Source organism: Eutrigla gurnardus, assembly GCF_963514095.1.
Source record: "Eutrigla gurnardus genome assembly, chromosome: 14".
In the NCBI taxonomy this organism is placed as follows: Eukaryota; Metazoa; Chordata; class Actinopteri; order Perciformes; family Triglidae; genus Eutrigla; species Eutrigla gurnardus.
Genome location: NC_139937.1, coordinates 15,187,748 through 15,309,643, shown reverse-complemented (window position 1 = coordinate 15,309,643; position 121,896 = coordinate 15,187,748). Strand labels below are relative to the sequence as shown.

At 43.4% G+C, this 121,896-nt stretch overlaps 1 protein-coding gene across 2 annotated transcripts; it reads left to right on the top strand.

The window, feature by feature from the left end:
* Positions 1–1,903: 1,903 nt before the first annotated feature.
* On the top strand, positions 1,904–119,619 carry LOC311024244 (low-density lipoprotein receptor class A domain-containing protein 4-like). 2 transcript variants are annotated; one of them, XM_084026564.1, is made up of 5 exons: positions 1,904–2,560; positions 30,644–30,784; positions 107,756–107,910; positions 109,521–109,571; positions 113,452–119,619. In XM_084026564.1, the coding sequence occupies exons 1-5, from the start codon at positions 2,521–2,523 to the stop codon at positions 114,034–114,036; spliced, it is 972 nt and encodes a 323-aa protein (XP_083882690.1). In that variant the 5' UTR covers positions 1,904–2,520; the 3' UTR covers positions 114,037–119,619. The 2 variants fall into 2 exon arrangements, with proteins under 2 accessions (XP_083882690.1, XP_083882691.1); XM_084026565.1 differs by lacking the exons at positions 1,904–2,560; positions 30,644–30,784 and adding an exon at positions 79,241–79,662.
* The last annotated feature ends 2,277 nt before the right edge of the window (positions 119,620–121,896 follow it).

Here is a 121,896-nt window from a genome sequence, read left to right as displayed (position 1 = left end):
TTATGAACTTTTCATTAATGTGAACCTGCCTGGTTATTGCATGTGATCCTGTAGAAAATGTGCAATTACTACAATGCACAAACATCACACTTATAAACTTACATCAACTGTAATTTTCTTAGTATCTCCCACCCCTAAACCTGAATATATTACTGTCAAACATGTATCTCCATATTAATCAGAGGAATGGGTTCCTCTATGTATCTTAAACCACTTCAAACAGGCGCCCTTCTTGTTTCATATATTTTCTCTCTGAATGTCCCAGACTCCAGAATCTATAACTTGCGTTTGTCAAATTGAACAGGACCCTCAGAGTCTAAGACCTCAATGTTTCTTCTGATATTACGAAGCATCCAAACTTGTAAAACAGACTTAGTCGATGTGACTTCTTTGAAGCGAGACAACCCCGATAGCACCAAAAATGGCCGCGTCACCAAACTAATCTCAGCGCGGATTCCCAGGCTGCTCCTCTCGATATCAAACACAGGATTAGTCTGTGGTAATTGGGCTCTAACGCTGTAATCAATTAGTCTGGTGTGGCAGCCTCTTCTCCTTTCCTTCACTTCACGTTCGTTTTATACACTACAGACTTTGAAAGAGTCCGGACGCCAATTTTGACGTCGCAAGCAGACAAAAATGATGAATCATGGCTACGTAACGAGGTGAATATCCCTCTACGGCCCAGCTCTCGCCCTTACCTTTCCATTTGTCAGGGCACAAGCTGTTGTGCGTATTCTTCCCGCGATAAGACTGGATAAGAACAGCTGAGATAAGACTAGCGAACTGAGATCTGTCGAGTCCTTTCCAAACCTCAGACAGGGCGTGTGTTTGTTTACCGTCTGTCTGCTTTTTCCACCAACAAATTCCTCCCTTCCTGCCTCCCTTCTCTTCTTGAACTTTAGTTGACTTGAACTTTTCTGCCCCCCCCCCCCCCCCCCCTTTTACCTTTCTCCGCCAATCTTTTTCTTTCTTTGATGTTTTTTTCCTTGTTCCTTCAAGATGTTTCCCTTGTTTATCCTCTCTTGTTTTCTGAACAACCGTTCTCCCCCCCATCACATGTCATACATCTATGTGATCAATGTCTCCTACACCCTCATTTCATCTTGTACGTTTTCTATGACGACAAAAAAAGAGTTGTTTTACCAAAACCTCTTTCCCTTCGATCCCCCGCCCTCCTCCTCTCTTTTGAATTCTATTCCTATCCCAGTCAAAAACAAAAAAAACCCCAAAAAAGCGGCACTTGGCACTTTAAAACTGCAGATAAAGTTTTGTTGTTTCCTTAGCCGTAGCCTCCTCCAGCCCTGTTTATCAGGCAGACTTCAAAGTGGCACACTGACATGTGGCTCTATCTTCCCCCTGCTCCGTGAAATAGGGTCACAGGCAGCACTTGGCTTTCAGGGGGGGGGGGAAACTTTCTCTTTCATGTATGAACCTAGTGGGTGAGAGGAACTAAAGGGGGCCATGCCAGCCAGCCACCCACCTGCTATCCAAACTGAGACACACACACACACACACACACTGCGGCGAGTCCTCTGCTTGGTGTGTGGGTGTGTGTGCGTGGGTGGACGTGGATGACTGTTGTTTTTGTGCACTTTTCTCAACCGGCCGTTTGCAGGCCGGCAGCCAGCCGTGCCCATGCTTCGCTCGGGTGTATCTCTCTCGCCTGTTGTTGTTTTTTTTGGTGGGGGGGGTATCTCATGATTTTATTCATTGAGTTTCTCCCTCTGTCTGAGTTTTTTTTTTCTCTCTCTCTCTCTTCCTCTTTTCTCTAGCTGCGGTGCCAGTGTGACGGTGCCTCGTGCTGAGCTCGGGACTGCACCAACGGGACAAAAGACATAAGAGGAGAAAGAGAGGACGGGAGGCGAAACAAAAAACAAAACAAAAAACACAAGAACAAGCCAGCAAAAGAACTCGGAAGATTGGAAAGAGACGGCATGTTGATTAGGAGACAGACCTGACTGCGGAGGAGACTGAGGCATAGAGGTTATTAGCTCACAGTCAGAAAAAAAGGCTGAGAAGCTCACAGCTGCAGCCAGACAGGTCGAGAAAGTGAGAGATTGCTAAAAATTCATGATACTGGCCATGGCTGTAGGGCTGCTGCTGGGAGGATAGACATCACCCACACCCACACTGCAACTTCCTTAACCTTCACTCCAAAGACCCCTCCATTCCCTCCCTCTGTGCTCCTCTTATCCATCCCCACATTGCCATCCTGTGTCCTCTGGGGTAGCAACACCGTCAGAAATCATCACACGGACTAGTTAACCTGTCAGCTGTGTACTCGGAGGCCTAGAGTTGCCGTGCGACGGTCGCCTGTTGCAGAGTTTGACGGACAGCGGCCTTTTATCCCCACACATGGACTGTTGATGAAGAAAGATGGCAGTGAGACTGGCAGGCGCCGCCCCTTCCTCTCGGCCACCCTCCCTCCCCCCAGCGGCCGTGGCTCGGACCGGTTAAGGTTCGTCTGTTGGCATCCATCGCAGCATCGGCAGCAGCTGGCGGAGCGCGGGAAGGAGCAGTATGCAGGAAACTGACTTACCGGCCACAAATGCCTTTAAAGGTAAACACTCATGAGTGTGTGTGTGCGTGTGTGTGTGTGTGTGTGAAAATGTCAAAGAAATGTGTCCTGATTCAACTATAAAGCCTTTTTATAAACACATTAACAATAGTCAGGTTTGTGTGTTCAGCCCATGAAGGACTTTATCAGCTATAATACATTTATAATACATTACATCATCATCCTCTAAGGTATGTCTCAGTAATGAAACTGATCAAGGCACCACAGGGGTCATCAACTACATACAACATGACCCTTGGCTCAGTCCCATCCTGGAATGCAGACCGGCCAATCATCTCTGACTAAGGTCCGACAACTATCCACCTCTATTTTTTCCAGAACACAGCAAAATAACTCTTTCATATAATTCCTTTATGCTTTGACTTGGTTTCTCCCGATGGAAGCATTTGTTCATGATGTGTTCATTGACCTTCAGGTAGTTGAAAATACGCGAAGAAAGTTTTTACACTGTGTTCTTTTCTATAATTGCATCTAAACTTTTAATTCAACTCTAAATGTTATTATTGCCGACTAATCTACGTATGTGTCCCTCGATATGCAAGCATGCTTTTTTTTAATACTACTAAGTACTGATGCTACAAAAGTTGTATACAGACCCTTTGTGGCTCCAGAGGGAGCTTGGTGAAGTTGGATAAATGTCCACGAGTGATGTCACTTGGATCAGCGTCGGTTTGAAAACAAGTTTGATAACTAAAGTCGCTAGTGGGTAAGAAAGTCTAAGTTCAAGGCGAGATGGTTATGAAGAAGTATGTATATCCTGATTGAATGTGTACCGCATGAACGGTGTGTGCTTTAGATAGATAGATAGATAGATAGATAGATAGATAGATAGATAGATAGATAGATAGATAGATAGATAGACAGATAGATAGATAGATAGATAGATAGATAGATAGATAGATAGATAGATAGATACTTTATTGATCCCGAAGGAAATTCAAGCATCCAGTAGCAATATATTATATATATTATATTATATTATATTATATATTATAAAGGCAGCTTGCAAATAGGCAATAAATTAAACATAATCAACATAATGAAAGTCTGTGATGAAAAACTCTATATTTGAAAAGGATATCTAGCTGCTAATGTTCATTCCATAGCAACCACCTCGGTATGTGCAGGAAGCCCAGGAGGGCCTATTTTTATTGTAAACATTATTATTTACCAATAAGTATATATTTAAATTGGAATGTGTCTATAACGTTCATATTGCCATACTTGATGTTTTATGAAAGATGTTGTGTTTATATCACAGGTGTGATATGATCACGACCACGTCCTGTCACTTAAATGCATCGCTGCTGATAAGAGACACGATGGAGCTATAGGCAACAAACGGGAAGCCGATCTCAGTAAACTTGACGCGATGCTTTACGAATTAAACCGCCCTCTGTGTGTTTCCCGTCCTCGGAAACAAACAGCCTCTTCAGACAGACTTATACAGATAATACACCCATGAAGGTAAATGATGACATTTCTCGGCAGCGTTCTCTCAAATCACCTCCCGGTCCGGATTTTGCAGCCTGCTACAGTGGATTTCACATTCTGCCATCTTCTCTTTGATTGCTGATAGTTCGGAGTCCTGCTGCGACGTATCCAATGGCAATGTTAACCAGAGCACACGTAGGGATGCCTCCTCCTCCTCTCACCGCTGGATTTGTCAAAGCAATTTGACTTGCAGTTGAAAGCGCGCGACTAAACCACTACGGGCTACGGAGCGGTTGACAGAACCTTTATTTCTGAGGAAGATGGCATCTCCGAGACAGACATCTCACTCTGTGAGCTTATAGGGAACCGCGCTGACGGGACTGACTGAGTCACTGACAGATTCACTTAGAACTGCTTGCTCTCCTTCCTATAAGGCAATTAAACTGAACATAGGGCCTTGTGGGGCTGGCAAGCAGTATGTGTGTGTGTGCTGTGTGGTTAAGAGTTTGATTAATGCACTTCATTACACACACACTTGCTTATCCCTGGATATGTGTATGCATCCTGCTGTTCTTATTACTGTGGTCAACTACTGCAGACGTGGAGAAATCACTCCAGAGCAGAGCCTCTTCTCTGTTCTCAAAGCACACACGCGTTACATAATTCATCAGCTGTGTGTGTGAGTACGTGTGTGTCTGGATGAGTTCTGGTCAGCCTCCGTGGGGTTGAAGAGGGGAATGAGGTCATGGAGTGGTAGTAAACAAATGTGCCGACATTCAGATGTAGGCAGACGCCCCGTGGTCGATAGCTGTAAACGTAGGGTTTGTTTACCGCACGGGGTTCATGTCAGGTACACACACATACACACACACACACACACACACACACACACACCTTCCTCCCAGTCCAGCCAGGTCTGTTTGCACCCGTGTTCAATGAATTTTAATCCACACTGATTTCCATGGTGAGCTTGTTATTGTATGTCTTGTGTTCTCAGGTGACGTTTGGGAGGACGAGAATGTTTCCAACAATGGAAAACAACTGTTTTACCCCCATCACACAGCTTGCCCTTAAAGGTGCAATGTGTCACATCTGGCTAGAATTAGAGTTGAACACATTCAAAGTGTATTGTTCAGGGGGGCACTTTTTCAGAAAGCTAAGGGACCGGGGGCCTGACCCACTTGACCCCTTTCATTAATAATGCCTTTTTGTATATTTGCTCATTTGTGTTTATATATGTGTATAATTTCTGACATACACTCCAGAAATATTCAAAACAGTTTATTCAAAACATAATAGAATAAACACAATAGAATACAAATCTAGCTCCTTAACCTTGGCGCCTGGTCATGTTTTAAAACGACAGATCAAATATGAAGGAATTGTATTTTAAAACCGACACCTCAACTTTTAATTGAACAGCCACCTATAGTGTTGATTAGACAGAAAGTGTCTCAGTGACAGAGACTGAAAGTGTGCACGTAACCATGGTAACTCACTCTCACTCCTGCGTGTTAGTAGATATATGATATAATTAGTGTATATAATATAACAGATTTGTGCATATTTCAGACCCCTTGCTCTTGTAGACAGACAACTCACCATCATTAGTTTGGACAAAAGCTTTGGACGCATCCAGGAAACATACATATTTCAGTGTTGTGTCTTCTACACTCACTAACAACTTCCTTCAGTGCATATTTACATGAATTTGTGCCCTTTTTATTTTTTAAAACCAAATAGATTGTCGGTGGTTATTATATTTTCTTGAAGCGTATCCAAGAGAATCCGCTGTAACACTTTGGAACCCAATCAAGGGCAATTGGTCTGTAATTTCCCCATGCTTGATATTTTACACGTTTTTTCTTTGACTACTAGCACTGATAAAACAGTCAACACAGAGTCGCGTAGTGTGCCACGCATTAATAATTCACAAAAAACTAAGCAAGGAACGCTAGAATTCTCTGGCAGGCGTGCTTCAGATGTTCTGCTGTCATTTTGTCAAGGCCGCATGCTTTGTTCACTGCCAATTTCTCAATAGCATAGCACACCTCATCAAGTCTAATAACCAGACCATAATCACCATCATTAAGTGCACCAGTCTTAAAAGAATACTTCACCACTGGAAACATGAATCTGTATTTAAAGTGGGTCATATATGAATTTGAAATGCGAAGTAAATTTCAAATTTGGTGCCTGCTTCATCGAGAAAAGGCAGATTGTGACTTTTTGCGCGTGTGGATGGAAAACATCAACTCCCACAATGCACAGCTCTGCAGGCCACTCCCACTGATCTGTCCCCCCTCGCCAGTCCCCCACTGGTTCAAAATGAGGAAATGATGCACGACCATTCAAAAATACTACCAGGTTTCTAACGATACAAAGCTTGATGCAAATGAGTGACATATTCCTTTAACACGGTTAAAAATATCCCTAAAATGTCTCCGCTTAGCAATATTTTCAGACACAGTAGCCCCTTCAATACTGGATGGCAGGGGCATTTTACTCTTACTGCCAGTTTTAACTTCTTTCCAGAGCTCACAGGCATTATTCTGCTGAGGTTCTTTTGCCCTCGTGGCTTTCTCGTTTCTTTTAATAAAGAGCACTGCATATTTAAATGTAACATTTTCTTGTGTTTGCACTCCGGGCCATGTCTAGCTTTTCCTGTTAAAACCCCGTTTTGAAAAGCTTCTTTGGCCTCAGTGTTGAGTTCAGGCACACATTCATGCCATCCTGGCCTGTGATTATGTTGGCGATTCACAATTTTATCATACAATGTGTGTTTCTACCAATAGCTTTTTGCTGGAAAGAAATCAAATTGCTATCCTGACAAAATTGGATTAAGTGTTGATCAAATATGGAAATATTATCTGAGATATCATCCACAACAAATATACATATATGCACTTCATTTAAAGTCCCAGTCGGCAAGTCCGGCTGATCGAGGGCACTCTGTCAGATTTTGAATGTTTACAACTCTCAGGCTCCTCCCCCACAACCACTGAGCTCCTTCCCCTCGACTTCATGCCCTTTGAAATCCCTTAGATCACGCCACCTTTGAAACAAGGGTCCGATGTTGACTCTGGTTTTATCACAGGCACCGTTGCAATCTTTCGTGTGTTCCTTATTTTCCACCGGTGTTTTCTTTTCCTTGGTGGTTTTGGACCTCCTCGTTTCGTTTTTTAACGAGGAATTGGAAGCTTGTTGCTACTTCCCTCCACCTCCCCCCTGTGATAGTGGAACGACCCGAGGGGGGAGGGGCTCTGTGTGTGAACGAACAAAGCCCTGCGTGCTGATTGGACAGGATGACCCGGCCTTTGTTGATATTTTGCAAAACAAACAACAGGCTCTACGTGCACATAGAGGTGCGTAGATGCGCACTTTTTTTTCTAAAACCGGATGATTTATGTTGTTCTATCGGAGCGTAGTGTCGACTTCGGTGAATATGATCAAAAAAAATGTTGCCGACTGGGACTTTAATAAGAGAAAATAGAAACGCAAGCCTGTTTAGATACCCATCCTTGTTTCGCTATATTGCATAAGGAGTGGAAACTTAAATTACAAAAAAGAAACACTCTTATTATGTTCATTTTGAATTGCTGGGTGATGATCACTCTGATCAGTGGATCACATTTCTTTTCATACTGTGCCACGCTCTATTCCGATGCTTAGATCTGCCTCATGGAAATCATTATTAACCGAATTAAGTTTATCCAAGTCTTTTTATCTAATAAAGCCTCTTGTGTACTCAAGATATCAGCGTTCTCCAGAAGCTAGTCGATAACGATGCGTCATGCATTGTCCCCGGCCTTCTGTCCTCTACGGGAGTTATGTGACAACTCCAATCGCCATGAATCACGTTCCTATCTACATTGCAGCACATTCCCCAGCCTCACGCACCTGCAGTGTAGACATGTAGAAACCCTGTACAAAAGTCCCTTTCTGGCCCAAACTGTGGCTGAGTTGTCTTTCAGGTAAATATCTACAAATAGTGAGAGTTTCGCCAGTCCGGACATGTCCGCACAGCGTTGAGTGGCACTTGGGCAAGATTTGAGAAGAACTTTCTTGCAACTCTCCATCCCCTCCAACGCAAAGTGGTAAAATAATATCGTCCAGACTCAGGGTTTTCATTTTGACAATGAAGAAAGTATACGCAATTATTTTCATTTGAGATGTACTCAGATCAGCGACACCTCAGCCAGCCACCTCTGCCATCATGCTTGATAGAACATATAACTTAACAATACATCAAAAGCCCTGGTGGAAACCACATAGATTCAATCTTATAGGAAAACTGCCGGCTTGCAATAAGTCACTCAGAGAACCTTTCCATCTCATCCAGTCATAAATAAAACTTGATGCTTCATGAAAGCCCAGTGAAAAAAAATAACCATTTGCAGCCGTTTGTTTTCTTCAGTAAAGAGGAAGAAGTCATCTCTACCTAACCTCCGTTTTCTAACACCCCCCTTGAGGCAGTCGATGTGCAGAGAGACAATACTGCGGAGTCAGACTCAATCCCAGTCCGCCTCCATCTTTCTCACCTTCCTGCCTTTTCCCTTTCTGCATTTGACACATTTTCTCACTTCTGCCTCTCCCAAGGTGGTCACCTTTTCTGTCCATCTCCATTTATCTCACTCTGGCTGTCATCCCATCCTCCTCTCTCCTCTGCTCCGTCTCGCACTGTGGTCTCCCAACACAGTCGATCCATATTGAGCTGTACTAATGTGGAGGCCTCGCCCATCCATAAAGTGAGTGACAGCTCGGGGTTGTTAGATGAGGACCTCCTGCCCCTCTGCCTGCATGCTACCTGAGGCGGAGGCCTCACACGCACCGGCTATCTGTCTGTCTGCCTCCGCGCTCGTCTGTGCACTGGTGAAATCTTTCTTCACAAAGCCTAATGTGTCACTATGTCCAGATTTCACCACCATCTATTCAGAAACATTGTGGCTGAGCCACTGGCACTAAAGGTTTGGTAATGACATGAACGATACGAATCACAGCAACGCCTCACTGTTTGTACATTTCATGGTTTGTATCGGCTTCGCCCCGGAGTGTTCATTGGACCGATTCATCTGGATCATGTGAGCTTGGTTTTGGTGGCTTGAGGTTTTGGGTGGCACCTTGCTTTTGCCAAATATTCCTGGCTGCCAACATTCAGCAATCACCTGATTAGAAATTATATTTGTTACACATTAAATAGAGAAGATGCAACATGTTGGGGTGGCAGCTTTGGAGTTGTTGCAAGGCACTTTATCTGGATCTATGCTAATACAATTACTTTTTCAACAGGAATAATGACTTAATCTCTAAGACACATTAGACATTTGTTAAAAAATAAACCTTTCCATTAACGGAGCTCTTGATAACAATGATAACATTCAGCCACTAGATGATGCACTCACTCCAAATGGTTGACAGGTCATTGCACAATTGCATATTTGGTTGAAATATATGTTAGCTCGTTAATTAGATTGCTTTATGTGCGGGTATTTCAGGATTAATCTCATTGGCTCCTGGCTATTAGAAAGAAGGAGAGTTACCGCCTGAATTAAGGTGATTGTTTAGCTTCTCACTTAAGTAGTGGTGTTTGGTAGAGTCAGGTGTAAGACGTACAGTTCTACACTGATTAACTGACTCTTGATCATTGGAGACACAGAGATACAACGTGATTCCAACATCTTTACACTATTGGTTTACACGACTTGTTGAGACACGCAACCAATCATCAGATATCTTTCACACAGATTGAAAAAACATTTTGGACATGTCAGAATTTTTTAAATAATTAAAAATCCTCATCATTTCTATTTTCATTTGGCACCTTAAAAAAAACCCTTTAAGAATGCTTTAAGCAGGAAGACATTCTACCAAAGTCATGCAGAATCCAGTTAAATACATCTAACAGTATATGACTTGTGATGATATTCAATGTAAATGCTTCAAAGATGGTTCCTAATGCCCTAAAGCTACTTATAGTTCAGCAAGCTGGTTTTAAAGGGGAATTAGAAGTGAGCATTGTGCGTAGCTCTGCAAAGAAAGCCTGTTTGAGAGTGTGAGCAGGAAGCTGAGCCCTGTGGGACCCCACAGGTGATGAATGCTGAGAAAGAGGATGAGTTATGTATCATCAAAAAAAACGTGCTGTTAAAAGACGATCAAGAGACGACAGGCGGCCAAAGCTTACATGCACACATCCTCAGGGCTATCAATTAAAATTACATGATCCGCCTTGTAAACTAAATAAGTTGAAAAGAACATATATGCACATAATACACAAAGCCTTTAATGAAAATACAAATAGGGGCTCCTTCTTCTCTAAGCCCATGCATGTGTCATAGTAGAGAATAGCAGCATAGTGCTGGTCAGAGAGCTGTTTTATTATAGATACAATGGTGGAATCTGTATCAAAGCTACGTTTGAGGAACTTTGTGGGAACACTATCCATTGAACAAGTAGAGCACCTCATATGGGACACAGATTGCTGTAAAAACAACAGAGTACGAGGTTCAGAGTAGCACAGCAGAGTCCCAGTTAAGAGGAAAATCTGGAGTTTTGTGTTTTATTTTCTTTTTTTCCTTTTTTGGCAAAGAATAACCAAACGAGAGCCTTCCCTTTGTGAACACGTCTCACGCTACATGCAAGTGATGAATAAGGTTGCCGAATCACCAAATCCCCCTTGAACAACAGGGTTTCACCACAAAATGCAGTTGTAGTGCCTTTATGCTACAAAGAAAGGCAAAACCAAAACAGCAATGAAGTCCTTTAGTGCAGAGGTCTTCAATGTTTTCAGGCCAAGACCCCCAAGGCTGGTGGAGGGACCCCCTAATACATATTGTATACAATTGTGTTCCTAATTAAACAGGGCCAATAATATTGTGTAGTGCAGCTTATAGTGCCAGGTATAACAGTACTTTGTAATGAAGTATATATACAATGCTAAGCCATTAAAATAATACAATAAAACAACAATTTCACAACATAATATTAAACAAACAGGAAGATTTATATTTGCTTAATATAGGTTGTATTACTGTTAATGTGTATTTTTGGACATATTTCAATTTTTGGAAGAAAAAAGTTTGTGATCAAATCATTTCTTGGACCACCTGCAGTAACACTGCGGACCCCCTAGGGGTCCCGGACCCCCTGTTGAAGATCCATCCATCCATCCATTGTCTACCGCTTATCCTGATTTCAGGGTCACGGGGGGGCTGGACCCCTGTTGAAGATCTCTGTTTTAAACAGCAGCAACACTGGTGAGTTCTCTGGGCAGATAACAGGGCCCATATCTTAGTACCAGAAATTGAGCCAGCCCAGATCTTATTCCGGTCGCACCGCCTTCTGTGACGTTTGGTCATGGCTCGGTGGTCGCCGATCTTCCCAATGGTTGCTGCACTTTATCCAATCACCACACTCCTTCCCCGATGCTGATGAGTGTATCTGTAGAAGGCCACACATGCGAAAAAGACAACACAGCAGAACAAAAATGTGTTTCAAAAGTTCATGGGCGCCAGAGCCCGCCACATCTGCACCCTCTGCCCTCACCACGGGTAGATTCACCGATATCACTACCGTCACCACCATGCTAGCATGAATGATTCATTACTTTCTTTGCAGTAAACAAGCAAAACATAGGCAGGTGTCTCCTGCACTTTCCTTCCATGCTGCTAAATCACAGTCAAAAGGCAACAACACGCCGGTGTTGTATGACATGCATCAGAACAACTGCACACGTTGTTTAACGTGCAAGCCAGCGGCGTGGAAAATACGCATAAACGATCCAGAAAAGCAGCGTTTTTTTTTTTTATCACATTAACTCCCTGGATTGTCCCATTCTGCCTACCGTGCCTTGACTACTGCTTCTGTCTGTATTCATGATGGGTCTGCTGTGTGTTACAAGTGTCAAATGATGCATGCGTGTCACTGAATTACTACATTATCACATTACTGAAAGAACATGAAGAGAATTGTACTGGTAATTTATAACCGAGCCCTGCACTGTGTTCTATAAAGATTGGCTCCATCAGCCTCCACTTTCCCAATGATGTTGGGTCGCATCTTGTCAGACAGGATGTGTGTTTTTTGTTGTTGTTTTTTTTCTTGCTTGCATTTCAATGGTATCATTGAAATAGTTGTTGGGGCTTTGTGTTTTGGTGCAAAGTGGCCAACACCTTTCAACCTTGACAGAGGCAACGCGGACCAAATCCACTCCTTCTGTTCCTAGCTTTCACAATAAAAGCCCTAAATAAATAAAAGACATATATACTGTGTAACTGTTTACCAGAGGGCACTCAAATTCATTGGAACATTTGGCTCAAAGGAAACTCAATAAAATAGTTAACAATTGAGCTCCAACAGACTGCCAGATGCTGCTCTGGGTCAATGGGTTCCTGGTAGTTGGTAACCCTCTGCCTGCACCAATCTATTCTAACCTTTCATCGGAACTGTGCTGCAACTGTGGTAAATTGGCATCCATGATCGTATGAATAGTTTTGAAGCAAAATATTCTCTAACCTCGGTGTGTAAAGATAAATGGCACATGCCGGTGCAAAATGCGATGCTTAGTTTCATTTTCATGTCTTCTATAGCATTATACTCTTTCATCACCAACATGAATTCCTTACAAATTAAGCACACTTCCCCTTGACCTCTGTGAAACTCACTTTCCCAACGTTTGTCACCCGCTATCTTCCATCTCTATTGCTTCCACCATGTTTATTTAATCAAGTAAGGTAGATGTTTTCAAGGTTATGCAGTTGATCATAATGTCAGTGACAGCTAGTGTTCAAACTAAGTTCAATGTACATGCAGTGCACTTATATTAGAAATATTATATTCTGGTTTATTTTTGGTTTAAAAACCACGGCAGTTTGGCCACCCATCACCTAATGTTCTGGAGAATTACATGTTCAATCAAACTGTATATGTACAGCATGTGCTTCTGCTCATATATCTGACTCATTATGACTAGTCTAACCTCTAAATTGATCTTCATAGCAGAAGGCAAATAGTTAAAATTACAACAGACACTTGCAGTGATGGTCGACTAAATATTTCAATTCATAGCATCAAGTCAGGAAAGAGAATTCCATTCCATTGTCAGAGCTTGAGTGTGTGTGTGTGTGTGCGCGTGCGTGCGTGTGTGTGTGTGTGTGTGTGTGTGTGTGCGCCGGATGTGTGCAGATAATGTATCTATAATAGCTTGATATAATTACACGATGCATGACAAGATAATTGCGGTATGTGTGCGTACGTCTCCGTACGTGGATGTGTGTGTGCGTTCATGCGTGAAGGTCCCTGCATGTGTGTATTTATATGTTCGGCCAATATAATTACAGGATTTCAGACGTGATAATTGCATGCACGTCTGTGAACGTACGCATATGTGCATTCATATTTCTTCATTATAATTACAAGATTTGCGATAAACTGTGTGTGTGTGTGTGTGTGTGTGTGTGCATGCGTTGGTGTCAGAAACACACTTAGACAGACACAGTGAGTCATCATCTGGCCTAATTTCTTCTTCACTGCGTGTGTGTGTGTGTGTGTGTGCACACACACACAGATGCGTTCATGTCTTAATATGTAAGTATTAGTATGTATTATCGTGTAATGTTTAGGTTTATGAAGGAAAAGTGTGTGTGTGTGTGTGTGTTTACCTTGTCTCGCTGTGCATGGTTGCCTTCTGTCTGATTTTGTCTCCTTTATTTACTTCCCATCCAGCTTATTTACTAGTCAGTCAGACATCCACCCAGTCTACGTTTACACTGACCTAAATAGGCTCATCATCATGTGTGTGTGTGTGAGTGTGTGTGTGGCTGTCTGTGACCACCTCTATTTGTATCCACGTCTGCAAAGGTGACAATGTGTGTCCATGTACGTGTTTATATCGGTGAGCACCTATGTGTGTGTGTGTGTGTGTGTGTGTGTGTGTTGCAGTTCAGTGTATTCAATGGTTGTATTGCAGCTGCTGTCATTGTTTGGCAGACTTCACATTTATGCTGCAATCTCCACTCCCCTAAATACCTCTGATTCCTCAGATAGCTGCTTCATTCAGCCGCCACCTTCACACTCTATTTTTATTTTGCTGCTGTTTGTGTCGTGACACCAGGACACAGTTCCAGAATGTAAACAAATGAGTAAAGATGCATTCACACCAAAAGCGAGAAAAATTGGCGCCTCACGTGGTTTTGACCAGCGAGTCGACTGGTTAACTACAGCGGTATGAACCATAAACAAACATTTTTTGTCATCAAGACGTCAAGCAAATTCCTTTTGAAATGCTTGTTTTCTGAAAGGAATTTGGATCGATCAAAACATTGATATTGAAAATGGTATCCAGTATTTACATGGGTCATTCCGTGTCATTTCATCAAATTTCTGAAAATCTTCCCACCTGACCATCTCAGAATGAATAAATTCAAGTACAAAGACACACTTGTTAATAGGACAAATCCAAAATATTAGGTCTCTACTGTCAACAGTTTTCTCATGAAACATCATTGAATGAAGGGTAGTTTAGACGGTTTTTGGCATCATACTCTGAAAAGCCATTTTTAAACAGCACTATCTGGAAAACTATCTCACATGTGGCCTTCAAAATTTCTACAGTGTATATCTGTTACTAATAGCCTCCAGACATGAAATATCAGGGGTGTAGCCCAATGATAACATAGTATGGTAGGTACTTAAAATGTGGCTTGTTGAAATAAAGTAGTACATTTGAAGAGTGGCTGAGCTCCCATTTTTGCAGATAAAAGACTTCTATCACTTCTGCCTCTATCTCTGGTGTTAGCTGAAACATTCTACAAAATATGGTCTCTCTTAGATGATTAGTTTCACAGATATTAAGGCTCAAATATGGAAGTAAACACATCTTTGCCCAACTTCAGAGTCATATTCCAAAAAACTGACAACAAGTATCAGGTCCAAACTTACTTTTTTTGGAGTGAGAATAGAGACAAGCTGTTATTCAATATCAAACTTTGGAGACTTTTCTACTGTAATGTAAAATATTTATGCTCAAATAAAGATTATTATTTGATTTGGTTGTGTAATTTATATACTTAAAGTATGACAAAATGTACAGTCTTCAATATTATGCTATGTTTGTTCATGGTTTAAGACATTAAAAGCTGCTTTCAGCATGTTTAACTCATATCCAAGGACTTATTGCCTCTGTAACAACAACTGTGCTACATTTTAATGTTTTCGTAAGGCTAAATATATCAGTAAGATTTAGTCACATGTAAGTCTTTGGTAAATGGTAAAAAACACAATTGAATTGCCCTCCTGTGATGTTTACTAGTAGGCTGTTAGGACATACAGTACCAAAACCGGCCACAAAAACCCCACCAATATCAGGATTTAAAAAACTCACTGTGACAAATTGAGGCAAAACACCCTCCTGATTTTTTTATATGATTTTAACAAGAATATGATCTTTCAAAAAAAGTAAGTTTGGACCCGATACTTGTTGTCAGTTTTTTGGAATATGACTCTGAAATTGGGCAAAGATGTGTTTACTTCCATATTTGAGCCTTAATATCTGTGAAACTAATCATCTTAGAGATACCATATTTTGTAGAATGTTTAAGCTAACACCAGAGATAGAGGCAGAAGTGATAGAAGTCTTTTATCTGCAAAAATGGGAGCTCAGCTACTCTTCAAATGTACTACTTTATTTCAACAAGCCACATTTTAAGTACCTACCATACTAGGTTATCATTGAGCTACACCCCTGATATTCCATGTCTGGAGGCTATTAGTAACAGATATACACTGTAGAAATTTTGAAGGCCACAGGTGAGATAGTTTTCCAGATATTGCTGTTGAAAAATGGCTTTTCAGAGTATGATGCCAAAAACCGTCTAAACTACCCTTCATTCAATGATGTTTCATGAGAAAACTGTTGACAGTAGAGACCTAATATTTTGGATTTGTCCTATTAACAAGTGTGTCTTTGTACTTGGATTTTTTCAGGACATTCTGAGATGGTCAGGTGGGAGGCATTTGATGAAATGACACGGAATGACTTGAATGTTGACTTTTGAGTATTGACTCCAACGTCACTACATATCCTCACCTACAGCATTTGTAACCCTGCAGACAGGAATGACAGTCGCAATACCCCCTCTACAGCTCTTTATTATATCGACGTCTGTCAGGGACTGTTCGCTCCATGTTACCCATCCCAGGAATTTTATTAATGATCTGAGGGAAGGAAAGATGGTGACTCTTAAAGTTGACACTGGTAGCATCTTCTCCATCCTGTAAGCAGCAACAACATTTTAGATTTCCGTCTGAGTGACAGCCGAAAGACATTGCTGTGTCGGAGCTGTAGCAGCGTCTTCGCTCTCCTCCTTCGATGCGCCTCAGCGCCCACCAGTGATGTGGACCTGTACGCACACAGGTGCTTCTTCAGATTTCTTCACAGCTGAAAGACTTTTAATGTTTATCCCCTCTGGCACAATTTTCATTACGCTGTGATGTTCTAAGAGAAGAATTGTTATGAAATCGTAGCTAAAAAAAACTGATGATTTAAATTGCAAACCCGTTCCGTTACTTAATATAATGAGGAAGTTATCGAGCATTCGTTAAATCCAACATTCATTAAGCTACAATATGCGTTGAGAGGTCAGCCTGTTGGTTCTATCAAGTCTGGTTGCCTTCTGAAGATGTAGTCTCCCACATGTGATGAATTACTAAGGACACAGCAAAGTTTCTGAACGATGGACCTGGATGGAAATGTTTTTTTTTTCAGTTGCATGCCTGTCTGGATAAGATTTAAGATTTTCACATCCATAAAGCTTGTCTCTTCAATGAGGAGTAGCATCTCTCATTAGACCCTGCCTCTCTGCTAAACACTCTCTTGTTTCTTCCCATCCTTGAACTGGACATATCACATTCATTTTCAGGTTCACACTTGTATTCTAGGTTTCTACTAGAACATGTTTCAAGCATTAATGTTGCATAAAACCAATTATTCTCCTACTGTCTGTCTACGATGCTCCCTTTGACCCCGCCTCCTGAACAAGACAAGTCTGGTCTGATTGGCCGGGTGGTATATTCTAATGAGCATCCATGTGACATAAGAAGGGGAGTCAAGCCTGAATCGCTTGTTGAATCACATGTTTTCTGACCTAAGAAGCTCATAAAAAACTGTCTGGGTCTTATTTCACAGTTTGTTAGTTGGGTTGTTACTCCAGATACCAAAATGTTTGTGCACAATCACTGAAAAAGGGGAGTTTTTTCTGAATATGTCCCCTTTAATATCACGGCCTGACTTTGACTTAGACATCCAGCGGGTCAAAGAAAATTGGCGGTTCGATCCCAGCTCCTCTAGTCTTCATGCCAAATTGTCCTCAGGAAAGATACTGAACCCCAAATTGCTGCGGAAGGCTGTGCCACGAACATTAGTTTAGATCCTGATGGGCAGGCGGCACCTTGCATGGCAGCCTCTCCCAGCTGTGTTTGAATGAGTGTGTTAACGGGTGACTGCTGACATGTAGTCTACGGCGCTTTGAGTGGTGAGATGACTGGAAAGGCGGCATATAAAATGCAGGTCCATTTACCATTTCAAAGTGCCGGACGGGTGCAAAGTGGACGACGACGAACAATAACAAATTATTTACAACCATTTCTGAACATTTTCTGCACAAACCGCCGTCTCCTCTGCCCCGGCAAGGACACATCTTCTCTCCCGGCGTGCTGATTTTACAGCCAACCGGGCCAGACTATCTGCTCTGATTCAGTTGTTGATATGATGGCTGAGGTTACTGAGTTTAAGACGTTATTTTGGCTCAGCCTGTCGGGGCTGCCCGCCTGCTGAGATCCTTTGCTAGGTTGGCTAGGTAGCGCGTGGGCGTGTGTGCGAGCATGTGTGCGCATGGGCATTTCTCTGTGTGTGTGTGTTAGTGTTTCATATGTGTCTGTGTAGCTTGCATGTGTGTGTGTGGTGTGTGCGTGGGCGTATGCGTGGGCAGAGCGTTAAAGCTGACAGTGAGCTGGCAACCTGAGGACATATTTATGAGGTTTCTCACTGTCGACGCTAACCAGTGAATATTAACCTGATGCTCTCGCAGCACCTTAAGCTGCAAAACACACACAGCCAACATTTTCAAATTCTCTTTCTCATCTGAGTAACGCACTGATAAGTATGTTATGGTTGGAAGTGCATGGGGAAAATGGGAAGAGGGCTAGGTCAGGCTGCGCCGTTATTGCTGTCAGGTGATTTCATCATGATAAAGATATCATCCAACTGGAATCTAAATGGTTGTAGATCCATGTAAGCCTTATTATGTATTAGCTCAAGGCTTCATAAAGTGCAAAGTGAGTGCCATAAACTCAGCAGAACTGTGGGTTTAACTCACGCTGTCAAGGATGTTCAACGTATTCTCAGCCGATGACATTGGATGTAGATGAGAATGATGAGTAAGCGATGAATGAATATACATTAAAAAGTGATTCCTTTAGATGACTGACTGATAAAGGTCCATCATAAGTGAGAATAAAAGCACAAAACAAAATGGGGTTCAAAAACTCTCTCTTAAAAAGCAAAAAACAAACTAAAAGGTGACTTTAAACCATCTACAATTTCAGTTATTCTTGTCAAAATTATATCATCATTATATATCATTAAATCATATATATCCATAAGTATTTGACCCTGTTGCTCATTCTTACATTCATCTTTCTACCAACACAAGATTCAAATGAACACATTTTGTGTTACTGTTACAGTGTTATTCATTCTTCCATAGTGTTTGAAACCTTGACTTTTGTCACGTGACCATGGCAACTGCAGAAACCAAACTAAGTTTAAGTAGAAGCTAATTTTACTATCTGAATTACACGCCAGCAGCGAACTAACATTATCAATTATAAAGTGGTCTTGGAGCAACATCAGCGTGGAAGTTTAATTGAAGCCTGCAGTCATTGCCTCCTTCTGGGTGCACCACACTGTCAGCCTGAGCTCTCTCCAAGAACCTTTTTTTGTAGTTGTGATGCTAATAATCGTAAAACTGGGGATAACCGGGCATCAATTACACAGTCTCTCCTCAAAGGCGTTGGCGGTGTTTTATTCTGCTGCATTGAAGGGAGCGTGCAAGGCTATTGGAAATTAGCATCGGTAAAAGAGTAAAAGCTAACTCAACAATGACATATATATATATATATATATATATATATATGTGTGTATATAAGGCCAAACATTCTCAGCCATTGTTCGATTGTTCTGTGCTCAAGCGATATGTGTTCTCATACATCACATTACTATCAATCACATGACTGTATCGATCACATGACTGTATCGATCACAACGTCACCGGTCCCAGCTGAACATTGTTTATCACAAATGTAATTTAACATTGCCTCTTCCACTCAATATAGTTCTACTTTACAGTATTACTTCATGGTAAATTCATGAGGAAAACATTTTTTTTACTGTTGAATATGTTTTCTACAGACTGTCTTATATGAGAGCTCCCACACTTTTCCTCTTACCTGTACCTTAAAGGAAAAGTTCGGAATTTTGGACATAGGACCTCATTTCCAACTTACCCGAGGTGATATAGGTCGGTGGAGACCGTTTTCAGCACAATTGGTCCAGTCCTTATAGTTGCACAAGTCACTGTTGCTAAACTGGTGTTGAGCTAGCGCACGTCAACGGTAACATCCAGCCTGTCTCTAAAAACAGCTTTAACTGCTCCGCAGAACACCCGAGACAAATGTATTATAACGTCGGACTATCGATGTACATGTCAGTGTTGGTAGAATAATTAAAAAAATTAAACCAACCTTGCATGGCATTGGAATAGCTTATACTTTGTTCCCTGTTGTTGCTAAGGCTACGTCAGCGGCGGATTGATATTATCTCCGGGCTAGTGAGGCTACAGAGGAAGACGGTTTCGGTTTCGCTGACAATCACGCAAGTTTATTCAGCTGCTGGAAACTCTGTGGTGCCCATCTGTAACTTTTATTGTTGCAATTTCTGAACGCACACTGAAGCACCATTTTTATAACGCTGCTACGAGTACTAGCTGTCACGACTGTAGGGCGCTTAGGTTTCGTTTTTACGCACTACTACTAACACGCAAAGTAAAATTCCGCTGCTGCTGAGAAACTAGTCCCTCAAAATGTTTTATCATTGAAAATGCAAGGTTGGTTTAATTTCTAAAATTATTCTACCAACACTGACATGTACATCGATAGTCCGACGTTATAATACATTTGTCTCGGGTGTTCTGCGGAGCAGTTAAAGCTGTTTTTAGTGACAGGCTGGATGTTACCGTTGACGTGCGCTAGCTCAACACCAGTTTAGCAACAGTGACTTGTGCAACTATAAGGACTGGACCAATTGTGCTGAAAACGGTCTCCACCGACCTATATCACCTCGGGTAAGTTGGAAATGAGGTCCTATGTCCAAAATTCCGAACTTTTCCTTTAATGTTGCTCTCTATCATTAGATATAATTTTATTCAAACCAGCTCGTTATTTTAACTCTCTGCCACTGCCAGTGCTGCAATGCATTTTGGGCCAGTTGTCCAGTAAGTTTAAGTATGTCTCAACTCAAATATTTGCCAGTGTAGTATAGAGCCAGGCTTTTCTTGCATACAAACTCCACATACCAGTTGGAGCACACTGATTCTTTGACGTCATACTTGTTTTGTAGGTTGTATAATATGTGATAGCCAACAGAGCCAGTGCTTTTACGTGTTTTACTTGCTCTAACTGCCATGATTGCCCTTATTTTAAACCTAATTGTCTACTTAGTGACCAGAAAGATGAGAGTTCTTCCCTCCGGTGCATTAAAAGTAGCTAGAGAGGGTTAAAACACAGCGGAACTTTGCTGCCATATAGTGTGACTGCATCTCCTGGAGGCATACACAAGAACACTCACTTCCTGCCCAGAAGACACACACACACACACACACACACACACACACACACACACACACACACACACACACACACACACACACACACAGACGAACAGTAGTGATGCACTGTCTGGACTGCAGAGAGGAGACACAGCCTGAAGGTCTCTCTCTACCTCTCTCCCACTTTCTGTCACTGTCACTGTCTCTCTCTCTCGCTCTCCTTCACTATGAGTGTCAATTGTGCACAGTCAGCACAACCCCGACATGCTTAATTATCCTGGTAGAGCCAGCGAGGGGAGGGAAGGAGACGAGAGGGGTTGAAGGCAGACCGGGGGGAGAAGAAATTATGGAATAGAAAAGGAGACAAGAGGATGGAAAGAGAGGAGAGGAGGAGAGAGAGGATATGATGGGGGGAGAGAGGGAGCTATGAGGGGAGACGGATATGAGGGGAGACGGAGTCCAAAACAGGGCAGTTGCACGGGGAGAGGGGACAAACGGAGAGGGGATGACGGGGGAGGCAGGAAGGGAGGAGAGGAGAGCGGAGGAGGAGGAGAGGAAAGGTGAAAGAAAAAGAGAAGTGAGGCAGAAAGACAGCAGGTTGGAAAGATGCCCCGATCCTTCATGGCTCACAGACGCATCTGCAACACATTTATTACCATACCGGCCCGCAAAGCTGCTGCTCTCATATCACGTATGCAGGCTGGAGGGCAGAGAGAGAGCGAGGGAAGGGAGACGGATGGAGACCAAGGGGACAACAGCCTGACTGCTCACAGTTACCATGGAAAATGCAGAACCCAGTAGCTTGCTAATGTGCACTGTGTAGCAGCATTTTAACAGTACATTATACTCCCTATAAAAAAAAAAGCCCGGATTAAAAGTGGCATGGATATTTGCAAGACACATGGGACTTGTAGGCCAGCATTATTTAAAGGTGTATCCCCATCGTTAATGAAGTTATATGACAAAGGTCACTGTTGACTTTCACACGGGACAATGACGGCGGCCTCCTGATTGAAAGTCCAGAGTGTTTTCAGAGGATCTTTATGCTCAACAGCTGTACTGGCTCCTGATTATGGCGATTACTTTGATTACGTGGGTTTTCACTTATACCTTAACATTTATGTTTTAATGTATAAGATAAAAAAAATCTGTAGGCTATCCATGCTTCTATTATGTGGAGTATAGGTAAAAACCTTGGCCTGCTGGTGACCCTAGACAATATGTTAGGGATCACCAAAGTCCTAGAATCAATCCCCTGGGATCTTTGAATGTTGGGAACACATTTTGTTCTAATCTCTGCGTCATCTGGGCCGTGCAGCTCGCTAAAAATCATTTTAAGATCAAGGTTAAATGACTCTGGGATATCTCATACGATAAAATAGATTGGACAAGTATTGGTGAGAGGAGGATAATGTAAAGATATTCATCCTCAACAGCAACATTAATGTCAGCGCTTCATTGGAATGATAAAATGACTCAGTATAATCAGTTTTCCCCACATGGAAAATCAATACTGGGAGTCTTGCAGCCTGGCTGCTGTGATGGTGAAATAGACTTAGTGAGAATTAACGCTTGGACGTGGAGGGCTCCATGTTTCTTCTGATTGCACTCGCCGTCATACTGGCTGTTCAGTATTAGCAGTGTGCCTCGGCATGTTTTTCATGTTTTATAATTAGAGATGCACTGATTGCAATTTTATGGGTGATTCTGCCTGACCTGCCGATTTCCTTTCTTCATAGAAACTATGTCAAATTAACAGCATAAACAAACATTTTTTTGTAACTTTTCGTTGATGGAAAAGTGTAATTCAATTGACCCTTGGCTAAGCCCCGCCCCCCCCCTGCTGCTGAGCCCACACTGTCACTAACTGCACTCACTGAATGAATATTAAATCATTTGGGGGGAAAACGTACAACGAAAGTGATGTCAGACAGAAGGGTCAACTATGTGTGTTTGACGGATATATCAGGATGTCAGACTGACATGAAGCTACATATCAAAGTGTAAACGTGGACATCGAGACAGAAGACAATGGAATAAAAGAACACTGTTCTTGTAAAGCTGGTACTGCCATTAAAAAGCGAAAGCTTTCAGTAGCTAACGTTTTTAAATGCTAATTAATGATGTGCTAACGTGCTCTGCTAATGTTGGCTCCAGCACTGATCGGCCTGTCATGGCCGATCAGCTGACAACCGCCCAGTTTTCGACCGGCGGCTGATCAGCCGGTGCATCTGTAGTCATACTGCTGTAATACTGCTGCTGGTCTGATCGCTTTGACTGCAGCAACGGCAGCACGCTGACTCTCATTTACACACACACACACACACACACACACACACACACACACACACACACACACACACACACACACGTATAGAAACACACACATCCAGACGGATGCCCAAGGACACACACACTCACACTGCGGGAAACCAGTCTCCAGCCCCCAGTCTGTCACTGGCAAGCGACGACTACAACACTTTGTTATATCACACACAGCCACACACACACACACACACACACACACACACACACACACACACATGCACACGCACACTAAAGTGCAATTCACGTCACACATTTCGTCTGAGTCTGCATGAGCAGTTTTCTTCCCCACAGTGGGATTTGGTTTCTCCTTGTTAGAGAACAGTGCTGAAGTTGAAAGTAACAGGAAATAGCAATAACAAAAAAAAAAAAAAAAAGAGAGAGAGAGAGAAAAAAAAAGAAAGAAAAAGCCCTCCCTCTGTCTCGCAGCAATCATTTCTTGGAAAAGAAAGATTCCCTTTTGAGACCTTTGATGTGAAACGTTAGTTCTGCAGTGGATGAGCCGGCTGGAAGTCAATATCACACGTCCTGTAATGCTCCGCCGGTGTCATAATAGAGAGGTCAGACCAGTTTGGTTTGAATGTGGGGATCTTCCTCTCATGCACTACTGATCTTCCTCTTCCTCCTGCTGTCTCCTCACGCTCCTCCCTCTCTCACTCCTTATCATATCCTCATTATCACCTTCATCCTCAGAGCTCTCATCACCAACAATCTTATCATCATCATCACCATCCCCATCACTGTTCTCTCCTCTCTCTTCCTCCTCCTCCTCATCACTGTTCTCTCCTCCTCCTCGCTGCCTCCCCTCTCTTACGTTTCCTGTCTATTGTTGCTGCTGCCATCTGTCTTTCTTTCTGCTCTTCGTATCCTCTCCTCCTCCTCCTCCTCTTCCTCCTGGTTTCTGCGGCGGAGCAGACTGTTTCCTTGCTTGCCTGTCGAGGCAGACAGGTTGACAGATCCGCTGACGTCAGAGGAGATGACAGACGGGAAAAGAGGAGAGGCTCAAGAAAGAGTGTGAGAGAAGTAGGGACAAACTGGGAAGGCTAATTTACTTAGTCTGACAGCAAAGTTTATTCACCTACGGAGCTTCCATGCCCAACTTGTTTTGTTGCCAGTAAGTGGTGAGTCAGCTTATATCGAGTGCTCCGATGTTCAGACCACATGGAATATTACCAGCATCAACTGACAATAAAATCATGCACAGTTTGGGGGATTTGTTTTAATTTTAATCTTTTAGCTCTTCTTTCAATCTTGACTGCAGTTCCACAATGAACACACGTCTATAATTCACCCACGCCGGTGTTTTCATTTATCCTGCCTGCTTAGGCCTCACCTCAAGGTCAGGATGAAATCCACTCCCCACTCATTTCAACGAGGAGCGCGCCGAGATGCATTCACTTCCAATCAATGCTGCCAGCTTAGCGACTAGCTGCTGTGTGTTGAAAATAGTTGGCAACGATATTTGGCGAATCAAGCTCAAGTGAAATCACAAAGCTCTTTAATTTCTTTCTACTTTGACATTGGGAATGTGGTGGTTTCAACCTCCTATTCACAACATTTCACTGTTTGTTTACATAACCGGATGGTGACATAATTAAGTAGCAGAGTAGGAGGGATGCTGCTGGGCTGCAGTAATGCAAGGACAATAATTGAGGTTAATGATCACTGTATAATTTACAACTTGTGGACGGCTGTTGATGGACCATTGCACAGTTGTAAACATCCCAAATAAGTCCCAATGTATTCGCTGTGGCAGCGTTCGTGAATGACATCAGCTGACAGGAAGTAAACATGGACTCCAGCTGCTGCCTAGCAATGCAATTCCATCAAAACTGTCGGGAATACCTTATTGACATGCGTAGTGCATCTTTTTATTCATAATTCTTACTACAGTTGGACATTGTTGACTTTGCAGCTTTGGGGACTTTGAACAATGTATGCCATCTTTAATTTGTAAAAAAAATACTGTGCATATATACATGCAAAATCATATATTACCCAGATTAAGTTCTAACATTTCTATTTGAGTAATGTTATATGAAATTCCAACACCACAGAACCAGCAGTATTTTTGAAAAAGGTTAGCTATTTTTATGTAGGCAGGCATGCATTTTTATCACTTTTGTATTATTATTAATGATAATTCATTTAAATAATAAACTATCATTCTCTGGGGAATAAATCCATAGTTGTTTATTCCTTCTCTCAGCTGCAGAAAAAATTACCTTGGTCTTTTTTTTTACACTTAAATAAATAAAATGTGATCGTAAATTACAAATTACCTAATGGGAATGGCACTCCTCCATTTTGCCTGTTAGGTTTTATGCTGTGAATATCATTGTGAAGAAATGGTGTTCAACAGCATTTTTCTAATGAATGATGACATTTTTCTGTAACGTGTCGGCCTACTGTGACCCCTCATATCATTTCATTTGCGCTGTCACATACAGTAGACCTGATCTTGTTAAACGGTGTGCCTTTGTTTACCTCCTGCTCATTTCTTCATCCTTCATTAAGTATCTGCTGATCAGATCTTGGCGGAACTTGGAGGACTCATTCATCTCACCATCTCTGTCCGGCATTTTCAAATCCCACTCATTAACCTGAGTTTGTAACGCAGACATCGTTCACTAGGGGAGGCGGCTTCACCGCTGCCCCGCAAATTTCCCGACATTTCCCAGCTTTGCCTCAAATTTCCCGCGACAGCTGGATGGGAGTGTTGCTGGAGAGGAAGAAAAAGGAGAGCGGCGGAGGAGACGGAGGACGGCCAGCAGATGGGAGTCTTAAAGCAAAGACAGAATGTGAGAAGATGGACAGCGGGGACGAAGACAAGATGGGGGGAGTAATAGAGATTGATAGAGCCGGAGCGGATAGACAGAAGAGGAGATGAGAGTGAAAGAGGAGGCAGAGAGGAGGCAATCAGAGTAATAGATGAGATAAAGTGAAAGACAGAGCGAGGAGAGGAGAGGAGAGGCTGGGCAAGTCACTGAGGCTTCACTAATTGCCACTCAGAAGAAGGGGAGAGGACTCGTTCCAAAGAACGGTCATGCTGGTCTGTTCTTTGAATCGGATCTCTGTTCCTTCCTTTTTTCCCCCCCCGCCACTGTCTAGACACGAGCAGAACAAGCTGTTCTTGTTATGGGAGGAAGAGGAGAAATGTGCAGTGTCATTAGGTCGCTCTCTGCCAGCCGAGCAAATCGGAAGGACTCGCTCCAGGAGCAGGCCTGCAAGGTGTTTGTTGGTGTGTGTGTGTGTGTGTGTGTGTGAGTGTGTTGATAAACTGCAGCAAACTACAGCCTCTGTTCCTCTCTAATTCCGGATAAGATTTCCTTCCTTCTTTTCCCGTGAAGCATGATTTTCTTGCTTCCATCTTGCCTCGCCAAGGACAAGAAGAATCCGGATCTGACTGAGACCCAATTACAGCGGTCGATCAGAGCTGTAATGAGCAACGAGTTCTCAAACATCAATGCTGATCTGTTCCTCATTTCGCTTTAGTCGGATTGGTGTAAGGAGCCTGGTATGAAGCAGGACTCGTTCATGATTGAATCATTCCGGAAAGTCCAGTCCAGAATGACTACTGGCTTGATTGTTTTTCTTTGCGAGCATGTTTTGCTGAACAACCTGATGGCACCCCTACGCGTCTACTTACTTAGTATCTCGATGCTGAAGGTTCATGCGTGGTTGTGAAACAAAGGTTGTTAACAAAACTACTTAGTGAGGGTAGAAAACATGGTTTGGTTTGAAATAAGTGCGCCGTGGGCCTTGACCAAGCGTCTGCATCTGACGCCTTTGGAGTGAGAAGCCGGCTGAACACACCTTTCATGGTGTCCTTGATGAACAGATGAAGCCTCCAAAAATAACCACTGGACTGAACCCAGCGTGTTGTAACTGTAGCCATGATCATAATAGATGAGTCTTGCCTTTAGTGTAGTTTTCTATACTTGAATGCCACTAGCTGTGTGCTAATTTGGTTAAACCTTCTGACATTTTGAACCACGACTAGAGCTATAGAGATGTGAGACTCTGTTCTGTTTGCTCTTGTGTACGCTGATGATGTGATGCACTTTCCTGCAAATTGTTTCACTTTATTCCACTGAAAAACTGGTGGCGCTAACTTACTATGAAATATTTGTCCCTCAACGAAAGAGAATGTCAGCCTTAAGTGTCACATTTAAGGAGAAATATTAAGGTGTTTTGTGCAGCCGACGCTTAAGCAAGACTCCTCAATATCAGCACTGACATTGGGTGCCATGTCACATACACCATTCACATCATTCAAAATGTATTTTATTACTTTATTCAAGCAGGTAAAAGCCTAGTTGAGATTGACAAGTTAATTCTGGAACCATTTCAACAAAATATAAAGCACAAAATGTATTATTCACTCCACCAATTTATTTTAATCCAGTTTTAAAAACACTGTAATGGTTTGGTGAAACTCTAAAAGAAGCGTCAAATTCTTATGCTACCTAATGTCAAGATTTCTCGGCTGCTTCGGTTCCGAACGGCGTTTTTTTCAATCTGTTTGTTACGATTCCCGCAGTGTTGTGGAAGTAGCACTAAATCACTGGAGCACTCCTCTGAAGCCCTCTTGTCAGCTGATACTGTGCTTTAGGGGAGCACACTTCCAAACAAAGGTTTCATTTAAGTTAGCACAAACCAGTTGACACACACTAAGCCTGGAGTTCTGGGGCCTCTGGGAATGTTTTTATTTTTATTTTCTTTTGTTATAGGAGGATGTTTCTTTACTTCTCTCCACATCATAAATCTGAGAATAACTATTTTTGACTCTCAGAAACGAAGGAAGAAAATACTCAAAAGTCATATCCATGGAGATGGCATGCAGCTTTTTCAACAACACTGTCATGAACCTGCCTCCACCTCTCAGCAGTTATTTCTTTAAAGTCTCTGAGTTTTATTTACTGTAATAATTGTGTTGGCAGTGATACATTAGATCCCACTTTCTTGGTTTACTTAAAATTGTAGTGTTTGTTGAGGGTTAACTGTAAAGCCGCTGGCCTTCCTTCACACCCGCTCAAGGTGGAGCTTTATAATTGTAATGTAATGCTGGAAAGTGCAGCAACAACATCATTTATATTGTTATATCTTGTGAGTAGTATACAGCTGAGCTGCATTTTTTTAAGTGCTTTAAGCGTTTTGTAAGTTATTTCTGGTTAGTAAGAATAGTTTCATATTAACTAAGTTAATTTCTTAACATCATAATAAATCTATGGCTGTTTGGGCCCAAAATGATTCCTCTTTGAGGAATTCATTCCAGGATGCTGTAGAAAATTACTTCCGTAGCTTTTGGATGGGCACAGACTTTTTTTTACTTGTGTGTTTTGTTGAACTGATCCTTTAATTTCTTGCACTCATTAGCCAAAAGCTAATGGGATCATTTCATTTAAAGTTGTTTAGTGTAAATCAGTAACGTTTCTATTTTATTATTGGCTGAGGGCGACAATACCAGCCAGACAGCGGACGATGACGCGTCATAAAAAGAGCCGCATTAGCATTCAAGCTACAGGACATTTCAAGTACAGTTTCCCTTTCATCAACAGACAAGGACACAGTTCTTTTGCTGCACCTCGCCTTGCTTCCGAAGCTAGCAGACCACCAGGGGGAAACGCTTCACACACGAGAGAGTCAAGGTGTAATTTCCACCTTTACAGGCCGATTTAATCACCAAAATCTCTCTCGGCAGGATCCTCTAACTGTCCAGCAGCCATAATACAGGAAAGAGAAACTCTGACTTGGTAAAAATGCTAATATGCTCATCTGGGTCACCTGCAATTATTGCCTGCAATCACAGCAATAAGCTTAACGAGGCGCAGAGGGCTTCATGGACTTCTTGCCCGGGGTTTAAATCTGGACTGTAGGTGCTACTCGGGGCCGGAAAAAACACTTTTACCTTTCTGCATGATTTTTTGAGTACGAACGTTTTTATTCAAGTACTAGAATTGAAATACAAATACTAGAATTGAATATCAGTCAAAGAAGACTAGACTCTACAAGACTCTACTGAAGTATGATGTCTCTATGAAGAAACCAGAACAGGAATTTAAAAAAGGGCTGCAGGGAATTTCTCCAAATTTGGCACTTAAAATCCACTGGGGCTCAAAAATGAACTGATCTGATTTTGGTGGTCAAAGGTCAAAGTTCAAGGTCGTTGCGACCTGAGAAACCACATTTTTGGCTGCAGAATTGGTTGTGACAGTTCAACACAATCGCTAATAGGATGAAATGAGGAAGTGATGGCATGTTGGAAAGACATGGATGTCCACTGCAACTTGTCTGGTTGGAGGAAACATACAACCATGAGGTGGCAAGTCTAGCTTTTAAAGGCGAAAATGTCCAAGAAAAAGAAAACCAAACCGTGCACATGAGGCTCTGTGACTCACGCTCCATTTTATTTATTTTTATTTCCTAATGTGTGCCGGCGCTCCGAGAGATCGGCTGCACCGAACCGCACACATGAAACTGCAGGGCATACTAACACGGCCTTGCTTTCCAGTGCATCAAACACTCTGTTGTTGTTGTTTTCACTTCTTATGATTACAGTTCAGCATGATTATTTATTTCCTCCAGAATATATAAATATATATATATTATTCACTTTCACATTTCCCCCCGTACACACACCAGATAGTGCTAATCAGGCATATTAATATTTAGGGGGAAAGAAGCATTTTGGTAATAACTGTGACAGAAGCACATTATGGTTGGGAGAGGGGGGGGGAGGGGGGGGCACACAACAAAGGCCCGTTTGAAATGCTGTTTATTTATTTGTTGTTTTGAGCGAGAATCCACTTTTTTTTTGTCTGACCTTGTTTCGGTGTGAACTCTGCTTTGTGTTTGAGCTTACAGGTAAAAAAAAAATTCAAAATAAAACAAATCATATCACACGACCTTGCACATTCTGAGGCACAGATAATGGCGAGAAGTGCACATAACAGCCCGGTATTTGAGCGTTTTGATGTCTGAACGTGTTTATCAGCGCTATTTTAGAGAGTGCCTTCATGCACTACTTTATTAGTGAGTGTGTGGGTGTACATTTTATAGCTTTATATATATATATATATATATATATATATATATATATATATATATATATATATATATTGTGAAAACATGCATTTTTATGAAAAATGGGGATTTTTGTAATTGTATGTCTTTTTACAGGCAGTGTTTCAAGTACAGAGAAGGGAGCAGATCAATCACTTGTTTCTTAAATGCAGTAAAGACTTCCTAACCTTGAGTAAGCAAAACATTATGTTCTCTTAGGAAGTGGAACATCAGGTGCAGTATTTGCTTCAACCCAATTGTTCAGACTGTGAACGCAGCCCTATTTAAAAAAAAAACTCTGAAATGTTTGAAATAGCTGTGCTAAGAAATGTTTCTTCTTCTTTTTTTCACCCCGCCTCTGCAGAGTGCAAGTTCCACTGCACCAATGGGAATTGTTTGCGTCTGGGCTCGCTGATCTGCAACCAACTGAATAACTGTGGGGACAACAGCGATGAGGAGAACTGCCCTGTGGTCACCCAGCACCCACCACCGGGCATCTTCAACTGTGAGTGCTGCAATGGGTGCTGTACACTTCTCTAGCTCGCGGCCATCAAACGGCACAGGGAGATGACAGACTCTTTCCTGTCCTCTCTGCTGTGTCTCCCAGCGGCCTCTTGGGTAATCCCCAGTGAGCATATATGATCTTTAGGTCTTTATTGGGCGTGGTACTCTAGGATTCTGTTTTCTGGCTACTTTTTCATCATAAACCTGCATCAAGTATGGATGTATGACGTGTTTCTGATTGAAACAGGAAAAGGGAAAGTCAGGCAGGAAGTAACGTCATTCAAATCATTTACTCCATACCTCCTCTAGCTCGGTGAAGTGCCGCAGTTGCAGAATGATGGATGTTATGATATTATTGATTGGTGCTAGCTGATGCGTCACAATTTGTTTTCCAGGAAGTAAAACATACTGCATTTTCATTCATCTGTATAACCCATTCTGTGATCTTAAAGAGCTAAAAGGGCTTTTTTTTTTTAAACTTCAGCTCGACTTTAAAGAAACAACACAGTAACCATTACCTTTATAACAGAGCCACAGGCTGTAGAGTCACAAAAGGAGTCGCATTACAGGAACATCTGAGAAGATCTGTGATGTTCGAAAGTCGTATTAAAATGTACGGTAGGTTAAAAAAAGCACAAAATAATGACATACGAGTGGAGGAGCCAGTCCTCGTTATGTTTCATTGCTCTATTCACCCGCTGCCGAGACGGTCCCATCCATCAAGTGTAACAGTCTTCACCGACACAGAGAGCCTGACATTTGACGCCTGCCCTGCTATGCTGGGTGCAGTAGACGACTAACGCTACAAATTATTTCTGTACTCTAAATTTCAGGATATTACTCTCTACCGTCTGATCTAGAGGGTCCCGGGTTCGATTCCCGGGTCGGGTTCCTTCTGTGTGGAGTTTGCATGTTCTGACGATGGATAGATGGACCGTCTGATCTCTATAAATCTATCTACATGTGAATCTGTATGGATTTGGGCATCGACGGTTTCCATTTGTAGTCTGTTTGACGTCAGAGTAGTACCGACCAATCACGTTTGAGCAGGCTTCGTCTGAATGCAGGTAAACAGTCCAGTGTGGGGAGCCAAAGAGTTGGAACTCACCAATCTGGGAACATTATGGTCTGGTGCCAGTCGAGGAAGTCTTGGCCTGGATATCTGTTACCCATCATCCGGATATCCGCTGGCTGCACCGGAACCCCCGGAAATATCAAGCCCAGGGGTTTCTAGTCGCCAGACTGATAGCCTAAGTGTTTTTCAGATTGTCCACCGTCTGCCCTGTTAGCACCTCAGGAGCTTTGCTGCTGAAAGGACATCTGGTTCTGAGTACACTGACATGTTACACTGGACAGATTTTGTGATGATAGAACAAATGCTTCAGTAGTGCTTAAGACTGATGTATTGCATCTCATCATCCCATCCTGTTTCGTCATCTGCCTCTGCCTGCTATGTCCCCTCAGTCATGGACTTTCCTCATGCAGCCCGAAAGCTATACACCCACGTCTGTGTATGTAGTCAGCCGATATAATCTAAACATGCACATCCGCTGTCTGCGTCTGAAGTCCAGTCCTTTCGAAGGCTCAAGTCACTGTTTTAACTCTGCAAATCCTCTTCTGGAGGGGTTTGAGGGGGTTGGTTGGGTATACAAAGTGTCCGAGGCTGTGCTTTACATCCTGTATGTGATAAAAACAGCCTGCTTTAGTTTGAGTGGCCTAAACTTAACCAAACCACGGAGGTGGCAGTTAAAACTTTATTTTGTGACCACCATGTGCCCCTTGTATTTATCCTTTGGCTGCAGAAACAATCTTGCAATAACGTGTCACTCACTGGAAACCCCATTTATCACAATACTAGATTCAGGGCATCATGTGAGCAGCTTTATACAGTAGCTGCAGGTAAATACACCCTAAACTGCCATTGGCTAGATCTCCTATAGCAGTGCAGGATTCTTTCATCATCTTGTTTTTTCACCTTTCCATTTCTGTGCAGTTTTTTGTTTGAATCTCTTTTCTGTTTTTTTCATAAGGACCCCCCCCCCCCCTCTCCCACCACCACCACCACCACACCTCCACCTCCTTCTACCTCCTTCTACCTCCCGTTGAGCAGCACTGTCCAGGGAACGAGATGAGAGTGTTCCCTCGACTCGTCACGATCAATGAGAGAGAGAGAGAGAGAGAGAGAGAGAGAGAGAGAGAGAGAGAGAGACACACACACACAGAAAGTGAGGGAGATGGAGGGAGAGACAGAGAGAGAGAGAGAGAGAGGGTGAAGGACACCAATGGGCTCCGATGGCTGTCTGCCAGGCCACTTTGATGTGCTGCAGCGTTCTCTTTCAACAACTTTTAGGAGGAGAGGGAAAACTTTTTACAGCAGCACTTTCATCCTCTGTTCTGCTGTGTGTGTGTGTGTGTGTGTGTGTGTGTGTGTGTGTGTGTGGCGGGTTCCTTACCTTCCTCTCCATCTCTCCCTCCCTACCTAAAATGTGTTTCACCTCTCAAACCCTCAAACCTTGTTGTTTTGTAAATTTATCTTACTTTCTTCCCCTGCCATTTTTTCCTCTACAAGGCAGTGGGAAACGACCTTTTTATTTTTGGGGGGACAGGTGTGTGTGTGTGTGTGTGTGTGTGTGGGGGGGGGGGGGGGGGGGCATTTCCAATGGATTGAATCTTGAGCCGGGTACTTAAAATATTTAGCTGTCTAGAGCGAATGTTAATGTAAGTGTCTGCAGCCGGCGTTATGGGAAAGCTGTACAATGATTGTAATTTTCTGAGCTGGTGCACATTTTCTGGTGATGCCTGAGAGACGGAGAGGGAGGGAGAAAGAGAAGGATGGGTGGCGGGAGAGAGCGAGAGAGGGAAAGAAAGGTAGAGATTGCCAGAAAGAGTGGCAGGGGATTGAAACGAGTGCAGACAGGCTAAGAAGGAGAGGAGAGAGAAAAAGGGGAGCTGGAAGTGAGACAGAGGGCCAGACAGAGATATGGAGGTGGATGGAGATGGAGGGAGAGAGAGAGAGTATAGGGAGGAGAGAAAGCGAAAGAGGGGGAGAAAGAGAAGGAAAGGGGGGAAAGAGAGAGAGGGGATAGAGAGAGAAAGGGAGTGAGAGAGAGGTAGAAAGAGGGAGAGAGAGGAGATGAGGAAGAGGGATGAGAGAGGGACATAGAAAATGTTTCTGTGGTAATGGAGTTTGCCATCTTGTTGTAGCCGCTGGCTGTTGCCGTGGCAGTGGCAGACAGATGGATCATGAATACTGTCTAGACACACTGCTGCCTGACAAACTGCCCCCCCCCCCCCCCCCCCCCCCCCCTTCTCTCTCACACACACACACACACACTGGCTCCCCTAAACACAATTCAGTCGTTATTAATGTTATTAATTACACCTGTGTTTTTACAGCAAGTACTGGTGAAATGTCTGCTGTGAAAAAAAGGTCCCTGTTGAATCGAACACAGTTAGCACCGACCGTTTTTGACCATTAAAACGAGATAAAGAAAGCAGATTTTTTTCTTTTACATAAAACACGTTCACATTCAGATCATTAATATACCTACCACTGCCTGACCAGAGAATGAAGTCACATACCACCACTAATAATGTTTTCCTGACCCGAGCCCCCCTCAAGTTAACACTGTTATCTCTGTTTGAACTGTTTGTGCTGTTAGCACCGTTAGCTGCAAGCCGCTGGCTCAGCCGTTGCCATGTTAATGGCCGTATAGATGCAATCCCTCAATAATAGATATGCCAAAGTTTTGAATTGTGCATCTTTAAAGTAAATATTATTGTTTAATACTGTTTTCTACATTTGTAGTCATTGTGCCATAATTGTCGCTTAGTAGCCGCTGATAGCTAAAAGTGACATTGTTCTGAATTTGCAGTGTTAGAACATTACATACAGTCTATGGCTGAGCTTTAAATATTGTGTCATTAAAAAATGAATATATTTCAGTAAGAGATGAAGGTCTACAAGTTTGTTATCAAACCCATAGAGCAGAAGACCTTCATATATGTGCTAACTTGATTAGAAAGAGACTTAAACAAAACCTTTATACTTTTTCTCAACTTGTAGCAGCCGCAACAAATCAAGTGTCATTTTATGTGGAAATGCTGCTGAACACTCTGTTTCAGAACTATCGTGGGAGTTATTTTTTGTATCTGCATACTCTGGAATGTCACCAGATCACAACCCAACTGAACACCTTAAGATTTATGGAGCGACGACCTACATCATCATAAGGGAACAGCAGTAAGTTTACTTAGTTTTTCGGTTTGCTGGGTTCGATTTGGCAACAAGGGAACTTTAGGTTTAAGAAAAGGTTGTGTTTTAGGTTAAAAGTTTGTCACATAAAATAACGGTGACATAACTGTTGTGAGTTAAGTACAAAGCTATGGTAAATAAGTCAATGATGACTTGCTCTTACACGGGACATGGACAATGGTCTCCTGGGTGATGTTCCTTTCAAACCTACTCGACCCAGAATTTCTTGCCATCTAATAATGATGTGGCTGGATTAACATTGAAGTTTGTTAAAAGTGTTTCTCATACAGACTCTAAAAGGGGGGCCTCGGTGTGTCGGGTCAGACGCTGAGTGTCTGACAAGTTGGTAGTGGGAACAAGTGCTTTCCCAGAGTCATAACACAGCAACATCTTAACTCCCAGACATGAGACCCTCATCATTCAGTGTGACTTCCACTTCCAGAGGATGCCATTATCTCTGAGGAGGTAGTGCATTTCTTTTAACTAGTAATGACGAGTCATCAGATGCCTCCAAAAGTAAATGTTTCCTCTCTCAATGTTCAGTTGAACTCCAAAAAGACTTCTCCTGATTCATGTTGGCTTACCTTTTCCCCCACAAATCAAAAATCTGCATAAAACCAGGTAGATGGGAACACATTTGCCTTTTTAAAGTTAAATTTAAATTAGATGAGGTTGGATGCTTTTTTCTCCAAATGCATTATAATGACAATTTAAAATGATAAAATCAATATGTGGAAAACTTTCAGCCACCAAACTCTCAACAGACATGGGCAGATCACGAGAGGGTGAGCCTCTGGGCACAGACATGCAGAAGGCCCCACCATCCCTCCTACATAGGGGGGAGACACACACGTCGTTGTTTAGCCTCTCTTTGTTGTTGTTTGCCATCAGTTTATGTCTCTTAATACTTGTTTTGTGTCTCTTTATAGTTATTTAGTTCCACTTTGAACTTGTTTAGTTCCACTTTGTACTTGTTTAGTTCCACTTTATACTCGTTTTGATCTTTTTGTAATGATTATGTGTTTGTGGTGGGTTTCTCTTTGTAATTGCGTTGTGTCCGTTTGTAGTCATTTTGTGTCTTTTTGTACACATTTTGTGTCTCTTTGTAGTTGTTTTGTGTCTATTTGAAGTCTTATTGAGTCTCTTTGTACTCGTTTTATGTTTCTACTTGGTCATTTTGAGTCTCTGCCTGTTTGATGATGCGTGTCTCTTTGATTTACATTTTGCATGTGAAGGCCCCTGAAACGTTTGGGCCCCTAGTCCTGTGCCAGGTTTGCCCCATTCAGTAATCCATCCATGTCTACAGATAGTCAAAAAGAGTCTTCTACCTGCTTCTACCCAGCTTTATTACTCCACTTTCTTACCCAAAAGCCTGTCAGGTGTTGAAGCACCATAGTAGCACCACTACAATATCTGTCTCTCTCCAAATAGCTGGGAAGAACCGTGCAGAGATCTAAGTGATCTTTGAAAGAGTAGTGGCTGTCTAAAGCACGAAAAACATTTGAGGAAGAATGTGTGTTTTTCAGAGGGCGCCCCATTATAGATCAAGGGGCGAAGGCTACATGCTGGCGTTTGAGTTTAGCCGTGCTTTTCTTGGCTTTCTTACCTTGTTAGGCTCCGCTGAAGTGTGAGGAGGGGACAGGGAACCAGACCAGAGGATGGCTCGGATCAATGTACAACTCTGACTTAGCCATTGATCGCAGTCCAGTGTGAACGACACTTCAATAGCATCAAGCAAGCATCCGAGCTCGCTGATTGATTCTGTTTGTGTTGGAGTTTCCTAACTCTGTGAAGGCTTATTATTGACGACTCCATTCCAGACTGTCTGAGTGCCGTAGACAGGACTGCGGATACCTTCAGCACTTTATTATGCAACACGGTTGCTTTTTCTCGCCATTTTTGAGGAAGAATCTAAGTCCACTGCGGTGTTGGCAGGAATGCACCTAACTTTGTCATAAAGAGGGAAGAATGTCTCTGCTTCCTTTTTCCATTCTGAGTTAACTTTGTTCTGTGCTTTTGTTTCTTTTTGTTCATCTATAACAGTGAAGTTTTTTAAGAATTCTTCAAGAATCTTTGAAAGACACATTCCAACACCCACTCATGGTTTTTGTCTCTACAGTCTTACTTGTTCTTGTATCAGCAGTTTATGGTGGCTAATGTAAGCTAACGCTAGCAAACTTTCTAAACTGTTAGATATTGCTGTGAAGTCAGTTTACCATGATAATAATTTACTTTGGTAAATTGTCTTTGATTTATTGATTATCATCAACCATTTGGGAACAAGCTGAAAACACTGATGGCAAATGTGTAAGCAAACATTGAGCAATAACGTAGCAACATTAGCATCTGTTTTGGAGCCTGGAACCTGTTTTTTGTCTTACTTGCAGCTGCAATTATTTTAAAGAAATACTTCTGTCTTGCTAAAGTCAAGTGTGCAGGTCTTCGGCCTGTCTACACTCTCTATAACCTCACATATGTGCTGACTGGCATTTACAAGTGGTTCTAAGAGGGCCAGGGTTGGTGTCTTGGATGCTGACTCATGATTCAGTTGTGTCTAAAGATTATCTTCATTCTGAAGTCCAAATCAAACTCAGATGAAAAGAAGCATTAAGTGCTTCTAATCGTCTGTCTTTGTGATATGGACACCAGATTAGATTAGTTTGTTTTATGCTTTTCAACAGCGAGAGCGATGTTATCCTCTCTACGGCTGACGTGTCCGGACACCCGCGTTAATTTGATGTTTCTTCCCTGAGCGGGGTTCAGCCGTGCGCGGCGATTGAAGCTGAAACTATTTATCAACTGCGGTTATTAGATCCAGCCCAGTGGGCGTTGCTGTCCCAGCGTTGGTTACCGAGATCACAGAACCACATTATCCTGATTCCTGCTCATACCCTCGCCTTGAAAGCATCTGAGGAGCATTCTTCATCCGTCTTCTATGCTTTCTCCTCACCCGGGGCTCTCCAACTGTCTCTATTTCCTCCCTGATTTTCATCACTTAGCCTAATCTCATGGTTGAACAAGCCTCCGGTCAGCTGTCTTCTCTTCCCTTTCCTCCTCTTTTCCCCCTCATATTTCTTATTCTCTCATCGTGTCTGCTTCCGCCTTCTAACTCCTCATCTTCCCTTTCACTCGCTTTTGACCCTAAAGCCCATGTTGGGCGACTTGCTGCGTAATTATGGTGTCAACATGGCGGAATCTCACTCTGTGCAGCTGTTGTCATTACCAGGACTTGATCTCCACTGTGACTCACAGGTCAATTAAGCAGCAAATGAATGTAGCTGCAGGATGCTGCTAATTGAATGGTTGGGTTTGATGGTGGAGGGAGTTTGACAGTAGCAACTTATTTGTCTTTTACGTCCACCTATATGTGTCATATGTTTGATTTTTAATCACTCATTTACTTCATATTCATAGTGATGAACCGTCTCCAATGTGCAGATGTGGATGCTGCATCTGGACCAAAAATATGACTAAAGGAATAGTGTAAAAGTAGAGTTGTATGGTATGACAGATTGAATTCATGGGTGATATACAACCAATGGGAATGAGAATAATAAACCCATATAATATTTAATCATAGGGAATAACTTAAATCCCTTGTAAAATATAATTAGTATCTGGAAATATGAATTGCACAAACCAATGTTTAGATTGATGAGGGATGAATGGAATCAACTTAAATAACTTATTTTTTTAATTAATAATGCAGCATTAATATTATATTATTAATATTATTATTATTATTCTATTTTGTTAAGTTTAGCTATAGGATCTGATTAGCAAGAAGATGAGAAGAGAACTTGGAAAAACACTTTTTTTTTAACTTACGTAGCAATAGAAGTATAGAAAACAACTTTTCAAAATAAAATAAAAAAATATATGATCCCCATTTTACATCATTAATTGAAATCACATTATATGTTAATCTCTTTGATTTCTTTGTACACATGGATAACAGAAAATATTTTAACGAAGTATGAATATCTTCAAGTCTCATTTTACTCTGTTAAAATGCCAAATGTACGACATTTATTGTGAAACGTCTGTAGTCGTCGGTATACGGTGAAACATGCTCCCCTCTTGACCTGCACCCACACACTCAATACAGCCCTCGGTAGCACTTCTGTCCATCACCAGCTAATATCATCAGCTAACGCCAACAGCAATAAACAAAGCAATGTGCAGCAAAACTTAGGCACCTAGGCACCTAAAAAAATCAAATGTCAGCTGGTCTACCACTACTTCGATTGTTAGTTGATTTGTGTTGCTGTGTGTCTACACAGGTGTGATATGAAGTTTTGTTAAGTGTTATCTGACAACAGCAACCAGTTGAGATGAACTGAACTTGCTATGAACTAAAGGCCTCCATTTCCTACAAGAAAGCAGTTTGATCTGCCCATCGCATTATAGGGCAGGGAGGTTGGACAAAATGGGACAAACGTCCCTCTGAAATCCTTCATGCAGAGGCTGCAGAGAAGAGCTCCAAACTGTGCGTGCGGAGCTGAATTAGGCCAATCACCTCTACTATTAAATATTCACAAATGAGCCCTACATTTCTGGAATCGTGTTAAAGCAAGTGACCCGGTGACAAAGCTGTCGCTATGCTGCCAGGAGTCGAACCCACCAAGGAGGCCTGAGGCTGGGTCGAATCCTCAACCACCCAGGTCATTATGCTACGACCACCTCAGCTGCAGGACACACACACGGAGAAAATTAGACCCAACCAAATTATGATGAAAGAGAAAAATATATAGACTACTGGGGAGTTGTAGAAGAAGTGTTAATGTAGCGGCCCGCCCTTATATTTACAACTCTGTGAGTTGTCTCACAGCTCCCTGTCTCACATCCAACATCCTCTTGTCTTACATCTAACATCCTCCTCTCTCACATCTAATAGCCCCGCTTCACATCTAATATCCCCCTGTCTCACATCTAATATCCCCCTGTCTCACATCTTACATCCCCCCGTCTCACATATTTCATCCTCCTGACTCGCATCTAACATCCCCCTGTCTCACATCTAACATCCCCCTGTCTCACATCTAACATCCCCCTGTCTCACATATCCCATCCTTCAGTTTCACATCTAACATCCTGTCTCACATCTAACATCCCCCCGTCTCACATCTTACATCCCCCCGTCTCACATATTCCATTCTTCAGTTTCACGTCTAACATCCTGTCTCACATCTTACAACCCCCCGTCTCCCATCTTACATCCCCCCGTCTCACATATTCCATTCTTCTGTTTCACATCTAACATCCTGTCTCACATCTTACAACCCCCCGTCTCACATCTTACATCCCCCCGTCTCACATATTCCATTCTTCTGTTTCACATCTAACATCCTCCTGTCTCACATCTAACATCCTCCTGTCTCACATCTAACATCCTCCTGTCTCACATCTAACACCCCCTGTCTCACATCTACATCCCCTTGTCTCACATCTAACATCCTCCTGTCTCACATCTAACATCCCCCTGTCTCACACCTAACATCCTCCTGTCTCGCATCTAACATCCTCCTGTCTCACATCTAACATCCTCCTGTCTCACATCTAACATGCCCCTGTCTCACATCTAACATCCTCGTGTCTCACATCTAACATCCTCCTGTCTCACATCTTACATCCCCCCGTCTCACATCTAACATCCTCCTGTCTCACATCTAACATCCTCGTGTCTCACATCTAACATCCTCGTGTCTCACATCTAACATCCTCCTGTCTCACATCTACATCCTCCTGTCTCACATCTAACACCCCCCCGTCTCACATCTAACACCCTCCTGTCTCACATCTACATCCTCCTGTCTCACATCTAACACCCCCCCCCGTCTCACATCTAACATCCTCCTGTCTCACATCTACATCCTCCTGTCTCACATCTAACACCCCCCCGTCTCACATCTAACATCCTCCTGTCTCACATCTACATCCTCCTGTCTCACATCTAACATCCCCCTGTCTCACATATTCCATCCTCCTGTCTCACATCTAACATCCTCCCGTCTCACATATTCCATCCTCCTGTCTCACATCTAACATCCCTGTCTCACATATTCCATCCTCCTGTCTCACATCTAAAATCCCCCTGTCTCACATATTCCATCCTCCTGTCTCACATATTCCATCCCCCGTCTCACATCTAACATCCTCCTGTCTCACATCTAACATCCTCCTGTCTCACATCCCACAGCCCCCCGTCTCACATCTAATAACCCCCTGTCTGTATGTTTTTATATCTTATGCACTGTTCTGCTGTTTTGCATCTTTACTAGTTGTGACGGCGACGCTGAGATTGTTTTCACCTTGTGAGTGTTTATGTGAGTCATCATGCCTAAATGTGCTTCAGGAGACACCTGCTGAAGCAGGAAGTACCACAGAGGAGGTCTGGAGTTCTCTTTGGCAGGTGTTAATATGTCTGTCTGTCTAACTGCCTGCTCAGAGACAGTGTCACCTGGATATCGTTGCATCTGTGAATGATGCAAGACTTTACAGGTGTGTAGCTCAAAATGAAAGCCAACCTCGTAGAGGGGTGTGGCCCCCAGCGTCACTGCTGGTCCGATCCCCACCGCAAGATCACTAGTTACTGTTTATTACAACGTTGTAGCTTGTACCGACATGCTTTGGCATCATTGTATCGTATGCAGCCACGCCAATACAGCCACTTAAATGAAAACACAATTGAGAGAGAGAGAGCGAGAGAGTTCCAGCTCATTAAGATTCAGATGAGTGAAGTCGTAAGGACGTTGTATTCAGGCTCTCTGTGGAGCCGCCTGGTTTCCGTGCGGTTCGAGGATTTAGCCTGAGCAGACACAACATGAGAAACACTAGGGAAAGCAGTGGATAAACATTTTCATCAGGACCTCCCTCTCCCTTTCACTTCCCTTCCTCATTCCTACTCTCTGTAGTTGTTGCTTTCATCTGCGTTTTTGCTGCCTTTGAGTCTCTTTCTTTGTCTCTCACCCTCTCCTAAACCCAGTGGCAGTCTTTGAAGCCTGTTTAATGTTTTTTCTTGTCCCCCCCCCCCCCCCCCCCCCGCCAGAGCTCAGGTCAGAGATGAGTGGTGCCTGGCTTTAAGTCTGCCGGGCCAATTAAAGCTGACAGCAGCTGCAGATGCTTAAGACCAGGGCTGGCAGCACCGTCGCCACACCGCTGCCTAACAGCGACAACTTGAACTGTGGTCAACTCCAAAAGGGCCTTAATAATAAAAAATACTTTCTGCCTGTTATTTGTCATTTGAACAAGAAGAGCCATATACTTCATATGTCATTAACAACAAAACAAGTGAGAAGTACGGTCATTTTCTTCCATACAATCCAATAATATTGTTGCAACCAGAGGAGTCGCCCCCTGATGGCCAGTAGAGAGAATGCAAGTTTAAGGCACTGCATCCAACCTGAGGATTCCGACTGGATGCAGTGCATATGTCTATGGCTTTTATTTTGAAAGGTAAGAACGTTGCCGTTGACAATGTGGAGGGCAGGAAAGAATTTGCCATCTTACTACGTTGCCTCTGTCTTGTTATTTTATCACCTTTATTATTCTGGATGCAACTCAGGCCGATCATCTTCATTTGTGCTGTAAATGGAGCATCATTCTCCCGGGAGATCGCGACCCGGTGGCAGATAGAGTTGCGAAAGCAAGTCTTATAGTCTCAACGACCACGCTGTCATTATTTTACAGCCATCACATTGTGCAATCATCATGTGCTTCATAATGATATATTAAAACAAATAATGTATCTATTGCCACTTTCATGAAAATGCAACACTAAAACACTGAATTGCCCCTTTAATTTGTTGTAGTTCATCCTAAAGAATGTAATTCAAACAAATGTCATGGAAACACTGCAAGCCTAACTTTCTAAGTTTACATGCTGCACGTTTCCATAATGGATGTATGAGTAACGTATTGTCCCTCATATTGTCATATTGCTTTGAAGCTCTGAATACAAACATGAATAATGGCCAGCATACAATGAACTGTGTGATTTTTCATGTCGTGTCACCCCAGAAGTCGTCAACAGATTGGCGCCGGGTGTTTGAGGGGGCCGTTTTTTTTTTTTTTTTTTTAACATGTGAAGCATCATGTGGTGATTCTTGCTGATTGGATGATATCTCCTGCAGCTGTTGTCTCACTGGTGCCACGGTTCTTCACTTTCCATTCATGCTCTGGGTTTTTGTTTGGTGTTTATTTAGTAGTTTAATGTGGATGTGTGGGTGTTAAGGAATGTGAAAATGAAAGTTGAAGGGAAAAACATTCGAGTCGCAGGTGAAGCTGAAATTCTTACCCAGTGGCACAAATTGAAGGATCAAGTCGGCCTTTTGGGAGAACCTCTCATTCCTCCTCTCTACTGCAGGCTCACTATACCGCTGATTGTTTTGTTTTCATTCTTTCGGGCTTCCAGGGTTGGGAATTCAAATATTATTTTCTGATATTGGAAGAAAGAACAGTCTCCAGCGGTGGCTGCTGCAGCCTGTATCTGGTATGCGGGTCTGCTTGAGTGAGAAAACACTCCTCTCCAGTGTTTTCCTTTCAGCATAGTTTACATTCCAGCGTAGCTGTAGGATGGAGGAGTTCATCTCCAGCTACCACTGTAAGAAAACAAAATGTGTTGTGATGTTACTGTCCGGCCGGCCCCTCCTGAGTCGTTAGTATGCATAACAGGCACACTCCGGTGAACAGGTCGAGGTTGGAGGTCAAGGGTGAGTGGAGCTAATGCTTTCATGCTCTTGATTCAGCTCCTCTCGGGTGTAATACCCGCCTGTCAATTTGTTTGAGCTGCGGATTTACATAATGAATTTATATTAGCCAGTGTTCTCCACACACTCCCTCCTTCACTCCCCACCCCCCCCTCTCTCTTCAGTTCCTCTCTCACTCTCTTAGCGTTGCAATTACTCCCCTTGCTCTCTCCCTCTCCCGCTACACTTCCCCTCGTTCTCTCCACCTCCCCTCATCCTCCTCTCATCAAGTTTACCAAGTGCCCAGAGAGCAGAGTGTTTAAATGCAAACGAGCCTCATTTCCAAACTGACGCCACAGCCCAAGTATGCCTCGCACACAACAGCCTGAGCCCCGCTGAGAGGCTCCGACAAGAGATGGATGGATGGAGATGATGGAAAGAGAGAGGGAGGGAGAGAGAGAGTGACTGATGGAGATGGAGAGAGGAGTGGGGATTCTTGGAAGTAAAGTGCGAGCAACAGAATAGGATGCAGAGCGGCGGGGCGGCGAAGCTCGTAGGTGTCGGCCGCTATTGACATTTCCCGAGAAGAGGTGACGAAAAAGTCTTGTTAGTCATAACAACCCTTTTCAATGTATGCATCAGCGTGTAGCCAGGTTCACCACTGGACTTGAAGTAACATCATAGACCTAAAGAAAACTGCGTCGAAACTGTTGCACTTTCTCTGTGTGTCTGATTTGAAGTGCCGCTTTGTGGCTATTTGAAGTCTGCAGACATCATTTCTGTGTGTTGATCGTTTTACAGGACATTTTGGAATTAAAAATAGAGTCTTAGATATTAGAAGAGATTGCACCGACATGGAAAAATAAAAGCTGGCCACTAATGTGGTTGAAAAGCATTGAGTGCGGTCCAATTATCTGTATTTAAATAGCTCCCATGCTGAATTCAGCATAATGTACCATTCCATCATTACAACAACAGTCATGTCGCATTCACCACTCTGTTTCCTTTTTTAACAGAAGTACTCTTTTTTTTGTTTTCCTATTAGTTCCAATTGTTTCTATTTTTATGTTTTTTTTTCATGCAGTTTTGAAGTGATTCTGTTCAACTGTTGAAAGACAAAATAACATAGTCTTCTTCTTACAGATGACAAGGCTAATTCATAATTCAAAATGCCAAGTTTTTGCTGCTGCAGCCTTCCTGACCGGTGGTTTATGGTGGCATAAACCATGTCATAACATATCATTCGCATATTTAATCGGTGTGTGTGTTTAGCAAAAGTTAGGGCTTACTTTACGCTGCTGTCAAGGAAACAATCTTTATGTTTCGTAATAAAAAACATAAAAATTAAATTGGTCGCTTGAATAACTAGAGTCAAAGCTAATTTTTTAATGTTAAAAAAAAAACACATCGGACACATTTGCAGGAATTTGGTCACAAGCCAAAGTAAATTAAATGTTAAACCTGATGATGGCCCTTGGTAAGACATCAGATTGCCAAAGTTATTACAATTCATCCTGAGGGGAACATGATTGTTTTAATCACATTTCATGATAATCCATCCAGTAGAAGCTGTGACATTTCAGTAAAAACCTACAAATGTTAACTTCCCGGCAGCATGAGAGGAAAATACAGTAGTTGTTGAGATACTTAATTAAAATTCCAAAAAAGTCAACCTCATGTTGACACTAGATGAAGCCAAAGGATCATCCTCTGGGACCTTGAATATGTGAACAACATCACCATCCCTTTAACCACGCTGCTCTTAAAAAAAAAACTCCACGTCTCTCACACACGTTTTTCCCAGCACACCTTCATCTGATGACCTCTCTGCTAAGATGTGCGACCATTCACCTCCCGCCATCAACACACACGCACAGCCACACACCTGACAGCGGCCTTACATCACTGTTGATGACAGAGAGCTGCTGTAAAACTTCCCTGGAGGCCTGAGTGCTGACTGTGTGTGTGTGTGTGTGTGTAGTTCACTAACACGTCTTGTACTTTAGTGAGCGGCTTGTCTGTCCCCTCCCTCTCCCCCTTTTCCTTTCAGCCCCTTCGACTCCGTGAGGGTATGCTAGGTAATGATGAGTGCCCCCCTCCACTCCTCATACTTAGTTTGATAGACTTCTCTCTCCTCCTCCGCCTCCTCCCTCAGTCAATTTGGGCCCAGTGTGTGTGTGCTAGGTAATGGTGCAGCTGGGCCATTAAAAGCGGGGTGCTATTTGACAGCGCCCCACGCCTTTCATTCCCTCCAACCCCATGGGTGAGGAGCGAGAGAGAGCTGAAGTCTCCCTCTGTCTCTCTGGTAAACCACCGACTGTCTTTCTCTTCTCTCTCAGCTGCCCTCCCACTCCCTCTTTTGGAGGTTGTGTATGTACGTGTTTGAAGTCTGTCCATTTGTCTTAAGGGATTGTGTGGAGCTTGTATTGACTATTGTGTGTGTGTGTGTGTGTGTGTGTGTGTGTGTGTGTGTGTGTGTGTTGGTGCAGAGGGGGAACTGAAGGTGTTAAAGGCTTGATGTGAATAGCCTTCATCTGTCAGCCACGGAGGTCGGCAGAGAGACACTGAAAGTCCTGGGTGGTCCAGCGTTTTTCCATTTAAAACCCCCGCCATTCATACACACATTTGTCTACTGTAAGAGATGGGTGGGTGGGTGGTTGGGTGTGTACACGCATACGCACACAAACACACCTAGGTCCGTGTACGTGTGCTTCAGGTTTAACGTGCCATCCGAGGATACAGGTGCAGAGATACTTTTACTGGACCTGGGAAGAAGAAACTGTAAGGATATTTGTTCATTGTGGCAGCTGGGAATGTAATTCACCCTACTGTAGATACTAATAAGACAAATGGAACCCAGCCCCTTGAAAACTGTAAAGCTACTTATCTTAGTTTTCCAATGTCAATGTTCAAGGGGACATGTTTATCATTAGCCACTGAAATTATTTATCACATCATACTAGTTGCAGTGGCCTATTGTGACGTGGCCCTGGGGGGGGCGTAGGCTTTCCAACTGCTCCGCTCCCCGGATTGCTGCTCGCGGCGTTCTCTAGAACCGCTCATCCCTCGCTGAGTCATCCCATATTAGCATCCAGCAGCAAAAGTGAAATGCAGTTAATGAGCCGCTGCCTGTAAAGCGCCGCTACGTGCAGCGTGCTCGAGCCCTGAAGCCCCGCCACCGCCGCTGCGTAGGCCCTGTCCGCTTGTTTATTCAAATTTTATCAATAATGATGAATGCATGTCCGAAATCACATATAGATATGCTCAGAACATACCCACACATACTGTACACACAGCGTCACCTTGCTGTACTGTTACATACAGTATACACTTGATATAAGGGGCAGGCTGAGCTTAGTATTTAGTGTGTGTGTGTGTGTGTGTGTGTGTGTGTGTGTGTGTGTGTGTGTGTGTGTGTGTGTGTGTGTGTGTGTGTGTGTGTGTGTGTGTGTGTGTGTGTGTGTGAGTGCTTACAGATGGTATTGGCATGAAATTAGGTAAGTTGATATCTTCAATTACCTTGGCATGCGTCTTTATTTTGATAACGAACACCGTGAATGGGAAGTCTCTTATCTAGTCATTACACAAACCATTATGTTTAAATGAAGAGTGACTCCTTACAGTGAGTTACTCCATCCATACAATTTTTTTTAAATCTTTTGCACATTCCTGTACAGCTCTCCCATCTTTATTTAGCAATCATCCCTAACTTATGTCTCTGTTTGTTAATATTGTTTATATTGTATATATATACTATATATACTACAGCCACTCTTTGTTTATTGTTGTTTATTGTTATTCTCCCCAATGTATGCACTTTAGTCACCATGACAAATTCCTCGTTGGTGTAAAATCCTTCCTGGCAATATATATGTTTCCGATTCTGAAATATGTTTCTGACATTTCCATTCATTATCAGTCTGTTTGCATCACCTAATCTGAGGGGAAAGTGTTGCATGCTCACACCGAGGATTCTTCGGAGACATAAACATCTCTTTCTGCTAACACTCGGACAGTCTGTCGGCTCGTTGCCGTGGCGCCGGTAGGCCTCATTGTGCAGGAGCTTCTGTTATTTTCTAAATGACGTGTCTTCAAACTCTCTGTCAAATTGTTTTGTTTTTCACTTTTCAAACCTTTTCAGCTTGCAGTAAAGGCTACAGAAATGTCACTAGTGTCTACTGAATAATTACAACAGTAGTCATTTACGTGTTTGACTCGACGTGCAACTGAAGGACACCCTTTTATGGTTTACAGTGGTTAATTTTTGATTTATTTGATTGATGCTCAGGAGCACACATTTATCATTAGCAGACTACAAATGTTTGTATACATACCGAGCTACTTAAACGAATTAACGCCTTTTAATAATTCATTATATGAAGCTCTTGAAAGAATGTCTTTCAAATTGAAAGTATTTAATGTAGGGATAATTGTTTTACACTTTCAGTAAATTATAGTTAGACTGCCATTCAATTGCCACTGTGAAGAAGTCTTTTTTCGAGGATACGCTTTTTTTTCTTTTTTTTTTCCTGGTTCACTTTCCACAGTCCTATCAGTGGATTTTTTTTATGGATGGAGCATAAAACTAAAAGCCTCATGCTGGAACATTACGTATGAATTATTTATGGCTCAAAAAATGTGATAACAGAAGTTGAAAATTAGGAAAGCTGGAAACTGACATCCTTTTACGCCAACGGGGGAAAACAAGCCTTTCTGCGGGGCGCTTCTCTTCTTTTTGACTTCAGACTGGTGCACCAGGCCCACATTCTAACTGGATGCCATTCAACCCTGGAACTGTGTGTGCGAGTGTGGAAGCAGAGTGATAATTATAACTGTCTGACACCTCTGGGTTCCCAGACTGGGAGGCCTCGCAGAACAGCCAGCAGTCAGTTAGGCAGCCGTGTGTGTCTGTGTGTGTGTGTGTGTGTGTGTGTGTGTGTGTGTGTGTGTGTGTGGGGCACATTTCCATCTGCATTCTCCACTGTCACATTGCCACAGAAAGAGAGGAAGAGAGAGAGTCCCCACGGACACCACTCAACCACACAATGTCACTTTTCCTCTCCTTCTTACCAGCTAGAACGGCCCAACAAACACTTGTGATGCTAAAAATGTGTGCGTGGTATGCAAATCAAAAGCTACTTTCGCTAAGTAGCTAGTAGCTAGCTACTGCAATGAAATTGTGTGTGTGTGTGTGTGTGTGTGTATATATATTCGATTGGCTTCTTCTGCAAAAGCGCTCGGTCTCAATCACGTCCAGACGCATTCCAGACAGTCGTTTTCTAACATTGTAAAAACTTTATTGATCCAGGGAACGTCGACTGAGCAGCGTAATCCCGCTTTACATTCACCTTCTGCTGACTTCAAAGAAAAGTTGTCCTCTGTTTGCCACGAGCAGCTCCGCAGCAGCAGTGGAGAAGTTGAAAAAGATGAATGCAGTTTATTTCGATGGGGTCAGTTTGTCAGTTTCCCTTCCATGTATTTTTTCAACATAACTGCTTTTACCGCTTTGTACATGTTGTGGAGGTAACGTACACGTCGGAGATGTGATGCCGTCGTGTCTGGGTTCATATCATCATCCGGAGGCGCTCGGTCGTGTAAAGGGAGCCACACGTCAGCTGCTGCTTTACTATGCTGGTATGTACCCAGAAAAAAGACATCAAAATAGCTAGCTAGCTCACTTTCCATGTGCTTAGTTTAGCTTGTTAGAAAGCCTGCTCGTCCGTCTCAGTGGAGAAAGTCAAACTAACAGCCCGCATTACGATGGCTGGACCCATGTTTTTGTGACTAATGGGGACAACAATTTCTGAAATTGGTGTATTGAGTGAGAACACTACAGACCAAAGCCGCTAAATAGGCTGCAATGTAATGGCTCAGGGCAATTCTGTACAGTCAATGTACGCTAAAAGTCCACTGACAGGCTACGATTGTACTTATCACATATTGTTGTATGATGTTAGATATTGTATATCTAACATCATTATGGAAATAACCCTGCAGAAAAACAGAGCCTTTTCCTTAATCTTTGACTTGTTCCGGTCTGTCTGCACGCTCAGAGAAGTCTAGTTCAAAATCAGCTAAATATTCAGCAAGTCACTGAAAATATGTTACATAATACTAAGCTATACTTTCTGTACCGGGACTGCTCGCTTCAACTGATAAAAACCGGAGCCTGTCAGTGATAAACTAGCACTTGTACATACATTAACGGTGAGGAGTTGATCCAAACGATTACATTGCGACCCGTTTAGCAGCTGAAATTAAAAAAAAATGCATGTAGGCGCTTAAAGAGACAGATATTTCTCGCAGGAACTGGTGCAGACCAAAACAGAGCTAAAAGGAAAGGGAATATTGGACATAAATATGGCAACATTGCTCTTTGGCTGCTGGATATTTAAACAGGTAACGCTTTTTTCTTTAACATTTATTTAGCAATCAGTCAGCCATATTGAATTGAAGTGGAAAGTGTGTGTGTGTGTGTGTGTGTGTGTGTGTGTGTGTGTGTGTGTGTGTGTGTGTTTTACAACATAGACGGATGGGAGCTCTGGGTGTGGCTGACATACAGGACGGTTTATTTGCATGGTCAGAAGAGAAGAAGAAAGTAGAGAGAGGGGTGCGTGAGGAAAGAAACGGATGAAGAGGCAACATTGAAGTGGATTGTTTGTTGTACTGTAAACTGGTGTGGTTGGGTTGTAATTATAGCCTGATTTAATGGTAGCTATTGCCAACCGCTGCTTCTGCTGCTGCTTCTACTGGGCAGGGCTCAACCACACACAACTGTAGGATGCAGCAGTGACACACACACATTCCAGCCGTTGGCGTATTAATTACACAACAATTTGTAAGTCATGTAGCGTGCGGCGACAACGCTTTTCTTTCAAGTCTGCAACGACTGGAATGTAAACATGTAAATATGCAAATTAGTAAGACTGCTTATGGCGGGAGGGAACGAGGGGGAGGCGGATGGGTCAGACAAACAGGACTTTCAACTAGGAGACCGGTGTTCGTGTCCCAGAGCCTGGAGCTATTTGGAAGTTATGTCAGTATTGTTGGTGATGCGTTTTACTCAGTTTAAATGCTTACCCAACCATGACGTGTTTTTTTTTTTCTTCTTAAACCTAGCTCAGCAGTTTTGCTTGCTGTGGCCGTTAATGGCGTGGGGTCAAATGACACGCGAAAAGACACGTGGAATGTCCTTAAAATAACGTGCTATTTATACGCCTCTCTGGGAGATCAGGTTACACATTCACACACATGATGACATTCACACGTGAGAACGCAAACACTTCACCTCATGGAAGTTGTGTTATGTCCAATCCACACACACACACACACACACACACACACACACACACACACACACACACACACACACACACACACACACAACAAACTTCCTGACAAAGACCATTCATCATCGTAATTAAAAAGAACAGGATGTCCAAGTAAGAAATGAGACAAACTCTCCTCTAATCTCTTTGTGGAGGAGGGAGTTCCAACACACAAGCCCATAATAATGTCACCTCCCTTTGTCTCTCTCTCTCTCTTTCTCTTCAACACATACACACATCTCTCTCACTCCAGTCCTCTCTTTCTTAGTCTCCCTCTTCTCTATGAGTTGTTCTTTTTTGGACAGAGTTGCGCTGCCCTTTTCAAAGTTATTTCAAACGCCTCGGGCTCCCATTAGTATTCAGCTTAACACTGGCTCTCTTTGTTTCAAGGAGAAATTGCCAACTCTTATCCTAAATTTTGCAATAAGACACTGGCAAATGGTATACAGCCCAGACAAAAATGATATGATTCACCTGGGTACCTCTCTCTCTCTCTCTGTGCCTCTCTCTCTCTCTCTCTCTCGTTTCTTTCTTACTCCCCCTCCCTCTCTTTCAACCCCCACCCTCCTCGGTGGGTGCTGTTATGAATTGGTATGGTGGAGGTTATTGCCGTCATGAGCTGCTTTTGAAATTAGTTTTCTTCTGAAATTGGATTTTGGTCCACCCTTGTTTTTTTGTTTTTTTTTACATGCAGGCAATATGCTGCTCCTCCTGCAATTAGTACCGAGGCATCCACAGACTGTTGCATCATCGGTACTGATTAATACATCTTACACACACACACACACACACACACAGGAATGTGGCTGATTGTGTGTGTGTGTTTGCTGTGAGAAAGAAACAATGTAGAGCGAACCTACTCTTGTTCTTGGAGACCGTGTGATCACCCACCCTCATGCCCATCCATCACAGAGCACACGCTTATTTACACATCCACACACACACACGCGCACACACACACTACTCGCCACCCATCCATCACACTCGATCAGTCAGTATGCCTGCTGAATTTTTCATGTCCTGATTCCTTCACCTGTTGAGAAGCAACTGTCTGCAGTCAGAACAATATCCAATATTTACTCAGTTTAGTGGTCCGTGTGTGTGCGTGTCTGTGTGTGTAACCTTCTGCCGAATCTCGAGCAGACAGCCTACATGAAGTCTTCTGTGTTTAAAGGCAGCAGGGAGTTCAGCACACACACACACACACACACACACACACACACACACACTCCCTCTCTCCCACCTGCTTTTGAACTTAGGAATCGATGTGAGGGCAGGTCCAGCCTGTGATGCTCTCAGATATTCACTGAGATGTGTGGGTGCCTGAGGTGGTCTATCTGTAAATGTTTTGATGGATTTGCAGCATCCTGTAACTGCTGTTTCGGGTTTTTTTAAGCACACTGACAGTACAGACAGACGCATAGACGATTCGGTATAGATGACGACTCCGGTATGTCTGCAGGAGGTTTGAGCAAGGGGATCAGCGGGTCCTTACAAATGTTTTGATCGACCTACATTTGAACCCTGGAAAGGGTGTGAGTCTGTGTTGGAACGCTGGCTGGCTCATGGTGGTGGTTACCACTGATAACGCCATCCTGACCCCCCACCCCACCCTTTAAACAACACGAGATAAATAGGACTAATATGTATTTTTGATTTTGCCACTGCCACTTTAAGTAGAAGTGTGGTTATGTCAGATCCCACCACTTATATTAAAAAGGGTCTTTTTTGTCTTTAGTTTGGTAATAAATCATAATGAAATCTTAGTATCTGATAATCCATATTTTATGAACCAGACTCAGATTTGACTAATATTAAATAACCGTTTAAAACCACTAGTATCTATCAATAAACAGCTTATGCACAAAATTGTGTACAGCGTAAACATTTAAATATTCTTATAAAACTATCTGAAAAAGTTTTTTATGAATTGTAAATGTTTTCTGGTTCAGCTTCATCATTTCCAAGATACAGAAGTTGTAGATTTCAGCTGCAGTGGAATTCTGTGCTACTATGAGCTGCTACAGTAAATCAGACTTTATTCCTTTGTTCTCACATGTGATGTCTGAACAAAATTGTAATTTAATGTGTTATGAACATCACCATAGAGACAGACTACTGCTAATTGACTGAAAGATAATGAATGCAGTGTTTATATGATTTTTTTCTCTCCCTCTTTTAATTGACTGAACAAATAAAAACAACCTGAAACCTTCAGGTTGTTTTTGCAGCAAAAGTCTTAATTTGGGAAACTTGCGTTGGTTGTTTGTTTATTGGTACGCCGTGTTCTCAATCTCCCTGACTATCACACCTTGGCGTTGGCGGAGACGGTGTGTGGTTTCCATGGCGATGCACTGATCATTATGGGCTGTTGGACGCCATCGCCTCCTTTACGGTCCAGATGTTTGTGAGAGAAACTTACTCGAATGGGAAGGACAGAGTGGTGTGTGTCTCCGTGGGAATGTACCGCTTGTTTGACTTTGTATGTATTTGAGTCTGAGTGTGCGCGTACCTTCCTTTTTCTGCGTATGTGTGTGTGTGTGTGTGTGTGTCTGTGGGAGCAGCCGCTGCATAGGGGACTCCAAATAGAGTGTTGATGAGCAGGACAAGAGTTGCTGACTGAGATGCAGAGCTGAGCTTCATGGTTGGAGGACAAAACGCAGTGTGATACGAACGCACACACAATGTCTGGCACACACAGGAATAGAAACGTATAAATAAATATATATACACATGGTGATATATATATATATATATATATATATACACATGTATATATGTGTACACACATACACATGTATATATATACAGTATAGATAATACACATTCTACACTTCTACAAGATAAGATTTAAACATTATTTTCCCCAAAGGGAATTTGTTGTGCAGTTCACTGACTCTGTTTATCTGTAATCAATCAGAGGTCCAGAGTTCAACCACCTACTGAAGTGTCCTTGAGCAAGACTGAATGCCTTCAGCTCCAGAGGTGCAGGTTGACTTTGACCTTTGACCTCCCTGTGGAGTAGGAAAGATACGGCAAACAACACAACACGGCCGTTACCTTGGCTACCTAGCTAGGTAACTTAGCTCTTTGCACAAATGTAACGTTATCTTACCTGCTTTGTTTTATCAGGCGACTCTTTATTATCAGCCTGGAAGTGAGTTTAAATGCAGCTTTCTTGACATGCAGAATGATCTTTTAAATTGACAAACATCATACCTGTAATGCATGCCACAATTTAAAAGGCACCAAAAATGATTTGTCTCTTTCCGTTGACTATGTTATTATTTTTACGTTTGCAAACAGTAAAATAGTAATCTGCTGTTCACATTTGTGTACGTTAAATACACAATGGATGTCAGGTATGATTGGTTACCATGCCATGATGCTCCACCTCAACCAGGTGGTGATTCATTCATTTGAACTTTGGCATCTGTGCTGTCTGTCTGCCTTTCCCCCTCACCACCTGTTATCCCATTGTGTTCTTCATGAGGGATTTGCCGCTCCTCATAGAAAAAGAATGAAAGGCTCTGCCTAGGTGGCTGCATTCGGTCCTGCAGTAGGTCCACCACTGTCTACATTGACAATCGGTGCAGACAGTCGCAACCCCCTCCATGTAAATTGTGATAAATCATCTGATTTTTCATTCAGCACCATCATCAGTCAAAATGTTTTACATTTTTAACAATATTTCTATCAGGGTACACTTCTTGTGCTCATAGCAAATGTTAGCATGCCGACTCACTAAATGAACCTGGTAAATATTACACCTGCAAAATGATTGTTGCCATCGTGAGCATGTTAGGCCTTGTTAGTCTTTGTCTAGACCAAAGACTGTATGTATGAAGTGAGAGTGGTCACTGTGAAGTCATCCATTGCTTTGTGGGATACAGTTTAGAAGCCTTGAGTGCAACATTTTAGCCATCTTGGTTTTTAGTTGTCGCCATCTTGGTTTTTAGTTGTTGCCATCTTGGTTTTTAGCACAAAAAAAAATAAAACATTTTGAGAAAACAACCTTTAAAGTTGTGTATTGTGAAACTCCATACTCCATATCACCTTGAAACCTCACCAGTTGATCACCAGTTTTCTGAAATATTATGTTTAAATATGCAAACATTATCTGACAGTACATTTTGGTGAGTTTAAGGGAAATCTACAGATGCAAATAGGCAAAATAGTGAAATAAACACTTGGATGTTTTCCTTCCACTAGTCTGAAAACAGACAAATTAGCCCAGTGCATGAAAAAAAAAAAAGATGATGGTGCCCATGGTGTGCAGAACAATTTTGGTCGTAATGCAATCTGTCTTTGTGCCAAAAATCATTTCAGCAGATCAGCCTGTTACACATCCACTAGATTTCCATCGCATGGCCATTTTATAATAAAATACCCACAGAAACAACATAGCCGTGTGTGTTTTTGATTTGGTGGTGGTTTATCCAGTATCATCCTCATCTCCTTTTCCACTTTGTTTGAGCTTGTGGTCCATTTCATGCTCAGTGTTTGAATTCCTTGTTACCCATGAATGTTTCTTTTAGTTTTTAATGTCAAGACATTTCAGTGTCTCGCTGTGAAAAAGTGAATCCAACAGAGAATGTTTTTTTATCTATACTCTCCAGCCCTCCCTCCCTTCATAAGAAAGAGTCTGTTTGCTAACTTGACTTTGATCAGGATAACTACTCACACAGGGAAAATGTCATTTATCAGAGCGTGCTTACTGCTGTAATGAGCATAAATGTCACCCTTCAACTCTCAGTCATGTTCCAGTTGAGTAATTGCGCTAACAAATCCGCCGTAATTACAGTACATTGAATTATCATATAGCCGCATCTTTGTCAAGGGGATTTGTGCTGTATGTTGGTTGGATAACCAAATAGAGACTCAAAAAAGTTTTAGTTTTCGAATGTTAACCAGTGATTGCTTGTCTTCCAATCTAAGTGCCTATTATTCAACCCAACAAATGCATATTAGGAAAATTGCAGCCTGGCCAGCTTATTTGCCTCAAGTGCTGCTGCTGCGAGCAAAATGAAAGAAAATGGCCCGTGCTCGTGGTTTGAAATAATAAAGAAAATGGAAGGGGGGGGGGGGGGTGGCGTCTTGCAATCCCTCTCTCTGAATGCAGTGTTGCATTATTTTGAATTAAATTGAAGTGGAACACAAGAGGAGGAAGAGTTTGAAATGCAGAGAGCAGAGGAAGGGCAGGGAGAAGGGAGAGATAAGGCTTGAGAGGCTTAGAGACAGGAAGAGAGCAGAATGAGGAGGAAGCATGGAGGCAGAGAAAGTAAAGGGGGGATGCTGAATCAGAGAGGAGTGAGAGATGCTGCGATAAGTACTGCAGAGAGGAAGTGCGGCTGTCAAGATAAAGACAAACTCAGACAGAGGGAGAAGGAGATTAGAGGCAGGCTCGACATTTTCGAAGAACGATGGAGGGAAGAAGGAGAACAAATGGAAAGACGAAGAAAGAGCGACGGAAAGGATGGAAGACAGACGAGAGAGAGGCCAAGGAAGTGTCTTCAGGGTGCCAGCCAGGAGGAAGTGCCAGTGGCCGTAACCACGGCAGTAGCACTGGTCGCTATGGGAACCAGTAGAGCCAAAAAAACAGAGTCCGGTCAACAAGGCCAAACTGACTCTGTCCTTCCTTTTTTCAGGAAAGGAACATTTTCTGTAGCAGCATATTTGTGACCTTTTGGTATATTACCCGCAGTCAAATGATAGTTTTTTTATATTTTTTTTTTCACTTTGAATCCCTCATGTGAGAGAGATGCATTAGCGGTGTGAGGAAAAAATAGCATGTAGGACATACAACCGGCAGCACATGTCCACACTTATGGGATGATTGCTGTGACATTTTAAGGACAGATGGCAGAAGCCGCGGCTATAGCTGTAGGTCAATGACTAGCGAGTTACAGGGTCAGCTCGTTCTGCTACTTGCTCAAACTGTAGCACTTAGGCGACATTGTAAAAAATCCTCCCAGCATGCATTTATCCTGCAACACTGCTGCTGATCTGGGAGTGGAGCACTATGGTGAAACTATAGCCCCTTTCACACAAGCACCGGAACCCTGAACATATCTAAAAAAAACAAACACCTGGAGGAGCTGTATGAATGCAAATGTCCAAATCAGTTGGACCAGTCATTTACTCGAGATCTGTCGTACAAAGTCTGTGTAATGTCCGATTGATGTGCGAATAGAGCCACTCATTGTCTGGAGAATTCACATCGAGCGAGCATGGGTCTGTTGGTGACGTTCCCAGCATGCAACTGGCACGTAACCAGAAGAATACCAACATCTGAGGGTGAAGAAGAAGGGTTATTGATGCGAAGACGTCAACGGAAATGTTTAACTGGCTTGATAACGAGATTCGGCAACTTCAGACGGTGAGGACCGTCAAAATCAATCAGTGGCAAGAGACTGTTTATGACCAATTTATGAAGCGGATCTACTGCTTCCTGCACTCTCTACTCAGGTGCAATCCATCACCTAAACCAAACCGAGTATTTTTTTATGAACACTGCTCAAACACAATCACACATCAGATCCTGATGAACAAATTATTCAAGTGAAAATATTGTACATTGTATAATTTGTAGAGAGCAAAATAACATAACGACAATCAATGGAAAGCAAAATGATGGCTGGATTCAAAAGGTGCTCAATTGGATTTAGAGCAGGGGAATGTGAGAACCCAGGGCCCTATGACTAAAATGGAGGTCTGTGTGACCCTCCAAGGATATGCCTCCAGACCATCACTGACCCACCACCAAACCATTCCTGCTGGATGATGTTACAGGCAGCATAACTTTCACCTCGGCATCTCCAGACTCTTTCACGCCTGTCACATGTGCTCCGTGTGAACCTGCTCTCATCTGTGAAGAAATCGGGGCTCCAATGTCAGACCTGCCAATTCTGGCGTTCTCTGGCGAATGCAAATGGAGCTGCACAGTGCTTGGCTGTGAGACCAGGTCCCACTAGAGGACATGGGGCCCTCATGCCAACCTCATGGAGTCCGTTTCTGACAGCAACATAATGGCAACAGCTGATTGTCATGTGAACCAAAGTGGTGAGCAATTTCCCAGAGTACTTTCAGGACACAAGGCGGGTCACGAGTCAGCGTATCGATAGTGTACTGTGTCCATTAATTACCAATTACTTACAACGGTGGCATTAACACAAATCAATTACGCCAAACCACTGAATAGACCTGGAAGTGCAAAAAGTGACAATAGGATCAATTATTCAGTAGATTCAATTAGATGAAGTGCATGTAAGGTGTCATATAGTACTTCATCATGTTACATTATGGCGTGTCCCTCACACCATCCAGCAAGCCGGCTGCTCTGAGAGCTGTGGCCACATCCGATGAACGTGTGGCTAAGACACATGAACGTCCAAGTGGACAACTCCAAGTATAAGTGTGAATGCAGAGCAAGTACACTGAATAAAGCGTCGTTAGGCGACCAAAATGGTTACAATTAGCTTAATTGTCATGAACTAAAGACTATAAAGCATCCCCATGCTGTATTGAAGAGGCCTTGAAACTAGAGATTGAAACAATAAACTAATGTTTACAATAATTATAAAACAAGTGAGAAGTAGGGTCTTCCATACAATCAGACTTATGTTGCAACCAGAGGAGTTGCCCCCTGGTGGCCAGCAGAGATAATGCAAGTTTAAGGCACTTCCGTCATGGCTTCACATTCCAGATCCGAAGCTTGGTTTCCACTCATCGTATGTGTTGTGTCTTTTCAAAATAAACTTCCTTCTCAAGAGGAAGTATTAGATGTAGGAAAAGAATGGGGTTAACAGACTGACGACTCATGTGACTACCGAGGGGGCAACGGAGTCACGTGACCGCCAAGGGCACTGACCAAACGTCACCTTGACGAGTTGGGAGCGAGACCGGGTCGGGAAGTGAGATCCGATCACAAGCGGTAACTCGAGAACGCACGTTAAATGTCAGGTGTGAATTGATGTACTTAGAGCCGTGCGCTTGTGACAGGATCGCCCAAGACGCACGTTTAATGGCAGGTGTGAACGGGGCCCGAGAGGTGGAGGATGGCCGAGAGAGGGAGGACGAGCCATGAGGTGACTCGTCCTGTTCAGATTCAGACAGCAGGCAGGGACCCTGTGGCCTCCCAGCAGCGCAGTGTGACACAGCTACCAACCCTCTCTCTCCCTCATGCACGTGCACACACACTTGTCCCCATCCAGCCCGGTGCCGTCTAGCCGGAACTAGGACAGATGAAAGAGAACGAGTCAAGAAGAGAGAGGCAAAAAACAGGAGATGACAGATGAAAGAATGAGAGAGTGAAAGAGTGAAGAAAACAGAAATGGAGATAAACAGAAAGAGACACACACTCAGCCAGATTTGATAAAGGCAGAACATTGCGTGATCTGTTCTCCAGTGCGCTTGTGGTGCCGGTGGAGTTGCCGAGTGTTTTTTGGAAACTAGGTCATTGTTCCTCCCACTCAGCCTGTCTGATCCGGCACATAGCCCAGCTTTTTTTTTTTTTCCTTTTCTTTTTTTCCCCCTCCCCTATCAACTAAGCACCTCTCTCGTCTCATCTTTTTTTGGGTGGGTGGGGGATGCGGGGTGGGGGGGAGCAGACAAGTGGGATTTTTAAAAGTCAAGCACTTTTTAAATGTGGTCGCACACATACAAACACACACACACACACATAAATCGGTGAAACAAATACTTTCACACGGACTGAAATCGCACACATGCACACCCACACAGATGGACGAAAGCGGCTGACTACAGCGGGAGGAGAGTCTCCTGAGGTATGTCCAATATGTCCCACAGCGCTCTCCTCGCCTCCTCCTCTGCTAATGGCTCCGCACTGACAGTTGAGCTTTAGAGGCTCTTGAATATTCAGTCTCCGCATATTGACCGGGCTCAGATTGAATTATACAGTCATTTATTCATCACTCATTTCACACGAGAAGGTGTGACGCACTGCCCTCGTACCAATCTGTGAGACACACACACACACACACACACACACACGCACACTGCGGGTAGAGCAGACAGGAAGGGCAGAGGGGCTGAGGCTCTGCTATCCAGGATGAGTAATCATTGCTAACTGTGCCAGCAGTGAAGCAGCGCGGTGGGAGAGATGGGTGGGGGGGCTGGATGGACGGGGAGAGGGAGAAGGAGCCGGGGAGGATGTCAAGATGAGGAGAAAAAAGACGCACAGAGAGGAACGGAAGAAATGGGGGAGAGGGAGAGAAGGGGCTGTAAAGATGGAGGCGTGATTTGAACAAGGAGAAGAAGTTGTTTGACTCGGCGCAAGTCACATTATAGTCACTCGGGCTGAAGGGGGTCGAGTCTGTCTACTGGCCAGCCAACACCAGTCCGTCACACAGAAGCCAGCAGCTCACAGGGCCGAACTGTTTCCTCCAGATGCCTCCCAGCAGCTTTTACCCAAGCTAACAACATCCTGGTGGTAAAAGAGAGACCAGCTCTTCCAACACACATCACCCTCAGAAGTGTCCAGCTCTGTCTCACTACGCCTTACTGGGTACGAATGACAAAACAAAATCAGTCTCCCATTCATTCTCTGAGGAGCTGTTCCAGACCAGGCGGCAACGCCCCGCTCTGAGAAGTGAAGCCCAAACGGAAGTGCCCTAAACTTGCATTCTCTCTGCTGGTCACCAGGGGGCGACTCCACATGGTTGCAAAAAGAAGTCTCAGAAGATTGCATGGAAGACAATGAGAAAATGACCCTAATTCTCACTTGATTTATTATCTCAGTAAACATTGTAAACAGTGATAGAGTTTATGGTCTCAGTAACTAGTTTCAAGTCTTCTTCAATACAGCACAATGTTGTTTTAGTAAATAAAGAATAAAGGGATCATATTTTGATACTTACAATATCCCTGTTTAAGATTTCAGGGTGAGCGTATTTAGTTTTCTACTGTGTTTAACATAGCCTTCTATACAATGTACTTCTAGTCACAGGGCCGACATGTAGAGAGAGACAACCATTCAAACTCACATTCACACAAACTCGAACCAGGAATCAAACCCAAACTCTCGCTGTGAGGCGACAGTGCTACCCACGACACCACCGTGCCCCCGCAATAATATTGTGGAATGGGAAGTGATTGACTTTAATTACATTTCACATTCTGCTTTACAAAGTCATCTTTATTTTGTAAGGTTGGTTTTGGATACTGGTCCTACACACCAGTTTGAGAGTCAAATGAAAATTCGGAATGTGCACCATCCATTTTAGCATTGAATTGAGTTCATCTCCTTTCCTCATTCCTTGTCTTCTTAAGTTATTTACAGAAAATCCAATTTTATTTTCACCAATGGCAGAACATAAAAGATCTGTATACAAAAGGAAGGAAAAAAAACATGCTCAGTATGTTGGAGCCATGACATTACAAACTTAATTCATGAAGGATTATAGTCAATTCAGCTTGAAACACATTTGAAATGACCTTCCACTGTCAGACAGGTCATCAGAGGTCTTAGATGTGGGGTGGGAAATGTTACCTTGAATCACTAAAGCTAGATTCAGATTTTTTTTCACTTTCTCTGTATGTGGTTTAGCCAGCAAGCTGTAATTTCATGTTTTAGAATATGATTTCGGCTCAGTTTTGCCATTTAATAATTTATCTTTGGAGCTCTAATTGTTGGTATATTTGGGGGGATATGTTTCTAAATGTGAATTTATTGTGTGTGAGTATATGGGGTCTTGGGACACATTGGAAAACATGAGTGAGCAAACACTCCTTTGACGAAAAGGCCAAAAGTATGCATGCACCTCGCTCTTTGAGCAGCCCCCATCGTGCTGCAGTCTGCTGTGTGCCAGCCCACATTACAGGCTGATGAAGGGCCTGTATGGTGGTCTCTCTATACTAACCTAAACCTGCACCGACCGATCTCCATCCCGCTCTGTCCTGCCCCCACTGAGCCGGGTGATAAAAGAGCTCCGTGGCGCTGGGCTCCAGAGGGGGGGGGGAGAGATTCATTACCTGACCTGTGCTGCTGACTGGGACGCCATTGACTGGGACGGCTATGTAACGCTCCGACACAGAGAAGTAGATAGATGACTGAGTGGAGAAAGAGGGGGATAATAGATAAAAGAGGAGGAGAAAGGGGTGAAAGAGAGGGATAGAAAAGTGAAGATAGATGAGAGGATGGCAGAGAGACAAAGTGGGGGACATGAGAGGGGAGAAAAGTGAAAACGAGGAACCAAAGATATGTTTTCATCTGACTGTCAAGCTAATTTTACGCACACCTTTGAAATGCCACAAAAATATGTGATTTAGGTTCATTTCCATCAGCCGGTTTGAATTGGATCAATAGTGTTTCTTAATGTGAGACTAAACAGTCTTTCAGAGATTGTTCAGTGGGCAAGTTGTTGTCCTGTAACTTGGGCAAATGCTGGCAATATTTCATGCTTTCATCTGAAGATGAAAATAAAGAAATTTAGCACCTGGCACTTTTCGACCAACTCATGGACATAAAGCCCCAGCAGGAGCCTCATATTCGGGAGTCAAAAGGGGGTTTGACGTTCCTGGGAAGATGTGACGGGCAGATTTCCAGAAATACCTTTTGAACTACTTTTTCTATCAATTATTAAAACATGTCTTAACTAATCCAGGTTAGCCACTTTATTAATTCTCATGCAACTAACTTGGTTCTTCAAACTAAATTAGCGCTTATTTGATTGGCTGAATATAGATTCAATGACTTTTCTTATGATTAGCAGAATGAATCTGGTCCCATTAGTCTGATGAGAATATATTATTTTGTTCAGAGTATCTCATTGTGTCCATAATAAAAGAACTGTATATGTGAAAGCGACTTCATGTATAGGATTCAACGTTAAAGGGTTAGTGTGTAGCATTTGGCAGGAATATATTATTCATTCCGATGTTTTTATAAGTGTATAATCACGTAAATCTAAGAATGGTTGTGTTTTCGTTGGCTTAGAATGAGTCCATCATGTAAGGAGCAGGTTGTCTTCACAGAGTTTGCTGTGTTGCAGAGCCAGGTTTCTATGGTAGTCCAGAACAACAATCCTGGCTCCAGATAGAGCCTTTCACGTCTTTATGTTACCTGAAGGCCACCGTAGTCCTCTGACATGCATGTGAAAGTAAGTAAGTAAGTGTTATTATGGTGAGGATGGCCTCTGACTGCGTTATTGGAGTGAGTGGAGGGGTATTCAGCTGTTTGGAATCTGCAGCCACACCACTAGACGGCGCCATGTTTGGAAGGAAATGGAAATTATACTATTTTTCAACCTCTAAAGGCATTTTTACACAAAACGCTGTCATCCCAGAAAGAAGACCCCTCAATCTTCCGCGACCGTTTAACCTGAAGTTTCGGAGTCTCCTTTTACACAAGCATCCCGGCTTAGCGGAACCAGAGAGGGTCAGACGCGTAACACAACAGCGTTGGCCGTAGTGTGACGGATTATACAAGCGTCGGAAATACGATTACCGCTAGCCCACCAAACCAACAATGGAAGGTGAACTGAGAGTTGGGTTTCTTTTGCTCATCTTGCAAATTTACACGACTTTTCAAGTGCAAGTGAAGTTGCTGTGCATCATATACAACATGTTATGCCTAAGATGGTGGCATTGTACAAGCAACTACTGGCTTTCTGTCTCCTTCTTCTTCTCCTTTGTATCAATGTGGAAAAAAGACGTTGATTCCTTAACGAACAGCGTAAAAGGTGCTTAATTCTCTTAACTTTGCACTTCCCCTCTCTATTGTAAAGATTCAGGAAATGCGGAGTCCGGAAAGAAAACAACATACATTGGGGCAAACAACACAAGCTTCCTAAAGCAGAGGTCTTCAACGTTTTACCCCCTGGCTGACAGTGACCCGTTGGAGGGACCCCCTATTACATATCGTATAAAACTGTTTTGCATGTTAAACTGGGCCAATAATAAGTGTAGGGCAGCCTATAGTGCCATGTATAAAGGTACTTTGTAATGATGTACACAATGCTAAGCCATTTAGATAATAATTGTTGACAGATTCACATATATTGGCATTTCTACATCACAATTTCACAACATAACATTTAACAAATAGGAAGATTTGCTTATTATAGGATGTGTGTGTATTTTTGTACATATTTTAATTTTTTGGAAGAAACAAAGTTTGGAATCAAATAATTTCGGGTACCCCTGCAGTAACTGTGCGGATCCCCTAGGGGTTAGGGTGAGGTTAGCTCTGTCCTAAAGCATTACATCGTTTTTCTCAAATCTCTCTGACCGAGTGCAAATTAGCATGACATCGTCAAGATGGACCAAATTATGTGAAAAAGACCAGGTTGTAAAAAAAAAACAAGCATTTCGTTGTAGGCCTTGTTGCGATGGATAAAGTTTAGGGAGAGTGACAGTGAGAGAGAGACACACGGAGGGAATGCCAATGTGATAGATAGGTACGAAAAGATAGAGATAGAGATACACAAGACATTCATCCACACTCACTAGATTATTGGAAGAGGGGAAAACAAGACAAAACGGATTAAAGTGGTGGTCCGTAGACGTCACACTCACCTACACAAACACACGCACACACACACACTTGCTAATCTGTCAAGGCAACAAAGGGAAGTAAGCCAGGGCTGCATTTGCATGACAAACTGGCCCCGCTAGGTTGATTGAAGAGAAAACAATTTTAGGAGACAGACTGACTGTGTGGTACGGTGCCTGCCACCTCTGGGTGGGCCTCAGGACCCATAATCGGAGTCTGTGTGTGTGTGTGTGTGTGTGTGTGTGTGTGTGTGTGTGTGTGTGTGTGTGTGTGTGTGTGTGTGTAGGTGGCTGGTTGATTTGTTTGTGTGTGCGGCTGTGTGAGACATGAGGTGGTAGTTAGGGGATATGGGATTTAGCTTGATGGCAGGAAAACAGAGAAACAGAATTCATCAGGTTATTGTGTCTTGCTGCAGCTGCATGCGTGTGAAAGAGTATGAATGTGCGTTGCTTTAAAGAGACCGGGGGTTGTGTGTGCATGCCCATGCCTGTATGTAGTGTCTAGGTACGTAGGCGTGTGTGTGTGGTTGTGATATACATATATTGTGTGCGTGTGCGTGTGTGTGTGTGTGTGTGTGTGTGTGTGTGTGAATCTCTGTTCTACCTTAATCCCCAGATTGCCAGAGCTGAGGGTTCAGACATACGCTGGCCTTGTTGCTACTGTCAGCCTAATCTAATCCTATCATCACTCTAAAACCTTGTCTGGCTGAAAACAAACACACACACACACACACACACACACACACGGAGTGAGAGAGAGAGAGAGAGAGAGAGAGAGAGAGAGGAGAGAGAGTATTTCTATTACTTTACAGAATTTCCATTGACTTTCATTCATTTCCTTGAGTCTAACGCCTTGTGTTTATTTGCATCACTCTATGCTTTTGCGTTCACACATAGCCGGTACCCATACAATCACCCACTGACTCACACTCTCACTCACACAATGAGATGAGCAGTCACACAGATGCCCGACATGGCCTCTCGGTAGCTCGGTGTGCACAGGGAGGGAGGGATGATTTCTCTGACTTTGCTTTACAGTGTGCATTGGCGTACGGTGTTTGTGTGTGTGTGTGTGTGTGTGTGTGTGTGTGTGTGCGACGCTGGTTCTTGCATGCAGATAGTTGCCGCCGATGTGCATTGCAGACCCCAGGGTCAAAGCATCAAGTGTCATTGACTCCCGTTTGAAATTCAAAAGCTGAGAAAAACCAACTCAAACCCACACTTTTTAGAAGAAAGAAAGCCAAAAGGGACCCAAGGACGGACAATCGACAAAAACTGTGTTCAGGCGGACGTTTAACCTGCTCGGACAAACGCAGTCCTTTCATTCATTCGACATCAGTCCAGCAGCGGCAGGGGTGACAACGAAGAGGGCTTTTACTGACTCTGCGTCATAGACTGTATATAAGAAGTGGACGGAGTCACCATGATGTCACCAAATGGTTGGTGGACGGGTGTTTTGACGACGTGGAGCGAAGTACAATCAAAACACACAATGAACTTCCATGACCTGAAGGGTTAAAGTTCTAAGAGGATAAAACCAGTGACAGTCTTTGAGTGACAACCAGGACCGCCGTGTTAGAGCAGAGTCCCTGGACAAAGAAGCCAATGCTATTTTTCAGTTTGGAAATCTCTGTTTTATAATGGGCCTGTAATAGTCTTCTGCGTAACTGGGTGAGACTGCACCTGACACCTGGTTTGGCCGGCCTGGTGGGAGATTAGGACTGTTAGGATGGATTGAGATTGTCTGAGATCACACCTACTTTCAGTTCAGCTGCAAGTGGAAGACCCCTGTGACCTGAGTGAGTGTGTGTGTGTGTGTGTGTGTGTGTGTGTGTGTGTGTGTGTGTCTCATTAGCTCTAGGTTGAGGCAGGGAGTCCTGGTGGTGACAGGTTTATTAAATATCTCCGGGCCCACAGTGGACATGGCAGGGAGGGAAACCCCCACTGCTCATGTAATTAATGTGGCCACTCAATGCTCATGTTTGGAGCCTCTGTATGTGTGTGTGTGTGAGAGAGAAAGTGTGTGTGTGTGTAAGCCTGTATGCTTTTCACTTGACCAGCATGAGTCTATTTGTTAATGAGTGTGTGTGTGTGTGTGTGTGTGTGTGTGTGTGTGTGTGTGTGTGTGTGTGTGTGTGTGTGTGTGTGTGTGTGTGTGTGTGGGGTGGGGGGGGGGTTGTTTTCCCTGCACTGTGGAAGGACCAGTAGCTGTTCTGGGACCGTGACTGGGGAGAGCCGTCCTGCTGAGAGAGAGAAAGAGAGAGAGCGAGATAAATGAGAGACGAAGATGATGATGGAGAGTGAGTGGGAGGAGGATCTGAGATTTTGAAAAAAAGCAAATGCTGGGAAAGCTCAAAAACAATCATGATTGATTACTGAAGTTGTTTTTGCATGATTGACATACCCTTGAATCAAACACGGACGTTAGACTTTAGTGTGCCGAGCAAAACAACAACAACTGAGAGAGGGAGGAAACATCAGGAGGTTGTTAAGGATAACCAGCAGCGACTTTTCTATATCTTTTTTTAAGGAACCTCACTTGGACCAGCGGAAACGGGGTCTCAATGTAGTTCCTCTGCCATACTTCCTGCTCCTAAGGATCAGGATGAGGGGAGGACATTCTCAAAACATTTTGCAGTTGTAAATCCTGACTATTCTTAAAAAATGTGATGAAGATAGATCTTCTGAATGAGAGAGATTGAGGCTTATTTGCCTCATCTTCATGGTTGGAGGCAGTTATAAAAATAATATATAATGGGGATTTTAGCTTTTTCACATTTAGATCCAAACAAGCATTGTGACTGGAAAGGAGGCATTCCATAGTTAATGTACTGCAGAATTACATTCTGTGTCGCTGCAGTTTGTTCACGTAGATCTTGAAATTGGAGACGTGTTCAGATTAATATTAGGCCCGGCTTTATTTGTGCAAATTGGACTGCTGCTGTTTATTTGTTACAAACAGCCCTTGAATGTGACAGATGACACACAGTAACTGCAGCTAAGGCCAGTTGACAGCAACGGAGAGACGGAGATCGAGTGGGGGATCAAGATAGCAGAACTAAAACTGAGTTTTGGGCCTTATTTCTTTGGAGTTGCTTGCTAAAGCAAAAACAGCTGTACTTAATACCCGGCAACACTGATGACATTTCACTGTCTAGAGAGACACAATTTGAGCTATTGTGGATACAAAATAAGTTAACCCAATTACTTCAAAAATAACTTTAAGGATCATCTAGAATGAATTTTGACTGCAAAGCGTTAGTTTAGAGATTACTGAAGTTTCGCGTATATTGGCTGATCGGGATCAGCTCTCTACGTTGGTTTGTGGACTGTTTTGAAGGCTCGAGAGCCATCGTCAGCTTGGTTTTCATCACGCTGTATTGAAGAAGACTTGAAACAAGAGATTGAGACCATAAACTCATGTTTACAATGTTTACTGAGATAATAAATCAAGTGAGAAGTAGGGTCAATTTTCTTTTTTGCAAACAGAGTCGTCGCCCCCTGATGGCCAGTAGAGAGAATGCAAATTAAAAGCACTCCAGCATGGGCTTCACTTTTTAGACCTGGAGGTTGTCGCCTTTGCTGCTCCTTCCAACAGCCCAACTCACCATCTCTCACTGGAGAAACCATTAGCTATAAAAAGTTCCTCGATTTTTCTGACTGAAATATATCTTTGTGCCACGTCTCACTCATTCACTCACTCGCTCACTGACGTATTTGAGATTGCTACAACAAACCAAGATGGCCTGTTCCAGGTTACTGGCTGCAGACAATCAGGATTAACAAGTGCATTACCATGTGTTTGCTCCTTGCAACAACTGACAGCAGGACACCAAGGAGGAGAGGAGGAGCAACCTAAAGCAGGAGAAGAGGATTAGCTCTTCACTGCTATAGAGGGTTAGCAGCGGAATGAGTCCTAAAACCCCAAAACAAGTCTGCATTTTTGCACTTTGGGTTCCTTCGTCTCCAAGTCAATGTGTTTTTTTTAATGGGTTTTTGGTAAAATGCCTGTGGTTTTATGAATTATGAATTTTGAAGCTTTTAAGTGTCTTAAAAAGGTGGCTGCTTACAAGTGGCTAAATGAGACGACTAAACATCATTACACTGACTTTGCAACCTTGTTGTGTATACTTGCTCTCACGCGACACCGGTGTACTTGGTTTATAGCTTAACGTTACCTTTTTACGTCTGCCGATTGCATTGAGACTTCAAAAACCATAAAAGGATCTTTGAAGATTATCTTGCTGAACAAGTATCAAAAACATAAGTTTGCCACAGAGCTTAGAAGGGGGCGGGACTTCTTTGGTTCAGCGATGCGTTCAAAGTCAAAGTTTCTTTTGTTTTTCCAAATGACATACTCTGCCTTTAATACACGATCAGATTAAGAGTACACTAAAAAAACATATTCACTGTATGTCCTTTATGTGTCCTTACTTATTGCGGAAGTGCCCATTTATAGTTGAAGAACTTTCATTGAGTTCAGTGTTTATTTCCATACCATGGCGGGAAATCGGTAAGCAATTTGGAGTTTCATTTAACACGTTGTCAGATGTTTAAAACAAACGGCCTCTTGGAAGCAGGGGAAGAGAACAAAAAAATCTCAGCGAAACATAACACGGGAATCATGAAACGTGAAAGTGTCAGAGAGGAGAGCTGGATGAGGAATGGACGCCAGTGAAAGCAGACAGAAAATGAAATGATGACACGGGCTGCTCTCCCACATGCACACGCAGACCGTCTCGCCAGCAAACCAATCACTCTCTGAGGAAGCAGCCTCTCGCTGGGTGTCACTGGGCAGACAACAAGCACACACAATCAGACAACTTTCACTAAATCAACGCTCAAATCCTTTTGCAGAGCTATGTCTGGATTGTGGCGGTCTTTTCTTCTTGCTCGGAGATCAGATACATACACTGGACGTGATTTAAGCATGTGCCGCCAACAGGAACGAAGACTGATAGTCTGCAGGACTGAAAACAAGAGAAAAACAAAAAAAATCATATTGGCTACAACAGACTCTTGATGATTTTGATCCTGAAAGGAATTCAGACCAAATACAGCACTGTGATAAAAACAGTACAGAACAGAAAAAGTGTTATGGACGTAGCTTAAAGTCCCAGTCGGCAAGTCCGGCGGATCGAGGGCACTCCGTCAGATTTTGAATGTTTACGCTCCTCTCCCGCAACCACGAGCTCCTCCCCCACGACTTTGTGCCCTTTGAAATCCCTTAGATCAACCCAACTTTGAAACGCGGGTCCGATGTTGACTCTCGCAATCTTTCTTTTTTTCCTTCTTTTCCACCGGTGTTTTCCTTTTCTTGGTTGTTTTGGACCTCCTTGTTTCGGTTTTTAACGAGGAATTGGAAGCTTGTTGCTACTTCCCTCCGCCTCCCCCCTTGATAGTGGAACAACCCGAGGGGGGAGGGGCTCTGTGTGCACGAACACAGCCCTGCGTGCTGATTGGACAGGATGATCCGGGCTCCATCGATTTTTTGCAAAACAAACAACAGGCTCTACGTAGAGGCGCGCTTTTTCCCCTAAAACCGGATGATTTATGTTGTTCTATCGGAGCATAGTGTCGGCTTCGGTGAATATGGTAAAAAAAATGCAAAATCCCTCTCAAATATCTTTCGTGCCCAATCACCATAAAGGCATGACGATTAAAAATGGAAAACTCAACTTATATTGAATATATACTGCAGTGGGACATATTTCTCCTGTGAATTAGATGTGACGAATCTGTCTGCAGGTTATGTCCCGGGATGGCGGCATCTGTCGCTATTCCTCACATGAGGGGGTGTGGATCAAATCATCAGCTTTTGCTGCTAATCATTTTATCCACTATAAATGAGACGCAACAGCTGACTGGATGCAGTGTTAACGTTGTTGTGTTAGCCTTGCCTTTGGTTTTAGCACCTCAGCAGCGAACGCTGCAGTTACAAGCTGTTGTGGTGGGATCTGTTGACTCCCTATAGTCCCTGCTTACTACTGCTGTAAAAGGAAGTTGGGGGGGGGGGGGGGGGGGGGGCTCTGCTAGCAATGCAAGCTGTGACAGGGACATTCGCTGGCCTGGTGCAAGCTGTTAACTCCCTGGTCCTGCTACAGAGCAATAGCATGGCAGCGAGGCAGACTGTAGGGAACGCTGGCTGGGCTGGTACAAGCTGTTACGGGCCGTGCTGTTTACGAGCTGCATGGTGGGAGTGAGTCAACCTGGGAGCTAACAAAGCTATGTGGTGGTACAATAACATAACATAAATGTATGCAACAACAACGGGAAAAAAATCCAACCAGTGCAGGCAGAGGTCCAATGGAAACAGCTGTGTGAGTGTAGGCAGCATTAGCTCGCCGGTCGTGCTAACCTGCGTGTCGCTAAGTTCTGCCAGGGTGGTAGCAGGTCTGGGGTGCTGCAACATGTTCCCACTACCATCCATCTGTCGGCGCTCGCTCCAAACACAGCATCTCTCACCTAATGTAATGTTTTCATTATATCCCTCAATATGGGCGCTATAGCATTTTGCGTTCGTGGCTAGGCAGACAGAGAGTGTTTGGATCGCTGCAACTTATTCATATGAGCGTCCATCTGTTCCAAACCTGCTGCCCTCAGTCGGCAGCTTATGCTGTGACACCGTCAGATGTATGTAAGAGATGATATACGAAACAGATTACACCTCAGCCGAGACGCCTGCCAACGTGGTTGTTCTGAAGAAACCCCCAGCACATAGATGAAACGTAGTAATTATTCAACACATTATAAATTCCCTTAACAATTGTTGAGGAATTTGGCTACATTCTATTCTACCGAACACAAATATGAGGCAGAAACGGGATCAATGACCCTTATTAGTCAACACAATAGAAGTTAAATTAGTCTTCATAACGCATCCAAACAAGTTTGGATCAGGCAGCGTTTCAACACATTTAATGGTAAGAAATCTAATGGCAGGGCACAGCTAATTATTTTGTTTTTGGGTGTAATTGCAGTGTTTGGTTTGATGAAAAACAAACGCCAACGTATCGCCCACAAGAAGTTGAAAATAATGATCTCTTTTTAATTCGAGAAAGGTGAAAAGTAATAGGGAAACTGGACATCGTAACTGTAGTGTGAATGTGTGCAGGTAATGGGTGAGAGAGGGTATGGGAGGGGGGAGGATGACAGACGGTGGCTGAGAAACATGTAGACGGACAACTAAATATGAATATGACTATTGGTTCTGTGAGAAGAACACAGTGTGACAGTCGGCTGACACAGTTTCAGTTCCTTTACTTTCGTCTCTCCGATCACTCCATGCGTTTTGATTTGATTTGATCGTGATTTGATGAGATGAGCTCACAACCTTCTCTAGCAGAGCTGAAGTAGACTGATGGATGGATCATGATATTATTGGTTGAAATTGGTTGGTACTAGCTGATGTAAGCATGTACCATATTTTGAGCAGCATACCAAAGTGAGCAGGGTTCATCTTTTGGACATCATATGCAATGCAAATTTTTATGGCATTTCACGTAATAGCTATTTCAGTCCGGATCACAGTGAATCAACTGACATTGCCGTCCCTATTTGAATCATGAAAACATAAAGGTGCATCTGTTATTATTATTATTATGAACGTATTCCATCACTGCTAGCAGCCCGTTAACTCTGACTTTTAAACAGCACCGAAGGGGATGTACAGACTTCCTTTTACTTCCTCCGTCTTCTCCTCGCATCTTTGTTTTAGATGCAGATCGAACTCAACACTTGTGTTGCGAGGCCGTGGTTTACACAACGTGTAGAGATCACTGTCTGAGAGCAGCAAACCGGGGGGGATAAGAGAGTGGCTGTGAGATGCCTGCAGTGAGAATAGCCGTCACGTTGAGTAAAAGCCAACGCACGTACCGTCGTTATAACAATGTGTCTGTACGTCTTAAAAAGAAAACAGATGTGGAAAAGGGCAAAGCTTTGAAACACTGCGGTCCAGTGCTGAATATTTACTTTTCAAGCAGGTTGACTGTCTGTGCATTTACATATTAACATGTATATATATGTTAATATCAGATTAGCATACGACCCAAACACGTGTTCTTTCTTCTTGTTAGGTGCGTTTGGAGATCAGGAGAAAGTCATGTATGCTTATATATTCTGGTCCATATGTATGCATCTTTTGATTTAATGTTTGAGCAATAGATGTGTTTCTGTATGTGTGTGTGTGTGTGTGTGTGTGTGTGCGTGTGTGGACTCTTAGCAGCAGGAGGCTGTAACCTGCACCATCCACCCTCTGTAATCACTGCTGTTTATGACTGCATAAAACAACACACACACGTCACACACACACACACACACATTCTCCCGTGCTCTCCCTCCTTCTATCGCCTCTCTTTGCTCACACACACACACACACACACACACACACACACACACACACACACACACACACACACACACACACACACATATACATTATAGCTGGTGTCTCTTCTGGCTGCGTGATTATTGCCGTCTGGTTCTGGGCGCCTATCACTCTTGTGACAAAAGTAGCTGGTGGACACACACACACACACACACACACACACACACACACACACACACACACACACACACACACGTACATTGCTCAGTCACTTTTCACTTTTCTTTCCCCTCTCTCAGCTGTGCTCTGTCCTTCCTCTGGCGGCGGTAGAGCGGCGGCGTTGCGTTGATGCTCACCCCGCCGAGCCGTGTGCCAGTTCAGGAGATTGGCATTAAAGCCAGACATGAGCTCATCGGCCCAGCTGGGCAGACAGCCCATTACAATGCTCAGCAGGGCCCTACCGCAGGGGTGAAAAGAGCTCAATACCTGCTGATTATCTACTCTTTCTCTCTGTCTGTGTCTCTGGGTCCCTCTCTCTCTCTCTCTCTCTCTCTCTCTCTCTCTCTCTCTCTCTCTCTCTCTCTCTCTCTCTCTCTCTCTCCCTCCCTGACTCACTGGCTTTTCCTTTACCTCTATTTCCTCCTCTCTTCTCTCCTTTTCTTCTCCTCTGTCTCCTCTTCTCTCCTTCCCCCCCCTTCTTCTTATTTCCTCCTTTTCTTCTCTCTTCTCCTTCTCTTCACTTATTCATTCACTCAGTCAAACATCCTCTACGTCAGGCTCCGTCTATCTCTTTCTTGATCTGTCTTATTCAATCTGGCTTTCTCTCATTCAAACCCAAACTTTGACACACACACACACACGCCGTCTATCTGTCATCTTCCTTCCTTCCTCTTTCTCTTTTTCTTTCCGTCTCTTACGCGCATAACTTTCGGGCGAGCGCTGTGGTGTCATTGCAGTGGTGCCTGCGGCAGTGAGAGAGGTAGGGAGGGGTGGGTTTTTTTTTTTTTTTAAATGACAGGGCTGGAAGTGAGGTGTGTGTGTGTGTATAGAAATGACAGGGGTGGGAAACCAGACAGCTGGTGCACCTGTGCGGACAGGATATGACACAGCGCTGCGGCCAGACAAGGGCAGGAAGCAGCAAATGTGATGTGGTGTGCCAGACGTTTCTTTTTTATTATTATTATTGAATGTAACTCTGCTCTGCAATCTGACTGTCTGGAGTGGCCTTTTTGTTAGTTAGTGCTCCGCCGAAGACGTGGAGCTACAGTCGATGCCTAAGCAAACACACTCTTTCACTGCCCCCCCTCCCTCTCTCCCTCTCTCTCTCTCTCTCTCTCTCTCTAGCTTCGTCAGCTGGTGAGATGCATTGCGGTTAATTCATGAATCCCATTCAGCCTTGGTATTAGGGCTGAGTCATATCTGTCTTTTGTTCTGACATTTGGAATGGCATTCAGTAATACTGACTCCACACAGAAGTCACGGGGTGTTTCTTCGAGTTATTAGTCCCACTGAAAATGTTATGTCAGAGTCAAAATGGATCACCGTCATGCGCAAGTACTTTCATCACAAAAGTCCCATGATAGAGGCTGCAGCCACCGGAGGATTTTTTTTTTTTGTTTATTTGGTAAACAGGCATTGGAGATGAAGGACAGAAACTGTTTTTCTGAAGTTTATACATTGGCTTTTAGTGTTTGTGTAGATTTAAAGTGTTGCATTCTTGTTGTACTCAATGAAGATGAGTATCAGTCATGATGCACATTATTTTAACACATTATTAGTATCATTTGTGATATTTCTGTAAAACGGGAGGGTACTGACCTATATAGGAAGGAAACAGATACATTTACTTCACTTTGCTCTGAAACTCCACTTTCTGAAAATGTAGTAGTATTCACCAAATATGCCAAAACCAAGCAGACTATGAGACATGGCCAGACAAATTGGAACACATAATGGTGAGGAATGGGTAATACATTGTCCCCTTTAAATAAATCATGTTGTGGTTTGAAGGCATTGCTTTGCACCTACATGGGATGTGTGTTTAACTACACCACTTGTTTAATTTGCTGATGTGGGGTGAAAAGGCTTGAGGTGCAGGCTAGGCAAGTTCTTACAAGCGAGTACCTTTTTTCCCTCCCAGGTGGTCTCAGTCTGGCTGTGTGGACTGCACCAGACCACGATCTTTCACAGCAGCCCAAACAAACCAATGCGCAATTTTCAGAAGAAGATGAACATTCGGGCTCCCTCATGTGGCTTAAAAGTGTACTGCAGATGTCAAATTTAAATAAAAGACTATGGAAGAATTTCTGCAAATGCATTTGCCAACCAAATAAACTCTCCTTCCACTCACCTGACTGTCTTTGGGAATTAATAAAATATGATTGTATGCTGTCGCATTAAGATTTCTTGCGCTGGATTTAATGTCCTCTCAGTAAAGGAAAACTGCCGAATTTAGCATTCATGCTTTCCTTCTCAAACTGTACACTCTCAGTATGGATTTAAAATACTCTCTGTCTCTGTGTAAGAACAGAGCACATCTCTATATAAGCTGTAGGAGGTGACTCTCGTTTTCCTCGTCTGTGTTCCCTGGTGGTTCCTGATGAAGACGAGTCGTAATTGATTCAAAGCTTCAACCTGTGCCCGGGAGACGGCTTTGGTTTCACAAGTAATAGAGTGACTGTGAAGAGATGCGAGGAGAACTGATGCAGACACCAGAGAAGTGGAACCGTTTTTCCAGTCCATGTCTGGGATGATACATCAAACAGAGCTTTTTCCAGGCTGAGCCACAAGATGGCGCTATAAAGTAGAGTGTCGGCAGCACCACAAAAAGTTCAGATGGAGAAGCTGCTCTGGAGATGAGGGTTTTTTTTTTAGAGGGGAGGGGCGGGGGGATGTCGTCCATTGAGGCCTTTACTGTGCTGCAGCCTGACCATGCATCACTGATGCATTCATGGTCTCACAACAAACATCTCAACTGAACTGTCAAGCATGGTTTCAAGGCTCTCTTAACGTTCCAGTCATCTATGCACATGGTGAGAACGCCGGTAGGACACCTCCTAATAGAAGTCCCCTTCAGATACCCGATACTTTACAAATGCGTAGTGGTAATATCACGAGTCGTGTTGGTTGTGTGCAGACACATGGTGGTGGTGTTTCCTTTCCTGCCTGCATTTAATATGACAAAAAAAAAAAACTATTTTTAGATCTTTTAGGCCTAACATGGCGATGTCATGCTTTGATTCAAACGGTCGCAAACAACACACGGCACAAAGTCCTGAATAAGCGTGAAACAAGTGTGTGAGCAGGAAAGCCCCATGCAAAGCTCCTAAAATAGACTCGATAAACCTATCAACCTAAAGTTAGTATTCCTCAAATACAAGATGAGACAGACGTTTCCCGAGAGAGGCTGTGTGTGTGTGTGTGTGTGTGTGTGTGTGTGTGTGTGTGCAGACTGCAGTCAGGGGGGGGATGGTAGAGGGAGCTGGTAGACTAGAGTGCATTTGGTATTCAGCCGTGCCTAGTATTTATCTGTCTGCTGGCTGTCTAGTCTGGTCTGGCCTGTTAGTGGTGTCACCCTGTGTGCTCCCCGGGGGACTAAATTGACGCTCCAGACAGACTGTGTGTGTCTGAGTGTGTGTGAGTGTTGTTTGGTGGTGGCGGGGTGTTTGCGAGTGGCTAGAGGTGGGCTGCAAGAGGGAGAATCGATGTGTGCGTCTGAGTCTGTATATATATGAAGGCTTGTCTGGGCTGTGCGTGCATGTCTGGAGTGTGTTTAATACGTGTGTGTGTGTGTGTGGACATGAGAATGACCTCACATCAAGGCAGGAAAAAAAGCATCTCCTCTGTGTCTCGATTGATATTGCTGCTTTAGCTGACGAGACAGCGGCGGCTCAATTTGTTGCTTCAATAAAATTATGACAGCTGCCAGGCGTTTTGTAAATTGCATCAGGGTCACGCGCCCCGTTTTTTTTTTCTTCCCGCCCCTTCCGAAAGTGTCAGTTCGCTCGTAGAGGAGTGTGGAAGCTTGGCCAGCAATGCGGCATTTAATTCACAACATCTGTTAGAGAGCTTTGCCTTTCCCATTGACTTATTTTCCTTCACAGAAATCCATTTTATAACCCCCTCCCCCCCCCATTCAGATCAGACATTGCCAAAACTGTTTTCAGTCAAAGCCTGTACGTGATGAGATACTGAGCATTTCTTTTACTTTAAGGATTTATTGGCAGAATTGGCATGCAAGAGCTAGCAGGCCTCTGATCTGAACAGTCACTTTGTGTTATTCCTTTGCAAAGGTGAATACAAAAAAAATCAAACTGTACCTGCTCTGTCGGAGGGTCACCTTAAAGCCTCGTCAACACGTACTAAAACACTAGCACTAACACGCACGTAAACTTTTTTTCAGCGGATTTCCTACGATTTGTAGTACATAATCCAGGCCTATAGGTGGTGCTGTTTCTGCTACAACAATACGCCAAAAACAGTGAAAAAGAGACGGAGCATGCGCATAAAGCTTGCGCGCTGTATTCAAGCTGTCCGTAATCCTTTTTAGCTAGTGGCAGAGGAGCAGAATATTTTGCCCTAGTAACCCAAATAGGCTCAATATCTGCTGCAGCACGATCCCAAGCATGTAGGCCGCCATTGTTGTTGTTGTTATTATGAGACCTCACGAGGATAAGAAGTCAAAGGCTAGAGGGTCGAAGGGTGGGGCGATGACATCATCGTATGCGTATTTGAAACGCAAGGGCAACGTTTTTTTTACTTTTTCACCCTGGGACCTGGTTTTAAAAAAGTGCGTTTACAGGCAGCAAAAACTCCAGATCCATGTGGACGGTCCGCCTAAGCGTGCAAGAAAAAGTTTCCGTGTGGACACGGCCTGCAGCTCTTCACTGATCACAGTTTGGGTACCTGCTGGTCAAGAGTGGCATTCAGGGCCTCTCTGATTCGTACAGCCTAGTTTATTTATAGCCTTCCGACAGTCCTGCACTATAGTGAGTGTGTGTGTGTACGTTGGGTGAGAGGGTTGCACTGGTCCACTGTGCGATGTGGTGGTGGGGTGTGGGGGTGGGGGGGGGGGGGGTTCTCTGCTGCACATGTGCCCCTGAACCACAAGACTGGCGCGGGGGGTCACCTCAAGGTTAGCCCCTTCAAAGAGCCGTCTCCATTGGCTGCGTCCCACCGTAACAAGGGAGTGAAACTAGAAACGCTCTCCCCACCCTCCCCAAATAACACACCAGACCGACCAGTCCCGGCCCTGCCTCCCCTCCCTCCTCTCCCTCCCTCTGCTCCGCTCTCCCACAGCCATTGTCAACCACGACCCGGCCGTCTGCTAGCTTTCTGAGTCAGGTCAGCCGGCAAAGGGGGGGGGGGGGGGGGGGGGCAGACACACGCACACACAAACATATAACCCCTGCCCCATCCCTACTATGTTGCTGCCTTCATGTCCTCCTGGTACAGCTCAATATCCTAGTGGGGAATATGTGTGTCAATGCACAGTCGGGTCTTTTTCATGACAAATTATGTTGTATAAACAGGAGTTGAATGTTTGGTGAACAAATAAAATCATTTATTTTGCAGGGCAACCGTACAAATTATATATAGTGGATAGCTGGTGACTTTAAACCATGGTGTTGTTAGAATTCATTTCAGTATTTTGGGGTGCTTACAGCAAATACTTCAGACTTAATTATAAAGATAGTTGTCTGCTAAACAGGTGCGGCACTCTCAGCAGTATAAATTGTAATATTTATGAATTGTCAGGCAGCACGGTGGTCAATTAATGCATTCTGCAGCTAATATATGCAAGAGCCTTCATGAATATTAACTAGGCCCTAGTGACACCAGACAGCACCACACCAAGCAAAACTGAAAACAGGGCCCTCTGCATAAACAAAAGTATTTTTTAATGCAATTAAAGACAGTAACTTGCCGAGACCTCAAACATGTTTTCTGACTTTGTCTCTCAAGCCACTATCAAGAAAAAAAGAAGGCAAAAAGGACAGAATTGTTTATTTGACCAGTTTTTGTTGTGAACAAAAAAGTTAAGTATTAAGTATTTCAAACACAAAATAAAATGAGGTAATTTTGTCAGATAATGTGCTTCTCTGAGAGTCTAAATACGCCGTCATAGTTAATCCAGCCGTTTCCTGTTCCTGTGTATTTTAAAGGGAGATCTGAGAGTATGTGGCGTTGTATTATATATTTTTTGGGGCTGGTTGAAGTTAGAATCGTGGTATTTCTGTCCGCTCCTGAAGGCAGCACGTCTCTTTCCAGCGCTGTCTGGCCCTCCTCTGGAGCCCTCTGATTGGCCGGAGTGGCCGTCTGTCAGTTAGTGGGCGAGGCGTCAGCCCGCTGTGTGTGCTCCGCTCCAGTAGAGGAAGGACAGCTGCTCTCAGCGGCGGAGGAAGCAACGGAAAAAACTATACAATGCGTTAGCTACGGGCAATGGCTCGTCCCCGAAGCTCCTTCTGATTCAGTCGCCGAGCCACCCCGAGACAAACATGGCGTGAGAAAAACCCGTGGAGAATAAGTGCGAAACTGTCGGGAGTTTACTCGTAGCGGCGGACTCTGCTGCCGCTGCCTGGAAGTTTTTTTTGTTGTTTTCCAGTCGTGGGGCCCCGACGGTGGCGGCGGCGGCGGCTCCTCTCACCCCGGAGCGGTGTCCCGGTCTGCCCAGCCCCATGCAAAACCTAACGGCCCCTGGCGGCCCCGGCAACTCCAATGTCACCTGCTCCTGCAACTGCACCGCTTCCCAGCCACAGGGAATGGAGATATGTGAGTAACGTCGGTGGCGTCTCTCCCCACCGTAAAAAAAAAAAAAAAAAAAAAAAAAACCTAACCGAGAGACTTTAGTGCCTAATCCGTTTTATGTGCGCTCTCCAGGGGTAGCGACAGAAGGACAACAAATCAGACTAAGTGTTCACCCAAGACGGTCAACCAGTCTACTCGCTGTTGGCCGATAATCTTTGTTGTATGTCACTTTTATAGTATGTTTGCTGTGAACTTTATAGTTATCAGAGTAACGGCTATTTTTTTTTCTTAATTTGGCTTAAAGTCTATGCCACACAATTATGAGTCTGATGGCGGTTATCAAACTTTTGTATAACGTCACGTAGACCTGCTGTAGGAGTCCACTGTTAGCTTACCGTGAAAAATGTTATATTCGTGTAGCGTTAGCATTGTACACAGTTACAGTTTAGCACTTGAACTGTAATACATGGCGGTCCCTCTTGACAAGAACGCTTCTATTGTAAGTTTTCCCTTTTTCTGCTTTCACTCAAAGTTTCCTGGTGTACTCCCCCCCCCCCCCCCCCCCACGTCTCCTGCCCTTTAGGGGTTTGGTTTTTATATGAATACTTGGAGCCTTATAGGCCTGCTGGGCTGTGCATATGCTCCGAGGGATCACCACAGAGGGTTAAATAGTTTGCCTGTCAGCATAGACAGGAAACGCTGGAATGGTATGTTATGTCTGTCTGCCTTGTGAGCAGCCCAGAGAGAAACTATCATTATCAGCTCTGCCCCAACACCGCTGCCTGCTAGATCCACTGCAGATGTTTCCCCTCTTTATGACTGAGGCAGAGACAGACGCATCAGAGGAGCAGCAGCCACATGCAGGCGTGCAGACAGACAGGTAGAAATGCAGGGGATGGCCAGACGACGTGTAGATGCATCCGGTGTGACAGATCTGCAGACAGACAGACGAAAGACAAATAAACAGGAGATGGGCACATAGCAGACACGCAGACAGGCGGGTGGATTCATAGCCAGGCAGCCAGACATGTACGGACAGAGATATAAACAGAGATGCGGACAGACACATCCGGAGCTAGACAGGCAGACGTATTGACAGACAGGCAGACAAGCTACAGACGGACGGACAGAGTTACACTGATGTGTAATTTCCATTGGGGCCGAGGCCAGGCCTTGGCAAAGTGAGGTGAAGGCAGGATATTAGATGTAGATTTGGCAGCAGAGTGTGGTTGCACTGACGCCACATTGTAACCAAGAAGTGTGTGTGTCTGTGTGTGTGTGTCTGTCTGTGTCTGGCAGACGGACTGGTGCTCTACCAGTCGTTTTCTGTGGCATCATCGCATTGCCAGCCAGGAAAAACACATAGTCAGGCATGAAGCGGTGCTTCCTCAGACACACTGATACAGCAGAGAGAGCCTAATTAGATAATCCAATAGAACTGCATGAGACTTCAGACAAGCAGGGCTGGAAAGAAGAAAAAAACTGATTGATACTTGCAGCGGAGTTTAACCGCAAAATAAACTGCGTGGTGTGTTCAAGATTATGCATGCTTCTGTGTTTGGCACAGAAAAAATGCCGGCCTGGTATTTTCCCTGTATTTCTCGTCATCTGAACGTCTCACTAGTTGGAGGGAGCTCAATTCACAAGTTGTTTCAAATAGCTGTGTCCTACTGTAGTGGCCGTCTGGTTTGAAAAGAGCTCTTGTTTGTTGGCAGTGTTGTCATGCAGACTCGGCAAGGCTGAATAATGTAGCTCATGCTTTGATGATTTCTGTGGCCGAAGAAAAGAGCTACAGTCTGCCTTTTTTTTCTCCTTCTTCTACTTTCATGCGGAGCGGGCGGTCTCACTGGTGTGTTTCCTCTTCATTCAGACGAGGAGGGAGATTGAAAGGGACTACGAACATAGAGGGATCACAGTGCAGACAGTGTGCCACGGCCAGGATCCTCTGCCTACACACTGGGATTCACATGTAGAATTAGAAAGGCAGAGACCTTTAACAATATTCATCTCTGTATTAGCTGCTGTGCTCGGATTCATTGTCGTTATCTGCTATCGTGGTATTATAAGGGTAACATATAAAGTCCTGGGGTCAAACAGCGTCATAAAGACTTGCATTTGTGAATATTCTTTAGCTTAAACCTACTGTTAAGTGAGAGAAAATTCCTTAAACGTTAAACCCACAGTGATGGTTGAATGCAAATCCCCTGCAGGGTGACACTATAGGCATGTCCTCCACAGAAAACTTCAACTCTGGCTAATTTGTAGTCCTGTTTAGTTATTCTGTGATCAGATAGTTGATTTTTAATCATATATCTAAATAATGATTTGAATCACATTTTCTATATGGTTGCTTGTGTTCAGACAGGCAGTTGATACCAATACCCAAATCGATACGATGGTAAGATACAGTCATATACTTCAACATTTACTATTCCCATTTGCATACTGTTTTTGCAAATCTATCATTTATCGCTTATGATCCACCTCACTTTTCTCACCTAAAACTTGATTTTTACAAGATAACATTCAAACACATGATAACGTTTTAATTCAGCTTCGCCCGATACTCATTTTTACTGAGTAGAGCTTGATCACATTTGTGTAATTCAGTGCAACCTATGTAACAATAGCTGTTAGCCCCATTATTTTAGCTTCTAGATCTCAATTCCAACATGTTTTATTGTTCACCCGTCGCATTATCGGGAACATTTTCCATCGTCTCCGTGGTGACGTTGGTCTCGAGCCCCTGACACCTGCGGTACCTGCAGTATTTTAGCATCATCTTGGTACCAAAGTATCAGTTCTTGTTACATTCCTAGTATCAAAACATTTCTATTTCGCACAGCAAAACATCCGGAATATGTCCTGTGCACGAGAATCGACACGTTTCAAGTCCGACCCAGCCGCAGCTATCGAGAAAACGTTTTTAAAGAATGCAGTAAGAAGCCCCTGTGTGGAATAATCTCAGAATATCTTGTTCCTGGTTCTTTTTGATGCACACATAGCGGTATAGCAGTATACATGCACTTGCCTCCTGGGAAAGGCCCGGGTGCATGTGTCAGGGACTTGAGTGGCTGTCTGCGTCTCTGTGTATGTAACAGTTAGCCTGCAGCAGGGGCCAGCCAGCCAGACGGATGTAAACGGCCTGATCTGTAATCCTGTGTATGAGTGGTGTTATTGTGTAGGTGGCAGCCGGGTCATCTGTCAACTACCTCAGGCCAAACACGCACACGGCTACTTGTTGACTCTCCCTCAGACGCATACACACAAAAAAATGTACACATAGGCGCATGCACACACGTTTACACCTTACATATATATATACACAGACGCGCGCAGACAGGCACACTCAGGCTCAGCTAATATTTACCCTGCAGTCTCCCGCCAGACAGCCAATCCAATCTCTCACTAAGCTCTTTGTTGTTTGTTTGGGGTTTGTGTTTTTACCTTTTTTTTGTGTTTGCTTTGTTTGTGGATGTTGTGTTCATTTGGAATTAGTTCGTTTTTTATGTAGTTTTATTATTAATGAATTTCAATAATGAGGCCTGGAAGAAGAAAAAAAAAAGAGACTTCAAACTCTGAGTCTGAATAGAAATGTTGAGACCTTGGGGAAGGGGAGTGGCAAAGACAACCAAACAGTACCATTTAAAGAAAATACTTTTTTCTCCTCCCTTGCAGACAGATTTTTTTTTTTTTTTTTTTTTGTTCTTTCGCGATCACTGCTCCTGTAATTAATTTCACTGGGATTTTCTCCACTTGGTTAGTGTCTCTCAGTGGAGCTTTATGTAGTCTGCCACCTCTCCTGAGCTGAGGGGTTCTAGCATTGAACAGCGCTGCTTGGGGGTTGAGAAAGAGCTCCTTGTTTTACGATAGCCAGAGAGCAGACCCTGTTTTTACACCATGAGGTTGACCTGCAGACGCACTCTGCTGGCCAAGGTAACTTTAGCAGGAAGAGAGGGAGACAGGGAGACAGGGAGAGAGAGAACTAGAAGTCAGGATGGTGAAATATTTTTCTTCACTATCCATTTAGTCTACAGCTTTGGGTGTTCAAACCCCGTGGAATTCAATATTCTCTTTGTATTGTATCTTAAGCTTAAAGGGTATTTTATTTAGGGCTGTCCTCACCTAAAGAAACTCTTAAGTTCTTTTGTCGACTAATCGATTAGTTGATTCAATTGACAGATATGTTAAACGGAGTTTCTCCATAAAGAATTACCCAAACGCACCACATATTTAATTGTTTTTCCATAAATGTGTTTTATGTGTGAATTTCTTGGAAATAAGTATCAGCTTAAAAAACCCCAATTAAAAACAACTTGTCTACTAAACATTTGACTAATCACACATTTTATATAATGTATCTGCCATGATCTTTATCTATTTGAAGCTATATGAAGTCAACAGTGAGGGAGTTTTTTTTCAAATGTCACACCGACGGATGAAACCCTACAAATAATGAATTTATTAATGGATTAAAAAAAAATTAACCTAAAGATGATATTGAAGTGATATTCAGAGCATTAATATTGCAGCAAAAATATTTTTCACGTAAAGAACGAAAGAACTTTGTGCTCTTCACCAGACAAAGTTCAGTGGATTTGAACAAAGTGTGGCTTTAATTTAAGCACTTTTAAATCAAATTCTGCCATGATTCTGGTGGTGTCGTCCACCGTTTTATAAGAAGATGATAATGCATCAATTTCCTTCCATTGACTGATTCTGTTCTTCAATTATTTAAGGAGAACAAACTCATTTCACTGAGTTTTGGACCAATGGAGCAATGCTTTTGCGAGTGGTTCCCTGTTTTGTTTATCTGCGGACATCATGTTGTATTTTGTTTGCATTCATCATGTTTGTTGGGCTTGTAGGTTACTCACTGTGCGTTCTTGTGCCTTACACTGAATGTAAACGTGACAATTGTTTGTTTACATGAAAACACTACAGGGCACCTTTTTAAAATGAATATTTGTTGCACTGTGGATAGAAGCTGTGGTTGATGTGTGACTCCCCTTGTTTGTTAGGGCTGAATGTGTCTTGTGTGTCTGTGATACTAGCCTCACACCAGTGTCCAGGATGTTGAGCTATAACTATAACTATATGAATGGTGGGCAGCTTGCCCACCATTCACTGCTTTTCCCCTAAATATTCTTATCTGGCGGCTAAGCGACCCAATGTTTCTGGAATCAAACTGACAACCCTTGAAGCTACCGGCATTGTGGAAAATGTTGCCCGGAGCTGCCCGGCTCACTTCAGCCGACCAGGTCAAGTTCAGGCAGCAACTTCTAAAGTCCGAAGCAGTGAAAAGGTCAAGCCTTGTGGCCTTCCACTTGTCCTGGCAGCACCTTCACTGCTCTGTGCTCCAGCCCCAGCAGCATTCACAACCTAGTCACTGGCTGCTGGGGCTCCCTTTGTGTCTAGATTCTGCTCCCCCAACCCTCACACACACACACACACACACCAGACCTTCTCCCTTGGTTCCCAAAATGCCCTTGGGATCAGGGCAGATTTGTAGTCCTAGTGTGTTTGAAGACAGGCCATCCGTCAAGTGTGTGTGTGATGGTGGAGGTGGGGGGTGGTTAGTAGTCTGCTGTCTCGGTCAACATCTATTTACACACAGTTTGACTGTTTGAGATGCTAAAGAGTCCCAGTGAATGAATCAGCCCCGCTGTCTGCTGTGCGTCTCATGACTCCAGGTCTGTGGACATGGACGGGACATACAGTCAATCAAGGTGCTGTGCTCCAGACAACATGGACTACACAAGCACACTGTCTCTCTCTCTCTCTCTCTTTTTTTTTTGTTGCTGCAGATTTGTTTTTCCCAGCATTGAGACAAATCAATTGGCTGGCATGTTTATAACCCTTTGTGAGCCCGGTCTCACTGCATGTCTCGTCTCTTTCCTTACATGAAACAAAGCAGCGATTATTGCTTCGAAATTACAAATGCTGTTTCACATCGTATGCAACAAAACAGGGGCGGGGGGGGGGGGGATCAAGCAGAAATGCAGTGCCGCCCGCTGTTTGTCATATTTTGGGTAATCCGTTTGTTTATGTGCGCAGGAACACCCAGACAGTGGAATAATGACATGTCTCTTCAAGTGGTTTGCAGGATTTTATTTGGGTTTTGAAGAGGCTTACGTAGGGAAGTTTCCAAAGGGGTCTCGCTGGTGGGGGTGGGCGGTTAAGAGTGCTCTACAAGATCACTTCAGTGTGGGGACTTAAGTACCTAGGTTGCATTTAAAACTGCAAGAAAAGTACATGCCGCAAGAACCATTTTTATGCTATATATTGGATAAGGAATAACATACAGGATATAAGGAAATCTTTTGCATGACCCCTTACATTCAAGCTGGCTCTTGCACAGGCAGAAGAAAAGACTCTGACAGGTCATCTGACATTGCTTCTTGCCATTATATGAGTTGTTGTATGTATACGTAATGCTAACAAAGAAATGAGCTGCTTACCTTGGTATTATTTTTCACTATATAATTTAAGTTGTGAATGCATTCCATCACTGCTACCGGCTACCCTCTTCATTCTTAGGCTTGGAAGGTCATGGAAGTATTTTAAAGGGGACTACTACTGCATTATTTGAAAAAAAAGGATGTATAAAACCATTTGTGGTATCTAAAGCACTGAATTGGTGTGGGTTGGTGTCGAAAACGACACGTTTGGAAAAGAAAACAATCTGTGAAGAGTTAGAATGATGTGAGCTTACCAGACCTCAGTAGCTACTCCTTAACTCTGCGTGTGGCGAGAAGCTTGGGGCAACATTAGCCGCTACTAGCATAACACACCCAAAACTCCCATCAAGACTTGCATTGTGGGTAAGACAAGGAAGAAGAATGCGGGGAATGAAATATCAATGTCTGGTTCTGCCGCATCAATCAGAAAAGAAACAGCCTCTCGTTGGTCCGACATTGTCAGGAGTGCAATGTTAAACCATTGGTGTACTCTTTTAAAGATGTAGTACAGATTTTGAACCCTTTCTGACTTTATAATAATAATAATTTCTATTATTTCATCACTAAACCATGTTTGAAGTTTGTCAGAGAGGAAATTGACCAGATGTCATTATGATTTAAAATTATGTTTTTTGTTTGAAAATTGATGCATACAGTTTCTCATATTTATATATATTTTTTATTTTCAAATTGTCTTTAAAAGTGATTTCAGGAAGACACTGATCAAGTGTGAATGAGCTCCTCTCATGACCATAAGTAGTTCTCGTTGCTGTTTATAATTTGCCTGAATGCAACTGTAGTGATTGACAAGCGATTGCGTGTTGCCTAGCACCATGAAGAAGCCTCTCACTGGGAAAAAAAAAAAACCCAACACCACCTCAGTTGGACTGGAATCTGAGCTGCAAAAAAAGGGGAAGGCATCGTGGTGTGCCTCAGGTTATTAATAATCCGTAGTTGACTTATTTATTTTTTGTAGCAACAGAGAGGCAGTTACTGCAGAACACTTTGCTGGTTGGTGCCAATATATTAATCCATTATTTTTGCTGCAGTTTTCATGACATCATTTTTCAAACAATGGACCTAAATTTAAAATGAGTCTCATGAGCTCATGTTGTTTAAGTCACACACTGTCCTGTCCAGCTACTGCCAGCTGGGCCGCTGGCTGAAACCTAACAAGGCCTTGCTCTGGGTCTGACCTTATCACAGGAAATTACAAGGATTACAATAGAGGCATAGAAGGAGATAGAGATAGCTTTTGTGTTTTAAATTAAAAAACAACACAGCTCTGAATTCTTCTCCATCGTCACATAATATGCAGTTGAATTAGATGTGGCTCCCCTTCGGTCTAGGAAGTTAGAGTTGCACCGGTTCCCTCGACAAAAAGACAATTGGCTCCTACCATTGGATTTTGGATTATTGCAGAAAATGAGCTCCGTGGCACATTTTTATGATACTTTTTGTTCAACAACAAAGTCTTCACAAATGAACACCACTTTGATGATTTTTGAATCATTATAATCTCTTAAATTTGTGTTAACTACAGACCTAATTTCAGGCATCGAAACCAAAACTTTGAGAGACAGGAAGTGTAAAAATGTTTTTCCGGGGTTTTGGACTCATTCCTGCATCGCTCCATAGAACATTATGTAGTGATCTCTGTTTTATTTTTTACCTTTTTAACCCAGTTTAACCTCCCAGGCGGGAGTCAAGTACTAAAGGATGTGTGTGGGCGTCAGTAGGAGAAGCATCTGGTTGCCCAGATCCTCCCCCTCCTCCTCCTTCTCCTTCTCCTCCTCCCCTCTCCTCTACTCCCTCACTTCTCCTTGGCCTTCATTGGTGATTCAGAGGGTTGTCTGATTTTTGGTCCCTCTCTCTTCCCATCCAGACATGCAGTTCAGACAGCGGTGTCTGATACCTACCTCCCCCACTCGTCCCCCTCATCGTCCTCCTCCTCCTTTCCCCTCGGCAGCCACCAGCTGACCCCAATCAGGCACAGGGCCTGCTCTATTGTCTGGCTGGGGAGAGGGGAAACACACACACACACACACACACACACACACACACACACACTCACACTCATAAACTCAGACAGGGGGTCAGAGGGAGATAGAGGCTGTCTGGTCTGGACTGGCCTGCCTCTTTGACTCCCTACCCCCCCAACCATAACACAGCATCTCTCCTCTCCTTTCCTCTCCGTCTCCTTTTCCTCTCCTCATCTCCTTCCCTGCCTCCGTTCAGACTCATTGGAAGTCCCAGATGTATCTCACGCTTGTTATGCAAAGTGTTTTGGATTGGCTTTGTCTTGCTAACTAAGTTATCAAGCGTCGTCATCTAAATGAAGTGGTGTTGTATATGGGATGCATTCAAGGAAAGAGCATCTTTAAACTTGATTTTTTTTTTGTCAAGTTCTTTTTCCATGAAACACTGGGTCCACTTAAATGTTGTTTTGTCAGGGCTGATAAGTACTTACTATAGTAAGTAATCAGTTTTATCTGCAATTGGATACAAAGTTGACGATCCAAGCAATCCTAAAAGTGCTGAATATCGCAGCAGATAATCTTTAAAGTGAATGGTCACAGATGTGTATTACGTGGACGCTAAATGAAATTTATAAACGTGTACTTTACGTAATTTTGTTTACTCACTGGAGACCGTCATGTGCAAATGTAACCAGATCCATGTGTATCAGGTATCAGTATCAGATCTGTGTGCATACATTTAATGTATATGTGTGTACACAGGAAGCTTTTCGAAGGGGAACATGACTATTCATGAGTACCTGAAATTACGCACAAGTCATTGTACACATTTGTTAATCTTATTTTTCGTATACACACTTTTTAAAACTAACTTCACTCCATAATGTTCAGTCAATCTGGTGTGAAGATATTAGACAAGCTGGCGATATTCTTCATTGTCAACATACTGTGAAAAAGCAAAATTGTTGCTATGAACAAGTGTTGTGTGCATCCAAAGCTCGATAGCTCTTCTTCCTCTGTGCCACAGAGCTCCATTGTTTCCCCAGATCTATTAAAACACATCAATGAGCCACCGTGTTGCACTGGCTGACATCTACCTTCATTACCATGAAAACACACACACTCTACTCTCTTATTTGAGTAATGTTTCATAATAACTACAGTGGCCAGCTGTTACTGAGCCTTTTTTAAATTGACACTATACATTCAACTCGCAGCATTATTCTACATGATTTAAGATTGCTCCGATTAAACTTTATATAATTTGGAAATATTTAGTTTGTTTTCAGAGGCTGGCTGTCCTTGAAATGATAAATTCATGTAGCGTAAGTGAACAAATATATTATGTAGGCCTACTGAAAGTGTTTGACTCAGATTTTCAGTGACCATTTGTGTTAAACTTTACCGCTTTTGAAGTTAACACACTGACCACACACACACACAGCCTTTCTCACTAAATGAAGGAGGTATTTTTAGTTCTGAATTAGATGTGAGGAAAATTGAGAGGACGACATGGATGGCATACTTTCTACCTATCTTCCGTCCCCGATCTTCACGCCTGCCATTCTGCTGGAAGCTATTGTGGCTGCTGGCTAGCGCTGCTAATGATGATTAGGGCTCCCGCTCGGTGCAGCATAGAGATCCTGCATGTGAATTATTAATATAGGTCATAGTCGCAGCATCCGGCTCGGCCCAGCCCAGCGCCGTCCCAACTCTATCGCAAACACACAGGCCCCTGCTTACCCACAGGCCGCCCCATCTGTCAGCCAGATTAACCCAGCCGATCACCTACACAGAGGTCTGCGCCAGTTGAGGCTTCACAAAAGGGTCACATCCGTGCTACCGTGTGAGCGATGCCTTTTATCCAGAAGTTTCAGATCCCTGAAAAGTAAAACCCTCCAAATCTTGTAAATCGTCAAAAAAAAAATTCTGTGCATTTGCGATTGCAATAATGCTTCTTTCCATAAACACTTAGTCCCCCACCAGTTATGCGGCACCCTGGGCTGCTCATTTACAGCAATTATATTTTCATGAGACAGGAATCTTAATGGGAAGAGTTTATGGTTCCTCATAAGAAACTTGCTTCCCATGATGAATTGCGTCTGTATATGTGTGCGTGAGTAGGCGGGTGGGACTGTTCGGGAGTCCCATTTCAAGAGCCAAATTGCTTTCCCTCAGTTAATATGTGACTGTTGCTGCATTGAATGTCTCAGAGCCGGAGCACAGAGCGTGCATGCATGCGCGCGCCCGTGTGTGCATGTGTGAGTGTGTGCATGTGTGAGTGTGTGCATGTGTGTCTCACAGCCCTAAACAGAGACAGACATGCCCTCTCAGCTGTTTTTGTCTGCAGGAGCACACACAGAGAAAGTCAGACTGCAGCTCTATGCATCATTGAATGGCTGTGAATCATCCTCAATATTATCTAGTTCTGCTTTTTCTCTTTTTTTTTTTCTTAAATCCATTTGTATTACTCAGGGTGATTATATAATATTGTAAAAAAAACTAACTTAAAAACATTTCTTCAAAACTGTCCAATGAATTTGCCTGAATGGAAACTCACCATGATCTTGACCTTCTGCCCTAAAGGGTAAGCTACCACCGTCAGCAGAAAGACATACTGAAAAGATTGCTAAAATGATGTGAAAGTGTACGTCTGTGCGTGGGTGTCGCTAAATTGTAGATATCTCTAGTTACACTTGGCCTGTGTCGCCCCAAACAGTTCTACCTCGTCGAGACGCTTCTTTTCATTCTGCAGCGTTCGCCGTGAGCTGAACTCCCCAAGTGGTGCTTCTACACAGAGGCAGAGCAGAGAGGAGAAAAGGAAGGCGGTGTGGGTGGGGTGGGGGGGTGGGGGGGCTAAAAGGAGTGCAAGAGAGAAGATATGACAACAGGGAAGACGAAATGAGGAGGAGGAGGAAACGGTTTGTTGTTCTGCTCAAGTCACGTAAGAGACACCCTTCATTTAGTATCAGCCACCCAAACTCAGCTGGAGCAACACATTCTCTCATCAGCGGAGCCATACGTGAAAACACATCCACACAGACGTTTAATTGAGACAGGAAAAAAGAAAACGAAAAAGAATCCCAGCACATTAAGGGGTAAATTCTCTAAAGTACTCAAAATACTTTTTCCACTTACCGTGCAAGTCATGCGGGCACTTTAATTTGCCTACGTTTGGAGTTGAATATGAGACAGAATTTAGATGCTTTTCAGAGTGCCTTATCAGATCTAACTTAAGTAGCCATACATCCGATGTGAGCAGTCGGAGGCAAATAGCAGCTCGTGGGCCAAATGAACAAAAGCAGAAGTTTTCCCTTTTCACAGTTTGCACCCAAACGTTTCATTATTTCTCATGAATCAACTGTGAATATGTAATAGGCTTGTGTAATATGCATGACCTTGAAACAATATACTCTATATAATTTGTGTCTTTAGCACAAATGGGTAGCAGTGTAGACATGGCGTGCTGATAGAAGATTTTTCTATGGCAACAATTAGAACAGCTTTCGTTGAGCCATTCGCTTTTTTAATGTATAGACTGGCAGATCATATAATCCACTGAGTTTCAGTAGTATTTTGACATTAACATAGTCAAATGCCACCCAACAGTTTCGTAATGAATCAAAAATATATTTACACTTATGAACCTTTGCAGTCCGCCCCTGCTATTCAATTCAACTCAAATGATAACTGCCCTCAGATACTGCTGAATTGTATTGTTTAATCAATCTGTTTTATTCTTATCAAAAACAAAATTCTCAAGAGAAAGACAATAATAAACATCATCGGGCTGCATAGCCACCATGCCTGTAAAAGTATGTTGTACCCCCGTTGAACAATGCTGAAAAACTGGCTCATGATTTTGCTGACTCCTGCTGTAGGGCTGCTTAAGAGGAAGTGTTTTTATTAATCATTTGGACCAACCCTTTAAATGCTCGACCTTGCTGCTTTAATGCCAGTTAAGAGGAAGCAGTTTCTTGCGGTGGAGTGCAGATACTGCTTTGCTGCAACATCCGGGTTGGTCTTTTGCCGAGAGGACTTGAGATTTTCTTCTTTTTGTTAAGACACGAGCTGCCGTCCATATTTAACTATCCTCCCCTCTGTTTGAACCCCTTCAATCCCTCCTCCCCCCCGCCCCAGGTCTATTTATACCTCCATCCTTCCTTGAGCAAGCTTAAAACATCCTGGTCATCTCCCAAACACCACCGACATTACTTAACGAGCCCCCTCCTCCTGCCCGTACTTTGCCTGCCTGCGTCTTTTTCTGCAGCTTCTTTTCCTTTTTTGTAGTTTCCTCTGTTGTCGGCAGCTGTTGCTCAGCACTGCACTGAAGTTCAGCCCGCGGTCACAGCCAAGTGTTCCAGCAAGGGAGGAAAAAAGTTTTTTTGATAGGACTTTTTTTTCCCCACACGTATTTCCCTTTATCTTGCATTTTTCTTCTCATGTATATGCACAACTTGCCTCTGTGTGTGTGTGTGTGTGTATATATTATATATATTTTTTTTACCCCTTTTGACTGTTGCTTCCCCCTTCTCTTCTCTTTATCACTGTCTCACGTTCACTGTCTTTCCTTCCTTTTGGTCTCCCTCTCTCTCTTCCTTCCTCTCTTTTCTGCCTGTCTCTCTTTCCTGCCTAATCCTGCCTGCCAGGCATTGATTCATAAGGAGGGGGGGGGTTTGCTCTTCTTGGCACAATGAGACCGCATGTGGAAGACATGTTTACACCCCTGCATGTGCGAATCGGAGGAGTGGGAGAGGAGGAAAAAGTGGGAGGAAAGGTGGGAGACAGAGAGGAGGTGGGATAAGAGAGAGGGATGCAGAAATGGAGAGAAAAATGTTTATTGTGAAGTGAAAGAGAAGAGGTGGGATACAGAGAGTAGGCGATGAAAGAAAAAAGGATCGAAGGATTAAAAATCAGACAGATGAATATAGACTGAAGTAGAATGAGAGGAGTGTGACAAAAAGGGTAGAAGAGACAGACGTAAAGAGAAGAAGAGGAGAAACAGACTAAAATAGAGAGAGAGAGACACGGTCCATCTTGGTGGAGAGACAGTGAGTGTGACAGTGAGTCATAGCAGAATAAAATGCCACACAAGCATATGTTGCTGTTGAGGAGCCATCTTTTTTCAAAATGGAAACCAGTTATGATTTGCGGGAAGAGATGAGGAAAAAAAAGGAGAAGAAGCCGAGCAGATTAAACTGAGTTATTACAAACAGACGGGGTGTAATTACACACCAGAGGAGGAGGCCATTTGTCTTTTGAAGACACGGAGCTCTGTCTTTCCTCATTATGTGTTTTAGATGTTTTAGTCCATGTGAAGTTTTTTTTTTAGTTTACTTCAGAATGTTCTTAGTGAGGAGTGAAAAGGGCTGCACCTGCATTAGCTAATATGTCCATTATCATTTCACCTATTGCATACCTTTCATGAACCATTCAGCTTTTAAAATGTCAAAGAATAGGAAAGATTTCCCAGAGTTCAGACTTGGCTCCTTCGTTTCAACCAAGGGAAATGTTAAAGTTACTCTGTGGAAACGTTTCACTGGTTATGGAACTGTTTCAATTTAATGCAGATGCCTCCTAAATGAGTAAATATTTTAAAATTAATATTAATGCTGGTCATCGGTGCCACCGGGTCAGATCCATTCAGTTTAACCTGAAAATCCTTCAGCTCAGACTCCAGCGGGGCCCCAGACAGCGACCACCCTGCAGACAGACCCAGATCGGGCTTCGCCACCTTTGACCTGGAGGAGCACTGGTGGGAAGTGGAGAACTCCGTGCCTGGCAGCCTCGGCCGGCCCCCGCCGCCCCCCTGAGCCAACACCACCGACGCCATGCTGCTGGAGACCTAGGCCGTGTTGTTGGATCCGCTGGATGGAAAGGAAGGCACAGGAGTAGCATAACCAGGATTGCACGGGGCAGACTGTTGGACCATGCTCCTGTAAAATAACAGATATTCTGAAGGGACTCTGGTCCTCAGAAACACGACTGCTGTTGTCCACAGGGACTGTTGTCCACAGGGAATGCCAAAAATCAAACCTTAAATTGAAAATATGTACGATGATATATTAGACAGTAGTGTGCTTTTAAAGTACAGCTAGCTATTATTTTCATCATCGATTAATCTGCTGATAATTTTCACCATTATTCGTGAATTGTTATCCACATATATAGTGTTCAAGCAAAGGGTTTCTTACGACCAAACTCTCATAAAACGCACACGAACTCATATCACATCCTGGTGGAGGTGGGTGTTAATGCAATCCAGTATGAGCCCAGTATGTCTGCGTAACCCCAACAGACCGAGCAGCACCAGTTTGGATGTGTCTCATCATGTCTCCCAGAGCTCCCTGTCTTCCACCCACAGTATCCCCTGCTGTCTCTGTTTGGCTGATCACAACAGCCGCAGAGAGTTTGCAGCACATATGCAGCATACGTCTGTCTGGGAGGTGTCTGCTACCCCTACTGATATTGAAAAACCTACTTTAGAGGTGCATGGTAAAATCTCCTCTCCTGCGGGGGTGAGGTGCGTGTTGGTTGAGGAGGGGAGGGTGCCTGTTCTATCAAATGAAGTTGTGCCAGGAAGCATGCAGACAGACAGACCGAGAGACAGACAGACAAAAGCCCACTCATTTCTTCCTCCTCCTCTCTCATCTCTCCTGTTTTGTTCTTTTTTTCCACCGCTCCGCTGTTTTGTTGTTCCGTCTCAGAGATGAGACACAAGACGGCACGCTTTGTTGTTTGTCTGCTTTTAACATCTGTCTGCCTTTACCACATTCTCCCCTGCACCTCTATCTCTTTCTCTGCTGACTTTCCCCCCTCGTCTATCCCTTTCCTGCTCTTATCTTTGTATCCTGTCTCCTGTCTGTGTCCAATATCTTTGTGTTACTCCACCTTGAGCTATGCCGTCTTTATCCTTCTTTTTTTTTTTTTTGTCCGTGCTGATCTGGTTTCGTCTTTCTATTTCTTTTTCATTTCTTCTCCCTTTTCCCCCTTGTTCTCTTCAGCCAGACCGCAGCATGATTTCACCTTTTTTTCTGCCTTCAGCAGCCTGTGAGGTTGACCTGTACAGAAATGAACACTGCAGAATCATTTCCATAACCCCCCTGCTAAGTTAACAAAAGCTCTATGTGTCTGGACGGCTGGCTGAGTTGCTGATAGGAGTCAGCAGGTTGAGATGGTGTGTGCACATGTATGTGCTCACGTGTTGTACACGGGCAATTTCTATTAATGTTGGTGTTTTGTTATTGTCATATTGTCTTGTTTTCTATCTATTCAATTTGTAATTCTGCAGTGTTAAAGTACTGTCAGTTCGTCAATACCAACAAACATATTAAACATCATCTCTTCTTTTTTTTGTCAACTAACTCCATGATACCTGATTGTAGGGTTTTGTTAGATGTTGGTCTTTCCATGGTAGGTGACAATAAGAAATGTCAGCAGAGTTATCCTTTTAAGGGCGTTTTTAAACCTCTCGTCCAAACCAGTTAAATTGTTTGCATTTATCACTTAAAGAGTAACTGAACCCCAGAGTTTTGGCTGAAGTACCTCTATGCCAGAAAATTAAAAATGCCGCTAAAATATGCAAAAGTATCAACATGTGCAAGACTGGGAGGCAGGGCTAAGATGCGCCCAGCTTTTCTCAGGACTTGAAATTAAGCCAAGTGGACATTACACAATCTAGTGAATCAGTATTAATGACTGATTATCTGGCGATAGCAGTGTGCTTTCCTACGCTGTGACAAGAGTGTGTGGCATTAAGTTGTTTTGTTATAAGCGCTTGCTAGTTAGTTGGCTAGCATGCAAATACCACCATGATTTCACACTACCAAGCACCACGTGAATGGCTGGGCATGGCCTAGGCTAGTTTAACATGTAGCCAGACTTATGCTAATCACTAGCATGCTGACTATTGGTATCATTGTGTATCTTATAATAGTTATGTGCAGGTTTGGGGGTTTAATCACAAACAATACAGCTTGAGTCTCGATTGCGGCCTGAAAATACTGTTTATGCACTGGGGGGGTTGCATTGAATCAAAACGGCCACAATGCTGCCTCCCGCTGGGTTGAATCGAGGTCGGATCATGTTGTCACCACAAACTAACAGTAGCCGAGATTGTTTGTAGCCGGTTCGGCTGGTGTGAAAACGCCATGATATTATTTAGCCTATTATTGGTTTGCAAATGTGATCTGTACACGAGTTGAACACAATATCAATATGGGCTCTATCCATCAGCCTGCCTGCTGGTCTTAATTTGCCCTTGGGTTGTGTGTGTGTGTGTGTGTGTGTGTGTGTGTGTGTGTGTGTGTGTGTGTGTGTGTGCATGTGTGCCTCCTATTGGCTAGTATGCTCCCACTGATGCAGTCATAACAGCCCACTGCCATGTGTCTGTCTCCCCTGACTGTTGTTGGAGAGGTTGATGATAATGCGTATGTTAGCGATGAGCCCGTCGTCGCCAGTTACTGTCAAAGCTCTGCTTCCAGGTTGAAGCACATTACTACACACCCCTCGTATCCTCCTAATCTGCTCCAGGTTATTATGTCGGACAACACTGTCTGGTGCCCAGACCCCCTTCCCCCTGCAGTACCCTTCACTGTCATCACACTGTTTTCATAATTTATGCTTCTTGGGGTTCTCTTAAGGTTTTGGGTCCAGGCTATTGTTGTATGTTCACACTGATCATCCTTCACTTTCTGTCTTTCAGCCATTTGCCACCAGTAAGCTTAGATATAGTGGAACAGACTGCTCAGCATCTTTTAAAATAATAGTTGTTATGATCACCAACAAGCAACTAGGCAATCGGAATCATTAAGTATTCTACGACCATGTAAGTAGAATCACCACTGTGGAAAGAAATATCCACCCAGCTAACACAGAAGTCTCTGTTGAGCAACATGCTACAGCATGCTGAGCTCACCCAAAATGTACCTTAACTCCACTACACACCAGTTCACACACTGACCCTGGCTGACCCCGGTCAGCACCCCACGCAATGTACACACAGACATGCACACACTCACTTTAACCCTGACATTACTGACCCTCCAGTCTGGTTCAATCAGTCAGAGAGCGTGTAGTCAGTCTGGCTTTATGGCAGGGGGATTGGGTGGGGGTGTGTCTAGACGCTATCCTGTCTGTCTGGCTCTGATAATGTACACACACACACCTGAGAGACTTCAGGCGAGCTCTGACTGCAGGGGAGGATGTGTGTGCGTGTGTGTGTCTCTGTGTGCGTGTGTGTGTGTTTGTGTGTGTGTGTAAAGTGACATGTTGAGCCAGCCACTAGTCCGCCATCTCACCGAATGGATAAATACTTAAACACTGCTCCCCTATCTGCTTTACTGCTGTTCATGAATATTACATCATTGGCATATTGATAATATTAGGCTATATTGTAATATTTATGATATGTTATCACAGAGCCCGGCGTTATCCGTATCTTTGTTCATGTTATATTCATGCAGATGGAGATGATATGGCCACATTAGTCCTTTTTCAGGAGCCAAAGTGGGTATTTATTGCCGGCTCAGCATTGGGCCTCATCATTATGGCCTACCTCAGCAATAATCAAACTTAATCTATGATCAGGGAAAATGTGGGGAAAACATTTATCCGTAACTGCAAATGCATGTAGAGCCAGAGTAAGAATTTGAATTGCCTGCGCTAGTCTGATGCTATAAAGCGAAAGCGTACCAGCAACAAGCGTGACTATGACCTCACCCCAGCGCATGTCTTTCATGGCATCCTCTTTACATTCAAGTCACAGAGCTATCAACACTCACCACAGAATCCTTCAGATCTCCATAGGGAGCGGGTCCTCTTCAGTCCGCCACCGCCATGTTTCTGCAGTAGCCAAGAACAGATGAACCAAACATTGGCTCGAGATAGGACCTTTAGCGTTTTAACGTTACGGCCACCATAGCTCTCAGACGTGTGAAACTGCGGTAACATGAGCCGCCATCAGCCACCGTTTGACAGATGTTGTTCTTAAAGTACTGTTAATTTGGTAAAGATGCTTCTGAGTGAGCCTTAAGGGGCATTCACCCCAAACATGACACGTTTAGCAGGATCAGTTGTATTTATTTGCGTGATAATTCGTGTTTATTTGCGTCGCCCGGGCTAGATGCGCCGGAGAGAAGGGGGCTTACATTGATGTAGTCGCAGACAACATTTTATCATTCATGGCCGAAATAACCAATATTACTGCTTTGTACATGTTGTGGTAGTCCCAGATACATTGGCTAATCAAACCCTGTCCGGGTTCATAAAATCATCCAGAGGTGCTTCAACTTTCAACTTTGTTGTGATTTAATTGCATAAATGGATAAAAATGATGCCCTATTAACTCCATAATGACGACGATAGGTATAAAGTCTGAAGTCAAATAACTACCCGCATAACTTTTAAAATGTCCTATCAATCAGAGCGAGGTCATGCTAACACTGTAGCTGATCTGTAAACACAAAATAACGTCTCGGCATGAATATGGCAGTGACCTTGTTGTTTCTACCAAAGACGGTTATGTACTCATAGTTTGTAATGAAATGTAATACACTATCGTAGAGCTCTGGGAGACCATGGACCACTAGGATATGTTTGGCCTCCAATACTGATTCAGACAATGAAATATTTCAACTCAAGCGTCAGTGGCCATTGACACAACTTGTCTCCATGGACACGACTTGTCGCCATGGACGCGACTTGTAGCAAATTCGGGCTGCAAGATTTCTGCAGCGCTATTTTGCGATAAGCCACGTTACGTGCGAATGAAGGGAGTCTGCAGTCACACTGCTAGATGTGACCAAATCCTAAACACTGTCCAAGCTTAAAGACTCAGGGATCAAGTAGTTACATCCAGTTAAAACCAATTATTTTCTTTGCCGTTTAATCTACAAATTATTTTAAAGATTCATTATTTAATTGTTTGGTTATAAAATGTCAGAAAATGTTCATACAGTATCAATTAATATGTATTTTACATGCCTAAGACCTTTCTGGTTCAGATCAAACCTACTGCTCTTGCAATAGGTGTGCGTGCAGTTTTCCTTTGCGTTAGGCAGGGCTTCAACATTTTTCAGTGGTGTAATCATAACCTATAGGAATGTTCCCCAAAACTATAAAAGAAAATGATGTTGTCATAAACTATAATTATGCTTTCGAGCGCTGTCATTAAATGTGTTTGCATGACGATTCGTGCTGTTTGTTTCAAGCTCCGATATGAAGACGAAGTGAGTAAAACACAGCACAATGTCTTCAGTCCCAATGCTTGAGTTAGAAGAAGCCATCATGTACGAGTCCAGCTTTTCAATCCCATTTAGTCTCTGTAGTTCAGCACAGACGGGCTGTCTGGTTTTTCCCAATGCTGTGTGAGCCAGAGGAGAAGGAAGAGATGGATGGAGAGAAAGGGAGAGGAGGGAGCGTGGAGGAGAGAGACAGAGCTGTAATTGTTTGTTCTCTTGTTGCCCCCGGTCCCCATAGCATGTCTGGCACCTTTCTCTCTCTCTTTCTCTCTCTTTCTTTCTGTCCGTCTCAATGTCTCTCTCTCTCTCTCTCTCTCTCTCTGTCTCTCAGCATCTCCCTCCTCGCTTCAACCTTTCCTCCTCACTGTCTCCATGTCTTTTTTTTTTACCCTGAGATACCTGTCTAATGGGCTGAGTGTCATACACACACACACACACATACACACACACACACACACACACACATGCACACGCACGTATGCAGACACATGCACACACACACACACAAACACACAAACAAGCCCCCTCTTCTCAGGGTTAAGTAGCACTAAACTAGTTCATTTATTTCCATGGAGAGACTGACTGTAGTAGAGGAGGGGAGGCTGTAACTAGGCTGATATCTACTACATGCTGTGTCACACACACACACACACACACACACACACACACACACACACACACACACACACACACACACTCTGTGTGGTTGGGAGAGACTGTTGCTGCCAGGCTGATACCAACCGTCTAGACGTTACAGTACACATCTCCCAAGGGAGATAAAGGCGTGCGCGTGTGTGCACCTAATTTTCTCTCCCCCTCCATCTCCCCTTCCTCTCACCATCCCTTCCGAACTAAACTCTCCCCCCCTCCCTCTTAAGTGTGCCAGTCTTTGGCGTGTGTGTGTCCTTCCATCGCCGTCTTTTCCACCGTGTGTGCGCGTGCATGTTAGTGCGTGTGTGCCAGCCAGGTCGCTGCAATGGCGCCCCAGCAGCTCCGGGCCTTGTTGATCACGGCACCGTGCCCATGGGTTACCATAGCAACGGCAGTGGCAGCAGACAGGGCTGTTTGTGCGTGTGTGTGTGTGTGTGTGTGTGTGTGTGTGTGTGTGTGTGTGTGGGCCCAGTGTGGTGGGCAGCAGGCTGTGAACTCAGCAGGCCTCTAGCTGGGCTGGAGCTCTCTGGGCAGCAGGAGTAGAACGAGCAAGTTGGAGCAAAGAAAGCATCCTTTATTTTTGTCTCCGTCTTGCTTTCCATTTATGCTTATATTATAATGCAGCTATTAGAAGTTACAGATATGCGTGTAGAAATATACTCACAGGTTGAGTACCACAATTATTATATAGCACTCGCAGCACTTCCTCTATCCATTGTGGGGGGGAAGTGCTGCATTTCACTGTAAAGTGCAGTGTTGATTGCCAGGTGCGATTGCGGGAATGATAATTTTTTTATGACTGATGTAGCTGTCGAGTGCAGCAGGAAACAGGAAATGACTGGAGAGGAAGAAGTCATCCAGAGGTTTTGTTGAGATCTGCTTAGCTAGGTAAAATAAAATGGGAAAAAAACCCCACCTTGCTTTTGTCTGTTTCCTGCTGTCCTGTCACCTCCCGGAGCAGTGCCCAGCCAGGCTGCATTTTTACTGATGTCCGTCTGTTGCAGCAATTCCACAAACTGCTGCTATAGCTCTGGAGCTGTGTGCTGCTTGGCTGCAAGATAGGCCTAGGCATACCCTCTCCTGGTGGGAGTAGCTATCCTGCTCTGAATTAGCAAGCAGCTAGCGAGCTGTTCCCTGCATGCTCATGCTCTTCTGTCGGCACACATCCACTTTCAAAACCCCGAATCGTGGAATACATTCTCAGGGTTCTGGACAAAAGAGCTCTGCTTTGTACAAACTGAACCAGTCAGGCCTAGTTTTCTCACGGAACCGTCGGAAGGTCATCTGAGCTCAAATGTTAACTTTATTGAGCAATAACAATGTTAGAGGCCCCAGCTGAATTTGAGCACTCTCTATAGATAGCCATTAGCCTGATTTTCATTTCAGGGCCAAACAGGGTAAGCCTCTATGCCCTCATTAGTCACAGAACTGAGTTCCTCACCATTAGCCGTTTCTCATTTCCAGTAGGAATGAATTCGTGCAGATTAAAGGGAGCTGTGAACTGAAACAGGCAGTTGCTAAGCTAGCAGGGAATAGTTGACGGGCAGATAGTTCTACGCATGTTACAGATGAGTGTCTACTCATTAAAAGACAGTTTCCCTCACAGATGCAGTGTAATCTGACAAAGACAGTATTGCATGTTATTTGTTTTAATGGGCGCAGTTTGTATGTAGTGCAGAGATATTGTTAAATAATAGATATATTATAGTTACAATACCAAAGTGATTAATGTTCCATCCCAGAATGATAATATCTCCTGTATGTGTGTCCTCAGACAGTGCTGTGCCCTGATAGTAGCTGCCGTGTCTGACAGCTTCTTTTCACTGGCAGGTTGACTGAACTGTTTGACCTCACATTGGCCTCTCGCTCGCACACACACACACACACACACACACACACACACAGAGTTCAAAGTGCCGTCATTGGGTCACTGTCTGTGTGTACACTCTCTCCATGCTGTTTACTCTCTCTTTTAGTGTTTGGCTTTTTGCTGTTTGGGTCAGGTAAGGTATCAGACCTCCATGTTTCCACCACTGACCAAAATGTGTCCGTAGCACCGAGTATCACTAACTGCCAATTACTTCAAGCTTGTATTCTAGGGTTTAGGTTCAGCTGTGGACCCTTGTTGCCTGTCATCCCTCTTCTATCTCACTGACATTTCCTGTCACCTATCTACTATTGACTTTCAAAATAAAGGAAATACAAAATAATAATAAAAACAAGTTTTATACACAAAAGAAGCATTTATGTTCCTCAAAGTAGGGTATCAAAAAGGCCACATGCTGTACCTAAACTAGGATATTATATCAGCACCAATTTCAAATTATAATTCACCCTATTATACCTCACCTTATTCCTTGACAGCAACGGCTATCTAGGGGACACTGAGGGTGTTTTTTTTTTCCTTCATTTTTTTCCCTAACTGTAGTTTTTGGCATGAGTACACAGAATGCAAATTTTACGCAGCCAAAAAGAGGTGTGGTTTTTTTATTGGAATAACCATTTTCCTGAGCTTTCGCACTGCAAATAAAGCCATCATCCAGTCACATTGTGCGGAACAGTCATATCCACAAAGAACAACATGGAGGTCCCGTAGTCCAAACCAAGACAGCCAGCATTATTCCTCCTTTAGCTCAAAAACATATTTTATTAGACAACCTGAAAGTACATTTGCTCTTCTTATCTTTTTGTGTGGCACACTGCTTTCAGTAAATAGTTGATCCAATGTCTGTACAGATGTTTTATTTGAACGGCCACTTTCACATGGTTTAAATAAACTCAATGCCCTCTCTCTTCACCACAGCAGAAAAAAGGGACGGGACGGCTGGCTTGCAATGCAAATTATTCAGCCTGCTGAAGGAGTAAGGGTGCTGCAGACGCCGGGCTGATATTGTTTTGACAAGTGGATTACCGTTGTAATAACATCAGACTGGTGCTGGTAATGCAGACTGCCAGTACACACAGATCTCTGGCCTGTGCGAGAGTCAGCACTGTACACTGTGTTCTGGAGCCTCTGAACTGGGTGGATACTGGGGTTAAGGCAGGATAGACCTCCCCTCTTCCCTGCCTCTTTTCTCTCCTCCTCCCCACACATCCTTCCTCCCTTCTCAACTCCTACTCTGGCTTCCTTCCTGTCCGATGTTCTGAGGAGAGGCCATTAACAGCAGCCGCTTTACTTTTATTTAGCTTGAACTGTAAAAACAACCCCACCTGTACTTCAGAGACTTCTTTGAGTCTGGTTTGTGTGGCTTTTCCAACAGCAGAAGGCGGCGTATGTGATATTTATCTGGTAGGCTTACAGAAGGGCCTGGGTGACTTGGTTTCTCAGAAGACTGGAAATGAAATCCTCCCTCAGTCCCCTCCCTGTGGTGGAGGTTGGTGAACAAACAGGCCTGGGCTGGTAGTGGCTCAAGCTCCCAGATGAGAGCCCGTAGCGTCTTTTGAATGCATTTTCTCTTTTCGTAGAGAGTAGTGGCTCCCAACCTTGGTGGACACCCAAGAGTAATAAAACCGGGGGGAAAGAAAGTTGTGTTTGTTTACTCTGACTTTGCTTTTTAGCTGCTTTTTAGCAAGTAACCTGGCTCTTTGGATGCAATGTCACTATCTGTCTGTCTTTGGCTATTGAATACACTGCAATGAAAAGTTGTACAGACGTTTATGGTCCCCAGAGGATAATCCTAAGGATTTCAGTCATCCCCTGGCTTTTTATTTAGTGCTGGAATCAGGTCAAAATTATTTTCTCTAATCCAGTGAAACATTCCAAGTGTACCAGAGAAATTGGCATAACATTTTGCACAGACATTCAAAGTACTCCGGTGATGAATGGATTGTTGTGAAATTGTGAAGAGACATTGACACTGACTTTTCATCTAGTGGCATCATCAGGCCCAATTTTAATCTGTCCAAATTTGGTTAATGACTGAATACCTGGAAAAATAATCACATTCCCATCCATTTGCCTGGCTTCAGACTGACAGGAGGCCAGTTTAACTCAGATTCACTCCTCCTTGGATCTGGGACCTTGGTCTGTACCAATGTTTGGCCCAGATTATTTGGTAATGTGATAGTCTTAGACCCCCTTAACTGTTTGCAGACTCAACATCAATCAACATGTTTGATATTTAGTTAAAATCTGCATGATGGCCTCTGTACTGTCCAGTTGGACCATAAATAGCCAATGAGACAGTCAAGCAGGAGCAGCTGACGACGTTTCCATGCAACGGTAAACACCTGAGGCTAACGTTAGCTAGCATACCAGTGTTGACAGATAAAAATGGTTAAAAACCCACAATGAAAGCAGTTTTCTCATCCAAACTTGTTTAGCCGTATCCTTTTGTTTTTTCTCACTGTAAATAATTACTACAGCGAGTTGTTGCACGTCAGTCTCAGGTTTGTTAAATCTGCTTCCCCATGACATCACATGAGAGGGATCATGTGAGGTGGTGCGTTACCCCCTCCGGCAAATAATCTTAATTATCTCCTGTGGTGTGTGAATGTTTTGCGATTAGAGAGAAGAGCATCTGTGAAGTTTCACCCTACATGTGTGAGGCAACCCAATTTCAAAATCAGTCAGGATTTTAAAACTCCTATAGTCGAAGCCCAGCTTTAATCGTCTTCTTATAAAAGTTTACCTTGAGGATGCTTGAGTAGTAAGCATTGCTTGGCTATGAAGACCAAAAGATTGGGAACCAGGGTACACCTAAGGGTTCACCTGACCTGAAGGATCCGGGTGTAAGGGGTTACATTGGTTCTCAGAACACTGTGTCCTGGAATGTAACTTTACCTCAGCCACTCTCCCTCACAGCATGTTAGGCAAATTTGGCTCTACAAGCTCGGGTTTTTCCAGAACACTGCACTTCTTTCCTCTTCTGTGTGGTTGATGACATTTCCAGAGGGGCGTTAAGTGCAGTTTTGGTTCTTCATCTTCACTTTGAGCACTTTGTTCCCTCAGTCCTGCCTGTTCCACATTAGGTGACTCATATTGTGACGAATAGCCTAAAAACTATGGTTTCTGATATGCAGTGTGAGAAATCGTCCCTTTAGTGCAGTATTTTCTGTTGCTTCATTATGCTAACAAATTCATTAGCGAGGCGGGTTCCAGTCATTTGTTTAACACTTCCCCGCCTCACTTGTCGTCTATCATCTTGCAAAAGTTGTTGAGCTTATGTGGCTGTTTTGCACTAAGCGCCTCATACCTCTGCTCTTTTTTGTGGTTAATGTCGGTTGGTTTTACTTGGGTTGGGTTGGGTTTCACTCTTCGGAGCGTTTTTTGTTTTTTTGTTTTTTTCCCGCCTTCCTTGTGGTTTTTGCTAGCTGGCCTTCTTCCTCTCAGTCTTACCCCACCCTCCCCTGTGGCGGCTGTGGTGTGGGCTGAGGCAGGTTTGGGTGGGTTTACGTTTCAGCTCAGGCTCGACATTAACCCACCCTAATGCAGATGAATAAGCCGGGGAGGATTACTGAGGCCGGGAAGACTAGGAAAGGTTGGGTTTTACTGGACTGGGGTAGTCCCTGCTTTACATTTTATTTCTTTTTTTTTGTAAGAATGCAAGTTATTTTTTGATTTTGTTGATTTAACTATTTTGTCCAGTGGTACTTAAAGCTCTGACTGTTTCTTCTTTTTGAGAGGATTTTCACATTGTGATAGTTTTCTTGTTCTTTTTCTGTGGAGGAGCTGTCTGCCAGAAAAGAAGCATTGTAGCTCAAATAGCTGAGTGTACATTGTGTCATTGTTCTTACAGAACTGCAGTAACACACAGGGACAGAAACTGTTTAATCACACACACACACACACACACACACACACACACACACACACACACACACACACACACACACATGAAATGAGTGAGTGTCCAGCAGTGAGTAAGATGTGAGTCAGAGGTCAGACTGGGTGCCAAGACCAGACAAGGTCAAGACTTCTGCTCAGAACAAACCGACAGCTCACAAACAAAAGAGTCTCAGACTGCAGAGAAGGAGGCTGAGGGAGAGAGGGAGAGAGAGAGAGAGAGAGAGGGAGGAAGGAGGGAACGACAGAGGAAGAGAGAAACCGAAAGTGGGAGACAATGGAGGATTAAAAAAACCTAGGGAAAGAATGACGGTGGGTGAGGCAGTAATGCAAGAAGGGAGACTGATAACGAGTTGGGAGAAAACAAAGAGAGACTTGTGGAAGAGAAACAGGAGGATGGGGGGATTGGGTTGGAGGAAAGATGGAGAGAGAGATCGAGGGTCAAGTGGAGATGTAGGACGGGTTCAAAGAGACAGAGTGGGAGTAGAAGATGGGGGGGGGGGGGAGTATGAAACAATGAACCGGAGACGAGAGGCAGACGTGACAGTAAGGCAGCGATCGTTGTCTCCCAGTGGTGCCCTGATCTGGGAGGTCATCAGCTATGATGCTGGTGTGTGTGTGTGTGTGCGCGTGTGTGTGTGTCTGTGTGTCTCTGTGTGTGTGTGTGTGTGTGTCTCACTGGCTGTTGTTTGTTGGGGTCACAAACACTGCAGTTATTCACCATCCCCACAAAGAAACCACTGTACTCCGGGACAGACACTAGAGTCTCAACACTCATCTTTTCTGTGATTTGAAGTTTTTCTCTGTCAAACAGACCTGCGTTGACCTGTGCTGCCCTCTGCTGGCCAACGCCCGTTGTAACAGTCAGTCAGATCAGTGCTTAATCAGGGGATCCTGATAAAAGTTTTAGCATCTATATGAAAACTCTCTGCTCAGGAAAGCACACAAGATCCTGAGCCTAAGGACACATTTTGAACCAAGAATTAAAGTGTTCAGATGAAATGCCTCAAAATGCCAATTTGCAGGATAAATCGATGCAAAAGATTAATTAATTCCACTCTCCATCAAAACATTAAATAGCAACAAGTAATATGATGATTTTTTTGTGGACTAATATATTGTTATTTGATGATTTATTGTCTTGGTTGAATACACCCAGTTTAATTATTTGAAACTATTGTCATATTACTTTTTCTTATTTTGTAGCACAACCGTATCGTACTCAACATGTCAATTTGAGGTCATTTAATGCATGAGTGTGTGTATGATCTATGCTAGTATGTGCATTATGACACCCAAGAATATCAAAAAAACAATCTCACCCAAAAAACAAAGTATGTGCTGTTTTGTGCAGATTTTGATCATATTGCAAGATTTTCCTGAATTGATGGTGTTTGCCCTGTTTTTGTTTATCACCCTCATATAAGTATATATAAGGGTTACATGCCAATAATATGGAGCAGTTGAGTGTCTTAAAGATAACAATTAGCCGCTAGTTGACTGGAAAATCCCACCACGAGGCCCATTTCACAGCTTTTCTGAAGCTTTTGATCAAATCACTGGCTCTCCCTCAGCTCAGCTGTTGGAGACATTTTTCTGAACACTTCGAGGACTTCTTGTTATCTTTGTCAGACGGGAAAGTAAAATGACAAAGGAAGATGAGATATTTAAGCTTTAACACAATCTTTCTTGTACTTAAATGTTGCTGTTACTATACAGCACGCCTCATATTAGTTGTGTGAATGAATCTCATAATGTCAAAACAAATCTTGGTCGACTTTAATCGACAGTTTCTCCACAAAGAATCGCACAAAAGCACCACTTTAAATCTTGTGTTTAGCAGACCTGCTCATTCATTTCCTGGAAATAAGTCATTCAGCATGAACAAAGCCTAAAAAAAGAACTCGTGGACTAAGAAATCGACTGATTGGTGCCATAAATGAAATTGAAATGTTTGATGCTTATTCTCCTCTCTCTCTCTCTCTTTTGTGTGTTGTGCAGCTGAACTGGAGTTTGTTCAGATCGTCATCATCATCGTGGTGATGACAGTGATGGTGGTGGTGATCATCTGCTTGCTCAACCACTACAAGCTCTCCACCTGGTCCTTCATAACAAGGCAGAGCCAGGCCCGCAGGCACGACCATGCCCTGCAGCAGGTCAGTAGCTGTGTGTGTGTGTGTGTGTGTGTGTGTGTGTGTGTGTGTGTGTGTGTGTGTGTGTGTGTGTGTGTGTGTGTGTGTGTGTGTGTGTGTGTGTGTGTGTGTGTGTGTGTGTGTGTGTGTGTGTGTGTGTGTGTGTGTGTGTGTGTGTGTGTGAGACAGACAGAAAAAGATACTGTTTGTATTGGGTTGTGTTGCGGTGCTGTTCTTCCAGCATCCATGCCAATTACATCTAGATCTAAACCGATAGTGAGTCTAAAAACTGCTTGTCTGTCGGTTCGTCTGTTCTCACCCAATGCTCCCGTGTCGTCATTGTGACAGTACATTTATTTATTTATTTTCGGAAGCAGGACAAACATAGCTTACCAGTTTGTTCCCAGTAAAGCTGCGCTGAGCTAAATGAATCCTTTTATCCCAGTCGGTGTCTCTGTCCCAGTTTCACCGAGGTAACAGCTTTGCTCCAGTCTGTTAGGTGAACTTGCTGAATTGGTTTCTTCAGAGCCAGACTCTGTCAGGCCTTGATGTTTAATTCACTATAGTGCCGTCTAGACAGCCGCGGCTCTGCCCCCATACTGACATGCCGACACTCTGGGACACACACACTCGCATATACACACTTCCCAACCACTGAAATAGGTACAGAATACCATCCATAATGCAAAGTTATTGGTCCGCTGATATATTCAGTTTATAGATCAGTATCTGAAAGACGGATGAAAGCTTTTGTATATTTGCCTGTCCCATTACGGATGATTTACATTCCGCTAATAACCTCTCCTCTAGCCTTTTTCATCTCCCCTCGCACTCCAATGAAAACAACGATTATGCAAACGGAAGCAGACGCGTAGCAAGAAAAGCCTTAAATGCAACATCAGAAACCAACAAGCAGACAAAGCACCGTCGCAGGGAGAGTGCAATTTGAAGAGCAGCTGATGGCCTTTGCTCCTCTTAGATACACAAGCTACCAGGATTAATGCATGTTGGACCTCCTTTTCATGTTTCTGTTTTTTTCTCTCTCCCTAAATTTTGTTTACTGTGCCAACTTTTATTAAAGATCCTCAAGTCAAATGTAGACGCAGCGCAACTGCAATTATTTGATAGTTGTGTTTCTCCGCTCTCGCTTTTATCCTGCCTATTTTTAAGACCGGAGCCAGCTGCCTTTTGTTGTCCTCGCTCAGAAACGGGGCAAGATATCGGGTTTGAAGCCATCAGGCGTTTCTCAGAATTATTATTTCATCTTTTATGTCCTCCTTAAGATGTTACTTTTTGGCTGTTTGTTGTTGTTTTTTTTCTTTCCCTTTCTTCAGTTGTCTTTAATTGTCTCATATTAAAAACCAGCGCACACACAAACAACAAAGAAAGCAGAAAGTAATGATTGTTGCTTTCTAAAGCTCTATCAGTAGCACTAAATCTAACAGGAACGTAGCACATTGTCAAATCTACATTGAATGTTTGAAAGATGAAGTGCTTGTGGTGTGAACATGAAGAAGTAGAAACCTCTCATATTTGTTAGTTTACATGAGCATGTGGAAATCAAAAGTTAAGATCAAACCACTTTTGGAACGGTAGCCTCACTCTTTGTTGTTCTTGTGTCGTCTGATGTGCAGGATGGGTGTCTGTGGCCTTCAGACAGCAGCTCTCGACAAGGTGCCTCGGAGGTAAGACCACCACCACACTGGGCTCTGCTTCACCTCATATATTTACAGCACCATGACGGCTGTGTGTAGAACTACGTCCACAAGGCTTCGTGGACATTCTCTGTGTGTACTGGGTTGAGCTGGATGATGTCATCTAATATTTAACATAACATGATAAACTGACACATTTATTACAGCTAAATGTATTTCATTTAAGGGCTGCACCCTTATTATTTTTTAATCTAAAGAGTCATTTTATTGATTAATTCCTGATTATTATAACAATTAATTTTGCCAAATTAAATATCTAAAAATTATCTGATTAATATTTCAATATTTTTCAATCATAGATTAATTAAAACTTTTTATGTCATAGTAAACATCCCTAAACTGGAGAATCTGTGTTTTTTACTCAAAACTACTACTTAAAACTTGGGTTGATTTCATCACTGGAGAAATATATTATATTATATATATTTGAAGTTAATCAAATGTATTTCTGCATCAGAGTGGGGCAATGGAAATAAATAAATTGACTTCCAGACTGTAACTTTAGTTAAAGACATTTACCACCAAGAGCAGAGCTGCAGAAATGATTTTCAACATTAAAATACACATGTTGATAATCCTAACATATGATGCTTTGGTGGGGATAGAAGATAAACAGGAGTCAGTGCTGACAACGCATCATGGACGAGGAGTCCTGTGTGGCTTTATGGAAAAACGATTGATTATGTATGAGTCTTTTTATTTTAGGCCTTTGCAAGTAAACACGATGACCCTTGAAACAACAACGCAGCAGAATTCTTGCATTTCTGAGTTTGTCTCTGTGGCTTCGTTTCTGTGTTGTAAACAAAAATCGACTTTTAAAGGATGTGGAAATGACTTGTATATCATAACTTGCTACAAGTAGCACATTTCACAGCTTGACATTCGGAGGCGTCGTAGAGAGAAAGTGTAGACTATAAAAACAGCAACTAAAATGAATAAAACGGCAAGAAAGGGATCCCTTTGTCTAATATTGCATTACTTGTTGTCTTACAAAAGAAGTCTTTGTCTCTTCCCAGCTCTTCTTTGTTTCTCAGTCGGCTTATTTTCTCAGCGCTCACCCTGGTATAATTGTTTTGTGGTTACAGGGATACTATCATGGGACAAAGATCCTGACATTTGCATTTCGGTTGCTTGTAAATATTTGATCATCCAGGAATTGAAGCTTGTAAGTCGCACCGGGTCTGGCACCGTGCTCCAAACAAAATCAAATTTGGCGTGTTTTCAAAGAACGGCATTCAAATGCCAGTATACTCCCTGTGACTGGTGATCTGTTTGCTTCGTGGCGTCCACGCCAGATGGAGGAGCTTACGAGTCGCGGTGGGAGGAGATGCACTGGGAAAACTAGAAACCTGGAGAACGCTCAAAGAATACCCGACAAACACAACCACATCACATGACACGCTATTGATTACTTGCGGACAAGAGTACGTTGAAAGGTTCCGCTGGCTAGAGCGTGAACCCTTTGGCAACTTTTTGTGTGTGGGCATGAGGGCAAGTTTGCACCTAAACCAGTTAGGCAAAATGTGCCCCCTGCCAGCTAAAAGCCTTGCGTGTGAACAAAAAACGGAGAAGGGAAACGGACGTGAAGGGTTGAAGGAGGGAGAAAAGAATAGACGGCAGGTGAAGGGAGGTAAAAGCAATCTCAATGTTAAAGCGCCCAGAGAAAGGAAAAGGCCACCGAGAGACAAACACGGAGGGACACGCAGCCGATGAGTGTGGGTGGCTGATAGACGCAGGGTGTGTGTGTGTGTGTGTGTGTGTGTGTGTGTGAGAGAGAGAGAGAGAGAGTGTGTGTGTGTGTGTGTGTGTGTGTGTGGCAGGGGGGTGGATGGTTTTTGGTGCGTCATTAATCAGCAACACCTCCCCTGACACTGTCTAGACAGCCGTCTGAGAGCTGCCCTGCTCTGCTGCGCTCTGCTCCCTGCATCAGCTATACACCTTTTTCTCCCCCTCTCCCTCCCTCCCTCCTCCCCCCGTCTGCCTGTCTATCTGTCTGGCTTCATTCTTTTTCCCCCTCTCTCTCTTTCTGTCTTTATCTTTCTAGCTCTCCTTCCCCTTCTTTATCACCATGGCTCTTTCTTCTTCTCCCCTTTCTGTACTCTCTGCTTATCTCAGTAGCCTTTCTTTTTAATCCTTTCAGTTCCACTTTCTCTTTCTGTCTCTCCATTTCAATTGCCCTGATCCTCTATTACCCCCCTCTCCCCTCCTCCCCAAGGGTTTTTTTTTCTCCCCACAGTCTGTTGTTCTCTCCATCCGTGCTGCCTTGTCAGTGGGGGTTGACTATTAGAGCCACAGTCGCTAATTGAAATGGCGTCCCTTTGATAATGACTTGCCACGGCAGAAATGTGTTGGATTGGACAGAAATGAAGAAATGGATCATGCACAGTCACAGTCTGAAGAGCTAATTGAGGTGAAGATCGCTGACAAAGGCTGGAGGATGAACCAGTGTCCGCTTGTAGAAGGCACTTTGGATCTTTTCTCTCATTCACTGTAATTACACGGCTGCGTCTTTAATAATGAATCGGTGACACCGGTGAGCGTTGTTGCTGCAGCAGCATTATCATTCATTGGAATCATTAAGTCCAGTTCTACTCGCAGAGAAATGTATTTTCTGAGCGCAGCCGAACAAAAGTTTTAGGTTGCAACAAAAGCTTGATTCGTTTTTCTGAAAGGTCTTTCGTGCTTTTAGATGCTAGAAAGTCCTCTTTACAAATCTATGTTATTTTGCATGAAAGGTTTGTTTTGTACAAGGAGAAAGAAACGCAGGGTGAAACGCGGTTCATCCAGACTGACTATTGAAAGGACACAAAGAGAAGGAAAAAAATCCCTCTGAGCAATGTGAATAAGAATAGAAGAAATTCGTCATTGGTAAAAGAAACTGGAAGCTTATAATCAAAATGTGTGCAGATTTAAATGGGAACAATAATGCAGCCAATAACAAGCTGGGATATTAACAGGTGCGATAAACAGCTACCCAAAATATTTAGAGCCACCATACATTTTTTAGACTGGAAGATGAATTTAATATCAAAGGATGTTTGGATAAAAAAACTAAACAAACAGTCAAGTTTGAATCTTATTATTGGGATAATTGTAAAGCTGTCTAGCTCACTATCGTGGTGAAGAAGTAAAAAATGCAGCCTAATTTAAAAAAAAATAAGTAGTATCATGTTATATAAACAGACTCACACACAATGTTGCAATTTGTAATATTTATTTATCATTTAATTATGCAGGGAGAACTGATTTATGATGACCTTATATAAGTTTGTGTTTAATTATCTCCTTTTCACTAAAAAGGATGTGTGTTACAAATATTTGTTTAACAAAATGTAAGCATGTTTTAGTGCCATTTCCAACAGATTTAAGCACGTTTTGATGATTATCGGGGATATTATGGACCGGATTGCCCCATGCCTAGTTCTAGTCTGAATTATATAATTTCTTTTGACTCTGTTCAATTCAATACAATTTATTATTGTATTATAAGTGATGGAGTCGGGATGTTACAAAAATAAAGAAAAATTTGAAGCAGAGGCATAACAAAGCAACTGCAAGACCAGGCAGCAAGTATTAAAAAAAATAAGTTTTAACCAGATGAATAATATTGCTTGGCTGGGAAATTCAAGGGCAAGTCATTGAATTATCCGTCACTGCTGACGTCATGATCTTTTCATATTGTGTTTTTTATTTGACAGAATTCTTTGGTCAACATAAAAACCTTTTTACATTTGAAGCATTTTTATGTAATATATTACAGTTGAATGCAATCCAGTTTGTTTTATACGCATGCATTTTCCATATTGTAGCATATATCAGAAAAGTGAACATCTTCCTCCCTCTCTCTCAGGTGTTATACGCTCCTCAGGCCAGGGATCGATTCACTGCTCCCTCCTTCATGCAGCGCGACCGCTTCAGTCGCTTCCAGCCCACCTACCCGTACCTGCAGCACCAGATCGACCTGCCGCCCACCATCTCGCTGTCGGACGGCGAGGAGCCCCCGCCGTACCAGGGACCCTGCACCCTGCAGCTCCGTGACCCCGAGCAGCAGATGGAGCTCAACCGCGAGTCGGTGAGGGCGCCGCCCAACCGGACCATCTACGACAGTGACTTGATCGACATGGGAGGAGGCGGGAGCCTGGGAGGGGTGGGGGGAGGAGGGGTGGGAATGGGAGGAGGCGGTCCGAGGCCGCCGAGCAGTAACTCGGGCATCAGCGCGGCCAACTCCAGCAGCCACGGGCGCATGGAGGGCCCCCCGCCAGCGTACAGCGAGGTGATGGGCCACTACCCCGGCTCAGCGTTCTTTCTACACCAGCACAGCAATAACCAGAGGGTGGGGGGGCCGGGGAGCAGGACGATCCAGCAGCAGAGCCAATCAGAAAGCACAATAGTACCTGCCAAGGCCAAGGACGGCCAACCGGAGGACCTGGTGTGAAGAAAAGGGTAGGGGGGCAGCTGGGGCCTCCCACCCCAGACTGAAAGCTGTCTCTCCTCTTCACCCCTGATCACCTGTGAGCAGTGGTCTCTCTCTCTCTCTCTCTCTCTCTCTCTCTCTCTCTCTCTCTCTCTCTCTCTCTCTCTCTCTCTCTCTCTCTCTTTCTCTTATGTCCTATCTCCACACTCCCATGCACAAATAAATATCAACCATAGCTACAACAAAACAAAGAAAGAGGAACCAAGAGTTGATTTAATTTCAGTTTCTTTCCAATGTCAGTCATTCAAACAGCTAGCACTGCTGGGGCAGGAAGTATGCACTGCGTGGAGAGTTTTTTCCCCTCTACATGAGAAAGAAACATACTGCTAGCACAGATTGAAACAATTCACTTTTTTTTTTTTTTTTTTTGTCCCACTCGGGTGACTACTCTGTCCCCGGAAAACTGAGGATGATCTTTTTTTTTTCTCTTTTGTTTCGTTTTCGGACCGGGATCTGTGCACAAAGCGAGAACTGAGAATCAAGGACTTAACAGAGAACACAACAAAACAAGAGACTCACAAACCCAAAATCTTAGTGCCAAGGTTCACGAGGAAGCAAAGCAAGGGAAGGGGGGGAGGGGGGGGGGAGGGGGGGGGGGGACTCGTTCTAACATTCAAAACACACAAAAAAAGAAAAGTTATCTAAAAGTTGCACTATCTTTTTTGTTGTAAAAGAGAAGAGGGAAATTATGCTATGTGATGATAATGATGTGTTTGTTTCTCTCTTTTTTTTTCTCTCGTAATTTTCATGAATGGACTGACTGACTGAACTTTGCCTCCAGAATTGTTTAAACAGTTGGGAGCAAAAAAAAAACAAACAAACAAAACAACAAGTATTATAAGCTTATGTCCTTCCTTTTTTGAAAACAGCAAGAAATACTCGTACCCAGCCTACAACATCTCTGTCTGCTTACACCACAGGCACAGTGAGACTTAGTAAGAGAAGAACCTTGTACTGCTCACATCTGTGAGAGAGAAATCTGCCTCGTGACCAGCCGCTGGGTGGACCAAACATTTCTTACTTCCTCTGGTGGTGTGTTACACTATTTGGAGATGGGTTCCTCAAACCAGAGTAGTTCCTAAACCCTCAGAAAGATGAGAGCTGCTTGGCAAGACCCGACATGCCCCCTACTAACAAATCTGGCCCGGTGGAATCGGGTATCAAGTTAACCAAGATTAACATGACTCCATAACAAAAGACGACATATCTTAGTGTCCATCCAGCTGCCCGGTCACAGCGGATTCTTCACTTTTTTAACTCTGTCCCGACCTCTCGGCACCTGACACTTCCTCTTTCCTGCGTCCACAATCCCCCCACCCCTACCCTGTCCTCTCCTCTCACCGCTCATCTCGACATGCACAGTTCATTCTGCCAATAGCCACACTGAACACGAACCCCGCCACCATGACAACGAAAACAAAATAAAGAAGGCTCGGCTCTCCATCTTCACGTTTCTAAAGCCACACAAAAAAAACACAAAAAAAAACAACAACCCAGGACGACACAAAGTGAAGATTCCTGTCTGCATCCGCCAGCACAGCGATCAGGTTTTAAATGAGAACTGTCTGTGGTCGAAGTCAAAGGGCTATGGGAGGGTCCTTTTTGTAAAAGAAAATCTTTTTGAAAATTGAGCCTTTTTCTCTGCTCATCGTTGCCTTCTCCTCTGCTCTTGCGCTTTCTCTGTCTCTCTATCTTGTGTTTGCATTTAACACCAGTGCCCCACCCCCAACCCACCCCCCCTCCTCTCTAACCTCCATCCCAGCTTGTTAACAGTGTCTCTGGTAATAAACACTGTTCACCCTCCCTCCATCCGTGTGCAGAAAAAGTGCGTTCAAGTGATGCAGAGTCCGCCAAGCCCTTTAAAGTGGAGACTGGAGTGGAGCCCTTGTTTGGCAGTGTGCTAGTGCAGTCCTTTCCTCCCCCTGTGTGTGTGCTTGTGTGTGTGTGTGTGTGTGTGCGTTTGTTGGTTAGACCTTTTAACAACACAAGAGAGCACCTAATGTTTCTGCAGGAGCATTGTGTGTGTGTGTGTGTGTGTGTGTGCGTGTGTGTGTGTGAGAGAGAGGTCAGTCACTGACACAGTTTGGACCACCATACACACAATACTTGTTAGTTGAATACACTTATCGTTGGTCTTTTTGTGGGATTTGATGGCAATAACAAAAGTTAAGGATATCTATTTTAATTGGCAGTGGCATTCTAAAGCAAGCACAGATTTGTTTTACTTCCTGTATGGACAAACAAGTAAGAAAAGTACTTCACATTCTTGTACACTGATTTCAAAAACCATATACTGTTACAATAAGTATATCGTAAACAGGACATACTGTTAGCATATATTATGGAATTGGGAAACGGGTATATTTGAAAGTAAATAATTTGATTCTGGATTTCTAGGGACTTGAGTCTTTCCCACTTTGAAACGTTCTCCTCTGCCGACGCTAGTTTTAGCAAGTGTGAAGTTGCATTAATGAGCGTTTGAAGGTGTCATGTCCTGCTAATGAGGCTTCACACTAAGCTGAATCTTTATTGAAACGCTCCCGTAGTCGTCGTGCACTTAAGAGCTCGAATCCGATGTCACGCTGGAGGCGGAGGGAATGTTTTTTTTGGTCCGTTTGAACAGAAGCCTTCTGATCCCGTTGGTGTGTGTTTGAATGTATGCACGTGTTCCTGGTCAGTGTCCGTCTGGCTCTACAGTTTGTTTGTACGCGTGTGTGCGTGTGTGTTACTACATCGCTGCTGCTATTGCTGTTGCTGCTACTGCTAATATTGTTGCTACTGCTGCTTCTCATGCCCCCCCCTCCCCCCCGTGTCCTCTGTCCTTCTGTCCATCCTGTCCCCTCAACTCACCCAAAACCAGGAGAGAAATCTGACCCTCTGCAGTCAAAAGCACAAGTATTGAGACAAAATGTGGTCTTGTTTACTGTAAGACCCAACATTTTCCTTTTTGTTACACACAAACCTGGTTGAGTCGGTTGTCCCAACACTTCAGCCTTTGACTGTACAGACCTGCTTCAAACCCGCATTTCTTTCCCCTTTTCCTTCCTTCTTTCTATTGTTTTCTCGCCTTGTTCTGTCTACGCAGTCATAGCTTGTAAATTGAGGATATAAAGATGAATTTTATGTTTTCTACAAGGAGGTTTGCATGTTACTATTATGTGAGTAAATAAGGTGCCTAATGTTCATGTTTGAGCAGACCACACCTCAGTCAAACTGCTGCTTGTCACCCTCACAGGGGCTTTATCCCGGGCCGACCGCCTGTCTGGCAGAATGGGACAGAAATACGAGGGAAATTAAGGCAGATATTCCACGAGTCGGCTCTTTAACTCTTGGTAGATTACAGACAATGTGATCCTGTGGCGAAGTGGACAAAAAAAAAACACATTTAGCTCAGGCTCAACGTGATATTAAGGGTTGGGGTCTGTTTGCGTCTCCAAACTGCAGCGCTGCTAGACTCTGTGTTCACAAGCAGCCAGCCTGCCTGCTTCCACTGTGCCAGACAGGAGCGGTCACTCCCGACGAAGCCACTGAAGCCGTTTCAACCAGCAATTTGACCAGCGTGTGGAGCAGACATAGGAACCCACTTGCACTCAAAAAGCTCCCACCTTTGTTGTGCCTCACTTCCAACGGTGCTTTTTTCAGTAGTCTGTCTTTCTTTGTTTGTTTGTAAGGTGCTGTATATAACTTGAATATATTATGCACATATCCTACCCAATGGGTAGAAACCACAAAAAAATGTTGTGAATAATGTAATATAATGTATAGACAATATAAGAATTTTAAGAAGGCAGCATCAAATTTGTAAATGCCTACAGTTAAAAAAACGTGCTTTGTCTTTTTTTTATGAGAAAACATGGTTTGCAAAGTATGCTTAGAATATGGTTGCAACACAAATACAAATTACTACTTATAATATTTTGCTATAAATAATAGTCTGTTATGATAAGGATGAGATAACCTCTGTATTACGGAAGTTGTTGAGAAAGGATATTATTCACTTGTTTATGGGATTCCTCATCTGCGAACAAGCTTTCACAGTGCTTGCCATCATTTGGGTACTGGCCGGTGGTTTTAGTTTCACCACAATCGACTAACAAATGTATAGTTCTATTCCATAGATCTTTTATGAAAAAGAAAAAAAACGGAAATCAAACGCACTCGTCATGCCACGACTTCAGCCGGCCTTCGGTTGAATTTCTACTCGCTTTGTAAATCGTTGAAAAAAAAAAAGAAAAAAAGCCGGAGCTATCTAGTTTGGGAGACGCGTCACACGACCACAGCACAGGAGAGCCGTCAGCACTTCCCAAACATGGAAGAAAATGTGTCTGTACTCATAGATCTTAACATTTTTAGTTCATTTCTGTAGCTGTAATTTTGTATATCTGCCAAAGCGTAACTCTGCGGAGCACACTGCTATAGGACGTTCTGGTTAAAGCATTTCAGCTCCGTTACAGGAGGAACGCTGACTTTTGACCACATCAACGTCAAACAGGAAAGAGTGTAAAACATTCAAGGAAAACTGGTCATTCCCTTCTTTTTGTTTCTTTTGTTAAAGATTGGAAAGTTTCACCAGGGTGAAATGAGTTGGGGGGGGGGGGGGAAATGCCGTTCAAACTGTCATGTAACTTTTCCTCTCTTTTACTATTATTATTATTTTTCATTTTCTACATTACAATGTTATATGTGGCACAGTATATTGAAACAAAAGTCATGTTTAACCTGCAGTCATTTATTTACAGTATGTACTGAAAATAACTCCACTGTACAATAACCGCAGAGCATGTTCATTCTTATCTATAGACAGTGTACATAGCGACGCGCCATTTTCTCTTCAAAGCACCAAATAAGTGGCAGTTGTGTAGTTTAAATTTGGAAAAGTCTCATTGTAACTTTGGTTGGAGCGCCACTCGGCCATCCTTCTTAATAGACGTTTTTCCTTCTTTTTTTTTTTTTGTTCATTTCCTGCACTAGCTTGAAAGGCTAACTGGGGCTCAGACTGATTTTTTGGTTGATCTCTCCCCCGGCAGCGCGCTCCCTCTGTCCACTTATCAGACGTCTGTACTCAACTGCTGACAACAAGTAGCCGTTTTTATCGTTCCAGATTTATAATAATAACGATGATAATAATAACAATGATAACGTCTCAAACAGTTTGGTATTCTCTCTGTCTCGACAGTTACCATAGGACTGCTTCCATCATGGGTTTTGTAACATCAGTTTGCTTTATTTACAAAAATGAATCCTCCTCGTTCCCCCCTCCCCCCTCTGTGCTAAAATCTAGATATATACGACTGTATCCAGTAACCATACAGTATATATATCTAAACGCAGAGGTAAAATTGTTGTGTATTTTTGCCTCTTTTTATTTAAGCAATTGTGATGTAATAGGTTTTAGGCCTAAGGTCTGTTATTGCAATACTTTTACAGAAAAGAAGAAAAAAAAAATCAAAAAATGTTGCTCTAAGTGCTGTTGTAGTCAAAGATTTTATGCTTGTACTTATGCTGTAGTCAAACTGCAGCGTAATGAATAAACTTTAAAAGTGATTACTCCGGTGTTCGCCCTCTATTTTTTCCCCCCTTCGTCTTCTACAGCTAATGAGGTTTTGTAATTTGATTACTGGGCGCGGTGTGAGCAGCGGTGCCACTCAGCTCTTTATCTGTCCTCACACTGATGCAGCCAAAAAACGTGAGTGGGATTTAAGGCACATCAGCAACTCCTCAGACTTGTTAGCCAGGTTTCTGCGTCGCTAGGTGATGCAGGTTGAGGGCTGATGCACCAAAACACTGTCTGAGTTGGTTAATTGGTTAACTGTCACGCTACGAAGGCAAGGCGGTTTAATTGAATTAAGTTAAGAGGTTGCTCTACAATTTGAATCTCTTCAAATAAGCATGTTGACTACAGGAAGTTCTTAAAACAACGTGTAACACTTGATAGGACTTATAGAAAAATGGTCCCAGATGTGTACAGTAGAACAGAAGAAATCAAATGAAACACTTTGCTTTCCACGTGGGATCTAAAAGGGTCGGCTTTGGCTGACATGAGGCACTCTAGCTTTGTTTCTTTTTCAGGCATTTCTCTATTACTCGGCACCAACAGGCTCTTCAGACAAAAAGAGTTTCCCATTTCCTTTGTGAACCCTATTTAGGAGTCTGAAACTACTAGAAATGACCGTTTCTATAATATGCAACACTCCCAACTCATCCAGCTTGATCAGTGGTTCAGCGCTTCAAACTATAACACTCGATGTCCCCGTTTGTGTCAGTTTTGCCAAAATAACATTTCGCGCTCACAGGAAACAAGATGGTTAGGTGTTGGCAACAAAATGACTTGTATTTAGGAAAAGGCTGTGATTTGGGCTAAAATAAGTTCTACCAGGCAGCAACCTCTGATTGTGAAAAGTGAAACCAATGCAGAAGTGCCTTAAACTTGCATTCTCTCTACTGGCCATCAGGGGGCAAAAATAATTTTTGATTGCATGTAAGAAAATAAAGCTCCAAAAACACTGAATCCTCATTTCCCATCATGCAACTCAATGGCGTTTTTTGTTAGACCGTCTCTGCCACGTAAATAAAGCACAGCGTTCAAACTGCCTGCATCCAGTTTGTAACAAAGGCCTTCTGTTAAACATTATCCAAGCCCGGTCTGAGATCACCCTGATGACATCATCACAGGTATTTTCTCTTAGACTGGAGGAAACCCCTCCACACTCCACGCTACTGGAGAAATCAAACAACTGTTTTCAAGTGCTTTGTATGTGAGAAATCTGCGGCGTGTGCCTTTAATTAAATCAAACGCCTGCTGTGAAGTAAAAAACTTTCCTCAGAGGACCAGAGAAATAGGAACTGACCCACTTGTGCTGTGTGTTCGTCTAGCAGCTGCCACATCACCAGTTCTGGCTCACATTTAAAAAAAAGATTTGCAAACAGATACAATATTTCCCTTCTTTGACGTGTTGGAAGGAGTGTGAGCTTCAGCTGAGGTGTTAAAACATCACAGGTCAGATCCAGGTCACGTTAAAAAAATCCCCCTCTTCCAACGCTGATGTCTTTTTGCAAAAGAGTCATTGGCAAAGATCCTCTTGAGTCCGGAGCAAATGACTCACTCAGACCAGTAAAGTAATGAAATGTATTAAACACAAGTTCCTGTATATCCCAGCAGCACGACCCGTTTATTTATAGACAGAGCCCATCTGGCAAATTGTCATAACATTCACAGGAGTGAAACAAAGCTAATGTTCAAAGCACTTAGCCTCACTTACAAGTGCAGAGGGAGGCTGGGCCCCGGGTCCCGGGCCCCCGCCTCCTGTCCTCTCTGTGAACCTGCTGCTGCACAACGCTGCGAGGAGCACAAACGCCCTGAAACTCTTCACATATCTTACTGACTCACTTTCTTCTGACTACACACACACACACACACACACACACACACATCAGCTGCTGTCTGTTCAGAGATGAGACATAGACGATGAATAGAAGATGAGGAGGATGAAACTGCTTTCTGGTATTTCACTTCCAGATTTAACCAGGAAGCTGACTAGATGTCACTCTTGTCTGGGGAACTGGTTTAAAGGAAATGCCATAATATCATATTTAAGTTGCTATAACTTTTTGAGGACAACTCATTCTTCGTTCTTCCAGGTTAAATAATTCTTGTTCTGAAGTGAAAATATTAAATTTTGCACGTAGACAGATGCATTCGGGTAGGCCTTTGCATCGTGTCGTCTTTACGTCTCATTGGTTTGTGGACTCTGGTTTTGAAGCCTTGAAATCAGCATTTTGGCTGTTCCTATCTTGGAATGTTTGCAACCAAAAAGAAAGGAA

What these genes read in the sequence shown, in the direction of transcription:
- LOC311024244 (XM_084026564.1), top strand. Translation starts at nt 2,521, where the DNA reads ATGCAGGAAACTGACTTACCGGCCACAAATGCCTTTAAAG. An exon ending in GGCCACAAATGCCTTTAAAG is followed by an intron (nt 2,561 to 30,643) that starts GTAAACACTCAT and finishes CCGCCTCTGCAG; the next exon opens with AGTGCAAGTTCCACTGCACC. An exon ending in CTCGACAAGGTGCCTCGGAG is followed by an intron (nt 109,572 to 113,451) that starts GTAAGACCACCA and finishes CCTCTCTCTCAG; the next exon opens with GTGTTATACGCTCCTCAGGC.